At 38.8% G+C, this 103653-nt stretch overlaps 1 protein-coding gene across 1 annotated transcript; it reads right to left on the reverse strand.

The window, feature by feature from the left end:
• Positions 1–37754: 37754 nt before the first annotated feature.
• Positions 37755–95473, reverse strand: LOC18428340 (Nucleoporin interacting component (Nup93/Nic96-like) family protein). The gene is made up of 15 exons (XM_006837375.4): positions 94893–95473; positions 94683–94774; positions 84197–84263; positions 81737–81796; positions 81405–81494; positions 79192–79461; positions 78780–78875; positions 78518–78652; positions 71730–71783; positions 71533–71616; positions 67945–68031; positions 66890–67792; positions 50315–50496; positions 49665–49956; positions 37755–38217 (listed from the first exon to the last, which is right to left on the reverse strand). Exons 1-15 carry the CDS (start codon positions 94995–94997, stop codon positions 38140–38142), a joined length of 2595 nt encoding a protein of 864 aa, XP_006837438.2. The 5' UTR covers positions 94998–95473; the 3' UTR covers positions 37755–38139.
• Between the last annotated feature and the right edge of the window lie 8180 nt (positions 95474–103653).

Here is a 103653-nt window from a genome sequence, read left to right on the forward strand (position 1 = left end):
GTTTTTGTGACTAGGTTAAAGGATGTCGAGAGCTCGTAATCATAACGCGAGTTCCAGTAATAAATACAATGAGACACTCGACGAGTTTTACAAGACACTGGGGGTGATGACTGAAATGATGGAAGAATCGATGCCAACCCAGTCTACCCCTACACCAGAGCAGAATGATAGTAGGCTTATGGAGAGTTTTAGGAGAATGGCACCCCCAACCTTTTTGGGGCATGGAGGAGTAGAAAAGGCTGAGAGGTGGAAGAGACAAGTAGAGAAAATCTTAAAGGTATTACATGCTCAAATGAGCAAAAATTCAGGCTTGGGACCTTTATGCTGGAAGGGGAAGCAGAATATTGGTGGTACTTGGTAAAGCATGCTTGGAGGGAGACAGGAACTGAGGTCCCCTGGGAAAACTTCTTCACAGCATTTGACGCAAAGTACTTCCTCGATTCAGTAAAGGAAAGGAAGGTTTTATCGAACTCCAGCAACGGAGTATGACTGTTGAACACTACGCCACCCGATTCATAGAGCTTTTAAGGTATGCGCCCCACATCATAAATACCGAGGAGCGAAAGGCAGCTAAATTTGAAAGGGGCTTGCGGCAAGATATCAGGAGTAGGGTGATGTCGGCTAATATAAAGTTGTGCGCACTGATGGTAGGCCATGCTCTGAAGATGGAAAAAGATTGTGAGGATCACAGGTTAAGGGAGGAAGGAAAGAGGACAGCAGTGCCGTCAGGAAAATTTGGGAAGAAACCCTGGCAGTCTTCTAGGAGAAACGCTAGAGGGAGACCGTACCCACCTAATCCAAGAATTCCGAGGAGTCTTCTGGGCAATATAGACAATGACCGAAGCCCGATTTGTAGTTATTGAGGGAAAAGCAACCACACTGCCACGAAATGCTATCGGAAACAATGTATGTCTGAAATGTGGAAAGCCTGGCCACTGGGCGAAGGACTGCCCAATGATGAAGACCAAGGATCGTCCGAAGACCCAAGGATGAGTGTTCACACTCACTGAGCAAGAGGCTAAGGCATCCACCTCAATGGTCAAAGGTATGCTCTCAATTTGTGATATTAATGCTAAAGTCTTAATTGACCCTGGATCCTCTCATTCATTTGTTGCACCCCATTTTATTCGTTACATGAATACTGCAGCTGCATGTCTCAATTACACTTTAGTAGTATGTACACCGGTGGGAGACTCTATGGAAACTAATAAAGTATATAAACAATGTAAGATTACAATTGATGGGTGTGACCTACCAATAGACCTGATCCACCTAGATATTTGCGACTTTGATGTTATTTTAGGCATGGATTTGTTGTATACACACCATGCCACCATCAACTGCCTTGAAAATACTATAACCTTTAAACCTCCTGATGAAGCAGAAGTACACTTTGAGGGCATTAGGGATACTTCTCCTCTGCACTTTATCTCTACCATCTGGGCCTCTCGCCTCTTGACTAAGAGATGTGTAGGATATCTGGCGTCTGTGGTGGATAATCGAGATGTTCAGACCCAGTTAGAAATGATACCAGTAGTAAAAGAATACCCTGAGGTGTTTCTAGCGGAGTTTCTCCCTACCTCTAGAAAGAGAAATTGAATTAGAGAAAGAAGTAGTTCCTGGCATTGCTCTCATTCTTCAATGGCTCCCACTGAATTGAAAGAATTAAAAGAGCAGCTGCAGGAATTATTCTAGTGTGTCGCTCTGGGGTGCACCGATTCAGTTTGTGAAGAAAAAGGATGGGTCCTTAAGATTATGCATTAACTATAGGCAGTTGAACTAAGTGACGGTGAAAAATAAGTACCCTCTGCCTAAGATTGACGACCTCTTTGACCAGCTCCAAGGGGCCCAAGTGTTTTCAAAGATTGACCTCAGATCAAGTTAACATCAATTGCGGGTCAAGGAGGAAGACATTCCAAAGACCGCTTTCAGAACTCTATATGGTCACTAGGAGTTTCTTGTGATGTCGTTCGGGTTAACCAACGCCCCTGCTGTGTTCATGGATTTGATGAATAGGGTGTTCAGACCCTTCCTAAATGACTATGTAGTGGTGTTTATCGATTATATCTTGATATATTCGAAGAGTCAAGAACTGCATGAGCAGCATCTAAGGATGGTCTTGCAAACTTTGAAGTTGGAAAGATTGTATGCTAAGTTGAGCAAGAGCGAGTTTTGGCTCCCCAGTGTGGCCTTCCTTTAGCACATTATTTCTAAAGATGGAATCACGGTCAACCCCTCTAAGATCGAAGCCGTACTTAAGTGGGAAAGGCCAACAAATGTGGCTGAGGTTGGTAGCTTCCTAGGACTGATAGGGTACTATAGGCGCTTTGTATAAGGATTCTCAGAGATAGCACACCCTTAACTCGGCTGACCCAGAAGAATGCACAATTCGTATGGTCAGAGGAGTGTGAGAGGAGTTTCCAAGAATTTAAGAAGGGTTTAGTCACAACCCCAATATTAGCCTAGCCCGAAGGAAATGAAGACTTTGTGGTTTATACCGATGCATCCCATAAAGGGCTCAGATGTGTACTTATGCAGAGAGGTAAATTTATTGCTTACGCCTCCAAACAGCTAAAGCCGCATGAACAAAACTATACCACTCACAACTTGGAGCTCGCAACAGTAGTGTTCGCGTTAAAAATCTAGAGGCACTACCTCTATGAGGCCTAGTTTAAGCTGTTCACGGGCCACAAGAACCTCAAGTACATGTTTTCCCAAAAAGAGCTAAACATGAGGCAAAGAAGATGGATGGACTTATTAAATGATTATGATTGTACAATTGATTACCAACCAGGCTAGACTAATGTAATAGCCAATGCTTTAAGTCGAAATGTTGTGGTCTCCGTGGCACATTTGATGGTTCGAGAAATGAAGCTGTTAGAAGATGTGGTGGAGTGGCACCCATCTCAGCCCCGTAGCGAGGGGGAAGGAATGTTGTCATGTTTAAGAATGGAACCCCAACTCCTTTAACAAATCTGAGCGGCTCAAAAAGGAGATCCCCAGCTGACAAAAATACTTGAAGAAAAAAAAAATGGAAGGAAAAGGAGATTTCTTTATTAACAGTGATGACTTGTTAAGGTTTAGAGGCCGAGTGTGTGTTCCTAATGATGAGAAGATAAAAGGGGTTTTCCTAGAAGAAGCACACCACTCCCGCTACACGACATACCCAGGGAGTACAAAGATGTACCAAGATTTGAAAAAGACCTTCTAGTGGAGCAACATGAAGCGAGATGTGGCACAGTTTGTCGTTAAGTGTATGACATGCCAGCAAGTGAAGGCAGAACATCAGAGACCTGCAGGACTACTACAGCCCCTACCCATACTAGAATGGAAATTGGAACACATCACGATAGACTTTGTTTCTAGATTACCGAGATCAAGTGTAAGGTACGATAGTAGCTGGGTCGTGGTGGATCAATTAACTAAGGCTGCTCACTTCTTATCGGTTCGCACAACCTATACTCTGGATAAACTGGCCCAGTTGTACATCAGAGAGATTGTGAGAGTACACAGGGTTCCCATCAACATTGTGCCCGACAGGGACACTAGATTCACCTCTAGATTTTGGGCAAGTCTGTAGTCAGCATTGGGAACTAGACTTATACTTAACACCGCCTTTCACCCCCAAAAAGATGGACAGTCGGAGAGAACCATCCAAACCTTGGAGGATATGTTAAGGGTGTGTGTCACTAACTTTAAGGGAAGTTGGGAAGCCCATCTACCCCTAATAGAATTGGCCTACAACAACAGCTTCAAAGCTAGCATTCAGATGGAACCTTATGAGTCTCTGTATAGAATAAAGTGCAGGTCGCCCGTCTGTTGGGACGAGATGGGCGAAAGAAGACTATTAGGGCCCAAAATGGTTCAGATGACTTCTGAGAAGATTTCTTTGATTAGAGAGTGGCTCAAGATAGCCCAAAGTCGGCAAAAGAGCTACGTTGATAATCACTGGAGAGACCTCGAGGGATCGAGTCTTCCTGAAGGTATCACCAACCAAGGGTGTTACGAGATTTGGTAAAATGGGGAAATTGAGCTTACTATTCATTGGACCTTTTGAAGTCCTGGAAGGATTTGGAAGCGTGGCTTACAGACTTGCCCTGCCACCTGAACTGGCCACGGTCCACAATGACTTCCATATATCACTGCTAAAGAAATATCAACCTGACCCGTCCCATGTCTTGGAGTATAAACCAATCCCGCTCAAGGAAGATTTGACGTATGTTTAGCAACCAATTGGTATTTTAGACAGAAGAGTATAAGTGTTGTGCAATAAAGAAATTCCCCTAGTCTAGGTACAATGGCAATATCATTCGAGGGAAGAATCGACATGGGAACGAGAAGATGAGATTAGGGAGAAATACCCCCACCTTTTTAGTTAATGTTAATATGATTTTGAGGACAAAATCCCTTTAAAGGGGGGGGAAGATGTAAGGGCCACTATTTTCTCCCAAGCCGGTATCGCCATGCGAGAAGAGAGATGTAATGTTGAGCGAGAAGGCATAACGATTTTCACCGTCGCAAAAGGCATATGGAGTATTGCCGTCTAAGGCATTGCCACGTGTGTTTAAGAGAGCAGCGCCAGTTGGAGCAGCACCAGTTGGATGTTTGATAGTGCATCGTGGGAGTGTACCGCGCCGGTTGATAAGAAGAGAGTAGCATCAGTTGGAGCAGTGCCGGTTGGATAAGAAGAGAGTAGCGCGCCTGTTGAAAGATAAGAGAGCAGCGCCAGTTGGATGTTTGATAGTGCAGCGTCGGGAGGGTCTTAGTCAAACGTACACCCTCTGTACATGTCAGAGCCGCCCCATATGTGCCAGAGAAATGAGTGATTGCATCAGCCACAGTGTTTTCCACCCACCCTCTCCTTTTAAGCATTGGGCAACACGGTTCTCTCCCATTTTTCTCAATGTTTCCCTCTCTCTTGAAGTTCACTATTGCCCCTTTCAAGACAGCCCACTAATGAAGCCAAGGAAAGCCCATGAAGGCCATGAGTGGGAACTTGTGATACCGTGAGAAGTCAAGGTAAGTGGGTTTAGCTTTATACATCCATGAGTGTTGTAAAAATATTGAAATGGATTAGATGATATAAAGGAAAATGTGAAGAATGAATGGGTTAACATGAGGTTGAGGTTTCCGTTTGTGCTTCTCAATGCCATGACTGTGTCTATCACATGTTTGATCTTTTTATTTATGGAAACTCATGAAATCGCTCATTGTGAGACTACTTATCATGAATAAGGTTCTAAACCCAAAGTGTAGCTTGGCTAGAAAATATTAAGTGTTCTTTAAAAGTATATTAACTTGAGAATGTGAATTTCCAAAACTGTGAATGTTTTTATATCTATATGTTCGATGACCAAATGGCGTCCAAATGAGACCATATGATAAGGCTCACTTTGTACCAAGCTATTGGTCCATCAAATGGCCCCCAAATTTCTTCAAATCACTATTTTTGTAAAGAAATATGTATTAGCTCAAGGTTTCATGTTTGAGGTATCCCAAAACTCCCCTTACATCGGGAGCTACGCCCTGCTAAGAGGGGCATGTCACTGTTACTTGTCACTACATCATTGTATGGCTATGCAACGCTAAGTTATCTTGATATATGATAAATGTGAATTCCATATGATAAATTCCATGAGAATTCCATAAAGATATGTGGATGATGTCTTGTAAACTACACTTTGCGAGAAAAATGGGCCACTAGTGCGATAATGATGAAATGAATTAACAATGAATGCTAAATGCTACTGAGAAAGCTTATGTGTAAATGCCATGTGACAGCTTATGAAATGCATGTCTTTTGCTAAATGTTATGACGTTATTATGAAATATGATTCATCTGTTATGAGGAAATGAATGGCCACTGTTTATATTGCTATTGGCTACTACGCAGTGGAACATTTATCAATAGTGGATGCTACTATGATATTGCCTACTACGCAATGGGACACTCATCGGTAGTAAGGAAAGAGATGCCGGCATATCCCCTAACCTGATTATTGATGAGAACGGGTTAAGGGAGAGGATAAAGGGTTGCACCCTAGATTTGTGAAATGATATGTGATTGATGCCTTGCAAGGTAGCTTATCGAAACCCTATGCTTGTTGGGGACTATGTGAGTGTGTTGAGGGTATTACGAAGTGGATACCCCACTTGTCATTACCCTCTCTCCTGTATGATGGTAGATGCCTTAAGCAATGGGATTGGCTTAGCCTGATGGATAGGGCATCTGCTACAGGAGTAGGTGATTTAGAGAGTGCGTGGGTAATGATTGAATTTCTTTATAAGGAATGTTTCGCATTATAATGATGGAATGATTTATGATTTCACTAATTGAAGGCTCTGATCGCACTGATTTAGTGATGACTGCGGTTTAAATGAAATCTTCATATTTGCTGACTTGACTTGACATGCATTTAAGTTAAATTATGGCTTTATATTGATAAATTATATTGCTGTTATATATGGATAGAACCACCACAAATGCATAATACTAGACCTGTTTATTGGGTTGTATAGCTCATCCCATTATTTCTCCTTTTTTTTATAGATTGATAGCAGCAGGTACGAGGCTGGAGGTTCATGTTTGGTGGCTGGAAGACAAAGCTACTGTTCTTGAAGAAAGTGCTTAAACCTTGTTTAAGTCTGCTCTGTTTGGCCATGGTTTTGATTTTCTCTTAGTGGATATGTGTAATATCTGGCCTAGATGCCCCGAACTGAATGTAATATTTTTTAAGATTTTTATATTATGAATTTTGGTGTGTTGCATTTTTCCTTACTCTTCTGCTAGTTAAGCTTGTCACTTCAGCTCTCTTCCATGGTTTGTTCGACTTTCGAATATAAAGGCATTGAGTTCACTCCTACCTGATTGACAAATGTTACATTGAACTGGTGAACCCACTTTCGATCGCCTGTCGCTGCGTAAGGTACGGTGGTTGGGGACAGGGTCGTGACAGACATGGTCCCAGCCGGGAGAATCAAAAGGAGAAGTTTGTCAAAAAAACCCAAAAGTTGCAGGGAAATTCCAGCCACGCGTCTCACCAATCAAACTCGCATATCATAGAAAAAAAAGTAATGAAAATGAGAATGATCACAAGATCAACTTATTCATGCCAAGAAAAAAAATAAAGAAAATAAAAACTCTTTGGCTATTCAGTTTTCGTCTTCGGATCAACATCCTTCTCCTTGAGTTCGTCCACGAAGGCCACCAATCGAGCCAATTCAACTTCAGCATCTTTCAAACTGATGTCAGAAACATCCTCACTCGATTTAACCCTCTTATTTGAAGAAGAGGCATCGTCTTCACGAGATCCTGAGCAGGGGCAGAAGATTCATCGTAAAGTCTTGACGCCTTGGGACATAGTGGAAGAGGGAGGCACGTTTCCACCAAGAATCATAGTTGGAAGTGGTCGTGGGCTTGTCTTGCTTGATCAACCCCTCACGGGAAGAAGACTTCTTCCCTTTCCATGACAAACCTGCCTTAACAAAGAGCGTGGAAGAGTGTTGTCGAAGTGGAAAGATAGGGCGACGATTGATCGCTTCCCCAGGAGAAGTATAATGCTGAATATGGTAAAACAGGAGAAGTACCCTTTGAGGGACATACCCCTCTGTGAAGTACTGCCTTGCCAAAATAAGACATGAATGCCCTATAGCAGGCAAAAACAGGGATACATTCTCAAGACCCTGATCATCCAATCAAAAGAAGACAACTCATCCAAAACCTAGCAATAATAATTGACATCCCGAGGTCATGCGGTATCACTGACATATGCCAAACCCAGAGCGGTAGACACAGCTGTTGTGGATCGAGGAGGACGGACAACGGCGATGTGGTCATAGGCCAAAATCTATAGAAAACAGGAGCCAAAATCACCCCAATAGGTCACAGGACAGAAGCTCAGGACCCCAGAGCCATCAACTGTAAATTGACCAGGGCGACACTAGTGGTGTCACCGAGCCTGTGTTGCTCAACTCTGACCCTCCAGATTCAGTCCAGACCTTTTTCAGTAAATTCTTATGGCAAAATAAGGGATCCAGGGGCCAAAACCAAAAGAAAAACTGAGTTACGTGGGCAAAATAAAATAAAATTGAGTTTGAAAATATACTTGCAAAATAAGGATACTGCACTCAATGAATCGGTCTCCTCAGGTGACTCGGTTATGAAGACCCCAGTAAATGCTCGCCAACACAGCCGGAACAATGGTGTAACCTGCTCGCTCCCAGAAGGCATGGGCTAAAGGAATAAGGGAACTTTGGAGCGTCTTACGACCGCTTGGAAAAAGGATAGATCCTAAAAGCACAAAATTACAAATACGGATCTGTTAGGTGGCTCGAGACTACTCTCGATTCCAGACCAGCAACTCCATATCGACTCACTAACCATGTGAAGAGTAGGCAGCCCCCAACAGTTGTGCACCCATGATGGAATAATCATCGGTGGCAGCAAAGGGTTGATACGCAATCCCAGCCAAGCTCAAGCCAAAAACCCTTGTAATTTCCTCCAAAGTTGGCGTTGTCTGGCCTGTAGGAAGGAAGAAGGTGTTTGTTTGACAGTTGAACCTCTCAGCAAGAGCCTCAAGGAATGGAAAGTTCACATGGCAAGAGGCCATGTTCAAGATGCCTATAATCAAAACTGAAGACAAAAAGGCCATGAGCTCGGGCCATTGCCGAGTAGAAAGAAACCAATCCCTGAACCAGGGCCCAATGATAAAAAATCCATTAACACGTCGTGGAACTTCACCCGATCGAAGGCCCTGCGAGATATGGGAGGGCAGACCTTCAGGAAAGTTCCTAACCCTAGGAAAAAGAGGGAAAGCCTCCTCTTCTCCTCCATTATAAGCCCGCCCAGAAACCTTCCCCTTGCACTTGGAAATAGCATCGTCCTTCCTAGAAGCCATGAACTTCGAAGGGAAAAACCAATAAGATGATAGGGAAGATGATGAAGAAGGAAGAAGATGAAGATGAGAAGAAGAAAGAAGAGATTTAAAGATGAGAGATGAATGGGAAGGCGATAGATTTTATGGAAAATAAGAAATCCAACCCAAAACTCGCCCTGCGGCCTTCCACTTCAGCCAACAAAAGATTTAGATAACCCTAAAACCTTCCAAAATGATAAATATCAATTTTGGAGGTCGATTGTCTGAGTGACACGCCTGGTGTCGCCCAATTCCGTACCCAGGTTGGGCGACAACACCAGTGTCGCCCACAAAATTTTGAAAAAGGACCCCTATTTAATTCAAGATTTTTCCAATATATATATATATGGGCGACACACCTAGGTCACCCAGGCGACACCACGTGTGTCGCCCAGTGTCGCCCAGGCGACACCACGTGTGTCGCCCAGGCGACACCACTTGTGTCGCCCAGGCGACACCACTAGTGTCGCCCAATTCTTTTTGCAAAAACTCTTTTTTCAAAAAAAACTCCCAGCAAACACTTAATAAAAAATAAAAATAAAAATAATTCCATGGGCGACACACCTAGTGTCCCCCAACCTGTGAGGGCGACGCTCCTCATGTCGCCCAAATCGTTTAGCAAAATCCCTTTTTCTTTTTTAATTTCCAGAATTTCCAAAAAAATAATTAATTAATTAATTAATTAATTAATGAGCGACACGCTTAGTGTCGCCCAGCCTGTGAGGGTGACACTACACGTGTGGCCCGAGTGACACTAGGGCGACATCACTGGTGTCACCCAAATCTTTCTTGCCCTACTTAGCCCCAGCTCAAGCATTTCCAAAAAAAAGAAAAAATATAACAAAAAAATTTTTCTAAGGACGACACCACTAGTGTCGCCCAAAAATGTTTTTCCAAAAACACCCCCACTCAATTTTGGATTCTTTCGGGGATTGATATTGGTTCTATCATGAGTTTCTAGAACTGCTTTCAAACATTTTAATTAATTTTCAAAAAAACTTCCAAACGCTCCTTAGTGGCACTAGCCTAAACTGCTAACCAATTTTCCAAAATAAAAATTTCAAATAATAAAAAAAAAAAAGCTCCTCGGTGGCACAAGCCTAAGTTGCCATCCAGAGTCCAATTCGAAAAAACAACAAGCTCGTGGACGTAAAGGAGCCAAGATAGGTATCATCTAGCCCCGTATGACGCAAAAGGTCAAGTGTATCCAGTTCAATGTCAAACTCATGTGACGAAAAAGAGTCGAGACAGGTACCGCCTAACCCCATATGACGTAAAAGGTCGGGTGTATTCCGTCTAGCCCCGTATGACGTAAAAGGGTCGGGTGTATTCCGTCTATCCTCATATGACGTAAAAGGGTCGGGTGTATTCTGTCTATCCCCGTATGACGTAAAAGGGTCGAGTGTATGGTCCATCGCTATATGACACTAAACTGCTTAGAGGGCTCAATGGTTGCAGGAGTTAAAACTTCTCACCAACCTTGTTTCTTGAAATATCTTTCCCTTTTCAAACATTTGCACTCTATGTCTTATGCTTTCAAAAACTTTAATTATTTTGTTAAAATATAACCTGTTCTTGCTCCAGGTTCTCTTTCAAACATCCCTCTATCTTCAAAATTTCTAAAAAGACTTTTAGAAAAGGAGCTCGGACACCCGTATATGATGATTACCGCGTTGCTGCCTCGTCTCTCACTTTGGAATTGGCCAGACAAGTATCTTCCTATAGAAAGCCTTTTCCTATAGAAAGCCTTAAGAAACCTAAGAAATCAACGAAGATGCCATGGTTTAAAAAATTTCAAACCTTGAAACCCCTGAAGTTAAGTTGCATGGCCAGAAAATCCAACTCGAGTTTCAAGCTTGTGTAACTCACCGACATCTCATGTAGAAAACCCTAGGACGAAAAATGCCCTAGGTGGGTGAGCTCGGTGAACGCAATGACTTGGAGGGATTAGTTGGTGTGCCCTCTGACCACGTGACCTCAAAAAGAAATTTAAAATGTCAGCAATATCTTTTACGTTCACCTGCCCCAGGAAGGACAGGAAACGCCAAAGTGCTTACTTCTTTACCACTCACCTGTCCCTCGAAGGACAGTGAGTGCCAAAGAAGAGCAACTGTAGACATGCCATTTTAAATCTGGCAAATGCTATGGTGTTCTGTAGGACCATACTTATCCAAGTAAACCCAAATCATAACACAATGGGGAACTTACTGCTACAAAGTCGATCCCTTCAACCTCAAAAATGTAGGGTCAACTTATCAGCGGGAAATGACTAGCATCTTCCACGACTTAATGCACACCATCATGGAAGCGATGACATTCTGGGATCATCTCACCAACCTGAGAACCATTTTCGAACAACTCCGGAAACATCAACTCAAACTCAATCCGTAAAAATGTGCCTTTGGGGTTGAATCCGACAAATTACTAGGCTTTATAGTAGGCCAAAGAGACAATGGGGTGGACCCATCCAAAATACGAGCCATCCCTTAAATGCCCTCTCCCCAGAACATCAGAGAAATTTGTGGGCTGCAAGGTCACATATAAGCCATAAGGCGTTTCATCTCACAACTAGCAAACAAGTGCACATCGTTTAATAGACTACTCATGAAAGATACCCCATTCATATGGGATAACGAGTGCCAATAAGCGTTTGATCAAATCAAGGAGTACCTCACCAAACCTCCCGCCCTTAGGTCTCCAAGTTTAGATAAACTCTTGTTCCTATATATGTTAGTGAGAGACAAGACCACTGGGGCAATGTTAGGACAGTACGATGACCATGGAAAAGAACAAATGATATACTATATCAAAAAGACTATGGTGGACTATGAGACAAGATACATGAATGTGGAGAAGCATTGCTTGACGCTTGTGTGGGTCATGCAGAAGTTAAGACACTATGTCTTATCTCATTCAGTCAAGCTCATCTCAAAAATAGACCCACTCAAGTACCCATTGGAGAGACCAGTCCTGAACGGATGTTTACCAAAGTGGAGAATGCTATTTAGCGAGTTCGAGATTGAATAAGTTACTCAAAAATCGATCAAAAGACAATCCATTACTGACCACTTAGCTGAACACGCACTGCCAGATAACACTCCCGTCAACACGGATCTCCCTGATGAGAACCTCTTAACAATTGACGAATTAATTTGGGAGCTATACTTCCATGGTGTAAGGAATGAATACGGGTCAGGTATAGGAGTCATATTATGATCACCCGAGAAGATTTTAATGCCAACAGCCATCAGAATGAATTTCACATGTACCAATAACGTTGCTGAATATGAAGCCTTGATAGTCAGACTCGAGAATGCCATGGGAATGAAAATCCAACAACTACGAGTGATTGGTGACTCCTTACTCGTCATAAACCAAGTTCAATGGATTTGGAAGGTGAAAGAAGAAATGCTCAAGACCTATGAAGAAAAGGTGGAAAGATGATCATATATTTCAAGAAAATCACCTTTCAGCATGTAACTAGGGAAATAATTGGTTCACCGACGCCCCTGAGACCCTTGCTTCAATGGTTGATATTCCTCCAAAAATCACCACGTTGTCATTCTATATCTGGAACAAACATGATCCTTCCCCACCAAGGATCGAAGAAGAAATAGAGTAAGAAAATGAGAACGATGGGGAAGTGTCTCTCGGGCTTCAGATGCGCTAGTTAAGGCAAAACAATGGTTCCACGATGTTCTGTCCTTGCTGAAAGATGGGTTATGCCCTGAAGGAGCCACCAAAAAGGATAAAAAAAACCCTTCAAAGGCTTTCTATGGGATTCTTAGTAAGAGGTGATCTTCTGTTCAAAAAGTCCTTCAATGGCATCATTCTACGGCGTCTTGATCAGCCAGAAATCGACGAAGTACTGGCAGAGTTACACAATAAAGGAGGTCATTCTAACACAGCTGCCTTAGCTCAGAAAATCAAGCGCCAAGGCTATTACTGGACCACCATGGCTGAAGATTGTTGGAAGTTCGTAAAGAGGTGTCCTAAATATCAGCTTTATGGAGATCTCATCCATGCACCGTCCGTACCACTCAACTCAACACCTTCTGTATGGCCCTTTGCCATGTGAGGTCTTGATATCATCGAAATGATCTCATCAAAAGCCTCAAACGGCCATCGTTTTATATTAATGTCCACATAACACTTCAACAATGGGTAGAGGTCGCATCATTTGTCAAAATTGAGGGACAACATGTTGCCCATTTCATAAAGAACAATATTGTATGCAGGTTCGGTGTTCCTGAGTCAATCATTACTGACAATGGATCCAATCTCAAAAATGAAAAGGTCTCTAAGGTGTGTAAAAAGTTTAGGATAACACAAAATATTGTTGCTTACCAGCGTAGAATCGAGAGGGCAGACCAAAGTAAAGTTGTTCCGCGACAGTTTAGGTAAGGGGACATTGTACTCAAGAAAATCCTCCACACTCCTAGAAACCCACACCTTTTAGGAAAGTTAAATCCTAATTAGGAGGGGTCATTCGTGGTTACTCGAGTGCACATAGGCAGTTCATAGAAGATCAAGAATTAGGAGGGGTGCGAGCTCAACGACCCCATCAATGTGATGTATCTCAGAAAATACTACCCGTAAGAGGCTTAAAATAGTGGTGAAAACCTGAAAAGGCATAAAAAAAAAATGGATGTGGTGAAAACCTGAAAGGGCATCATGGGTACCCAAAAAAAAAAAATCTCCAAGAAGGAGCTTTTGATTCAAAAATACTCGAGTACAAACAAGTACTTGCAAGTTCCAACAATACGGCATAAGCAGACCCTGAGGATGAAGACTCCTCCTAAACCCTGTAGGTTCCCAACATAACCAACTATGAAAGATGCAAGAGCGTGATATGAATGGAAAACTGAAGTGACTTCGACGAATCCCGAAAGGACATTAGGACCTCTCCAAGATGGAAGCTCAGCAAGAATCCAGAGAACTCTTCATGGACCGGGGAAGCACAAGATGAAAGCTCCAAAGGTAAAAAGACAACTTCGAGACTTTTGAGTTCTCATGATCCCACAAAGAAATCCTTTCATCATCTTTGGGTAAAATATAATAAAGCAAATTACCACCAAAGGGGCCATAGGTGGCAAAACTGTAAGTCACGTCCCTTTTTCAATCTGATTGTTAAAACCCTCCATCCAAAACCCTTTTAGAAAGGACTTCTTCCATCACTACAAGAGGTTAAACTGTCAATCGATCTCCCCTTGTTCTCGAAGCCAACTACCTATGCCTGTTATGAAGGTTTGAAACTAGCAAAGCACTCCATGGTTGTATGAGTATAACTATCAACTACCACATATCAGAATGGGTGAACTTCGACAATGATGATACTGGCTAGTCTGGGAGTGTTTTTCTCTCGACTAAATCCCCTGAGGCGAAATGAGGCAAGCTCATCCCCGTGTGTGCGTATGATGTCCCAAAGTCCAATTCAGAAAAACGTCAAACTCGTGCACATAAAAGAGCCAAGACAGGATAAACGTCAAACTCGTGCAACATAAAAGAGCAGAGATAGAAAAAGCGTCAACTCATGTGACGTTAAAGAGCCGAGCCAGAAAAAAAATGTCAAACTCAGGCGACGTTAAAAGAGCTGAGATAGGAAAAAAAATATCAAACTCATGCAATGTTAAAGACTCGAGATAGGAAAAACATCAAACTCATGCGACGTTAAAAAACCGAGACTAGAAAAAAGTCAAACTCATGCGACGTTAAAGAGCTAAGACAGGAAAGACGTCAAAATCGTGAGACGTAAAGAGCCGAGCCAGATATCGTCTAACCCCTGATGACGTGAAAGGTCAGGTGTATTCAGGGCACAACCACCATGTTTCAATGGAAAGATGTCAAACTCGTATGAAGTAAAAGAGCCAAGGCAGGTACCGTCTATCCCCGTATGATGTGAAAGGTTGGGTGTATTCAGGGCACAACCACCCTGTTTAATGGAAAGACGTCAAACTCATGCGACATAAAAGAGCCGAGACATGTACCGTTTATTCCTGTGTGATGCGAAAGGTCGGGTGTATCCAGGGCACAACCACCCTATTTCAATGAAAAAATGTCAAACTCATGCGATGTAAAAGAGCCGAGGCAAATACCGTCTATCCCCTTATGATGTGAAAGGTTGGGTGCATCCAAGGCACAACCACCATGTTCAATGAAAAAACGTCAAACTTGAGTGACATAAAAGAGTTGAGGCAGTTACTGTCTATCCCCATATGACGTGAAAGGTCAAGTGTATCCAGGGCACAACCACCCTGTTCGATGGAAAAACTTCAAACTCGCGCCACATAAAAGAGTAGAGGCAGGTACCATCTAGCCCCGTATGACATAAAAAAGCGGGGTGTATCCAAGGCACAACCACCATGTTCGATGGATTCTGTCTATCCTCATATTAATGTAAAAAGGTCGGGTGTATGGTCCATAGCTGCATGATACTAAACTACTTAAAGGGCTCTATGGTTGCATGAGTTAAAACTACTAACCAGCCTTGTTTTTCAAAATATCTTTCTCTTTTCAAAATTTTCACTATATGTCTTGTGTTTTCCAAAACTTTAATTTCTTTGTTAAAAACGTAACATGTTCTTAACGGGTTCTATTTCAAATCTCCCCCCACTTTCAAAAAAACATTCTAAAAAAGTCTTAAAAAATGAAAGAGCTTGGACACCCGTATATGACGATTACCGCGTTGTCACAATTGCCACATTGTTGCGTCATCTCTCACTTCAGATTCGACCAGACAAGTCTCTTCCTATAGGAAGCTTTTTCCTATAGACCGCCTTAGGAAACCCCAAGGAGATCAAAGAAAACTCCAGGGTTAAATATTCAAACGACAAAAACCCCTGAAGTTAAGTGACATGGCTAGAAAATCCAAATCAAGATTCAAGCTTGTATAACTCATCGACATCTCACGCCGAAAACCCTAGGAGAAAAAATGCCCTCAGTAGGTGAGCTCGATGAGCGTAATGACTTGGAGGGATAGTTGGTGTGCCCCCTGACCACGTGACCACAAGAAGAAATTAAAAATGTTTGCTTTATCTTTGACATTCACCTGCCCCTCGAAGTACAGGGAATTCCAAAGTGTCTACTTTTTTTCCACTCACCTATCCCTCAAAGGATAAGGAGTGTCAAAGAGGGGGAACTGTAGATACCCCATTTTAAATCTGGTAAATTCTATGGTTTTTTGAACCCTTAGGGCCACATTATCCTAGTAGACCTAATTTAATTACCCCAAACTTACCCAAATCCTATCCTAATTTGAAGTAGAGCCCAAACGCTTTCCAACGGTCCAAGAATCGCCTGAATCGGACCTACGAATAAAACGATATAGCAAATGATAATTTAGTCCCTATGAGACCCAATTATCAAGCCACGGACTGGGCTGTAACAGGCCCGACAGGCCTAGATGCGGGCTGATGATGCAGTAAACGTGTTTCCTTTAATTAGATAAGGTTAAAACTTCAAGATAAATCCAAAAAAATTTGAAAAACTCCAAAAAATTTAGGAAAAATCACCAATTGAATCTTATAAATACCCCCTCTCCTTAACCCAAAAGGAGATAGAAAAAAAAGACCAAAAAAACCTTATAAATTTCCAAAGTTAAGAAAATTACTCAAAAATACCAAAAATAGGAAAAACCCTTAGAAAATCCCAAAACATTTAGGAAAAATCCTCAAAATTCCCAAAAGTTTATAGAAAATCTTAGAATCCATATTCAACCTCTAGAGATCACAAAACCCTTAAAAAACCAAAGAAATTCTCCTCCATACCCCAGAAAGTCCGACAGCTTTAGAAAAATCTCTAGACTGAAAACCCTAGCGAAGATAGAAACCCTGGCCTCCTGGAGTCCTAACCCCAAGACTGAGAAAACCTTGACCTAGGGCACAAAAACCCTAGATCAAAACTAGAATTAGGGCACAACAACCCTAGATCCAACCCTTTACACTATAGATCTGTTGGTCAACATCTGAATCAGAGAGGCAAAGAGGACCGATTTTGATACAGGCGACCCCTTGAAGGCTCGGGAATCCCGGGCCATCTGGCCCAATTTGGTATTATTTCTTCCTCTCTTTTTCTTCTTCTTTTTACTGTTTTGCTTCTTTTATTTATTTTTGATCTGTTAACTTGTCTTAAAAATCATATTTTAATGCTCTGGATCATGCTGGCTCTGTCATAGATCTGAGAGTATATGTACTCGTTTTCGGGTAAATATGGCCTCAGATCTGAATTCGATCTATCCCACTTTCTCTACCACTTTATTTACATCTTTTTAATTAGTTTAAGGTGTTAAAATTTGAGAGATCTTCATCGGAAGATCTATCAGATTTTCATCGTAAACAATAGCACTACTTTTTATTTTTTAGTCTATTATCAATACTCAAAAATTTTCATAGATAAACACTTCATGTGTTGAGAGATATAATATTTTTATCATGGGATGCTCAACCTCTATTATGCAATTAATTAAAAGATGTGGCATGTTAAGGCACATCTTTGTGCTTCTCATAAAGGAAGCCTTTTATGGGTCATTCAAAGGTTTTATAGTATGCCATGAGTATGGTTTATAATAGTAAAACTTCAGAGAGAGGTAATACATAGTTGGCAAGATATGGCACTCTATGTGAAGTAGTGTTCAATCTGAGAATTGCATAATATAGAAGAAATACAATGCATGTAAAAGCATCGTAGTTTTTTCACAATGAAAGGATATGTTAAGAGACTTGGTGGCAGCATAGAAACTCTAAAGATCAGTGGGAAACTTAAATTTGTGATCTTTGGAATGATGGAATGAAGAAAAGTAATTTTTTTTATATGTATGAAAGAATCCAAAGGCCGAAGAGGTGGATGCTTCATCGACAATGACCAAGTGTTTCTTCATCAGTTGTGTACTCTTCCAAGTTCACAAATGTTCGTCAACAAGTAAAAGCAAAGAATGAAGAAAGCCCAAGTACCATACTACATGGTTTTGAGGTATAAAATCTATCACACATTATATGGTAAGGTCATAAAGGGAAAGAGGATTCAATTTTTTTTATTTTATATACTTCTTTGATTATATTTTAGCAGTTTGTTTATGAATATGAATGGAGTGTATGAACATTAAGAAATAATTGCTAACAAGTTTGAAAAGAGCCTATTTTTTTTAATAATTTGTGTTTTAGTACCTCGTGTTTTAGTACGTCATTGTGCTTAAAAGAACTACTTAAGGTAGTGATACACATGGAGTTGTGGTTTGATCAAGGACTATGAGCCTAAGTATGAAATACGAGAGATAGGTGTGGCTCATTCAAATGTGTAAGCACAAATGGAGTGTTCCGATGGAACCCGGTCTTAGTGACCATCCTCCCAATAATGTCCAGTAATATGATGTGTTGCATGTGATGACAATCTCATGATAAAGTCTCCATATTTAAGAAGTGTTTTTTTCAGGTTTTGTTAGTCATTCTTTAGTCATGCTTTAATTTGGATAAAATTATAAGATAAACTATATGATTTGTTTTATGGCTATAAAAATGACTTGGTAAGTAATTAAATGTGAATGTGGTAAAAACGATTTATAAAGACTAAGCATGTATTTAAAATTAAATTTGATCGTTTGTAAAAAACCTAAGTTTATGGATATGGTTTTCAGAAAACCCCACAGTCTTGCGAGGTCTACTAAGTATTTAAGAAAAATCGTTTTAAACCACTATGTTATTTTATCACTATTTCTCAAAGTATACCAAGTCAAGAGTTTTGATATAAAGAAACACATTGGGTCTTGAAGGTATTTTTTCACATGTGAAAAGGTGGCATTAATCTATGCACTATTTTCAAATACACACATGTCATGACTTATGCTTTCAAAGTACTGATCATATGACCTGATTTTGAGATTATTAGAATCCTTGATTACCTAAGACCATGAACCATAGGGTATGCCATGGAATGGCCATCTTGCTAGGTCTCCGTGACACATGCTGTTTGGATTAGACAACTTAGTTTGTATGGGTTTACAATCAAGAGACTAGTGTGGTTGAACCTTTGTGGTTAGAAAAATGGTTTTAGTTTTTTGTTAAACCAAATGACCATTGACGTACTATACTTGTTTACGATGAAAATTGGACAGATCTTACGAAGAAGATCTCTCGGATCTTGACACCTGAAATTGATAAAAATAATGTGGCAGAGAAAGTAGGATAAATCGAATTCAAATTTGAGGCCAGATCTGCTCAGAAACGAGCAGATCCACTCTCAGATCTGTGGCAAAGCCAGCATGATCCAAAACATTAAAACACAAGTTTAAAGCAACAAACTGATCACAACTAATCAAATTAAAATCAAAACAGTAAAAGAAGAAAAAAGAAAGGGGAAGAAAATAATACCAAACCGGGCCAGATGGCCCGGGACTCCCAAGCCTTCGAGGGCTCGCCTGTATCAGAACCAATGTCTTCTTTGCCTCTCTGATTCAAACTTTTACCAGCAGATCTCTGGTTTCAAAGGGTTGTTGTGCCATAAGGATGGTTTTAGAACTAGGGTTGTTGTGCCCTGAAAAGGTTTCTCAATCTTAGGGTTAAGGTTTTCGGATTAGGGTTTAATCTTTGTCCTCCTCAGACCTCCTATCAAATGGCCACGAAAAGGGGTTTATAAAGGCCAAGGATCTGTTAGGAAGGGCATTTTTCTATAACCAACAGATCCTCTAACCAAAGGTTCCAATTTTAGGGGTCCGGATCTGAGCGACACGCCTAGTGTCGCCTAAGCAAAATGGTAAAAAAATCATCACAAAAGGTAAGAAATTGAGGTACAAAGGGAATTTTCTAATTTGGGCCAAAAAAGGACGACACCAGTGGTATCGCCCAAGTCTGGGTAGCACCACTCGTGCGTCCAAGTCTAAGCTGGGCGACACTCTTAGTGTCGCCTAAATAAAAGTTTATCCAAATTAAAAAATTCCACTTCAGGTGTGTTCCTCAACCTCTTGTGAAGCTCTCAGAGAAAATTTGCAAAAAGAATTTTTCTACTATTTGTAATGATTTATTTGGTAAAACAATGCATCTGCAGGATTCTGGGCCAAAACAAGGTATCTGCAGGGTTCTAGGTAGGCAGAATGGTTCTGGGTCATAGGGTAGACTGTGTGGACTATGGATTTGGGTTTACTAGGATAGTGTGGTCTTAAGGGTTTCAGAAACCACAGAATTTGCCAGATTTAAAATGGGGTGTCTACAGTTTACCCTTTTTGGCACTCCCTGTCCTTCGAGGGACAGGTGAGTGGCAAAGAAGTAGACACTTTGGCATACCCTGTACTTCGAGGGGCAGGTGAACGTCAAAGGTAATGCAGACATTTTAAATTTCTTCCTGACGTCACATGGTTAGAGGGCACACCAACTAATCCCTTCAAGTCATTATGCTCACCGAGCTCACCCACCTAGGGCATTTTTCCTCCTAGGGTATTCAGCGTGAGATGTCGGTGAGTTACACAAGCTTGAAACTCGAGTTGGAATTTTTGGCCATGCCACTTAACTTCAAGGGTTTTCACAATTCAGATTTTTAACCCTGGCATCCTCTTTGATTTCCTTAGGATTTCCTAAGGCTGTCTATAGGAAAAAGTTTTCTATAAGACAAGACTTGTCTGGCCGATTCCGAACAGAGAGACGAGGCAGCAACACGGTAATCATCATATACAGGTGTCCAATCTCCTTTGTTTTAAAAGTCGTTTTAGAAATTTTGAAAGTAGGGGGAGCTTTGAAATAGAACCCGGAGCAAGGATAGGTTACGATTTTAGCAAAGAAATTAAATTTTTTGAAAACACAATATAGTGAAAAGTTTTAAAAAGAGAAAGATATTTCAAAAAACAACGTTGGTTAGCAGTTTTAACTCCTACAACCATAGAGCCCTCTGAGTAGTTTAGCGTCATACAGCGATGGACCATACACCCGACCCTTTTACGTCATGCGGGGATAGACGGAGTACAGCTGATTGTTTTATGTCATACGGGGCTAGACGGAATACACCCGAACTTTTATGTCATACGGGGCTAGACGGAACTGACCTTTTACGTCATACAGCGCTAAACGGAATACAACCAACCATTTACATCATACAGGGCTAGACAGAATACACCTGACCTTTTACGTCATACGGGGCTAGATGTTATCAGCATCCGCTCTTTTACGTCGCACGAGTTTGACATTGAAATGGATACACCCGACCTTTTACGTCATACGGGGCTATACGAAATACACCCGACCTGTCATGTCATACGGGGCTAGACGTTACCTACCTTGGTTCTTTTACATCGCACGAGTTTGACGTTGAACTGGATACAGCCAATCTTTTGCATCATACGGTGCTAGACGGTACCTGTCTCGGCTCTTTTATGTCACACGAGTTTGACGTTTTTCTGGATACACTCGACTTGTCAACTTTTCACATCATACAGAGCTAGACGGTACCTATCTTGGCTCTTTTACGTCACACTAATTGGACATTTTTCCTGTCTCGACTCTTTTATGCCGTACAAGTTTGACGTTCTTCCTGTCTTGGCTCGTTTACATTGCACGAGTTTGACGTATTCTGAATTGGACTTTGGTTGGCAGCTTAAGCTCATGCCACCGAGGAGAAAATTATTCTCTTTGATTTTTTTTTTTTTTTTCCAGAAAATTGGTTAGCAGTTTAAGCTCATACCATCGAAGAGCGTTTGAAATTTTTGAGAATTAGAATGTTTGAAATCAGTCATAAAAACACATGATGAAAGAAAACTTCATCCCTGAAAGACCCCAAAATTGATCGAGGGTATTTTTGAGAAATATTTTTGGGAGACACTAATGGTGTCGCCTGTGGTATCGCCCGGGCGGCACTGGTGGTGTCACCTGGGCAGCACTGGTGCTGTCGCCCACAAGTCTGGACGACACAACTGGTGTCGCCCATAAAAAAAAAAAAATTATGAAGTCTTTTGTTTTGATTAAGTAGAGGCATGAAAAATTTAGGCGACACCAGTAGTGTCACCCGAGTGACACAATTAGTGTCGCCCTCACAGGCTCGCCCATTTCAAAAAAAAAAAAATTATGTGGGAAAAAGGAGAAATTGGAAAAGATGGGTTTTTGCAAAAACGATTTGGGTGAAACCACTGGGGTCGACCGGGCAACACGAGTAGTGTCGCCCTCATAGGTTGGAAGACACTAAGCGTGTCGCCCAAAAAAAAAAAATTTATTTGGAAAATGCTGGGATGTGAGAGGGTCCATTTTTCAAAAAACATTGTGGGCGACACTGGTGGTGTCACCCAACCTGGGTACGAACTTGGGTGACACCAGGTGTGTCACCCAAACCACAGACCTCCAAAATTGAATTTTCTTGCTTTGGAAATTCTTGGGGTTGCCTAAACCTTATGTTGGCTAAAGTGGAAACCTACAGGACGAGTTTTGGACGGGATTTCTTATTTTCCACAAAGTTCACCTCCTTCCCATTCTTCTCTCATCTTTCAATCTCTTCCTTCTTCTTCACATCTTCACCTTCTTCCTTCTTCCTCATCTTCCCTCTGATTTTATTGGTTTTTCTTGCTCTCACCCTTAGGCTTTCATGGCTCCTAGAAAGGACAATGCTATTTTCAATGGCAAAGTGTAGACTTCTGAGCGGACTGATAATGGAAGAGAGGAGGAGGCTTCCCCTCTCTTTCCTTGGGTTAGGCATTTCCCTGAAGTACTGCCCTCCCATATCTCGCAGCGCCTTCAATCAGGTGAAGTTCCTCATCGTGTCAATGAATTTCCTATAATCGGGCCCTGGTTCAGGGATTGGTTTCTTTTTGCTTGGCAGTGACCCGAGCTCATAGCCCTTTTGGCTTCAGTTTCGATGATGGGAATCTTTAACATGGCCTCTTGTCATGTGAACTTTCGTCTCTTTGAGGCTCTTGCTGAGAGGTTCAGCTATCAGATAAACACCTTCTTCCTTCCTACAGGTGAGACAAAGCCAACTTTGGAGGAAATTGCCAGGGTTTCTGGCTTGAGCTTGGCCAGGATTGTGTATCAACCTTCTACTGCCACCGATGATCATTCCATCATGGGTGCATGGTTGTTGGGGGTTTCTTATTCTTCACATGGTCAGTTGGTCAATATGGAGTTGTTGGTATGGAATCAAGAGCGGTCTCGGGCCACCGAACAGATTCATATTTTCCTTTTCATGCTGTTGGGGTCCGATCTTTTTTTGAGTTGTCTTAAGACGGTTCGTAGTTCTCTTGTTCCTTTAGCCCATGCCTTTTGGGAGCAAGTGGGTTACACCATTATTCCGACTGTGTTGGCGGCCATTTATCGGTTTCTTCACGACCGGGTCACGCAAGGTAACTGATTCATTAAGGGCGGTATCCTGATTTTGTAGGTATGTTTTCAAACTCAATTTTATTTTATTTTTGCCCCAACAACTCACTTTTTCTCCTAGTTTTGGCTCCTGGTGTTCAGTTTTTGCCATAAAAATTTATTGGGAAAAGGCTTGGACTGAACCAGGAGGGTCTAAGTTGGGCGACACTGGTCGTGGCTAGTGTCACCACACAAGCTGGGTGACACCAGAAGTGTCGCCCTGGGCATTTTGCCCCGGATGGTTCTGGGTTCCTATTCTGTGACTTGTTCGAATATTTTTGGCTCCTGTTTTCTATAGATTTGGGCCTATGAACACATCGTCGTTGTCCGCCCCCCTCGATCCACAACATCGGTGTCTGCTGCTCTGGGTTTGGCATATGTCAGTGATACCACACGACCTCGAGACGTCAATTATTATCGACAGGTTTTGGACGAGTTGTTGTCCTTTGATTGGATGATCAGGGGTCTTGAGAATGTGCCCATGTTTCTGCCTGCCATGGGGCATGCATGTCTTATTCTAACGAGGCAGTACTTCACATAAGGGTATTTCCCTCAGAGGGTGCTTCGCCAGTTTCACCATCGCCAGTTTCACCATACTCAGCATTATACTTCTCCTGGATAGGTGATAGATCGTTGTCATATTTTTCCTCCTCGACGACACTCTTCCACCCTTATGGTCAAGGTGGGTTTTTCGTGGAAGGGGAAGAAATCTTCTTCTAGTGAGGGGTTGGTCAAGCAAGACAAGCCCACAACCACTTCCAACTACAATTCTTGGTGGGAACTTGTCTGCCCTCTTCCACTACGTCCCAAGGCTTTGACACTTCGTGGTGAACGTTCTGCTCCTGCTCGGAATCTCATGTTATCTCAAGAAGACGATGCCTCCTGACATCAAATAAATAGGTTAAATCGAATGAGGATGCTCTTGACATCAGTTTGGAAGATGTTGAATTTGAATTAGCTCGATGGGCGGCCTTCATGGCAGAACTCAAGGAGACGGATGTTGATCCAACGCCAAAGACTGAATAGCCAAGATATTTGCTTTACTTTTTCTTTTGGAATGAATAATTTGATCTCATGATCACCCTTAATTTTCAGTAGTTTTATTTTCATTGAAGTATGTTAGGACAGTAGAAATTTTGGTCTCGGGACCAGAGTTGATTGCGTAAGTGCATGTAATAAGCCCATTTTCAATGGATGAATAAAGTCGAAATTTTGAGACATCTAGAAGTTATTTCCTTTTTTGATTGATCTTCTGGGATTGTGGAATTTGTTTTTTATTTTCTACTTGTTGCTGCCCCCATTGGGAGGTCTTTTCCAACTTGCCCCTGTTATGGGGAGTTTGAAAAACTTCTTCTCTCTTTTTCTTTATTGCCCCTGTTGGGGGGTCCTTCTCCATCTTGCCCCTGTTGGGGGCTTCTTGCTCATCAATGCATGTGCAATTTTATTTACCCAAGCATAGTGGAACACTTTCTTTGCACGAACTTTTCAAACTGAATTCTTACACATTCAGTCCCTTAGTTGTAGGGTTTTTGTCTCAAATTTTCGGCTATTAGATCATCGTACACACATACAGGGATGAGCTTCCTCATTTTTCCGTAGGGGATCCAGTCAAGAGAAAAACGCTTCCAAACTAGCCAATATCGTCACTGGTGAGGTTCACCCATCTCCAATGTGTGGTAGTTGATAGTTATACTCATACAACCATGGAGTACCTGACTAGATTCAAGCCTTCATAATAGGCAAAGGAAGTTGGCTTCGAGAACAAGACCAGACGGCTAACAGTTTAACCACTTGTAGTAATGGAGGAAGTCCTTTCTAAAAGGGTTTTGGAAATGTCGGTTTTAACAATCAAACTGAAAGAGCATTTTAAAAGGGACGGGCCTAACAGTTATGCCACCTTTGGTGGTCATTTTCTTTATTCGGTTTTACCCAATTATGATGAAAGGATTTTGGTCGGATGCCTCGATCACGCCTCCCCAGTTCTAGGTGATCGAGTGACACATGTCTCGGTTCAAAAAACCCGGGACCTGAGACTACTCTCTCAAGGACCTTGTTCATAGAACCAGGGCAAGTGCCCAACTGGTGAGAGAGGAATTTTAAATGTGAGGTGGGGACCAACCTCACCTGGGTTCGTAAATTACTCGGGCTGACTCGTGCGAGCGCCCTCTTAGATCATGATGGAAAGCCCCTCAGCTGCTTCAACTAGTTCGGAATCGACTCCCTTGACCTGCAATCTCCTTGTTTTCTGCAAAGCATTAACATGGTTAATTTGCAAGACAAGTGGATCGAGGAACCCACCCTTGTCTTGGGGCGAACATGCACAGATATGCACATTCAGATGGCAGAGAAGATGAGAAGTTACGGTGATGAAGAAGAGGATTCAAATAAGGGGAGAAAATTTAAGAGGATTTGACAAGGAGATGAGCCTAGCCTGATCGCTGGACCAGTACAGTGACTGACTAGGAGTGGTAGCAAGACGGGCACGGTAACTCAGACCGATGCGATGCCATTACTACTCAAAATCAAGATTGTTATGACAATCCTAATCTGGTGTGGCAGCAAGATAGGCATGGTACTTTGGACCAGCACGACAGTAATACTGCTCAACACCCAGACCGTTATGGCAGTGTTAGGCCGAGTCTATCCTTTAATCAAGTGAGCAGAGCAGAACAAAGAAGAGAAGAGAATAGAGAGAAGACGCGAGAGAAGGAGAAGGCAAGTCCCGACGGCGTTAGGCATCGTTGTCCACAGCCGTGAGATAATGGCATAGTGGACCCTGGAAGGTGATGGACATTGCTGCTCGCGGCGAAAGGGCAAGCAGTGAACTGCAGACAGTGTTAGCCATCGCTGTCGGCAACATGAGAAGGCAACACGTGGAGATAGGTACAAAGCGCACGAAAGAAGCCTGCGGACCATAATAGGCATCGTCAAGACCCTTCGCAGGTGGCAATAGGCATCACCGTCTGCGATAAGCACAAGGTACAAGAGAAGCCTACAGATGGCATTACGCATTGCCGAGACCCTTCATGAGCGACGATAGGCATCGCCATCGGCGATAAGCACAGGGCACAAGAGAAGCATGCGGACGACGATAGGCATCGCCACCACCATTTGTGGACTGCAATAAGCATTGCCGTCTGCGATAGGCACAGGGCGCAAGAGAGGCCTGCGATGGCGCATCACCGCGACCCTTCGTGGGTGGCGATAAGCATCGCCATCTGCGATAGGCACTGGGCGCAAGAGAAGCCTGTAGGTGGTGATAGGCATCACCGCGACCCTTCGCGGGCGATGATAGGCATTGCCATCTGCGATTGCATAGGACGTTGAAGACACGTCAGTAGACGGCAATGAGCAGCGCTGTCTACCACCCATGCGAAGAAAGAAAGATGGCTCGCAATTGGCAATGCACATCGCAGCACATGACACCAGTCTTGGAACCGAAATAGGAGCCCGACCCACTACTTGAGCACAGCCCGGCTCACCATGCGCTCCTTCAGACAGTGTTATGTACAATGAAGACTAACGCCATGTGCGAACCATGTTGAGGGAAAGAGACAAACGAGGAGAGGGAGAAAGAAGCTCGTTCATGTTGTTGTCATCGTCATGCACGACCTGCGAGGTCACAGGAGGGGGAAGAGAGAAAGAGTTATGCACGGCACTGCCACTACCGTGCATGGCCTCTGAGAAAGACTCAGCAGAGAAGATGAAGAAGAAAAAGAAGAAGAGACAAAAGAAAACTAGAAAGAGGAGAAGGGAAGAGAGAGAAAATACCTTGAAGGTAAGAGGGGTACCACTCTAAACTTTCTCTCTCCTCTCGCTCTCTCTCTAAAAAAGAAATGTGACCTAACTCAAGCTCTTGGAAAAAGAATTTTTATTCTTCAAAAGAGTATCTGTGAGTCCAAAAGAGAGATCTAAAAAAGAGAGATCCCTGTATAATGAGAGGTAGCGTCTATTTATAAACTAGCGTTAAAACATGGGTGGATCACTCAAAACTAACCCTAATTGATGATAATTAAGTTTTATTCAAATAAAAAAAAGTAAGAAAGTAGGGTGCAAAGTGACTGATTTGCCCCTGCCTAACAATTGAAAAAATCCAAAACAGCCCCTGCTGCTGCCCTAGAACGTGCGTGATCTTCCCTGGACGATCTGGGGTTGCTCTGGTGCCCGAATGTTTGAAATATGGCTGTTTTCTTGTAAGGCTCGGTATTGAAATCGATTTGATACCAACTTCGAGCCATGGATCGTCGTTTTAAGCCACAATCATGCGACTTGATGTTTGGATTAATCTTGAAAACTTCATATTGATAGTGTGCTCGTTTCTTAATGTTTTTCCATGATTTCTTCACTGGATCACACTAAGCATGTCGTCACGATCGTGTGGCAATAAACGCAGCTCGATTTTGTGCCCGAACGAAGATTTCGCAACCTTCGGGTTTTGGCCAGAATCTGGAATTCCGGCACCCGAATTTACAGCCACTTTATTGGCTTCATGTGCAAATCCGACCGTTCATCAGGTATAGGGTTCGGACCAGAGATAGCCTTAAACCTTACACATACGATGGAATTTTTCTCATATCAATCCGATACGCAAGCGTTGTGATTTGGCCGCTTGAGTAAGGCGTGTAGTTACTAATTTTCCTGCAATTTTCTTCATGGATCGACAACTTCTCTGTAGCTTTTCTCCCTGCTTGGGTGTTGTCACGGGACATGCCACATATCAAAACACTCATCTTGAAGAGACGAACACGATCCAAAAGTACAGTGACCAACTCAGAGTGGTAGCAAGATGGGCACAGTAACTCAGACTGGCGCAACAGAAATACTACTCGAAACCAAGGCCGATATGACTGTCCTAATCTGGTGTGGCAGCAAGATAAGCATGGTACTTTGGACCAACACAACGGCAATACTGCTCAACAGCCAGACTGCTATGGCAGTGCTACATCGACTCTATCCTTTAATCGAGCGAGAAGAGAAGAACAGAGAAGAGAAGAGAACAGAGAGAAGACGCGAGAGAAGGAAAAGGCAAGCACTGACGGCGTTAGGCATCGCTGTCCACAACCGTGAGATAACGGCATCGTGGCCCCTTTACGGTACTAGACACTGCTGCTCGCAACGAAAGGGCGGGCAATGAACTGCAGACAGTGTTAGCCATCGCCGTCGGCAACACGAGAAGGTAGCATGCAGCGATAGGTACAAAGCGCACGAAAGAAGCCTGCGGATGGCAATAGACATCGCCATGACCCTTCGCTGGCAGCGATAGGCATCGCCGTTTGTGATAGACACATGGCACAAGAGAAGCCTGTGGACGGCGTTACGTATCTCCACAACCCTTTACGGGCGACAATAGGCACAAGGCATAAGAGAAGCCTGCGGACGGCGATAGGCATCACTACGACCCTTTACGGGCGGCGATAGGCATCATCGTCTGCGATAGGCACAAGAGAGGCATGTGGACGGTGTTACGCATCATCGCGACCCTTCGTGTGCAGCGATAGGCATCGCCATCTACGATAGGCACAAGGCACAAGAGAAGCCTGCAGGTAACGATAGGCATCACCACGACCCTTCGTGGGAGGCAATAGGCATTATCATCTGTATTTGCATAGGACACTGAAGACATGCCTGCAGACGGCGATGAGCAGCACCATCTGTAACCCATGAGAAGAAAGAAAGATGGCTTGCAGTTGGCGATACACATCGTCGTGCTTGACACCAATCTTGGAATATAAACAAGAGCCTGACCCGCTGCTTGAACACAGCCCGGCTCACCGTGTGATACTTCAAAGAACGTTACGTAAAATGACAACTAACGCCATGCGCAAACCATGTTGAGGGAAAGAGACAAACGAGGAGAGGGAGAAAGAATATCGTGCATAGCACTGCCTTCGCCATGCACGACCCGTAAAGTCACATGAGGAGGAAGAGAGAAAGAGACCTGCACGGCACTACCACTGCTATGCATGGCCTCTGAGAAAGACTCAGCAGAAAAGACGAAGAAGATAAAGAAGAAGAGAGAAAAGAAAACCAGAGAGAGAAGAAGGGAAGAGAGAGAAAATACCTTGAAAGTAGGAGGGGTACTGCTCTAAAATTTCTCTCTCCTCTCTCTTTCTCTAAAGAAGAAATGTGACCCAACTTGTGCTCTTAGAAAAAGAATTTTTATTCATCAAAAGGGTCTCTGTGAGTCCAAAAGAGAGATCTAAAAAAGACATATCTCTGTACAATGAGAGGTAGCAGCTATTTATCGACTACCATTGAAACTTGGGTGGATCACTTGAAACTAACCCTAATTGATGATAACTAAGGTTTATTAAAATTAAGAAAAATAATAAAATAGGGTGCAAAATGACTTATTTGCCCCTGCCCAACAATTGAGGAAATTTCAAAACAATCCCTACTGCTGCCTTAGAACGTGCATGATTTTTCGTGAATGATCCAGGATTGCTTTAGTGGCCATTTGTCTGAAATATGATTGTTTTCTTGTAGGGCTCGGCCTGGCGATTGATTTGATACCAACTTCGAACCATGGATCGTGGTTTCAAGCCATGATTATGCGACTTGAAGTTTGGATGAATCTTGAAAACTTCGGATCGATAGTGTGCTCATTTCTTGATGTTTTTCCATGATTTCATCGTTGGATAACACTAAGCATGCCGTCACGATCACGTGGCAACAAACGCAGCTCAATTTCGTGCCCGGACGAAGATTTCACGACCTTTGGGTTTTTGCAGGAATCTGGAATTCTAGCACCAAAATTTACATTCACTTTATTGGCTTCATGTGCAAAATCTGACCGTTCATCATGTACGGGGTTCAGACCAGAAATAGCTCTAGACGTTACGCATACGATGAAACTGGTCTTGTGTCAATCCGCTGCGTGAGAGCTGTGATTTGGCCGCTCGAGAAAGGTGTCGCTACTGATTTTCCCGCAGCTTTCTTCACAGATCGGCAACTTCTCTCTAGCTTTTCTCCCTGCTCGGGCATCGTCACGGGACGTGCCACATATAAACGCTCGTCTTGACGAGACAAAATGTTCCAATAAGTTTGAGCATGATCTGATCTCGGATCAGAGAGATATGGACATCGCATGTTCATTGTTCGTGACTGTGCTTTAATGGAGTTTAGTTGTAGGGTGGCCGCACGGGAATAGTGTGCAGCTCCTCCTGTTTCAATCTTTTACCCATAATGTCTTCTTGAAATGTCTGTTTAAGCTTAAATTTGACTCCTGAGGGTTTTCAACCGTGCCGGATTCATTGGATGTGGTCCCATGGCCGTTTGATACTCCGAGAGTAAGTAATAGGGGTCTGTTTCAGGGTGCTAGAGGTTGATTCTACCGAAATTGCTTCTCTGTCTGCACTACCTTAGAGATATCGAAATGTGACGAAACTCGATAGGAGGCTTTTAGGAGTCATGATGAAGATCTTGACCAGTTTTGGGGTCATTCTGAGACTACCAAATTTCTACTATTTGTCAAGCTTTATTGGCCTGCTTCTCTCTTTTATTTCGCATCGGGGACCAATGGTGCTGAAAAATCTCTTCAAACATATTTCCTTGTGGGATCATGAGAAGTCAAAAGTCTCAAAGTTGTCATTTTACCTTTGGAGCTTTCATCTTGTGCTTTGCGGGTCCATGAAGAGTTTATTTAAATTCCTGCCGGGCTTCCACCTTGGAGAAGTCACAACGTTCTTCCAGGGTTCATTCGAAGTCACTTCGATTTTCCATTCATGTCACAACTTTCTGAGTTGGTTCTGTTGGGAACCTGCAGGGTTTAGGAGAAGTCTTCGTCCTCAAGGTCTGCTTGTGCAGTATTGTTAGAACTTGCAATTTCTTGTTTGTACTTGAGTGTTTTACTTATGCAATACCCGCAGGTACTTGTTTGTAATTGATGTTTTGAATCGGAAGCTCCTTCTTTGAGATTTTTTATTCTTTTTTTTTTTTTTTACCCGTTATGCCTTTCAGGTTTTCACCACGTCCATTTTTTTGTTTTTGTTTTTTTTTTCTTTATGATGCCTTTTCAGGTTTCACCACGCTTTTGAGCTCGTTACGGGTAGAATTTTCTGATATACATCGCATTAATGGGGTCATTGAGTTCGTACCCCTCTTGATTTTTTATCTTGTAAGAATTACCTATGTGCACTTGGGTAACCACAAATGGCCCCTCCCAATTAGGTTTAAATTTGCCTAAAGGGTGTGGATTTGCAAGAGTGTAGAAGATTTTTTTGAGTATCATGTCCCCTTCTCTAAATTGTCGAGGAACTTTTCTTTTGTATGCCCTCTCGATTCTACACTGGTAAGCAATGATATTTTGTGTTGCTCATAGTCGTCTTTCATCTAAAGTAACGAGGGCAGCGATTCGTGCTTCCATCTTTTGATCCTCATCTGAATTTTTGTGAATAAGCAATCGGAGAGACGGTATCTCAACTTCAATGAGTAGCACTACTTCCATACCATACACCAACGAGTATGGAGTCATGTCAGTAAAGTCTTCTCAGTTGTCTGGTAGGCCCATAGCACGTTATTTAGCTTTTCGTTTCAATCTCTGCCACCTTCTATTATTCTGTCTAGGAAGTGGGGAGTTAGGGACCTTCAAGTCCCTTCTCGCACCAATCCAGGAAATAACCTGAGAGCTGGACTGTGAGTCTTGACTCAAGAGGAGTGTAGGGAATGAGGCTTGAGAAGCTCGCTTCCCCAAGACGGTCATGAGTGCGGGGATAAGAAAATCCCCATCTTGGATGCACGGGTTGAATAACTCAGACACCATGGAATGTAGGGCAGAAAATAAAAGGAGATGTCGATCAAGCAAGAGCGAACCGACAAAGAGGTAGTAAGTCCCCAGTGGAGTCACAAAACTGGTCGGATGCCTCGATCTCGCCCCCGGATCTAGGTGATCGGATGCACGTGCTCGGGTTCGGAAGACCCAGGACCTGAGATCGCTCTCTCGAGAACCTAGAACAAGGGCATGTGCCCAACTAGTGAGAGAGGAATTTTATTCATGAGGTGGGGACCAACCTCACTTAGGTCCGTGACTTACTCAGGCTGACTCACGCGGGCGCCCTCTTAGATCACGATGGAAAGCCCCCCAGTGGCTTTAACTGGTTCGGAATCGCCTCCCCTGACCTGCAATCTCCTTGTTTTTTGCAAAGCACTATCGTGGTTAATTTGCAAGATAAGTGGGCCAAGGAATCCATCTTTGTCTTGGGGTAAACATGCAATGATGTGCACATTCAGATGATAGAGAAGATGAGAAGTTAAGGTGATGAAGAAGAGGATTTGAATAAGGAGGGGAAAAGAAGAGACGACTTGAAAAGCGAACGGACTAGCATGATAGCTAGACCAGTATAGTGACCAACTCGGAGTGATAGCAAGATAGGCACGGTAACTCAATGCTACTCGAAACCAAGGCTGATATGACCGTCCTAATCTGGTGTGGCAGCAAGACGGGCATGGTACTCTTGAACAGCATGACGGCAATACAACTCGATAGCCAGACCGCTATGACAATGCTAGACTGAGTCTATCCTTTAGTCAAGCAAGAAGAGAAGAAAAGAGAAGAGAAGAGAGAAGAGAGAAAATGGGAGATGAAGGAGTAGGAAGGTCACAGCGGCATTAGGCATCGCTGTCCACAGCCATGGAGTAACAATGTCATGGCTCATGGACGGCGCTAGACACTGCTGCTCACGGCTGAAAGGTGAGCTATGAACTGCAGACAGCGTTGACGCGGGAAGCAAGCAATGACCTTTCGCGAGCGGTGATAGGCACCGCCATCTACGATAGGCATAGAGCATAAAAGAGAGGCTCGCAGACAGCGGTAAGCATCGCTGTCTGCGATAGACGCAAAGCACTGGTGAGACCCTCATGGACGGCGATAAGCAAAGCCATCTGCGATAAATGCGAAGCACGGGTGAGACTCCCGTGGGCAGCGGTAAGCATCGCCGTCTGCGATAAGTGTGGGACGTGGAAGACATGTCCGTGGATAGTAGTGACTAGCACCATCTGCGACAAGCGCAGGACACTGAAGACACGTCTGCGAACGGTGGTGAGCAGTGCTGTCTGCAACCCATGAGAAGAAAGAGAGATAGTTCGATCAACAATGCGCATCACCGCCAGTGACACCAATCCTGAAACTGAAACCGGAGCCCGGCCCACTACTTAGGTACAGCCCGGCTCAGCGTGTGCTCCTTCAAACGGCGCCACGTACAACAACGACTAACGTCGTGCGCAAACTATGTTGAGGGAAAGAGAAGAACGAAGAGAGAAAGAAAAAGAAGTCCGTGCATGGCGCCACCATCACCATACATGACTTGCAAAGTCGCAGAAGGAGGAAGAGAGGATAGAAAGAGAGAAGAAAGAGGAAGAAGAAAGAAAGAGGCATGCACGGTACTGCCACTGTCGTGCATGACCTCTGAGAAGAGATCAGCAGAGAAGATTGAAGAAGAAAGAAGAGAGAGAAAGAAAAGAACAGAGAGAAAAAGAGGAATGATGAGAGAAGATAAAGAACACGAAGGGAAAATACCTTGAAAGTAGGAGGGGTACAAGATAAAACTTTCTCTCTTTTCTCTCTCTACAAGATGTGCACAAGAGAACTCATGAAGAAAGCCATAATTTTTATTGATCAAAAATCAAGAACCAAGCCTGTTGATTGCTTTTTTTCTTTTTTTTTTACAACGAGAGGTGGTGTCCATTTATAGACTTAAGCGAAAACGTGGGTGGAAACCCTAAAACTAACCCTAATTGGGGATAATTACAATTTATTTGAACTAAAAAAAAGTAAAGAAATAGGGTAAAAAATGACTAATTTGCCCCTCCCTAACAATTGGGAAAATTCCAAAATAGTTCCTGGTGAGAACTAGGGACGTTCTTGATTCTTCTCGAACGATCCGTGGATGATCCGGCTTCCGAATGAACAAAAGATGATTGTCATCATGTAGGGCTCAATTCTACAATCATTTGGATAATAAATTGAAGCCATGAATCACACTTTAAAGGCATGATCACGTAACTTGAAATTTGAATAAATCTTGAAAACTTTTGATTGATAGTGTGCTTTCATCTTGATGTTTTTCTTCGATTTCTTCGCTGAATTGTACTGAGCATGTCACCACAGTCACGTTGCAACAAATGAGACGCGATTTGGTGCCCGAATGAAGATTTGACATTCGTGAACTTTTGGCCTGAATTTAGAATTCCAGCTTCCAGAATATGCAGTGAATTCAACTAAATCTTGTGTGAAATCTGACCGTTCATCACGTGCGGAGTTCGGACCAGCGATAGCCACGGACCTTACGCACGCGATGCAACTGGTCCCACGTCGATTGAACTCACGGGTGTTGTGATATGCCCGCTGGAATAACCTGAGATCCTGCTGATTTTCTGCAACATGTTTCTTTGAATCATAAATTTCTCTCTAGCTTTTCTCCGTGCTCCAACATCGTCCTGGGACGTGCCACATACCAAAATGCTGGTTTTGACGAGACGAACACGCTCGAATAAATTTTAGCAAGATCTGATCTTGGACGAGGGAGATATGGGCGTCACAAGTTCACTATTTGTGACTGCATTTAATGGAGTTTAGTTACAGGGTGGCCACATGGGAATAGTGTGCAGCTACTCTTGTTTCAATATTTTGCCCATAACGTTTTCTTGGAATGTTCGTTTAAGATGAAATTTTACCGTTGAGAGTTTTCGACCGTGCCAGATCCAATGGCGGTGGTCCCACTGCCATTTGATGCTTCGAAAGTAGGGTTCCAGTTATAGGGGTCCGTTTCAGGGTGCGAGAGGCTAATTCTACCGAAATGTTTTTTCATCTACACTGCCTTAGACATGTCGAAATGCGACTAAACTTGGCAGGAGACTCTTTGGAGTCTTTATGAAGATATTGATCTGTTCTTGGGTCATTTTGAGACTATCGAAATTTTCACTGTTTGTCAGGCTTTATTGACCGGCTTCTCTCTTTTATTCTGCATCGAGGACCCATGGTGCTGGAAAATGTCTTCAAACAATCATTTGTAACCTCCATGGTGCACGGCTGCGATTGTGAATGACTTTCACAAGTAAATCAGAATCACTTTCTATCTGAATTGGAAAGCATTTCCTCTTAACAACTAACTGAATGCCTTCTTCAAGGCCTGAGAATTCTACGCGGTTATTGGACGCAATACCAAAAAGCTTTGCAAAAGCAACAATAAATCCACTAATGCAGTTCCTGATGACCCCACCACCACCTGTTAGACTAGGGTTCTACATGAAAGCACCATGCCACAGGAATAAGGGTTGATGGCTTCTGCTGACGCCAAGTTATCTTAAAATTATTGATGACTGCCTGTTCTGATAAATGGCAACATCATTATTTAGCATCTGCTAGTGCCTAAACATGTGAGGGAATGTACTTCACAGTCTGTTCTCTCCTAGTGGTTTTGGATTCAAATACTCTCTTGTTTCACTCCATTCATAAAAATGACATTAGTTAAAAAAAAGGAGGTCTAGATATTATGAAGTCCCTGATATTTAAATCTAAAAAGTAACCTTCTTCTAAGCATCTCAGGAGCAGGAGAACCAAGGACAAACTGCTTCCCACATCGCCATGCTACAGAACTCCAAACACCCTACGAAAAAGAATAATAGAACAAAAGATGACAGGGACTATCGCCGTGGTTCCCACAAAAAGGGCATAAAGAATCCAACTGCATGTCATGTTGCTGCAATAAAAAAGAGGTGGTTAGACGATTATGCAATAAAAAAAGAGGTCACATTATTTCCACTCATTAAATGTCAAATTAGATGCCTTGAGGTGAATCACAAAATCCGAGAATTTTCTTGTTTTTTAAAGTGTCTATTTAATGACATTCTTACAACCACCTTTTTTGAAATTTGAAGAACGATTGTGAACTCCATGAACAAAAGACAAATGGACTCTTTGTAAACAATCCGATAAAATATATTTAGTGCCATATTTGGGCCAAATTAGGATGAGATCCAAAAATGATGGAGCCCTCCTATTTCAAATTGCTCAAACTCTAGAGTCTTAACTGGCCTCAAAGCTCTCTCTCTCTCTCTCTCACCACGTACGCAAAAGGAATCATAATTGTTTGGAACACAAAATAGATAAACAATGCGGTACTCCTCTGTCTCTAGAATAACACCTCCCTCCCTTTGATTTGAAACCCGACTGTGTTTCTCATACGTGCTCCCGCTTGTGCCCTTTGCTACTATATTTAGAAGGGAAAATTGCAAAAACTCCTCAAAATTATATTTCCAGACAATTTTCCTAAAATCAAGTTTTTTTAGCAATTTTTACACTAACTTTAACTTTCCTATCAAATGCTCCCTCAAGTCAAAAAATAAAATAAAATAAAATAAAAACCAAAATATCATTTGAAAAGCATGCGGTCCAACACAAAATGGGGACGGTCTGACGTTTTGGAAAGCATGTAATCCAACACAAAATATGGGTAGTCTGGCATTTTGAGCATGCAGTCCAACACAAAATGGGACGGTCCGACACTTTAGACTTCTGGAAAACATGTGGTCCAATACAAAATAAGGACAATCCGGCACTTTGACCATGCGGTCCGATATAAAATGTCACAGGCCAGCACTATGGGCATTTTCGTAAAAAAAAGTGACTTCATGACTGGTATTTGCTAAAAAATTTCAATTTGAGTAAAAGTTGTTAAAAAAACTTGTCTGGAGTAGGTTTTCTAAAAGGTAGAGGGCAACTGAAAAGCCTAATATAAAAAGAAAATATTGAGCCGCAGCAAACCTATGGAGAAACAATTTGATTAGATGCTTAGAGAGTTGGAAGGCCCCAGCACAACGTCCAATATCAGAAATTTAAATCCCACCGCTGATCACCATAGTCATCAACCGAGTTAGTAAATAAGACTAATGGCCCTTGCGAACTAATTTGGCTTGTGTGCATAATATCGTTACCTACCCAAACTATAGAAAAGAAAAAAAAAAACCTACACAATATAGAGAAACAAAAAAACAATCATTCTTTGGATTAAAAACACTTTGTACAATTCCAGTACATGTCTGTGCGTGTGTGAAAGAGGGGTGTGCTGGTGTGTGGGTGTGGGTGTGCGGGTGTGAGAGAGATATAGAGAGAGAGAATGGGCATTTGCTGCCCAACCATTGGAGGTGCATCGCATTGTCTAACAGTCCACTTTTATGCCAGGCGCACAAAATAGAAAGAATGGGGCATTTGCTGCGGCAAATCATTGGTAAAACATGAACCCTTGCATTGCAAACCCCAAAGTGGTTATGTCTTGAAAAACCAAACCAGAAAGAAAGACAACCCCAATGGCTCTAACTTTGTTTTCTTTTTGTTTTTTGGAAATGCTTCAATGGTTCTACTACCAATTATAACACTCGAGTCAACACTGGATTCCGGGACTTTCATTTTTTGCATTAATAGATCACATATTCAAAGGTAGCTAACCCTCTTGAGTCACAACACTGGATTCCGAGACTTTCATTTTTTGCATTAAAAGATCACATATTCAAAGGTAGCTAACTCTTATGCCAAATAAGTGGCGCGATCTCTCTCACATACAAGTAGAAATATACAAAGAAGTTTCTCTGCTATGAAGGTTGTGCCTCTAGGATCTGAATCTGGTTAGAGGATCCACAAGATGGCAATCAACAAATACATATATGAGTTTGATAATTCAAAATTTAACAATCTGAGAAAATCTGGCAATCAACAAATACATATAAATTGATGCTCTAACCTGATCAAAATAACTAAGTGAACAATAATATTCCTGTCCAATGAAGCAGCAACCAGTAAACATTTGTGATGGTCAAGTCAATTGGAGTCGATTGGAAATATTCAAGTGTCATGTATATGCCACAAGCCACAATCTAATATTTTCAACTGCTAGGAGCAAGCCATCCAGCACATTTCATATGCTTCGAGCAACCTTCTCATACAAGTCATGAGGCCAATTTCTTGATAAATTATTGGCCACAAAGTTGGCAATCTGTAAAGAAGAGCGTGAAGAGTTTACAATATCAATTCAAAGTCACGTCTAGAAATGAAGCACGAAGGACAGTTGAGAAAAGTAAACTCTGGGAATTACATATAACGACCAAGCAAAGCCGTATGGGCAAGTCAAACATGATTCACATCCATGTACTAACTTGAGTGGGAGTGTAGATATTTGCGTTTTGAATGTGACAAGATTTTATCTTTTTGCATATCATTATTATATAGTAATGATATCATGTATATTGCAATTGCATATATGTCAGAGAATACCCAAGTCTTACATTTGTAGACTTCGTCATAACAAGAATATTTCCAAAATGTATCTCGAGGGTCCACAATTATCAACTCACAGATCAGATAATCAAAATATTCAATAACTAAAAGCTTACCGGTTTTGTCTCTTCAATGTTTAAAATTAAATCATATCAATTTATGTGAAAGCTATAGGATCCCTTGGAGTTAAGAAATCACGGAAACTGAGAACAGGCAACTAGATAATCTGTGGTTGTTACTCAGATGAGCATAGCGTTTGAAGTTACATTGGGGATAATAATCTATCTGACCAAACTCATAGATACAGATATGAGTTTGTCAATGGTGGAGGCACTACAGCTAGAATTGGGTGTGGTGCAGGCATGCTGCTAAACAAGCATCTAGAACTCCCTCTGTGTGAGCAGGCCTGCCAAAGTTCAATGGGATGGGATGGTCAAACAGCTTTAAGAGAAAGTTGGCAGTTTGGAAGACAAGATACTTATCCCTATGAGCGTGTATCACCCTTGTGAAAGCTACTTCAGCAACTTTACCGGTTTACTAAATGTTCTTGTTTAATATGCCTGCATTAGTAGCCAAAACAATAGAAAGATTTCAAAGAGATTTCCTTCAGTGAGATTCATAATATTGACATACGTTTCACCTAGTAAGCTGAAGCACAGTTTGCCTTCCAAAAAACTGGGTAATTTGGGTGTTAAAGAGATAAAAGAGGCCAATGATGCATTGAATGTGAAGTGGGGCCGGCAAGGTACTGAAAACACCAATCATCAATGGATGGAGGTAGCGGCTCAGAAATACGAAATTGACACGAACGACACCGGAAATTGCTGTAAGGCCCCAGACATATGGCAAGGCATAAACTAATCAGAGATTTAAAGTGTCGCTTCCAAATACTGAAGAGATTTTTGGCACTGGAATGAGAGTTTTGAAAAACACTTCCCACGGCTGCACAATGTTACAACATACAAAAAAGCCTTGATTCCTGAAGTGTTTGAAAGAATTAATGATACAGCAGTTTGGAACTTAATGTTTAAAAGAAACGTAATAAGAGGAGAAAAAGATTATATACAGCAACTCGGCCAACTACATGTGGCCTTCATGCCACCAATGTTCAGAAAGGCAGAGGCGGGCGCCCAAACACAAAGGCGGCCCTAAGGGAAGGAGTTGGGGTGGGGACCATTTATTGGTTTGTATGTGTGTGTATGTGTTTTGTGAATGTATGTTTGTATATGTGTGTGCATGTGCATGTATGTGTGTGCGTGAGGTCTATCGTGAAATTCTTAAAGATCATCCTTTTTTTTTCTTTTATTTTTTCTTTTGGATCTGTATTTGTGAGAGAGAGGTCTCGAACACTTGGAGGATACGGAGAGAGAGAGAGAGAGAGAGGGACCTCGCATCGAACACTTGGAGGTCATCATCTTCTTACATTTAAAGAGGGAGCATATGGGTCCATATGTATCTCTATGTGTGAGAGAGAGAGAGAGAAGCCACACGTCGAACACTTGGAATCCATCTTTTTCTTTTCATATGTAGAGAGAGCACATGGACCCGAGAGAGAGAGAGAGAGAGAGGGGGGGGCAATACCAAGCCGTATTTTTGTTTGGGCAGATTTTGAATTTCTTTCTTTTTTTTTTCTTATTTAAGGGATGGCACTAGGTGGACCGCCTAGACCATCTAGGCTGGCGCTAAGGCGCACACCTTAGGTATGCCTGCCCAAACCCACCGCCTAGGAAGCCAAGCGGCCGAATTTTTGTTCACCGCATGCCACAGAGAGGAGAGGATAACATGTTTGGGGTTTGAACAGTAGAGGAATGACCTAAGTCAAATCCTCTAGCCCTATTCTCAGCGATTCAAATGCCAAAGTTATCGCACTTCGAAGAGTGAGGGAGATTCCAACTCCCCCAAAAAAATACAGGTGTTTGGATAGTTAGCCGCATTAGACAAGACCTTAACAGTTGATCACATCCAGGCCAGAGGCCTACCAATAGCAAATTGGTATATTTTGTGCATTGTTCGCAAAATCGCCCGATCTAGCCGCTAACTGCTCAGTTAGATCGGAACCAGCCAATGGTCGGTTCCGGTTTTGGGCGGTTAGGGTGATCAACCAATATTTTTAAAAAAAAAAAAAATTATTCAAAAATATGTGTATAAATTCTCAAAAATAGGGAAATTGATTTGTAATGCATTTTTAAATATTCTTTACATTATTGTAAAGCTTAAAACTTGTTTTGGTCATTAATACTCACTTTTATATTTTTCCCTCTTTTCGGAAAAGTTAAAAAATAGCCTTGGGAAAATATAAATTGGGTTAAAATCCATTTTTTTCATTAACTTTTAACTTCATTTGAATGCATTTTGTTTTAATCATTCTTTATATGCTTATTATGTATTTTGTTTTAATCATTCTTTATATGCTTATCATATTTTAGTAGATTTGTTTTTGTATTTTTTTATTTTTTTTCAACACTTTTCTGACTGCTCGAGACTTGCCTGGTTAGAGCGATTGAATCGCTGGTTTACCGGTTAGGCCAGTTAAACCACTTCTATGCCCATGTCCGGTTAACCGTTCCAGTTCAATTTTGCGAACACTGATTTTGTGCAAGGAAGAAACTCCAACAAGGAAAGCAGTTTGATATGAACTTTTTCATTAACCATTTAAGTGAAGAGGATGCATGGCTACAGTGTTGAGGTCGGCTGCGGCCGGGGTGGATGCTGTCTGGTTGTTCAGGAGATGAAAAAGGCTCCTAATGTAGGATGCTTAAGGGCTTGTGAGAAAAAGTGCGTGAAAACCTCAGCAATGGAAATCCGACATAGCATCCATGTTGCTAGTTGCCTCAGAACTATGCGATCCTGAAGATTTGTTGGGTCTGAGTGACTACTAGTATAAATGTGCTTTGGGAAAGGCTCCCCTGTACAAGGAGGAAACCTGCAAACTCCAGTACAAGTATTCTTGGTCTGTGCATTGGACCTCAAACTTGTCCTTGGGGGAACCACCTGGAATCTATGGCTAATTATGGACTGTGGCAATTCTATGCCTTGACCAGCTAAGATAGGCCAATCATGAGCCTCTTACATGGGAGTACATGTCAGTCATGGATCTATTGGGTTGTTTTGCGGGCATAGGTATCGGTAGTCATGGAACGCTTTGTAAAAGAACCTTGTTTAAGGGCTGGCACACTCTTAGGTGGTTTCTACAGAGACTTTCAAAGGGTTTTTCAAGGAAAATAAAAATGGTCTTATTTTTTCTATTTAACCACCTATAATTTGTGTAACAAGTTTTGTATTTAAAACGAGAATGTTTTTTGAATAAAAATATTGTTTTAATACAAGGGTATTCTTAGAGTAATATACTTGCTTTCATAGAGAATAAATTTGGAGGTTCATGAAGTTGTGTGGGGCCCATAACTGATGTGTCTTGCCTCTATGTGGACCACAAAGTTTTGACCAATTGACCCACATGGACCCCACTGGCCATGGCTTTCATGTGCTAGTAAAAGGGTCAACCTCAAAGTTTGTTGGGCATGTCAGCCCCTATATTTCCTAGGTGGAGTTGATCTTCAAGTTCAACAACTATGTGACATTGGCTTTCAAGAAAACCAAGTTGGTTAGGTAGTTGAAATATATTAAAAATCTAGTTGGCTATAACGTTTGAAAAGTCAAAACTAGGTGGTTAGGAGTTAAAACTAAGGTGGGAACATTGTTTCAAAAAGCGGACCATGCAGCGCCTGAGCGCCTGCCTGAACCCGCCTAGGCGGCCACCCAAGGCTTGCCCCCCATGCCGGAATTGCGGCTACTTGAGGGTATTTTTGGGTCATTTTTTTAATCCTAAAGGGGCAAAATTGTGGGTTTTAAGTTCATTTGAAACCTAAAACCCATTAGAAGCTATTTTAGAGAGAGAACCAAAAAAAAAAAAAATTCTAGGCTGCCGAGGTTTTGGGCACCCGCCTAGGTGCTGGGTGGCCTGGACCCCCTGACCTCCTAAGTACCGCTTAGCGCTTTTTGAAACACTGGGTGGGAATAACTTTTCTAGTTGGGGTTGGTTATGAAGAGCCCAACTAGAGTTAAAAGTCCCTATCGAAGATTTAATAAAATTCACCTAGGGCTAGAAGAATGTTGGTACCAGGAATCATAATGATGCATTGATGGCTGGTACAAAGGTTAGATGGCTGAGAATAGCCCTCAGACACCATGAGTCTCCCAAAGAGAAGATCCCTTGAAATCCAATTTACCCTAAGACTGCTCTATATGAAGAGTATTCTACCCCATTATGACATAGATGAGTTTCCAACTTTCAGAGAGCTCAAAAATTCATGTACATGAGAGGCTGAGAGAATACAGAGAGGGACATTCATGATCAAGGGTTTGGGATGTGAGAGAGAATAAGAGAAAGGGCAAGTGTGTGTGGGTTAACACTAGGGTTCGTGATCTTCCACCTCCTTGTTAAAAACCTCCAAGTTGAGAGAGAAGAAACTCCACAACATGCAACTCAAATTTTTTTTTCCTCACTCAAAACAAAGAAGTATGTATGTCTTCCTCCTAGTGGATTTTGGTTGAGAAAAAGAGAGATGGTGAAGCATGCATATGGGGGTTTTGCAAGGCATATGAGTTCATCCAGTACGCTGTGTGAAAGATCTAACGGGCAAGCAGTTCCTATTACGTGGAAAACCTTACTTGCAAATTTTATGCAAAACCAAATAGAATGCAGGGAACCTGCAGTTGGAAGGTGTGCCATCGATCTAGGAAGATCGCATGGGGTGTATTAAGTCTTAGGGAGTGATGGCGAATTCTGGCTTTTTTTTTTTTCTTTGCAGGTTTGACTATTTTTGGAGTATCATCTTTGGGGTGGATGCAGCTTTTGACAGTGAATATATGCTAAATATTCTTTAAATTAGAGTTTATGTCATTGTATTAAAATTTCAATGTAGGAATGTGCAAGAATAGGAAGATATAGGAGCCTTAATCATATGGCTGTCTGATTTTGCTCCAAATTTTAAACTTGTACCCTCTATCACTAGGTCAAGCCTCTCATGACTACAACTTACCCTCATCACTCTAGTCATCCCACCCATGGATCCCAGGATGGCTATCAAAACAAATCCAGGATTGGGACCAGGATGAGGACCATGGATCGTGACAATTAGAAAGCTTCCTTTTGTTGGGATCGCAGTCTGTACATGAAATCTAGGGTTTCCAATTCCAATACATCAGGATACAAACTTAATCAATTGCAAATACTAAATTATACGGAACTAAGCTGCATCTGGTTCAAAATTGATGCCCCTGAGAGCACTTAACTAGTATGGTAGTATAGTATATACTACTACAATATATCACATTGATATATAATATTATACTGCTATATTATCTATAAAATTATGCTATATACTGCGTTCTGTAATATTGTACTATATAATCTACTATGTTTAGATTTACTATATACAACAACTAGTATATATTACATTATACCACGTTGCTAGACTATAGTCACTACATAATATTGTTATATTAGAACATTATATTATATACCACACTGCTATACTATACCATACGGTTATACAATACTACAATAATAGGGAAGCTGGATGCCTTATGACTCAAGATTTTGATCCCTAATAGGAAGAATTCAGATTCCACAGTTAATAATAGGGGGGACAGGAGATTGGGGCCCAGTCTGGAGCTCAAATGGGGCCCACGAGAAATTTTTTGCACTTTTAGGAACTTAGACAAACAAGCATCATAAACCACTACTTCCTCGTTCTGAAAGCAACTGCCCCCAGCTACTAGTTCCACCGATTTTTATACCTCGGCAAGCTTTGCAGATGCATCCTTTTCCACTCTGATTCCCCTTGACAGCTTGGTTTTATGAAATCATTATCCAACCACTTATCCACTTTTCTATACTATGCTTGAGACGTCAATCGGTGAAAGGGGCGGTGCGCTGTTGAATGGTATTATGAGCTCAATGAGGAAGCTTCCATAATCTGGTACTCTACTATTCTAATTGTGCTTTCTCTGGTTGCATTTCTTCCCTTCTAGAAAGCCTACTGCAATCGATTACTTGAAGTGAGCTATGGCCATAAAGCAGTCTCAGTCTATTCTGGGTTGTGGATTTACTGGTTTCGCGGTCCATGTTTCTATTAGATCGCCTTGGATTTACACCCTACACCCTGATCATAGCCAATTTGTGGGTCAACCTGGAACTTCGAAAGCATTTAAATCACCATACCCGGTTATGTCCACCTCTCTCCCAATGATCTGCAAATGGATTTTCTCGTCAAACCATCAATTTGGGTTGGTAATGCAAGAACAAGGAAGTAGTTAAGACAATGATTCAAAAAGCGGACCGCCCAGCACCTAGGTGGTCCAGAAGGACTAGGTGCATTGCCCAAGCCCAAGCGGCCAAGCTAGGTGGGCGGTCCTTGGGAGGTGGCCTAGGCGGTACATCAACCGCCTAAGCGGGCGCCCAGCCCAAAGCCTGCGCCCTGCCCAGAAGCGGAAATGGATTTTTTTTTGGGGTTCTTTTGAGGTTTTTTGACAAAAAACAATTCTTTTAAAGGTGGGTTTTAGGATCATTTGAAACATAAACCCACAAAACCCCATTTTAGAGAGAAAAACCTCAAAAAAACTAGCTTTTGTCTATTTTTCTTGGATCGAAGTGTTTCTAATCGAAGTGTTTCTCAAAGTTACAGGAAATGGATCCAAAGATCACCATCAAGTTTAGATTTAGTTTTGGAGCTTTTTTAGGTCCTATTAGAGGGTGTTTTTTAATATTTTAGCACCAGAAAACATCTCAGATGTGGAAGTTTGGAGTTCGAGTAATCAAAGTAAGTGGCTAAGTGCAAAACTTTATTTTTTAGATTGCTTGTTTTATTTTGAGATGTCTTTTCCAGGATTTAGTCAAAATGGAGATCCGGATTGAAAATATGGATATAAGAAGAATCCGACGGACGAAATTTGCATAAGATGCAATTATTGTGAAAAAAGATACAAAAGGAGGCATAAACCGGTTTAAGAAACATCTTGCTGATATTAAGGGGAATGTTACCCCTTGTAAAAATGTTCCTGAAGGTATCAGAGAGGAGATTAACCAATATATGAGTTCAGTAAAACAAAAACATGAATAAAATCCTTGTCATTTGAATAGGTCTATTTCTGGTTGTACTAGAAGAAGCGATCCGGGTTGGAAGTATGGTCATAACCCGAAACCAAACGATAAAAAATTGTATAAGGTGTAATTTTTGTGAAAAAGATACCAATAAGGGCATTAACTGATTCAAGAAACACCTTGCCGGTATTAAAGGGAATGTTATTTTTTGTAAAAACGTTCCTGAAGCTATTCGGGATGAGATTAGACAATATCTAAATTTAGTTGAATCAGAAAAGGATGAAAATGAGCCTTGTTCTATAGAAATATCTTCTCCAGATTCTTCTAGAAGTGGTGATCCGGGTTGAAAGTATGGTCATAACTCGAATCCGAATGACAAAAATTGTATTAAATATAATTATTATGGAAAAGATACTAATGAGGGTATTTACTAGTTCAAAAATACCTTGCCAGTATTAAGGGGGATGTTCCCCCATATAAAAATGTTCCTGAGGCTACCAGGGAGGAGATTATACAATATTTGAGTTCAGGGAAGCACAAAAAGATAGAAAATGGTAGAGCAGCCAAAACTCCTAGGGCCTCATCTGCACAGAGTAAGAGGGAGGTAGAAGAAGAGGAGGACGAGGTAGATTCAGAAAAAATAGAGGAGGACAAGCGTTATGTTGAAGAGAGACATGACTCTGAGTTTGATGATGATGGCCTCAAATCCGATGCATATGATGAGGCTTACCCTACTTCTGATGATGATGACTGAAGAATGAAGAGTTGAAGATGCTTGACTCTTGGTGTTGAGTATTGACTATTGAGTGCTGCCTATTGAGTCCTAGACTGCCTATTTTCTGAATTTTTGTATATTTTCTTTTTCTTATTTTTAGTTTATAGTTTTTATTATCTAACTTTTTTGTGTATCAGTGTATGCTTGTATGGTTTTAGCATTGTATAAAAATATGGATTATGGACTATCAAAATTCTCCTCATGCATGGAAATATCAAATATGGATTATGGATAGAATATCAAAATTCTTATATTTGTGGTTAGAATATCAAAATTCTCCTCATTTATGGTTAGAATATCAAAATTCTAACATCTTTCTTTCTGCAGGGCAGCCAAGGTCCTGGGCACCTGCCTAGGCGCTGGGTGGCCTGGACCCCCACAGCCGCCTAGGTGCCGCCTAGCGCTTTTGAAACACTGAGTTAAGATTGATGGCCAAGAAGTACCTAAAAGAGATAATTTTTATATCTGGGGTGATTGAGAAAGTCACACATGGCAACTAGGTAGTTGAAGTGGAGATGTGCTTCCAAAGTCTTATGTGATTGTCGCATACCAATGAAACTAAAGGGGAATTTCTATAGGACGGCTGTAAGACCGGCCATGCTTTATGGGACAGAATGTTGGGTGGTCAAGAAACATCATATTCTTAGAATGAGTGTAACTAAGATAAGGATGTTGAGATGGATGAGTGGTAAGACAATAAATAATAGAATTGGTATAAATACATCTGAGGGAACTTAGGGGTGGCTCCAATAGACGATGAGATGAGGAAAAGTAGACTTAGGTAGTCTAGTCATATGTTGCGTCGACCTAGAACAACACAATAAGGAGGGACGATTTGGTTCAAATGAAAAGCTCTAAAAGGGCAAGGTAAGGCACAAAAGGACATGGATAGAAGTAGTGAGAAGATATATCGTGACTTATGGTCTGAATAAGGGTAGGGATAGAGTGGAATGGAGGAACATGATTCATGTACCCAACCCCAAATAGTTAGGATAAGGCTCACATGGTGATGATGATGAACCATCAATTTGGATTGGTAGTAAGATAAGTTCCTAATCACCCTATGATTTTGTGTTACATAGGATTCATCCATTGGATTCATTTCTTTGCTGGCCTTCCAAGGCATCACATCTCACTTCTTCTTTTTTAATGAAATTGATTGTACCTTAATCAAGATATGGGACCACATGTCACATAACCTTCATATCTTCATAGGCTAGCTTTACATGTAAATTAGTATACAAAATCAAACTCAAATCTGAAATTTCTGCCTTTGAAGTTTCATTTGTGATATTATGTTTTGAATTAGGGAGATGTTTGGTTCCAGACCTTCACTCAAAGATTGTCCATGCCGTTTACATGACTCATCTTCCTCCACACTCTCTTTGCCACATGTTTTGGCCTAGTAAATATGGCAACCATGTGAGCCTTACTATCTCTTCCGTCGTCTACGTTCTCCCATTCTCTCTTCTCCGACTATAGTTCTTCTCCTGGTTTACTAACACCATCAAAGAAACCAACTCACTACTTTTTGCCAATTACTCATTTCTTTTTCTCTCGTTTTCTCCATGGCATCACCATTCCTTGATGATTTTGCTCGCATCTTCCTTGCGCATCATCTTGCTTCAATATCAAAGTTTCACATGCTGGAAGGCTTTGGTAGCTCCCATCGTGCCACCCAAATTGGACTGCTTTGGTATTCGATCCCACATCAGCATTGTGGATTCTACAATTTCTTTTATGCCCTCGCCTCTGCCTAGGCCTGAATACGCCGTATTGTTTTTTATATGCCATGATATGACACTTTTAGAGGTTTAACTCCTTAAAATACCCACTAAGTCTTTCTCAGGTCCCCCCACCAGACTGTGGCCCTTGTGCCTAGCATGTGTGGATAGATTAAACGACCTCAAGGGAGATCGAGAAGGCCACCTCTGCATTAGTTCCCTCGTATCAAAATGTCAGATAGTAGATCGAACACCTGGTATCCTCATGCACCAGCAACTATAAAACTATATACTGAAATTCGCTCTAGAGGCAACCCTGGACCAGCAGGGATTAGGGTGCATTCCAGAACTTCAATGAAAGAGTGTAACAGTCCTTTTCTGAGCCTGTCAGTACTGCTGATGCATTAGAAGCAGATTCAAGAGCACTTTACAGGTGTAAGACCATTCAACCACATATGGGGCAAACATTTACTTGAGGGAGATTCCACGAGAGCCATTTCATGATCTTAAAACAAGGGCAGTACATCTTTTCCAATTCAACAGGATCTTCCGAGAAATATGGGAGGAAGTTTCTTAGTCCCAAGGATCGACTACGAAGACATCTGTAGAGAATCAAATGTTTTGGAAGATAGCTCGACACATGGAGTCACAAAAACTTCACCAGAAATTAACAAAACGAAGTGAATAGCCATTTTCAATTGCTCAATTTTTTCATTATTACCTCAGTAACATTATTTTTTGTAAAATTTTGTCAAGCACTTGGGAGATTATACACATTTTTGTAAAATTTTAGTAAATCAGTGGCATTACAGTTAATAATCATTTTTTTTTATTAGTTCTTTTCTTTTCTTTTGTTTTCTTTTTTTGTTTGGTTGGGGGGAGGGAAGGAGAAACTTTGAGATTGAGCTCTAGATCTCTCTTGGCTTAGAAGTTCCGATAGACACATCCCTAAAGAATCCTCGCATTACTTCTCAGTCTCCTCAAATCTTTGCATCAATCTGATAAAATCTACTTTTACTGCCTTGAGAACATTCATCACACAAAGGGTCTTTCTACAACTTTGCAATTGGCTAGATCGTATCTCAAGTGTTCAGAAATGCAACGTCGACAAGCATCAATGCATCTGACTGAATTTCAGCCCGGTCAAATGTTTTATAACAACATAAAAGAAAATTATGGCCAATAATAATTTAGATATGATAATAATATGCATTTGCTCGTTTTGCAATATAAGTACACATGAATTTAATGGATTTGCGATAACCATGAATTACAGCTAGAAGAGACTGATGAAATTTGGGGGCCTCATATGTCATTTGTTTCATTCAACAACAAAAAAAATTCATATGCAATGCAAAATAGTTAGAAATTGATCTCAACTAGTAATTGGCTCAACTTGAAGTTCTCTCAATAAAATGAATATTTTAGGATTTGCAAGAATAACAGAACAAACGAAATTAAGTATATAACAATGAACTTTCAGCAATATCTGGCATTCACGGAACTCAAAAGCCTAAATGAAATTGAGCTAATTTTTATTTCAATGAAGCAGGCCAATGGAATACCTTAGTCCTCATTGCACGTAGGATGCCATCCGAGTCAGACATATTCTCCAGACAAGTCAGTGCCACCTTTAGAAGATCAGGGACACATGCTTGGACATAAAGAGACAAAGTCTGAAATGCATCTGTTGTAATTTCTGGCACTCTTGGGTCAAGTGGAAGAAATGGGAGTTTAGTGATCTCCCTCAAAGCATCAGCATGTTGACCAGTTCTAGCTAATTTATTCACATATAATATTGCCTCAAGCTGCCGTAGTACGGTCTGCTGCTCTAAAATCAGTTCTCTTTCCTGAATGCTGCAATTACGAAAAGTGAGAGCATAAAAGGCTAGGCAACCTTATCTATACAAAAAGCATCACATTTTGTTAGAAGACTTGACTGATCACAAAACATATAAGACAACCATTGTTACTCAAAAAATAAGAAACAGCTAAGAGATAATAGTGCTAATTGTGTGCGATGGAACATCTTACAAGAACTCACTACATATGGGATGTACAGAATCAAATTAAATATGCACCAATAAACGCATCCACAAAAAAAAACGAACAAAGTTTGAAAGTTGAATTTTGAAGGTCATAATATTTGTTTCATAACAGAGTAAAAATTATTGAGAAAACCCATAATGGAGCATAACATAAAATGCATACATACCAGGTTTCCGAAGAATATTTATAGGTGTCCAGGATATCATTGCCAGCATGAATCAAACCAGCAGTCCGACTGTCACCATCAGATCTACCATGAGATAAGGCACAAATTGCTTCCAAAAGGCACTTGTTAATTGTCTCCAACGCCATTGCAAAGGCTCCAACCCTTTTGTGAATGTCTACAGACTAGAAACCATTTCAACAAAAAGAAATGTAACTGATGATGAATAAGAATAAGAATCTCAAGGAATGGAAGCCCCTAATGAAACAGCTAGTGTTTAGGAATGCAGAGATGTGTCACAGAGAAACAGCTCATCTAAAAGCAACCAAATGCATGCTTTTACTGATTTTGCAGGCTAGGGATTCCTTATAGATTCACCACATAAAATGGAAGATCATTGTAAAAAGTTTCGTCCATATTGTTTTCTGGGTGAGGTTTGTCTAAGGCATCAAACTTAAATAATCAAAGTATGGCTCACTCTAAACTATGCCGCAAGATAAAGTTCCAATTATTGTCATGAAAATTTATTGTCACCTCCAATTATGAAATTTAAAGCTCCAAAAATGGTGCAGATCGAGCAGATAAATAACTTAAAATTTTGAAAATGGATGATCCAAATAATGTATAACAAAATGCACTATTTCATGATCTGAAATTCTTGTTTTCTATATTTATACATCTCGAGATCGAGATGATCGATTTGAGAGTTTTCCAGCATTGGAACACCCTTTTTAGATATACTTTCGAGGTGCGCCTTACTTCAACAATATAAGGTTGAGACCTTATATAACTTTTTCCTTTTTTCAATAAAAAGGTTATTGGCCATACTAAGTATCTCTAATATAAAGCCTGGTACAATTTCCAAATAGGTAGATAAATATTCACAACCATTTACATTAAGATGGCATTGTAGGAACTTGACAAGTCTTAGAAAGACAATGCTGATACTAAAATCTAATGCATCAGTAAATCAACCAGTACGCTTATAGAATTTGTCTATGAACTACAGATAGAAAAACATAACAGTTCGATAGAAGTAAATAAGATACTTTTTCTAAAATACTAAATAGAACATTCTCATAATTTCAAACCTCAAAAAACAATAAAACACTTAGATGCAACCAAAAAATGATCGATAGGAGAGGACACAATGAAATTTAGAGAGATTTATAGCAATATTATTTTCAAATTAGAAAAAAAGAGCATTCGAAAAACAGCTCCCTTGACAGCTACTACAATAAATAATAGTAGTAATGGAAAAAGCAGTCTTCTATTCCATTACCATTAATAGAATTATATGCATATATATATATATATATATATATATATATATATATATATATATATGGCAGATACTACAAAACGCCTATGGGCGAAAATGAACAGTAATTTCACCTACCCTCATCATCATCCAAGCTTCATCGCATGGTCACAGTTGTCTAGTAGTGTTTCATTTTTCATTTTTTTTTTTTACTAATCGGAATGATCTGAAATTTGGAATGTGCGTACATCTTAGTGAGACGCACCTAATAAAAATATGAAAAAAAATATTCGTAAAATATAAATTGACCAAAATACCCCCATAAAGTTTCCGGGGTATTTTGGTCAATTTATATTTCACGAATTACTTTTTGCATATTTTTATTAGGTGTGAATCACTAAGATGTACACACGCTCCAAATTTCAAGTAATTTGGAATGTAGAGAAAAAATGAAAATTGAAACACTACCGAACAACTGTGACCGTGAGATGAAGTTTGGATGGTGGTGAGGGCAGGCGAAATCACTATTCATTTTCGTCTATAGGCGTTGGGAAGAGTTTTAATATATAAAGAGAATTTGAATTAAAAATTGAATTTTTATATAATTTGAGTTCACTTGGATTCAGCCAAATTGCTCAGTGCCGAGACGAGAAACCCGTACTTAGGTAAAGGGGGTGTTGTTCATATAAATGGATGAGTTACAATAGTAACTCACTGGAATTTCATCAGAACTCGGCGAGATTCTAACTGGCTCACTGAGTCTATCAGAACTCGCCAAGTTCAACACCTCATTAATAAAAAAAGGGATCAAAAATCTAAACCCCCATTTCTTCATTGGATAGAGTGCAACTTTCAATGATAGGATTATTTTTATATGATCTATCCATAGATCAAATTTGAGAAAAGAACAAAGAACTTACGGATTTGAGATATCAAAATTTTCAATCAATATTTTCGTCAAATTAAAGAGGTTTCTTTGCAACCGTTGCTCAATCTCAAATGAAATTTGTTACATAAGCATATTTTGGGTACTTTATCAAATCATAGGCTCATATCACACAATAAACCACTAAAAAACTCAGATTTCCAAAATTTGAAAATCAAATTACTATTCACCCAAAATGTCAAGAGCTCGGACCATATAAATGCAAACTCAAATCTCAAATATGGTTTAAAGGTCTCAATTTGGGGTAATTGAGGAACCTTTGACAAAGATTGAAGGCATTGATTTGCACCAGGAGCAAATACTCGATGATCGGCTTCAAAAATTTTGGAAACTTTTGTTTTTCTTTATACAAATTCATATGAATGATTTTATTTTGACTGATATCACTCAATCTTGTAATATTTCAGTTACTGCTGTATTTTTGTTGCATATTATCAAAAAATGAGTAAGATTCAGTTTTTTTACGATTTTGAGATGTACAAGAGACTTTTTTTTTTTGGGTGATTCTGTTAGGATAGGACCCCTACCCCATGGTAGGAATGGAACTGATGACGCCATGTTGCGACAACCCACCACCCTGACAACCTAGCCTTGAGCCCATTCCTATAGAAAGAGACTTTTTACATGTATGCAAGGACTATATATATATATATATATATATTCTTTTTCTTTTCTTTTTTTTCTTTTTCTTTTTTTGCTTTTTCTTTTTTTTTTTTTTGCTTTTTTCTTTTTAATGATGACAAGGAATAGACATTTTCTGGTTTTTTAAGAATCTAACATGCTTTGAATGTTTCAAAAGTAATATTTTCTCTTAAAAACTCAATGAATTTTTTTTCATATTGTGATGCACAGAAAAATGTGTCTTATAGATGTATTTACTTAATTTTGCTAAGGGATTTTTCTTTTAACTTAATAATACTAATAGGATATATCTCAAAGTTTCTCAATGACTCTAGTAAACTTAAGAATGTTTCCAAAGCAACATTTCTACTTGAAAAACATATTTTAATATGTATAAAAGAATAAAACATATTTGGATATATATAAAAGAATAAATTTAATATATAATTTAACGTTTTTGATGTGTACAAAACATTTTAAACACTGTAATTTGACTCTCTTTTCATATTTTGTTGTATATAAAAATAATATGCTTAGGTATTAATGCTTTTAGCATCGATTGCTTTTGTAGGCTTACAAATAGCAAATCCGAGATTATCTAGGGTGGCAGCATGGGGTGAAGCGGGCAGAGCAGAGTTAGGGGTGGGTGAAGTGTGAATATTGTTGGAAGGAGATGCCAGTCATTATTAAACCTAAATCATCACCTCAACAAAATATGGGGTGATGTGCAGCCTTGATTGTCAGCAGATGGTACAATCTATTTAGGCAACAAAGCAAACAACGGTACAGACAACAGGTGGTTGAGAAAATATGAAGAGAGTATTATGCACCTTCTCAAGAGGAAGAGGAGGAACATTTTGAGGCCAAGGAGTTCCAGTCTAGGAGGGATGTGTACTAGATTGTTGGGAATTTCCAGTAATCGTCCAGTTCCTCCTAGGCTAGCAGTGCCCGGCATGGTAGAGCATACGCCAGGACTATTCAGGTCCTGCACCTTTGTTGAGAGGAGAAGATGTTCTACTACTTCCCATCCCCAATACACACAGCCTAATGAACCTACGCACGGTCATGTTGACCTTCTTTATAAGCCCCAGGAAAATAGAAGACCCTTGAATCCACATGAGGGAAAGTAGTTCAGAAAAACATACAGAAGGCAATTGCGAAGTGGTTCTACGACGCGTCATCCCATTCAATGCAACAAATAGTGGATATTATTCAGCCAATGATATCCACCGTATTGAATTCAACTGCACAAGAGCATGCAGGGCCTTGCTTGGATGAGGAGGTGGCCAAGGTGGACTCATTTTTAGATGAGTATAGGCAAATGTGGCCAAGAGGGACTGCTATGTCTGATAATTAGAAGGATGGGAAAGGAACACATTACTAATTTTTTGGCGTATTAGCAAAGAGAGACAGCCTTCCACTTCAGTGCAGATTTCTCCAATTAAAAGAAGACTTGGAGGCTTTTGTTTAGCATGCTTAATAGAGTAGTGGAGGTTGTTGGGGAGGACAATGCAGTTCAGGTGATTATAGGTAATAAAGAACAAAATTAAAGCAAGCAAGTTGCTTCGGAAGAAGATGATCCATTTAGTTTGCAGACCCACGATGCTCATTGCATAGACCTCATGTTAGAAGCAATCACTAAATTGAACCAAGTGAAGGGCTGCATTGAGAAAGGGAATCATATACAATCACTCCTTCATTCATAGCTTAATGAGTCAGCATTTCAAAAGGGAGCTCATAAGGCATACTATCATCAGATTTAGGACCTGATACTCATCTATGGAGTCAATCCTCAAATTGCAATCGGGCTTGAAGAAGATGATGGCATTTGAGGAATGGGGTTTTGCACCAATTTCTAGAAGTCAACCTACAAAACAAGTTTGAGTAATTATTAATGACCTAAGTTTTAGGAAAGTACAAGCAGATCATCGCTACCACTGCCCCAACTGGTAGCAGTCCTGAAGTTGGTTGGTTCAGATGTGAAACGTGCCATGGGATTCTATATGAGGCACCAGACCATGCAAAGCAGGCTATAGAAGCCAATTGCAAATTCCACAACAAAGTTTGGAAGATCATTGATGAGAAGTGGACAGAAACACTCCACTGCCATATCCATGCAGCAACTTCAAATTTCCAGTTTCAATTTAGATTTTTCTCTTAATTTGTGATTCTTTTTCCTTGTGTGTGGGCTACTTGACCTGGCCATTGATATTATCAATGTACTGAATTTTTTTTTAACCTGACATATTAATATCAACCGTGTAAGCACAAGCACCCTAAGGAAGTAATACATTGGAAGATCACAGCAAGATGCAGACACCCAAATTGACACCTTGAAAGAGGTAGCTTTTATTTAGAATGTGAATGTTAACCAGTCATGACCATTACCGTGTTGCAGTTCATATATTGAAAATGTCATTTGCTCTTCTAGTTTGCTTTATATTGGATGTAAAAAGTGCATTTGATTTGATCATTGTTTAGAAAAACGGCTAGACTAGCATCTAGGGGGGCACCAAGGTGCCTAAAGGGCCCTAGGCTGCCTCGCCTAGGCCTGGCTGGGAGTGCTGGGTGCCAGTTCCTGGGCGGGTGCCCCTGGGCACGTAGTTAAGAACTAGGCCCTTTTGGCCAAAAAACAAAAACAAATGCCTATGAGTGCACTTTGGACCTATTTGACCCATGAAATAAGAGAAAGGGGTTGCTTTGGAGGTATTTTGAACCCCCTAAACTAAAAAAAATCAAGCTTAAACCCTAAAACACCCAACATTGATTGTTTTTGCAATTTTTTTCAAATCAACAAAAAATTGCAAAGTTTTAAGAATCATCCAGAAGCTCACCTATCCTATTGGAATCATGTTTACGGTGTTAGTGAGCCTATTAGAAGACTTTTGGGGCTCGAGCTTAATCGACATACAACATATCAAAGAATAGAGATCGAGCAAAAAGGGTAGTTTACGATCTATATTTGAAATTTCTTCTTGGATTTGAAATGTCTTCTTTGGGTTCTACTAGGAGTGGGATCCAAGATGGAAATATTGTATTAAACCAGATAAAATTGATAAAAATAAAATAATTTGCAACTTTTGTGGTAATGTTTCAACTGTTGGGATAACTAAGTTCAAGAAACATCTTGTCGGTATTATGGGGGCTATTGCCCCATATAACGAAGTTTTCGAACTTATGAAGAAAGATTTCTTGAGTATATAGAAGCCGAAAAAAATAAAAGTGTAAAAACGAAGAAGGATATGGAGAAATTTATGGCTGGAGTTAATAATTTTGAGGTCGAAGAGGAGGATGATGATGAAGGCGATGAGGATGTGGGCCAAGTGGCAATCTCACAAAGTTCCAAGAAGCCTAGTGTGAAAAGGCCCATTGATGCTTTTTTTTACACCTAACCCCACAGCCGCAGTTGAGAAGGAGAAAAGCAAAGGGAAGAAGAGATTATTGAAAACATATTCAAGAAGGAAGATAGAGGTTAGGTAATACAATACATTGCTCGGTGGTTTTATCAAGTGTGCAATTCTTTTAATACTACGAGCTTAAGTAGTTTCCTTACAATATTGGAAGAAATTCACCAATTAGGTCCAGGGTTGAAAGGCCCAACCCAACATGAGCATTAGAGCCACCATTGAAGAAAGAGATAGAATAAGTTAAGGAGTACCTCAAATCCAATCCAATAAGGATGGGTGGGCTCAATTTGGGGTGTCCATTACGACCGATTCATGGAATGACAGGAAACGGTGTATCACGAACGCATAGACGAACTGTCCTTTAGGTACAATAAGTTTTTAGATTTATTGATGTTTCTAAAGATGTTCAAAACACACATTACATATTCTCTTTGATTGATAAGGGTTATTGAGAAACTTAGGGAGGAATATGTAATCCAAGTTGTCACATATAATGCTGCTCCTAATTTAGTTGCAGCTCATTTGCTTCGCTAGAGGAGGCCTTGTATATTTTGGATACCTTGCATAACTCATTGCATAGACCTTATGCTTCAGGCTATTGACGAGATTCCCATTACAAAAGGAACACTTAGCCAAGGAGGTCACAATTTTTATATACAGCCACACCATTACTCTTAGTATTGATGAGTAAGTTCACAACAGGGAAGGATCTAGTGAGGTTGGGGTCACAAGATTTGTTACTGCTTGCTTGAGTCCTACGATCATAAATGGTGGGAGGAACCCATTGAGATCTATGTTCACTTCATAGGATTGGATTAGATGCAAGTGGTCTAGAGATCCCAAAGGAAAGAGGTACAAGCGATATTATTTATACCCTTCGTCAAGGTCTTCACTTGGCTAACAGTGACAAGCCCTCTATGGGCTTTATATTTGATGCTATAGATGGAGCTAAGAAGCAGATAACATAGGGTTTGGGCAATGATGAGGGCAAGAATGGCCCAATTTGGGAGTTATTGATGGAAAGTAGGATAGGCAGCTTCATAGACCATTGCAGCTAGGTACTATTTAAACCCAAAGTTTTGTTATGTTGACCTAGAGGTTGAGAGAACGAATACAATAATGGACGGATTTAATGAGTTCCTCGAAAGACTTGTTCCTGAGCTAGATATCCATGATGAGATATCAGTTGAGGAACTCATTATCTAAAAGTGTGCATCGAAGTCATTTGGGGAGAAAATGGCAATGAGACGAAGGACCAAACAAGATCTAGGTAATATATGAAAACATATGAAAATTTATTTCAAGTTTCTAATGTAATTTTCTATTGTCTTAAATTCTTTATGAAAGTCTTAAATTAATTATAGAGAGTGCACCCAATTGCAACACAATGGTGAAGCCAGCATGGCAATAGTGCTCCAAACCAGAAGATGGTTGTTAGGGCCTTGACTTTAACTACTAGCTCTTCTGGTTGTAAGCGAAAGTGGAGTTAGTTTGATAAGGCATGTTTAGCTATTTACTTGTGTACAACTTTATTTTTTATTATATAAAAATAGACATATAGTACTAATTATAGTTTTGCAATTGTCCTTTAATTCTCTCTAAGTCCACATTTAAAAATCTAGATGCCTCATGTAGTACTCGTGCATTTTTTCTTATAGGTGCATACAAAGAGAAATCTCAGATTGAGCAAAGGTCAATGATTTAGTATTTGTTAGAGAGAATCAAAGGCTTAAGGAGAAGTTCAATCAGTGTGAGAAGAGGGATGCCATCTCTTCCAAGGACATGGAGAATGCTATTGAGTGGTTGTTTGGAGACCCTGGGGCTGAGGAGGTCTTCCCAAGGAGGGTTGGACTTGGGATATGGTTGAGAAGGCTTCAAGTCTAGCTTTTGATCCTAGGAAGGCCACTCAAGCAACAACTGCTTGAGGTACTTCAAAAATTATGAGGACAAAAAAGGAGGCAAATTCAGAAAAAATTATGGAAAACAACAAATATATTGAAGAGGGTGATGACTCCAATGATGATGACCTTGACTCAGGTGGAGGTGCACGTGATGATGAAGATTCTTATAATGAATGAAGATTCTTATGATGAATGAAGATGATGATCAAATCACTGATTTGAAGAATAGAAGATCTCTTCTTTCTTTTCTTTTGTATTTCATCTTATCTTTCATATTGCACCATTTTGTATTGGTGATTGAGACCTTGAGTCTATGCTTATGATGATTGTATTTATATGAACTATGAAGTATGGTGTCTATGGACATTGCCACTATGAAGTTCGGAGAGTTGGAGACTAATAAACTATGGACTTGTTTATGTTTTTCACTAAATTTTCAATGATTTGATAACTTATTTCAACATTCATGGATACGTATTTGAATCAAAAAGTTAGTTAGAATATATATAAATGCAAAAAAAAAAAAAAATGCAAAAGCGACACAAATATCTGCATTTATGTGCATTTGGTCAACTCAAATATGCATATTTTTTAACATATGTCACCTCGGCGCCTAAGGTTGTAGGCACCCACCTTGGCATTGAGCGCCCTAGGCCAGGCTGGGGCATGGCGGATGTCTAGAATGTTTTGGAACATGGGATTCAATGTCGACAGTCACACAACTAGACCCAGGTTAGCTTTCCAATTACCATAAAAGTCATAACCCCTAACTCATATAGGACTACAATATAACTAGTTAATGTGAATGTACTCTTACTTTACTAATTTATCTTCTATCCTTTTAGTGAGATGGTGGGAGATACATGGAGGCAAAAGCTACAGAACCCCCCACTTAAAGGATCACAATCAAGAACCTTAACCAAACTTGTTCTGCCACAAGTCAAGAGAGAAATTGGAGTACATTCTAGTAAATCGAACAAGCTGAGAAATGAGAGGTCGCACAAGCTAGTATATGTGCACCATAATCTTAATTTGAGGAAGAATAAGCTGCAAAAGGAGGTGAAGGTTTATGATCCAATACATTTGAGGAAGATTTTGCTGATGATAGGACAAAAAGAACTAGTCATCAATAAGAGGGCACAAGTTCCTTCACAGTTGGCTTAATCTAACACTGAATGATACTACGTCAATGACATTAAATTTTTGCCCCCAACCCCACCCCCCGCCCCCAAAAAATGCCAGTCTTCCATTCTATTTATTAAGCCAGTAACATTAAATTTATCATTTTTGGGAAGAAACTAGGCGTGTTCGCTAGGACACTCCAATTTGACTCCATCCGGGCTCTATCTGAATCCTACAGTGGATCCCATTTTGCTAACTCTTATCAATAGTGCAAAGAACCAACATTAGATATGGATATAATGCAAAACGTTAATGTGCTTATGGCAGCACCTAATTTTGAAATGAAACGATTACATTTTACAACCCCAAGGATCCAAAACATATATACCGATCTCCACCGTACCTCCATCACCTTTAAATCATATAACATAAGCCAAGGTACATGGTAAAAGCATGACTGACCTGCAAACATTACGAAATTCACATTGAGAAGAGGCTTTACGGTAAATCCTCCTTTAATTTAATTGGCTAGAACTCATGGTTGTCTAAATCCTTAACATTGTCTTCCTCTCCAATTGCAATCTCAAAATCTTCTACAATCAACCATCAGGTTTGATATTCCCTTTCACAGTCATCACGTTATAGCCCAAATCATTCGCGCTATGATCCCGGGAACTATGTTGACATTCAAAAGGCCCTATAACATCATATATTGAGGAGAGGAGTTGATTTTTGGTAAGTAGCCAAAAAGGAATGATGCACCACCCTTAGGAGCATAGTGCAGGAATGGACAGGTGAAGAAAACTGGACCAATCACCAAAATATGGAGAAAGCAAATTCCATATCTGGTTTCGAATTGTCCCCAGCTAGTGGAGTGACATCTTCTACATGCCCCCAATAAAATTGAATATTTTAAGATATCATGTTTTCTTAGCATAAACAGGGAAAGTTTTAAAGACCACGAAAACACAATGTGGAAAAGATAGTGTTGCAATGTTCTTCTTGAAGCCATGTCCCCATTCACAACTGGTGCCACAAGTTAAACTTACAAGTACCATAAGGTGTTAGAAACCCATTCATGAAGAAGATGAAGCAAGGTTATTCAAGTCGCAGCTATAGAAAGATTTCTCATTTCCATCTTTCTATGTGTAGTAGGGAAGTGATATTGGCAATCCACAAAAACTGATCTTTAATTTTGATGTGATTGATCAAAGTAAGGATAATCACCAATAACATGTTACATGTATTTACAGAGCCCCTAAGCATGCTTAACATCTCATTAAGAATCCCACGACCTAGGGGACATTGCAAAGGGCATCCAATTCATTTCCATAGACTAGAAAACTCTGCCCCTTCATACCAGAAACTAATAATCAAATATCTCCAATATTAACCCAACCTTATGCATCATTCGCCCCAAAAAAAGAATATTCCATGGCCTGACATATTTGAAATCTTCCAGGAAAAGAATCACGTTAGTTTTGAGTATTCATAGATGTCCATAAAAGTATTTGATCAAAACTTTAAGGACCTGGGTCAGTACCGACATCAATTGTCCTCATGAAACGTATTACAAACAAACACTATCTTGAACTTTGTGGAAGAGTACATTGTCCAATAATGGTCATTACATAAATGTCCTTTAATAAAATCATCATACACCATGCATATCACAGCATGGAAACATCAAAGATTCTACCGCAACAAATGATTTCTAAATCCCCTCAAAGCATTAAAGAAATTAAAGATATGTCCCTCCTTGAACTCATGAATCTACATCTCTACTAGAAGCTATATCTGTGTCACAAGTCACAAAAGGACCACTTTGAGTTGAAGGTCCACCTTTTTTTGTTTTATTTTAAAATTTGTTAACAAGGGATCTGTCCATAATGTATGTATGAATTCACTTAAATTTGTTCTATGTGCCAACAAAGCCCTATAATCCAAAGCAATTCACAAAAAAGTTTGGGAGGGCCCACCAACACTCCTAGCATCCCCTTGCAGTACTAGAAAGCTGGCACTCACATGCTTTGACATTATGAGATATTTTCCCAAGAAAGCTAAACCCTCTGCTACGGTTTGAGATGAAATGACAAATTAATTTCTTTCAAATAATTGACTTGATAGACACATCCCACCCATGGTTTTCTGATCTTTATTCATATATGACTCTCATTCTGAAAAGATCTCACAATAATCCCTCCCCTCTAATACTCTTTTTTTCTTAGTCTCCTTAAACCTCTCCTCATTCCATCTCACTATCACACATCTCCCTTCTTTTCTTCAAAAAAACTCTCTTGAAAGATCCCCTCAGTCCTCTCTTTCATAATCCTCTCTATCACACCTTCCTGCATCTCTACATTTCCTCTGTCACAATCCTTATAGTTTAATTTGATATTATATATCACGCTGTTATAGGGTGTGGCAACAAATGCAGTCACATGTGCAGTACACTATAATATCATCTTCTTTTTTTTTGATAAAAGTTAACATTTGTATTGCTATAAAGAGTTCGAGTACATATTGGTATAAATCCGAGAGTCCCCCTTAGATGGGGCTCTCAGTAGAAAATATGTCAGTCACACCTATACAAAATGGGCTTATAGATTTGCCTGATTACAATAAATTTACAATGAGATTACAAAAAATGGGCTTATAAGTTTACCCCTTTACAAAGAGATCTATTGTTGCGTGTACCCTCTGTGGTCCAAAGCAAAAATAGAGATTGACCGGGTTTGGTCTTCAACTTGGGCCCTAGCCCCGTCCTTTGCCAGGAGATAGGCTAACTCGTTTGACGTCCTCAAGGTATGCATCCATAAGACAACCATATCCCTATAATATCTTATTGCCAAATAAAATATTTTTTGAAGTTGTTTTTTGATCTGAACCATAGTTGTTGAAGACAGGAGCAGGATCAGTTCGAGATTCGCTGAACAACCGTATAGTAGAAGCTTCCTGTGGTCAGGATCGGCATCCGTACAATGAATAAGACAAGGAACGAGATCCTTAGGTTTATGGGAGCGAGATACCATGTCAATGGGTTCGATGTTTTGACTACTCATTAAAGCTCATTTCCGATAGAAGAACAATGTCAATTGTTTCGTGGTGGGATCTATATGGTGGTGGGTTCCAATATTATATTCACTAGTTGTTACGGTGTTGTCTCTGAATGTCAACTCATCATGTGTTGAGAACTGTTTACGTGCAGTTATATTCACAATGTTAAGTGGAACAAGTTAAATTCTCAACGCTTTCACTAAAATGACAAGTTGTTAAGCATACTGTAATCAGATTATGCTGAGAAGTACAAAGGATGGTATTTTCATCCACCTCGAGGATGATATCGGGGCAATAGAAGCATTAGGTGACCACCTTGATGCTGATGATGAGGCTCGTCAGAGTGCTCCATTACCAAAGCTTGTCCCTCGCACTACATCTTCAGGCCATGACACAAGTTTGGCATGCACCATTCCCTCAGAGTCCCCAGCAATCCAGAATCCTTCCACTCAAGGGTCATCTTCTTTGAACGTAATCTCATCTGCTTCCATTGTTTATCAAAAGCTAGCACTTCGAAGGGGCAAGAGGACAAGATGAACTACTCTCTCTCTCAAATGTAAAAGAAGTTTTTAAAGCTTGAAATGAAAGCATCATCTCACAACAAAGAGGATTCATCATTGTGATTTAAGAATCTAAAACAATAGGACATCATAAATATAAGATTTTAAATGAAATATATATTCTCACAACCAAGAGGGATGGCTTACACAATAGGACTTAATAAAACAATGGGTAACTCTAGACTATGCCTAGTTCAAATTAAGAATCTATTAGAACTTTGGACTATGCGAAAAAGGAATTGGATTTTACCATCATGAAACTTATGATTATTAAGTAATGGCAACTTGGGACAATGGCAATCTGTAAATTGGTATCATCTATAAATGAAAGTAGATCCCACAAACATGGAACCCAAGATTTTAATGTACAACCTTCAACCATGGTTGATGGGAGCAAGGATCTATTTCGAGATGGAACTGGATTTCACTGATGGATGGAACACGGTCCCCTTTTTATGGGAGCGAGATCTCAAAATCAAAAAACCGGGGTCCCTACAAGATCCCTTGCAGGAACTGTGGGATCAAGGTTCTGGAGCAGGATTGCACCCAACCCACAAGGTTCCCTTAACTATGATCTGAACCCTAATTGAACAGCAGACCCCACCCCCACCCAAAAAAGAAAAAGACTTGTAATGAAAAGAAATCCATCCAATCCAGATCATATGATTCACAATCAGACTTCACAATCACATCATGATCCCTTGAAATGCTTCTAAATAGCATACAACTCATGTACTTTATGATTCAAAGATCAGATTTATCATGATCTGGATCTGCAAAGATCATTCCTAGAGCAGCATACAACACAATGTGGGTATTAAAATAAACAAGCCATTGGATACCTTTTACTCCAACAATAAAATACAGTGTCCATATGAGCCTAGTTGACAGAGCACACACGTAACCAAAAAAATTTAGCTCGCAATAGTGACAAGAAGCATGCCACTCAAGTATTTAAACCACCCAATATGACAGCATGGCTTTGAAAATGACCAAGCCAATGGTCATCAAGCAGTGGTGAATCAGGACCCAATTTGATCCGCACATGAACCCCACCACCTAGTTTCTACAATAAATGTATTTGTTATGTCAACAGTTATATGCTATGAGGGAAAAAGACAAAATGACAAGCCAGTATGTAACAACTGATCAACATCTGGCCAAGTTTTGGTTATTGGATACATTTGTAATCTTGTTACAAAGATTCTTCTGTTTGGGTACGGCACTGTTGTCATACAATTTTTAACAAACATAATGACACCAATTCTTCTACTCGTTTGCAAAGGCCTGAATATATCATTGATATAAACCAGTGTTTTAAAATGCGGCCGCATCAGGCGCAGCGCATCGCACTTTCCCGCATATGCGGTTTGGAGAGATGCGCCTGCATCAGAGTCGCATCCCTCCGCATCAGAACCGCATCCCGCATCGACTGCATCAGCCGCATAATCTGTCCGCTATTTTTTTCAAAACTGTACCCCCCGGGCAGGGGCAATAAGGCCATTTTGACCTTTGAAAATGGTGGGAAGGGTTTGGAGGGGTATTAAACCACCCAAACAACATTTTTCAGCTACATCCGTGGCTTTTATTGGATCAATTGAATCAAAAAAGACAATAGGCAGAAATTTTATTTGTTGAAGTTCTTTGATTTGTAATACAAGATAATACAAACTAAAAGTCAATGAAGATTAAAAGTTTCAAATCAAAGAACTTCCCATTATTTTCCAAATAAAATTCCTAACTTTAAAGAGTTTCATGGACTAATACAGTAAAGTTACAAATCCATGAGTTTATAAAATTTATAGATCTTCATAAATGCTCTAATATCGTAAAGTTGCAACATTTTTATAAATTTATAAAGTTCATAAAAAGTATACAAATCGAGTTGACGAACTTCATGGACTCTTTTCAAGATTAAAGAGTTTATAAAATTTGTAACTTTAAAGTTTTTGGTTGCAGATTTGTGCTTATGATTGTTGATTGTTGAATGTTTTATGAAGCTAATTTCAAGTTTCTAATTTCTATTAGGGGATAGTGGATACAGAATCTCCGACAGCTAATACTTTCGGAGTTAATGAATAATCTAAATACCTACTATCACATATATCACCTCCATATTTTTTTCTATGCATTAACCTATTTTTTTATATTTTTTAAAAAAAATTTATATTTATTGACTGCATCGCCATGATGCACCCGCATCCGTCCCGCATCGAGCCGCATCGACCCCCCCAACGCTTATGGCCATATTTAGTGCCAGTTTGGATGTACCCAAAATTGCAATATTTTTGGATTGCAATTCAAAAATCTTGTGAAACAGATTTGAACTGTTTGGACAACCTCAAGATTTTATTAAATTTTTAGATTGAAATAAAAAATACTGCAGTGTCAAGGCAAAAGTTACCGTAAAAAAAATTTCAAGTCAGAATTGAATTTTTTTTATGAAAGTGCAGCTCTCTCAGCCCCATGCAAACCTCAACCAATGACCCAACAACTCTGTGCAACCTCAAAAACCCCAAATCTACTCTCTCTCTAGATAAACAGAGCATTTTCTTTTTCTATCTCTAAAAAAACCAGAGAAGCTCAAGCCCCATCCATGGCAGCCCTAAGCGGCATCTTTGTAAAGCCAAGACCCTTTCCCTCTCTACAAAAGGCGAGCCTTTTCTCTTATACCACACCTATGGGAAGCCCCTTCTCATGAATAAGGAGAAGCTCGGGTTGCAAAAAACCAAAAAAGCTCAAGCCCCATCCATGTCAGCCCTAGGCAGCGTCTTTGTAAAGCCAAGGCCTTTCTCTCTCTACAAAAGGCGAGCCTTTTCTCTCATACCACACCCATGGGAAACCCCTTCTCTTCATGAATAAGGAGAAGCTTGGGTTGCAAGTTTGCTTCTTGTATGGAAGAAAAGTTTTTTTATTGCGGCGAGAGATACATGAAAACCTTTTGGATTGGCAAGAGAATTTTGGAAGGGTTAGAATGAGACTTTGCTTTTAGTATGTTAACTCCATCCAAACAGTCAGAAGATGGCAATGTTTCTTAATTAAGGATGAAAAACTTACGATTTTTTTCAATGTGAAGGTTTTTTTATTTGACATCCAAACTTGCCCTTATTGTTTTGACCAGGCAGATGTCAGCTTTGAAATATATGTGTCATATTATGATGACAACAAAAGCACACAATTGGTTTTCTTCCTTATAAACATCTTTTTCCTTGTGATTTCTTTATCATGAAATGAGATGTCAGAAAATTGAGCTTTTTGCCTCTTTATTTATCATATTAACTATATATCCATGACGATTTCGGAATGTTTCCAAATTAGCAAATCCAATTTTTGATGGGATGGGAAATCCAACTTCCCAAACCAATGTCGACCCGTACACTCATATGCATGTCTTGGCCATAGTCTATGATACTTTACATATTCAAGCAAGCTTCCTTACTTCACATATTCAAGCAAGCTTCCCTAGTAATAATAATTTACAACATTTCATGGTTGCAATTTTTTTTATTAATATAGTTTTGCTCTCACCTCCATATGTTTAAATGCTAACCAAATTCTCAGCCTTATATGTCTCATGGCATTCCAGTCTCTTCAGGTTTAAGTTTTCACATTCATTTAAATATATATAGCAGGAGATAGAACAAAAATACATGTGCATAAATGTGAATTTCCATGTAGCAGGAGAAGAGAAAACATCACTTACTTTGTCATAAAGGCCAATTTCTTGACATTGGCGCGCAGCTTCAAGCAAGAACTGCTGGCGTTCTCTACTATCGTTCATAAATCTTGTTAATTCACCCTCTTCTCCAGCGCCACGTGGCCCAAGCATGAGGGCAATACCACCATCCTGAAGCAAAAGCTCTGTAAGGAGTTGTCTCAACATCAGGCTTCGCTGTCTTTGTTGATCAATGTTACTGCGCCCAACCCATGATAAGTATCCACCTCCCATCGCAGCAGCAGCCTGTGCATAATATTCCAATGCAAGTGAAAGATTGTCCTGGCGCAAGTACATGGAACCAAACTGCCTAATTATGCTGGTGGCCTCTGCAAAGGCATCCATAATTCCAAGCTTATGTCGAGTCCCTGAACTTTCAGAAAGTATCCCCTGGTCAGCCAACACAATGGCAATGTGAACAGAATCCAAGCTGTAGCCTTCATTACTAGGTTCCTTTGATAAGTATTGAACGGCTGGCAATAGTTGAATGCTTAAGAGTAATACATAAGGGTAGACCAAAGGGTCTTTGCCATTCTTAGTGTAGTATGATGCCTCAAACTTGTTCAAATAGCCCTGCAGATCATCCAAATTGTATGGAACCACACCCTCATTATGAACAGCAGAAGAGGATCTGCCTTCAACATCACGAACTGCTGAGAGTTTGAACCACAAGAAGTCCTCTATAGTATTGAAAAGTGATGGATGGTCCCTAAGGATCCTATCAATCTGACGGCGACTACCGGATGTAATGGCATAAAGGAGTAACTTTTTCTTGTCATACCCACCTCGCCCAGATCGGTCAGGCATTCTCAACATTTTATCACATTCATCAGAAGCAGCAGCAGCAGTTTCAGCTGACACCATACCTCCAGTCAAGATCCATTCCGCAAGCTGTCGAACAAGAAACACGTAAGATTGGGGGGGAGGAAGCGAACTTGTTTAGATTTTCAGGGACAAATTTCAAGGGTTCGCCTTTACTTCAAGGGACAGGAAGGAAAAAGAATGATTACGTGGTAAACATACACTAATCAAAAATAGTGTACCTGTGGAGCAAACTGGTGGGAGACTCTGGAAGTTTGAGCAATACTCCTCGCCTCATCGTAATAACCAGTTCTCAAGCAGAAATAAACCTATAGATGTACAGTACAGCATCAAAATATGCATATGCATTCTCTTTTACAATAAAAAAACATATATGTTTGAAAGTGATATTCAGTATTGCATGTTTTAAGTTTCAGACTCAGCTTGGGATTCACCAGGGTCCTGGCTGAATCAGACCAGTTCGACTCAGTCAAATCTCATTAAGACTCAACCAAGTCACAAGGTAAAAAACAATAAGAAGCCGGAAAACTGCGGGACTCTGGAAAACCATGAGACGCACTAGGGTCTCAGGACAAGCCGACCCGGGTGAGTCCGAATCAACTTGCAAGTTTTATGACTCAACTTGCAAGTTTTATGGCATTGGATAAAGGTGTAATGACAAGAATAACAGTGTTAAGACAAAAATTCATAAAATTCAAGATGGACAAGAACCCCACTTAGAAAAGCTGAAATGAAGACATGAAAGGGGAAGGAAGAAGTACGGGAAGAGACATCAAAGATTGCTTATTCTGAACATGACAATCATAAACCCAAATAACAAACTCATTTTAAGAAATCAAAGTGAAAAATGCTCATGTACTCTTGAAATAACACCCAGGTCAACCGCAGTTAACGAACTCACAGAATCCTACAACTACAAGTGACAATAGCATAGTTCAGAATAAAATTGGCAACTAACAGAGCCAGGTAAGTAGCATATGGTTTCAAGGTGCATAATGAAGAATAACCGTGGGTTTAATAAAACTAGATCTTCTCACAGTACAGCGAAATAGCAAATCCAGGGCTACAATGTACAAGGGGTGACTTTCCTTACTCTATATATGTTTTTTAACACAAAACATATCCCACTTGGTAGGAAGCTTTTGAATTTTCTAGGCATAGAGCTTCCATTTCAGGAAGAAAGGGCAGTTGATGAACCTCAAAGCAAGTTTTAACACAAGCCACGTACTTCCATAATGCTTTTTTTGGGTAAGTGTATTTCAAATTTTCAATAAAGCTTGCAAATTAATCTCTAGCCTTTTTCTTTATTCATATGTAAAAATAAATAAATTAGAGCCAATAATGAATATCAAGTTTCCCAATGAACTAAATTTCTGTTGCAACACATTCGAAAACAGATATCTGAAATTCTGAACCTAGGGTACAATGACATAACTTGTAAGTTTATATCTACTTCTATATTATCGATTTCAATTTTTTCCATTGAAGCAAAATGAGACTGTTTTGACCAAATTGACATCAAGCAGATGGGACAAATAGGCATCAAACAGAGAGATCAAATAGGTATCAGGCAGGTGGGCCATATAGGGTATCCATAGATGTAGAAATCGAAGAAAATCAGCTTCCAATTCTTTCAATTTTTGAATAGGTAACTTCGTTTGGGCAATTAAGAAACAGATACAAACCTAAAACCTACAATAGCAGAGGCAGCTTCCTAACATTGTTTCAAGGACAAGGAAGATTACTACAGAATTACAAAAATAGGTGGCCTAGTTGTATACGGAAGTAAACCTTTTTTCTTATCAGTTGATAAGCATAAACAATAACACAGATATGAGTATTTCTTACTATTCATAGTCTATGGGAATTTTCATCCCAGCTGATGAGAATTTTGCTTTCCAGAAATGGGACATCATGAATAAGAATTCCAGGTAAGCATCAGTAAAATGACATAAATTCCTAGAGTTCACTTTCACAATTGAGACAAGCTAAAAAAATCACTTGAAAGACCTGCATTATATGCATTTAAGTCATAGTGTATGTCAATAACAGGACACTTCTAATAATGATGAACCACTAAAGAATTGTGTGTGGATAAAGTCACACATATCATGGAACCATCCTGTAGCTTGGACCCATAAGGATATGTACCATCGATTAAATGGTCAGCAAGATTAGAAGTGGGAAAAGAGAGAGAGATACACCCGCCACCACTACCACCGCCATCGTCACCACACTACCACTGCCTTCACCACAAGTGTCCCTCCTTCCTCCCTCCCTTCCTCCCTCACTCTCTCTAATAATCAGCAGCTCTCTCTCTCTCTCTAATATCATAATTGGCAGGGAGTCCACAAGGCTACAACAATATATAGTGGTCGAAGGAAAGCACATGATATAAGCCCATGGAAAGAAGCACATGCATCAAATTTCCTAAAGGTCTAAAGTTTAATCTAAAATTAAATCCTAAGCCTGAGGGAATATTCTTCTGCTTTACATTTGAGGGCACCTCAAGCCACATTCCAGTACATATTACAAAACGGTTCAAGTACTCAAAATCTTGTGAAAATTACTTAAAAGAGAAAGACAAGAGAACATAAACTTGAATATCAAATGAGAAACACTGTCGGACCACAATGCCTTGTAGATTTTATTCTTAAAGGAATTCCAGTTACTATTGCATCTAAGGATAGTAAAATCAAAGCTTCTCAACACCTATCAAATCCAAAACTCCTTTTCTTGTAAATTGGATGGAATGGACATAGGACAAACATAGGATATCCAATCATATTTTGTACATGGTCATTTAACACTACAAATATCAAAGGATAGTTTTTCTAACAAGAAGAAATAAAAATCAAGGCCATAAAGAGGTCAGATATTTATAAACAAAAGAATGTCGATAGGGTTGAGAATTTACCTGGCTTGGATCCGAAACCCAAATTTTGTACTCTATCCGAATCCGGGTATGGATCCAACATTTGGATCCAACGGGTTGGATCCGGATCCAAAATTTGGATCTAAATAGGAATTCAAATTAGATCTGGGTACAAGTAGATCCGATCTGAATTCGATATAATTATTAAAATATTATATATCATTTTATGTATATATATATATATATAATATATTATATAGTATTTTTTTGTTATACATTATTTTATATTTTTATAGATATAAGATAACATATAAAATAATATTTTTGGATCCGATCGGGTCGGGATCCAGTTCCCCTGTATACTTTTGGGATCCGGATCCAGATTTGAATATTCTAGATCCTATCCAGTCCAGATCCCATGTATACTTTTCGGATCCAAACCATTCTTAGCCCTAAATGTCAACGTTCCATCCAAGAGTTCAATTTTCTAAAAAACATTTATGTCATGATTCTACGCTGATGCTGAATAGATATCCATGTCATGATAACATAAAATTTCTGATTATGTCTAGATAAGATGGCTTAAAAAACACTTTTCGGACAGTTTACACAATTTTGAAAAATTCCATATACATGGCTAAAATGTCATGATTATGCATTGATGCTGAACAGATATCCATGTCATGATAACATAAAATTTGCGATTATGTCCGGGTAAGATGGCTCAAAAAAACGTTTCAGACAGTTTTACATGATTTTGAAAACTTCATATACATGGATAAAAGACATAAGGATCATGAAATATGAGTAATGCCACTAAACAGGCTATAGAGACCAAAAAAAAGGAAAATTGGGGAACTAGTTTATAGATACCGAATAAGGTAATACAAATTCAGAAGTTTGCAATAACCATGCATAAAAGAAAGGGAAGAACCTGTTGCCAAGTTGTATCAATTGGAGGGTGCCTGCGTGTATCACCTGCATCAAAATCTAGTACTCCATAATCCCTTAAGCGAATCTGGAACAATAAAATAAAATATAAAAGAAAGGAACCTCAATATCAGAAGAGAAATGGTCAGCAAAGAGAAATTTCTACTTAGAACAAAACCAATAGAAGGATAGCAAACAAACCCGTAGAAATGCTCTGATTCTTTGCAAATTCCCAACAGCTCCACCAAGAGATGCCTAAAAATTGCCACAAAACAATAAGCCAAATATAATAGCTAGTTTGTTGAGAAACCTACGATATTAAAAAAATAAAGACATGGAGAACAAAATTAATTGTGAAAGACATCAGAGCTTAATGAAGGGCCTACCAAATACCAAGACAAGTTATGCACTATTATTCTAAACCTAAAAAAAAGCATCCTCACTAATAAATCCGGTTAGCATAAAACTGGGTGCGGCTTCGGTTTTCTTTTTTTTCTGATAAGCATCGTACTAATCTTGATGTCCAAGTGACATGACGAAAATCCTATTGAACAGTTATAAGGTCATGTGACAACACCAAACAGTTGCTGAAGAAATAACTAAGACAACAATGGCTGAAGAACAACAATGGCTGAAGAAACAACCAAGCCATGAACATTAGAAAAATTTGAAAACAGCGAAGATCTTTTGCATTTCATATAGCCAAGTGAATATCCTGAAAATATCAGAAATTTATTCATAATTTCACAAGCATATAAATGTTATTTTTAAGAGAAACAATGCGAGGTTATAAGCAACTGCAATGACTAGTTGTGACAATGTTATAAACCACTTTCCCATAATCAAAGAATACGAATGTCAAGGTGTAGAAAATATCCGAGGAAGGGTACACATATTTCATAGAACCAAATTTAATTAAAATATATCCAAACATATGCTAACAAGAATTATCTTTTCAACTATCCCATCACTAAATAGATGATGGTCATAAGGCCTCATGGCTGGCATTCTCTTAGCACAAATGTTCTCAACTTCTTATGGCTTTTTACTATTGATTTTCTCAATATTCAGAAAGAAGGGATGATTCTCGACACCAGCGAAACCTAAGATGCCCAAATACAGGTACAGATACAGAAACGGCTATAGAGAATGAGATATGACTCAGCATATCAAAATCCAAGATACAAGTAGGAGTATCCTATGTAAGACGTGTATATAATACAAGTGTGTGTGTGTGTGCGCGTATAGAATTTGAGCTAGGTGGGCGAAGTGGAGATGTGCATCCAGAGTTTTATGTGATCGTCCTGTACCAATGAAACTAAAGAGGAAGTTCCATATGCCAACTGTAAGATCAACCATGCTTTATGGAACAAAATGTGGAGCGGCCAAGAAACAACACATCTATATGATAAGTGTAGCTAAGATGAAGATGTTGAAATTGACGAGTGGCATGACTAGAAAGGATAGAATTCGAAATGAGTACATCCGAGGGAACTTAACGGTGGCTCAACAGACGATAAGATGAGGGAAAGTAGACCTAGGTGCGCTAGCCAAGTGCAACGTAGACTTAATACAGCACCAGTTACGAGAAGCGATTTGGTTCAAGTTAAAGGCTCTAAATGGGAAAGGAGAAGGCCCAAAGAACATGGATGGAAGAAGTGAGAAGAGATCTAGTAATTTATGGTCTAACTGAGGGTATGGCCCTTGATAGAGCAGTATGGTGGAATAGGATTCATGTAGACAACCCCAAACAGTTGGGATAAGGTTCAGATGATGATGCATATATATATATATATATATATATATATATATATATATATGCATCACAAACAGGTGCATGCGGGCACAAACTGAGATATATACCCTATCATAATGCATGATAGTATATTTTTGTCATATTATAATTTTTATAGTTATTCATTCTATGCTAACAAGTATCATGGGAGTGTACGGCATCAATATCACTATTCACACCATATACACTTCCACCCTAAGCATAGACAGTTATCCGTGCATCATAGAGCAAAACACAATTTTTAATCACTTTCTTGAAGGAGTTTTTTCTAGAAGATTTTGACGAAGTTCTCTGCTCATATATTCCCATTCAAGAAAAACTGATAAAATTCATTGCTACTTCCTCATGTCCCTGATAACAATTGTTATTGGTTTCCCTCCCAACCATTGTATCAAAATTATCCACACGTTTATCAGCAAATGGTATAGTTTGGCTGCTGGAACTTCTATTTATCTATCTATCCTTAAGACGCTAATTTCAACAAAAGCCACAAAATACTAGAAAAAACGACTGACTTGAATAAGTGGTTAGTGAACCTACACCATAATTCAGGTAGACTATTCTAAAAACCAGTGATTTCTGATCCAGATCGCCGATCCGGATGGGAATCAATTAGGACCAAGCTGTTTCCAGGATGGCATGGGTCCCGGCCAAGTTCGCCCCTAAAATCCCCCCATATATATACTTTTACTTTTCGTTGAAACTTATTTAATATTTTCTTAAGTTCCCTCTATATCCCCACCTTATAAACCCCTATTTTAATTTTAATTTTATATCATTTATTTTTTAATATTTTTCCAAATCACCGATCCAGACCCAATCCGGATCGCCAATCTAGAAAGCTGACACAAATCTATGAGTGACGATCCATCCCCACCAATCCGGGTTTTGAAACACAAGGTAAAATATCAAATTCTTCAAAGTTAAGACTATGACTAACTTGGTCAGTAGTCTCAAAAATAAGTTTACTTTTGCCTCTTCGGCAGGGCCCATTTCAAGGACTAAGAAAGAAAGGCAGTAATTCAGAGCTCAAGGAGGAACCATTTCGTTCCTGAGGTGAGTTTAAAGGTTTGATTCCCAATCTCTTCACCTACAAATCAGGGGGTGGGGTCTGGGGATAATTGTAAGCACTTGTATTGGTTTTATCTTCTATGAGTAGGTCAAATTTCAGGAAGGGACTCGGTTTAGGGTGGTTGCAGATGATTCCAAGACTAAGCAAGACCAGCCTCTAACCCAGATACAATGCTAAATTATTGGTTTGAAAAGAAAGGGATTTTGGTTTTCCTTTGGCCTAGGAGGAACCTTGAGGAATGGCGATTCTATAGTTTGGTCAATTGTTATTATGTCATTAGTCTAGGGTCAACCTAAGGGATTTAGTAGGTAGGCAACCGATGTTGAGGAAATGGAATGGTAGGCTATCGATCAAACACCATCATTGTCTGCAGAGCGTATGAACCACAGGAACTCACCTACGGCCTCATTTGAAATGCTGCAGCAACTCCTAGACCCTTTGTTTTTTGAGAGGTTAGCATGCCTCAACATGTCCTACACTCCTACTCTAGTAGAATCCAAGGCAATGAGTTTTCGACACATTAAAGAAAGGGGAGAAAATGAGCCCTGAAATATACAATCCTATCATACTCAAAACCACAATCACATGATGATCATCACCTAGGCCAAATTGTCTCCCTGGAGGAGCTTCATCACCTAAGCCCAATCATAAAGCAAAGAATGACTTTGATAACAAAGGGATGAGTCAGATGAAATCCATCAACAAAAAAACTCCTAATCAACAAAACAGTCATGATGAAATCCATCATAGACAACAAACTATAACAGACATGCCGGTCAATGGGAATCAAGCTCATGTGAAGACAAGTTGAACAGAAGTAATCGAACAGCTTGAAAGATTTGGTGCATTTCCAAGATAATTAACAGAAAGCCTTTCCAAGATAATTAACATAAAGCACATGTAAAAATAGATAAGAATATCAATTATCAGAAGAAAAAATTTAAAAAAAGACAAGAAAGAACCATGAGAACATTAAAGGATACCTCAATAAACATAAGGAATAAACAAATGCATCGCCTATCGTTTGACTAGAACTGAGCCAGATAACCAATGAGGAGAACAGATAAGAATGTAAAGAAGCAGAATCAACTGAAACATACAATGGCCTAATGGAAGATGGATGCTGATTGGAAATCAAGAAGAGGTCAGGTCATAACGATTTTTGGCAACAATTACATTATTTAAATACTAAAGAGTATTATGGAAACCGATAAAACTACAACTGAAAATTTGGGAAGTAAAACCCAAATTTTAATAATAATAATAATAATAATAATAACAACAATAATGCAACTCACTGGCAAAAAGAAGTTCAAAGATTGCCTAGCAAGGACTGTCATGCCTAGCAACGTTCCCTAGCAAAAGCCACTGGAAGGTAAATCTCATCAAGGCCAACTAGATGATACTAATGCCCAAACCACCCAAAGCAACCCCCTCCCACCCCTCCCCCTCCTTTTTCTTCCTCTCCCCCCAACCCAACATGAGCACACAAGAGGCTCCCCTGACAAGTAATGTTAGCCTCAGCTACAGAAGCAAACATCATCCATTACATGTGTAAGATTTTTGTCTCCATAAAAGCTCATGACATTGGGCAAAATATTCAATCAATATCAACGTGCTGATCTTGCCATGTGAGGGCAGAGCAAACTCCAGGAAACACATAATATATAACCAAATTTAGTGGGTCAAAGCCACTTTTTGCTGAAGATTCCATATTTCTGAAGGAAACAAAAAAATTACGAAATTCTTGTTTGAATAGCAGGATAACTAGCTTTTTTAAATAGGTGACAGGTCTTTGCTAGGTCTCTTCCCTAACAACTACAAAAAGAACTTTAGAATTCACATTCTTAACAAGGATTTGTATTTTCATAAACCCAAATGTCAAGTTTACACTGGTTAAGACCGATATGATCTATGTTTGTCAACATAGAGCAATTTCAAGTGAATATCCAGCAAGAACACATATTCAGCAAGAACACATAAGAAGAGGCTGACAAACTCTCGATTCATTCCAGAGTTTGTTTAATTTAATAAAACAAGCATGTGAATGCATAGGTAAAATATATATAATATATAGCAATCCAACGAGCCACACAAATCCTGATCCAAGAATAATTTGGACATATTTTTGAAACTAAGATTTATGTATCTCACTTGTTGGTCCTATCACAAGAAAAACTTTCATCATCATTATCATCATCAAAGCTTTTTGCCAATTAATTGGGGTGGGCTACACGAATCATGGTCCGCCATTCCGCTCTATGAAGGGCCATACCCTCAGTGAGGCCATAAGTCCCCATATCTTTTCTCACTAATTCCAACTATGTCCTTTTGGGTCTACTCCTTGTCCTTTTTTAGCCTTCCACTTGAATTTAACTCGCACCTCCTAACAGGTGTTGTACTAGGTTTGAGCTGCACAAGGCCAGACCACGTAAGTCTACTTTCGCTCATCTCATTGCCTATTGGTGCCACACCTAAATTCTCCTGAATGTATTCAATTTTATCCCTTCTTGCCTTGTCACTCATCTATCTCAACATCCTCATCTCAGCTACACTCAATCTATGGATATGTTGTTTCTTGATTGCCCAACAGTCCACCCCATATGTAAAGTTGGCCTCACAGCTGTCCTATAAAACTTGCCCTTCAACTTCATTGGTATGTTGCGATCACATAAAACTCTAGTTGCACATTTCCTCCTCGCCCACTCAGCTCTAATTTTATGTGCACGACATCTTTTTCAATCTATCTATTTTCCTCGATCACCAACCTAAGTTATCGAAAGTACACTTTTTTTGGTATTTATTGGCTGTCAAGCTTAACTACTTCCTCGTCTCTACTCCTATTATTATTAAACTTGCATTCCATATAATTGTCTTAATCCAACTAATTTTAAAAACTTCAGATTCTAGAGCATCTTCCAAAGTTCTAACTTTGTGTTGACACGTTTCGGGTCTCGTCGATCAAAACTATGTCGTCCGCAAAAAACATAAACCACAGTACACTGAATCACTAATTTTGGAAGCCACCTCAACCAAAGCAATCACTAACAAACAAAAATATACAAATAGCAAAATTAGATTTCAAAACATAAAAATAGGAAGAAAAATATTCTTGAAGGTTTCTTCAAAGAGAAGAAAAAGAACAAAAAATAGATCAAGGCATGACAAAATCCACAAATTTGATTCTTGCATTAATGATAGAAATCCAAAGTTCACTTCCATAAGAAACTGATCATGTGTGGTAACGCTCAAAACAGATCTCAAGAACAAAGACATTAATTGTTTTTATAAATAGCATGAACTAATGAAACCTAACTACGATAACAAGAACTCTCCAACATCTAATGAACAATAAATTAATGAAAAAAATCTCTTCAGAATGCACAAAGAAAAAGCAAGCCGATTATAACAATGCAAATTTATATAGCAAGAGAAAGGGCTCACTGTGAACCTCGGATTCAATTATTATAGAAAAAAAGAAGATAGAAGAAATTCGGTAGAAAACCATGATAATATTTTTCTTAGGTAGGGAAGCACACAGATACCCCGATGATAATGATGATCACAATAGCTTTATTATAAATAAAGGATAGACAAAAAGAAACAGGAGTAGATAGATTTGAATAACTGACGATGTAAGAGGCAAACAATTAATCGATATTCAATATAACAATAGCTTTATGACAAATAAAGGATAGACAAAAAGAAACAGGAGTAGATAGATTTGAATAACTGATGATGTAAGAGGCAAACAGCTAATCGATCTTCGATCACATCAGAATAAAGGATAAGCAACATCAACAGCATTGGAATGTGACAAGAAAGGCCACCAAGCATACATTTGGAACAGAAATAGAAAAGAAATATATAAATCCAATATCAATGCAGAACAAGAATGGGTCAGTAGGGGGAAAAATTTGAGTTTCTACATCCATATATGACTGGTTACATAAGTAGGTTCATGAGATTGGTGCACTCCTATCTAACAAAGACAGTCAAGAGAACAATGGTTTCATTTCAAGATAACTTTAAACCTCAACTTTATCAACCAAAATAAATATAGAAATAAAGAACATATTACACCGACATATTCTATGAATATAGATTTATATAATCAGTTACCTGCGCAGGATGGCTTTGAATGGTCTCCAAGATATATTTCTCATGTCCCCATTCAAGATGGTGCCTGGCTCCTAGAACCAAGGCCATTTTCCTCGAGACATTTCTTGTATTTACTGAATCTTCACCTATCATAGTCTGAACCAACTAGTTAAGCACAATGCTCCCCCACCAAACCTATTAAATCGATCCAAAACGGCTTCTAGAAGAGCCAATTGTGAAGGCAAGATGCATGACAGAAAATTTATAGAAATCAAGAGGTTACCTGTAACAGGTGCCATATCTTCTGCATGCTAACTGACTTCATTCCAGAACTTTCCAGGCCCAACCCCTGATAAGCATCCCTAAATGCTGCAGCAGGCTGAAGAGGAAAGCTCAATTAAAATCACTTGAACCATTCGGGTGTTATTAAGCAATGTGGAGCATGATGATAACATGTCACAAAATTTGACATTAAAAACCAATTACCCAAACTAAAACATTCCAACAAAAGGCAAAGAATAAACCAAAATGCAGATATAACCAAGTACCGTAAAGTTGACACCATACATTAACTCCCAAAATGATGTTGCTGAACATGGAAATATCACTATAGAAAATCATCAAACAAAATGTAACAATGTTCAACATGTCAAATGGAAAGGGACTCGCTAAAACAGAAGGAAATAATGTCTTACATTAAAAGGTAAGCCACGCTCTCTTGAAACGTTCAGATTCCTCACAACTTCAGCATAGGCCGATGCCTTCTTTTCAAGAATAGGTTTGTTAGAAAGAGGCGCAAGCTGCATACCAGATGAACTAGCAGAAACCTGTGGACTTGAAGCAGCTGATGAAATCAAACCAACTTGGGGGGTACTTATTGATGGAACAGCACTGTTGGTTCTAGGTAGAGTAGAAAGACAGCTTAGACTTTGTAAAAAATCGCGCTTTTCCTTTTGCCAGTCATCCTGTTGCATGTCAAAACTATTAAAGATCTGCAAGCCTAGTGAAAGAAAAAAGAAAAGCATCGAAGTATCTTACTAGAAATGAGTTCTCAATGAAGGAAGTAGCACATATGGGCAAGGCAGAGTCGTAGACACATCCGCAAAAGGACAGTGACAAGGCAACAAGTCATGTAAAACATGTCTCAGAACAATGGATTTGCAAGGTAGAGGGAGAAGGGGTCACAATACAGGCAAGTCACAAGAAGAACATCTCAATGAAGAAAGCAATTAGGCATAGATTGAATCAATCCCAAGGTGCCCACCTCAAAATAAATACGAGGATAGAATCAATATTTTCTTGAAAGATTCAATATCTCTTGTACATTACCATCCCCATTATAGCCCCTATGATGTGTTGTGTCATCGTATATATACAACAAGATAGACTTGCATATACCAATTGAAGGTAAGCATGGCATGACCATGAAGGTACCAACCGCAGAGCTTTTAATGCTGATCATTCCATGTAACTTGACCTATGCTAACCCTTTTTTGTTATCTGTAAAAGAGGGGCAAGCACTGGGGAATACCCATAACAAATTGTTTCTAGAAAAAAGTGGACCTTGAATAAATAATGTCTGACAACAAAATTGGCCAGAGTTATTCTCTTCTTTATTTTCATGCAAGGAATCATGACTTATTTTTTACCCAGCAGTCATTTTTTTAGTTTCAAAAAATAAAATGACTGCCAGGTAAATTGCTGTAATAACAAAAGTTATTCTTTTCTTTCTGTTCATCAAATTCTGTCATGAGATCCAAACTTAAAATAATAGCATTTCGTGAACATAAAATGAAGAACAAGTTTAGTCAATGCAGCAATATAAAGGCAGGTATTAATGTGGGAGTGAGATTCAGTGTGTCAATACAGAGGCACATGTGAGATGCACTAAGGCAAATAGTAGAAGCCATGAAGCATCATATCGAAATTCTAGCCTTCAGTTTCTGCCAGTAACTTTCCATACAGAAATAGAACCAACTCCTGAGAGCTGATGACAAGGGTACTTTACCTACATTTTATCAGGTCCGGAGACATGCTCACTCAGTTCATCGACATTACTTTCTTTAAAAGGTAGGCTGCCTATTCTAGATATTCCCATTTCCAGTAAGATCATAGGTTCAATTCAGTTTAGTATAAGGTGATTTCCTAACCAATCCCACGTAAATCATAAATTCATTATTTTAAACATTTAGTCCTATTAATAGTTTACCAACGTCACATTTTAATTCATAAACTGTTATTAACATAAAATTAATAAGCACTATCACACTATTGCTATTCCAGTGAGTTCCGCATGCTTGATTATATTTAGAAGACCACTACAATTCATGTGCAGGCACAAGACTGAAAAACACAATCAGGGTAACTAAAGAATGACTAGCAACTGATTTCAAGAACAGTTTGTAGGCAATTTGCATGCCACTAGTTGAAATGGCTTTGCAGGATTTGCATTTCCAATTTGAGTTTAAAACATCCATGCAAGTCAGAAACAAGGAAGCAATGAAAAATAATTTACAGAAGGAAAAAGAATGAATATCAGATAGGAAAAGGATAATGACAAAGCATTTTCGAAAGTGTAAATATAAAAAAAGCTACACACGCCCTAAGAAGCAAATTAAAGGTAAAACCAGCACTTTAAAAACCAGCGAGCCTGCTTGGAACAAATAGCTGACCTGTCCAGGTCCAAGACCCTCCAGCCATCCCCAGTCCCCACCAGTTGTTTTTCTTTTTTTAAAAAAAAAAATTCAATAGGGAAAAAACCTAGAAAACCAGCAAACAAGCTAGGGCAGTACCTAGCTGGCTCAAAACTGGTGCATAACTGATCCAACCCACTGGATCTGATTTTAAAACACTGGTAACACCATTTACTAGTCCAATTGGCAAAGAAAAACAATTAGGAGACACCAACCTCCAAAACTTGCATCATATAGTCATCAAAGCTTCTTAGGTTATCCTTTTGTGCTTCCTGTACAGCTGACACCATGGCCATTTCATGAACCTGAAATGCAAATTGATGTAGAAATATATAAAGTAAAGTCTATTTCCCCAGAGCCAAAGCAACCAATAACAATAACATCTTCATAAACTCTAAACCACCATCCTCGACAACAAAACAAGTAGCAGTACAGCACAATAAAAGCTGCATTGGGAGCCATTGACTTAGAATAAAGAAAGATTTCCGACTACATCTACATTGAAGTTTAGAAATTTAAACCATTTCCTCGTATTCTTAAAACTAACCTGTTGCAAATATTCCTCAACACTAGTTGCCTCCACAGGAAAAATGTCTTCAAAGGTTGTCTGCCAATGTAAGGAATTGAAAGAAGTGAAGGAATAGATAAGGCTAACTAAGTTTTGAAAGGTAGAAATGAACAATATTACATGCACAAATGTCAAAGTCCTACTTTAACAATGCTGTGATAAAAGCTTCAGATATTTCCAAATTATAAGCACACCAAAAATAAATGTCGCAGAACGGGCAAATATATATAGCATAATTATGTGTTCCTTCAACAGTGAGTAGTTGAAAACTTTTTTATTATTATCGGTGGCAGCAGAAACCAAACTCAGTAAGGGAATGCAAGATGGTCCCTGAATGGTAAATACAAATCCAGCCACAAAGCTATTTACAGAAATCTTCAGTGTTTAACAATATCAAAGAGACAAAAAATCAGCTCCTAAAAAGGAAATTTGTAAAACTTGAAATTACATAAGACCAATGAGTATCAAAAATGAGATTCCTCCTCAATGAAGAATCAAATCATCACGAAGCCAAAGTTATCAGCTAGTGAAGGATCAAACCATCTATAAGGTTTTTGAGAAGGAACAAGTTGATGATTTCTCCCAAGTGAATAGAAATCGTTTGATAATGCCAATTCCAAACCAAAAAAGATCTTCTCCTTATTGCTCCAGCACCCAAGAAGAAATCATTGCAAATTATACTGTTATGAGGACAGGAATAAAATCTATAAGGTTGTGAATTAAACAAACCACAACATATGGGACTACAGCAAGGAGAACCCCTTGAAACCTACCAGGGTAAAGGTACAAAAGAATATTTTTGTTTCCTAATCAAACTTTACAATGAGACCTTGAAGCATCATCAACTACGAATTCGGAAGGTAATGTCTATCTGGCTCTAATACCATGTCAAATCTCAGGAAGAAAAGATGAGATGAACTTGTGTTCTATTTTCTATTAACACCAATTACAATAGACAGAGAGCAATACATAGTACGTAGCTAAGAGGCAAAAGATGTGAGTAGCCCCTACACAAAACAAGACGACAAATATTTAATCAGACAAAACAAGAAAGGTAAAACAAGTTCATATATATATATATATAGAGTGTGGTTTGTATAGAGCCGTGGCTCTAAAGAATCAAATTAGAGCCCACCTTCAAATAATGTCAAGAAATATGGTTTGTTTTCTGATAGCCTTAAATTATATTTTTATCTTTAGTGTAGATCGAGTGGATCTATGAAAACTTAAAAATCATGAAAATTGACGGTCGAAAAATACGTTACGAGATGCACTATTTTTAAAACTTGAATTCCATTTTTTTCTCATGTCCATGCATCTTGGTGTCGACATGATAAATTTAAGGATATTTGGGCAACAAAACAACTTTTTATAGTAAAATGTTTTAGGTGGGCTCTAATATGATTCTTTAGAGCTCGGCTCCATATAAACTTTTTCCAAATATATATATATATATATATATATATATATATATATATATATATATATATATATATATATATATATATATATATTCAATTACTAATTAACCCAGCTACACCCATTTACTCATTAAAGATTCCATCAAAATTTAGTCCAGAGCATTTCATAAGCAGGTTCTCAATATTTTCGTTGTTAGTTAGGTGATGGGAAACACCAAACTACATTCAAGCATTAGTCCCAAAATCCTAACTCAAACACCATACCTATTTGGCACTCAAGGAACCATGAACCTTTTATTGCTACTTAACATCATTCCTGAACCTGATCCTGCCCCTGCCCCTCCCCCACAACCACAACATGCCCCCCCCCCCCCGCCGCCCCCCCCCCCCCCCCCCCCCTCCCCTCCTCCCTCCCTCCCTCCCTTCCTCCCTCCTCCTCCTCTTTCTCTCTTTTCCTCATCCCTATAAAATCAAATCCTAAGTTCGATGATGGACAGAAAATCCAATTGAATTGCTTTTAATAATTCGTAAAGATTCCACTCCAGAAATTAGTATACATCATTAATCATCTCTAAAGCAAAGGTTTCACAAACATATAGGAAGAGTTTAAATTTCACTTCTAATCAGATGTCAATAAATTCAAGATAAACATCAAAAAACGAAAAAAAATTCAAATCAGATGTTCATCAGAAGTTTTCAAAACATTAAGCAAGAACTGTAGAAACAAGTGCAATGCACGACTAATGATCTATTTTGATTCTTTATCATAATCATATCCCCACCGTATAATTTTGCATGTACTTGGGAGCCCTTTGGGGAATAAGGATTATTTCTTTCCCTGCCCTCATTTTCTTTGAATAGCGTTGTCTGGTAAAGAATTTGAATACACACAAAAAGGAAATGCTGAAACCTCTTCTTGAAGAAACAAATGAATATTTAGAATTGTATTTTTTTTCAGTAAGTATGTTTAGAACTGTATTTAGTAGGAGCTTAGTGCATAATGAAATTAAATAGAGACCTTCAGTTCAAAAGACTTCAAATCACGAGCCAATTGCTCTGCATTGATCCCTTCACGTGCTAACAGCCTAATATAATGAAAGACACATAAGTGATTAGTCAACTTTTTAACAGCTGCTGAGAAAGACATGTTCACACAAGGTAGGTAAAAAAAGAGTAAATTAAACTAAAACAGTGGCAATTTTGATCCTCTGAGGACGATCACAAATAAACTGATAAAAAGACACAAGTTTTGTAAACATTATCAAGTTACAAAAGACGAAGACAAATAAGTATGCATATACCAACATAGTGGAAGAAAGTATCACATTTGACAAAATGCATATCAGGAAATAAAAGACAGGTGGGAAGCAAACTTGAAACATTAAGCATTATGCACACCAGGAAATAAAGACAGGAGCTAAACAAACTTGAAGCATGAAGCATTAACGATAAACAAATTACTAAAGTGTTGGTATATTTGGATGCTAGTATACACATCAGAAATCAAAACCACCAAAGCAGAGACTAAAACCAGATCTACAGAGCTGATAAGCTACTGCACTATTTTATTTACAAGTAATAGAGCATGAAAACAGAGAATATTTAAGAACATTGTTGGTAATACAAAAGGGAGTAATCCCACATTCAAAAACTAAAAACAAATACAAAAGGGAGCGATCCCAATAACACCAGTCTGACAAGTTTGCACCATCCACTTAGCCCATCAGCCTGTCATTACACATTAAAAACTTCCAAATTCTAATACGTGATTAAAATCAAGATCTCCATCTACTAAAGAAATGACTAGACACCAAAGAAGATTACTAGAATATCTTATCCAACCCAGAAGTGGACTGTATAGAGCTCAGTAATCAGGTAAAGAACATCAACAAAACTGAGAAGTCCAACAGGCCAGATTAGCACTCAATCAATGCATCATCTTCTTTAAACATACTCCCACAACCAGATGCCCTGGGTAGACAACAGAGTGGGCATCGGAATTCAGTTTCTCACTTTATCAAAATAAATATATAAATATGTTCAGTTTTGAACACTCTGGAATTGGCAGCAACCAAGACTAAACATGCCTTATCTTGGACATGAAAATTCCAAAGACCATATCCTATCTAAAACTAAAAAGTATGGAATCAATATTTTCTTTCTTATCGACTAAATGACTGTCGACCACCCTTCAACCCCAAACCAATGTTTAAAAAAATGGATCGGTAACCCCGAACATCCATCCAAAAAACAGGTGACGGATTGGCAGTCCGGATCGGTGAATCATTCAGATCCAGCCTTAGGAAAATATTTAAAAATCACTAAAAATTGTTATAAATGATGATTTCTAGATTTTCAAGAAAAATTGGGGGTAACGCATTATGAATTTTCATTATCTTGCAAGAATATGTGAATATTGAGATATTGTTTCTTGTTTGAATGTCTCTTACCCATTGAATATTTTAGGGTTTTCAAACTCTTAATTCCTATTAAAGATAACTCCTCTTTAAAAAAAGTAGATTTGACAATTGAACAGCAGCGCACCTCTCGCCAAGGAACAATGGTGGTCTATAAAGAAGGCCTCCTTGCATCGAGGAAGACAAAATACCCATTTTTCAATATTATTGATTTTCTATTTTCAAGTTAAATGAGGAATGAGACACTTTCTTAATATTTTGAATTTTAATTATGGATTTTCATAATAAAAATATTTAGGTCACTGTAAAATAACGAGTTCAAACTTTTTTCAATTACAAATTTATTTTATTAAATATCCTTAATAGAGTGCTCATAAGGTTTCATAGAAGTTTTTTCTTTTTTAATTTCTAACTTTTTATTTTCAAGTAGACACCTTTCCCATTTTCTATTTTTTCATTATAGATTTTTACAGTTTAAAAACAATGTATGCCAAAAGCTATATATGTCATTGGGGTATTTGTGGTATGAATGATGAGAAAGAAAAACCACATTTTTTTTCTTGAAAAGGGAAAGCATGGGGAAAGCAATGTGTGAGAGTGACGATGATATGATAATATACGACTATATATTAATTAGGTAAATAGAAAAGGGGAAATTTTGAAAAAACCACATTTCTCTTGAAAGTTAAAACAATGGGAAAGTGATTATTTCTTCATTCCATATGTTTTTTTTTTAATGATGTTCATCCTATACTAACCTAATTGAAAAAGATAAGTGAGTGTGCAGCAAAAGAATAAAAAATCTCACGTCCTTGCGAGATAATAAGATTCATATATCAATATGTGCATCAAAAAACATGAAATCATACTTTTTTCAATTGGGTCAATAGGAAGAGAGGGACCAAGTAAGTATGTACAAGAGATGGAGAAGAAAAAACATTAGGTGTTCCTTTTGTTGGAGAGAGAGAGAGAGAGAGAGAGAGAGAGAGAGAGGATTTGAACCACGAGGCAGGTGGTATATCAAACAGCATATAAACTAAAATCGAATAGCCATTTGAACAAACTATGGACCTAGTAGTCTTTTGTTAAGGAACTCACTTAAATGATAATATATAATTAGGGAACCAGCACAGTCCCCACCAATATTCGATGTGAATCGGCATTTTTTTAAAACCCTGCTCCTAACAAATAAATTTGGACTTCCACATCCATCCTATAAAAACAAATGCAATTAATACTTTCTACCTGAACATTACAAGTGATTGTTGGGACAATGATCACATCAGAACATCACTTTTCCATTCCATTTTTCATCTTGATTTCAACATGACAATCACAGATTCTAGAAACATCTTCTAAACCTAGAATAAGTTCAGGAATTAGACTCTCCCAAATAGTAGCCCATCAAATAACACGAATCTGCAATTCTTAAAGAAGATCTAATCCTAGTCAAACAACAACAAAAACACCATACAGGTCAATTCTCCAAACCCCACAACTTGAAAAGGATATCTTCTATCAATTAACATAAACAAGACAGAAAAACTCAAAAAAAGCCCTCACAGTTGACCAACTACAACGAAGGGGAATTCCCATTCCAATCGTTGTGTTATGTGTCTTTGCGAAGAAGAGAGAAACTCCCACCTTTTTATCCATTGCAACCTTGCCCTCAACCTTTAGAGTCAACTTCTCCATCTTTTCGGCCTCACCTGGGTTACTCCTGCTTCCCTACCGGCCCTCCATAATTTCTCGATGGAGTCTCCATGGCCAAAGGTGGGCAGCAGATTTTTATGGAAGGCCTCCATAGTAGCAACAATTTGGGTCATCTAGACTGAAAGAAACTCAAGGATCTTCCGAGGTGTCAAGAGCGACGCTTCAGCCCTATTCCACAAAATTACCTCTTACATCATTTTCTAGGCTTCCAACCACAAGGCTTTCACTGGCATTTCGGCTTCATCATTCCTACAAAATTGGGAAAATGTTCTTCATTTCCACTGCCCTCGAGTCTCACGAGCTAACAACTGGTCTCCTACCCCCGCAGGCCTCACTAAACTCAACTTTGACGAGTGTTCCCTAAGAAACCTGGACCAGCAAGAGCGGTGGGTCTTCAAAGACCACCACGGCAACATCTAGGCCTCTTTTTCCAAGTATATTGGCCATCCCAGCTTGCCGAGTCTGTGGCTCTCCTCTCAAGTCTCAAAATGTTAGACCCCACACGGGGACTACCACTGATCATCGAAGGACATGCCAAAAACATTATCACTTGGGCTGCTGGAAATGCCCCCCTTCCTGCTACCTTGCTTCGATTTATGACGATATTATGCACATTTACAGGCAGTGATTCAAAAAGTGGACTGCCCAGCGCCTAGGCGGTTCGAAAGGCCTGGGTGCATCGCCTAGGCCTAGGCGGCCAATCTGGGCGGTCGACCCTAGGCGGTATGGAACCCGCCTAGGCAGCCGCCCAGGGGCAGAAATAAGTTTCGGTGGGGACAATTTTGATTACTTTTTTTTTGTATTAAAGAGCCAACAATTAGTGTTTTAGGTTCATTTGAAACCTAAAACTTATTGGAGCCAATTTTAGAGAGAGAAAGCTCCCAAAAAACTAGTTTTTGGTGAATTTTTTAGGATTGAAGGATTTGTCAAAGTTAACAAAAATTGATTAAAACATCACCCATTGATCTTAGATTTACTTTTTGTTGTTTTGCAAAGTTATTAGAGGGTTTCTTAGAAAAGTTTGAGTATTTAGAAGCATCTTTGAGATGGAAGTTTGAAGATTGAGCAATCAAACTCAAAGTAAGCGATTTTTTTTTATTGCTTTAGTAAATTGCATTATTTTTTAGATGTCTTCTTCGAGATCTAATAGAAGTGGAGATCCCGGTTGGAAATATGGCTGTAACCCAGATCCTAATGATAAAAATTGCATAAGATGCAAGTTTTGTGATAAGGATACAAAAGGGGGCATAAACAGGGTCAACAACATCTAGCCGGTAACAAGGGGGATGTTGCCCCATGTAAAATGACTCCTGATGCTGTTAAAGAGAAAATAAACAATTTTTTTAACATAGTAAACAAGAAAAAAGATGAGAGATTTGCCTCTACAATAGATATTAGGTCTAGGGTTCGGGGTCAATTATGATGATAATGATAGTGATGAGGAAAGCATTGGGGAGGGATGTCAACAAGTTGAACAATCCATTATTATGGGGAAGGGAAAGGGAGTTGTAATTCCTTCTGGTTCTGAGACTAAGAAGCCTCGTGTACGAGGCCCTATGATAGTTTTTTACTTCGGCCTAACCCTGAGGTTGCAGGAGAGAAAACAAAGAAGTAAACGACCATTGAAAATAGAATCAAGAAGGAAGAGAGAGATAGAGCTGCGTATTATCTTGCTACATGGTTTTATGAGGCGGGCATTCCTTTTTCAATACCACTCGCTCAAGCAGCTTCTGTGCTGGGATGAAGCCCCCAACCCCATATGAGCTTTCAGAGCTTTTTTTAAAAAAGGCAGTGAGTGTCACGATGGAAGCTATAGAACTTAAGAAGGATGCATGGGTTCAGTATGGGGTTTCTATTATGACTGATGCTTGAAGTGATAGGACGAAAATAAGTCAGATGAATTTGTTGTAAATTGTCCTATAAGGACTTTTTTTGAGGTCTATTGATGCCTCTGATCATATCCATGATGCCCATTACATATTTCAAGTGATAAAAAAGGGAATCAAGGAGGTTGGGGAGCATCTTGTTGCACAGGTTGTCACAGACAATGCTGCTCCTAATGTTGCTGCATCTAATTTGTTGCGCATAGCTTATCCTGGAATCTTTTGGACACCATGCGCAGCACATTGCATAGATCTCATGCTTGAGGCTCTTGGCGGTTTAACTGAGATATCAGGTGCAATGAAGAAGGCCAAGTTAGATACAGATTTCATTTATAGCCACCATCTCACCCTCAGCATGATGCGTACCTTTACAAAGAAGAAAGAATTTGTGAGACCTGGGGTCACAAGATTTGCGACCTGGTACTTATGCCTAGATAGCATACATTCAAGGAGAATGCGGTTGAGGTAAATGTTTACCTCGAATGACTGGAGAGCATGCAAGTGGTCTAAGGATCAAGTTGGGAAGAAGGTGAGAGATATTATCCTTTAGGCTTTTTGACGATGGGTGAAGGGCGCTCTTAAGGTATTTTTTCCTCTTATCAAAGTCCTTCACATGGTTGATAGTGACAAGCCTTCTACGGGCTACATAAATGATGCTATGGAGAAATACAAAAGAGAGATAGCCCAAAATTTAAATGATGACGAAACCCGCTACAAGCCTATTTGGGAGATTATTGATGAGAAGCGGGATAGACAACTACATCGGCCATTGCATGCAGCTGGTTATTATTTGAACCCAGCTTTTTTTTATATTGACAAGGATATACAAACAAATGACACAGTTATGAATGGATTTAATGAGTGTATAGTTGTGCTAGTCCCTGATCCTGATATACAGGATATTATATGCGCTGATGAGCTGATAAATTACAAGTGCTAATTAAAGCCTTTTGGGAGTCCAATGGCGATGAGGCAAAGGACCAAAATTAATCTAGGTATTAATAATATTCTTAAGTTCATCAAGTTCAAGTAATCAAGTAATTCTATTATTTGTTTATGATTTTTTTTCTATATCTTTGCAGCCCATTGGTGGAGCCATGGGTGAAGTTCTCCAAATATACAAAAGTTGGTCATCCGGATATTAAACCTAACCACTTCTTCATCCGGTTGTGAGCGCAATTGGAGTACTTTTGAAGGGATAAGGCCGTAACTAAGGGTAATTTGTATAATTTTATAAATAATACATGAACCATAGATATTAGATTTTAATTAGTTCCATTTGATTTTGTTAGATTCATACAAAGAAAAGGAACAGGCTTGAATAAAATAGGCTCAATGACCTAGTCTACGTCAAGTACAATCAATTCTTGAAGGACAAGTTTGCTAAAAGAGATCAGAGAGACCCCATCAGATCAAAAAATATGGACCATGCTATGAAGTGGTTAGTTGATGATGATGAGGTCGAGGGGCATGAAGGATTGACATGGGATATGGTTATGGATGCTTCAGGGACATCAGCTGACCCTCCTAGGGACACTAGATCTTCTGCACAGAGATCAAGGGTGGAGGAAGAGGAGGAGACGGAGGAGGACAAGGACAACCAATATGTCGAGGAGGGTGATGACTCTGTCGACTCTAATAAATATAATGCCAATGCAGTTGACCTAAGATTTTCTGATGATGAATGAATGATGAATGTTGAATAATTATTAAACTTTGAAGTTTGAACTTTGATTGAAGTATTGAACTATTGAAGATTCTTTTGAATCTCCAAGTATTACTTTCATAGTTTGATAATTCAATTTTGTTTTCTTCCTCATGGTGGTGTACTGCAGTACTGGTTTGATACTATTTGGTAACTTGGTTTGATAATTTGGTTGGTTGGAAAATTTTAAGTTTTAATTGGATATGGAGTATGAACCGACTCATGGATTATGGTTATGCTTATGGAGTGTGTGTTAAATGCTAATATGTAGTATAATTTGAATTATGTACTGCATATAACTGATACTGACATAACTGCAGAATCCTTTTTGGATTCAACTGGGCCGCTTAGGTTTTGGGCGCCTGCCTAGGCGCTGGACGGCTTGGACCCCCCAGGCCGCCTAGGACCCGCCTAGAGCTTTTTGAAACATTGTTTACAGAGATATAGTTGTCTTATGGAAGCATACTTGGAGGACGTCAAACGCCTTGGCAGAGCAATTGGCTAAGGAGGTAGCGGTAGCACGCGTCGCAGGTTCATAAGAGCATGGGGTTTTTAGGCTCATCTTTTTTTTTCGAGTCCCATTTTCCACAAGGACTTATGGAACCCCTGGATCCTCAGTTTATATGTTTTTGTAAATTCTCTGTAAAAGGGCAACTGTTATCAGCCCCACCCATTTTTTGTATAAGGCTCCTCTTTTTGGAAGCTTATTTTTTGCCAAGAGGCACGACCTGTGAGCCCTCTGGATGGACTACTGTAATCTTTTCTTTTACTTATTACGACAGTTAACTTCATCAAAAAAAAAACAAGACAAAAAAACTCATGATGAACTTTGAAACTAAATAAGTTCATCATCCCCATTCCAGCAAGCCAATTTACTTGATCAGCTCTTTAACTATTGCAGTCCTACAATTTGGCACTTACACAACGTGATTTCACAACATGATTTCCAAAGATAATCACAAATTTGTATATGTTTAGCTTGTCAATACATTATAATGCAAGTAAACCATCATAGGTCAACTAAATCTCTATTTATATCAATAATATCAAGGTTTCTAAGCACCTTCCCAAAGCTAAACTCTTGATAAAAGCAATGTGCCACCTATACATACAGCCAGAATCACAACAATGTAATTCTTACAACCATCATGCCTCAAACCCGGTAAATTCCTATAGAATCCACATAAATATGCTTTGAAAGAAAGATATATATATTTACAAAAAGAATAGATAGATATAGGGGAAATTTATCTTTTCTCACTACTTTCAATCATGTCCTTTTGAGTGTACCTCTAGCCCTTTTTGAACTGTCCACTTGAACTAACCCACACCTCCTAACAAGTGTTGTACTGTATCTGCGCTACACATGGCCAGCCACCTAAGTTTACTTTATCTAATCTTATCGCCTATTGGAGCCACACCTAAGTTCCCCCGAATGTCTTCATTTTGAATTTTATCTGTTCTTGTCTTGCTACTCATCCATCTCGACTTCCTCATCTCAGCTACCATCCTATGGGTATATTGTTTCTTAACCGCCCAAGATTTTGTCCCACAAAGTAAAACTAGTCTCACAGTTGTCCTATAGAACTTACCCTCCAGCTTCATTGGTATGCGACGATCACATAAAACTTCGGTTGCACATCTCCATTTCGTCCATCCAACTTTAATTCTATGTGCAACATCTTCCTCAATCGATCCATTTTCCTGAATTATCTTTTCAAAATACCGAAACTGCGATCTTTTTAGTATTTCTTGGATTTCAATCTTAACTAGTTCATGCTCGCAAATCCTAGACCCAATTCATGCTAGCAAACCCCAACTCTCTAAAGGATATTGCCTAAGAAGCTTCCAAGTTTGTAGAATTCAGGATGGCCAAAGTTTCAAGAAATGAGCCATCAGTGTGATTATCGGTTATGGGGTGTACTAAGTCCTAAAGGGGTGACCCTAGACAAAGTCTAGTAAGTCTTCCCAGCCTAATTTATTTATTTCCAGATTAGAAGTTAACGATTTATATTTATTTACAAAAATCCTATTTGCATTATAATTTCTTTTTGAAGGAGGAACCTTTGACATAAATGAGGTCGGAGGTCATACAAACATTCCTAGGATTAGGATATTTGAAGTGAAAAAAGCTTTTAGAAAGATGAAGGTAGGAAAAGCTTTAAGAGCAAATGGTATCCCAATAGAGGTTTGGAAATGTATGGGAGAGATTGGTATATTCTAGTTGACCAAGTTATTCAACAAAAAGGTGAGAACAAAGAAAATGTCAAATGAATGGAGAAAAAGTACTGTGGTACCTATTTACAAAATAAAGGAGATATACATTATTGTGCAAACTATCTAGGGATCAAACTTCTGAGCCACACAATGAAACTATGCGAGAGAGTGACTAAGCAACAACTAAGGCATAAAACGCGTGTATCAAAAATCCAATCCAGTTTTATGCCAAGGAGGTCAACAATTGTGGTTATTTTTCTACTCAGACAATCGATTAAGAAGTTAAAGGATAAGAGAAAAGATCACATGGTCTTTATTAATTTAGAGAAAGCATACGATAGGATACCTAAAGAGTTAATTTCGTGGTGTCGGAAAATAAAAGAATTTCTAGAGGTGATGTGGTGAGAGCTATGTACGATAGAACGCTAACTAGTGTGAGGACAACTAGTTAAGAGACAAGCTAGTTTTCAGTAACAATAGGGTCAGCATTAAGCCCATACCTCTTTATTTTGATTTGTCTGGGTTAACTAGGCATTTACAGGATGAGGTACCGTGGTGTAAGTTATTTGTGGATGACATAGTTTTGATAGGTCAAACTAAAGACAATGTATGCAAAGTTGTAACTTTTAAGGGATGCTCTAAAATCTAAATGTTTGAAAATTAGTTAGACTAAAACAGAATATATGAAGTGTAAGTTTAGTAATAATAAGAATAGAAACGAGGTAGTAGTTAAAATTGAAAGCCAAGAATTGAAAGATTGAGGAAGATGTCGCACATAGAATTAGAGTTGGGTGGGTGAAGTGGAGATGTGATTCCGGAGTTTTATGCAATCAACGCATACCAATAAAACTGAAAGGAAGTTTTATAAGACTATTATAAGACCAACGATGCTTTATGGGACCATATGTTGAACGATCAAGAAACAACATATCTATAGAAGGAATGTAGCTGACATGAGGATGTCGACATGGATGAGGGGCAAGATAAGATATGTTAGACTTTGAAATAATTCGAGGGAACTCAAGAGCCGCTCTATTAGGGAAAGTAGACTTAAGTGGGCTGGCGATATGCAGCATCGACCTAAACAGCATCGGTTAGGAGGGGGTGATTTGGTTTAAGTGGAAGGCGCTAAAGGCCAACAGGATAGCCCAAAAGGATATGGATTTAAGTAGTCCGAATGTATATTGTAACTTATGGTCTACCCGAGAGTATGGCCCTTGATAAAGCGGAATGGCAGAACAGGATTTGAGTAGCCCACCCCAAATAGTTGGGATAAGGCTCAAATGGTGATGATGATGAAGTTTAAATTCAGCCCTTGAATAAATTTTTATTTATTTGGCTGTAAAAGAATATATTGTAGTAGGTTAATCATTTATTTTCTTTGTATTTTGTGGTACTTGTAAGTGGAAATTCAGTTATCAATAAAAGAAAATAAGAAAGTTTTTTAATGTACTACTTAGAATTCTAAGTAAACACTTCTAATAATGTGAGTAGATGATTCATGGAAACAGACCAAGCATGAAGATTCTGAAAATGATGAAACAGAGAGATAAGAGCGAAGAAGCCGACCTTATTGCAGCAATCGACTGATTGGGCGCTTCAATCCTTGATGTTTTTTCTTTTAACTTTTTTGATAAAGCCTCGAGTTGATCCAAGTTCCTCTATATCCAGATAAGGAAGAAAAGAAAAAGCAACAAGTATCTCAGCACTCATTTTTATTTCCACAAGAGAAAATGAAGACCTGTAATGTATAGAACTTGCAAAACGCAGGTAAAGAACCTGTAATGGAGGGAAATTAGCAGATGGTGCAGCTTGCTGCAAGAGCTTGCTAGAAGAGTGCAGGAGGTCAGTCCAGCTACTCACATCAGCTTCTCCAGTCGCCATGAAACCCTCAATAGTGAGCACAATCCAAGTGCCTAGGGCAACTCAAGTATCAAAAACCCTTTAGAGAAAGAGACTGCCACTCTCCGTGAGTAGGCAACAGAAGTATCAAAACCCCATTAGAGATAAACTACCACTCTACGTGACTTAGAGAAAGAGAGAAGCACTTCCTTGCAGAGACAGTGTGTGTGAGACCCGTGGAGCTTGGGTGGTAATGTGCTTGAAGGTGTTATACCAGTGGAGCTTGGGAGCATTGAGTTTCTTCAGGTTTTGGATTTGCAGAATCTCAATTTAGTTGGCACCATACCGGTGGAATCTCGCTCTCTCTCCACGAGAGTGAAGGAGGGTTGAATGTTTTAATCGGTGGGGAGAGAGACGAGATACAGAGAGGGTTTGTGGAGAGAGGGCGTGAGTGAGAACGAGAGAGAAAAGAGGTTGAAGGGACATGTAGTGTGAGAGAGAGGGAAATGAGAGGAGACAAGGGTAAAAATTTTGAATGACTTATTATATAGGGTGCGGTTTGTACGAGGCTCTAAGCAATCAAAATAAAGCACCTTCAAATGGTGTCGAGAAATGTGGGCTTCATACTCTTGAAATCTTTGATATATTTTCATAAAGGAAGAGTTTTATATAGCCAAGGCTCCAAACAATTAAATTAGAAGGTACTTCAAAAATTTCATTAAAAGAAGTTGCTTTGATGCTCAAATATCCTCAAATTGATCATCTTGGCGTCAAAATGTATGGACATGAGAAAAAAATAGATTTCAAGTTTTAAAAATAGTGCATCTTGTAACACATTTTTAGACCATCAATTTTCATTTTTTCATATATATGTTTGATCTACACTATTTTTGAAGCTTTAAATTTTATAATTAAAAATAAAAATATATTTTAAAGCTGTTACGAAAATTTCCAGTATTGAAACCACATTTCTTGATACTATTTGAAAGTGTGCTTTACTTTGATTTTTTAGAACCTCAGCTCTATACAAACCGCACCTATTATAAACTTTAAAGCTTCAAAAATAGTGCAGATCTAGCGTATCTATGAAAACTTGAAAATATTGAAAATTGACTATCCAAAAATGCATTAGAAAATGCACTATTTCGAAAACTTGAAATCTATTTTTTTCTCATATCCATGCATCTTGATGTCGAGATGATCAATTTGAGGATTTTGAGCATCAAAACAACCTCTTCTAATGTAATTTTTCAGGTGGGCTCCAATCTTAAAACAACCTCTTCTAATGCATTATAAGGTTTTTACCATTATAGGGTTTGTGAATCACGGATTTTTTGGACTGGGTCAATAACACAACCCCTTGCACTGGTATTCACAAATAATCAGTGTTTAAAAACCTAGATTGGTTGGGTATATTAATCATCCAAGGAACTACATGGTTAGCTGGATTAGCGATCTAGATCGATTGATCTACTAGTTCGGACTGATCAGGCCCTAAAACAGAGTTTCAAATAAATAATAAATCATGATAAATATGGTTCTTTGAGTTTTCAAAAATGCAAGGGTATTACATTATAACTACCCAAAAAGGGGTTGTAAATATATATATGAATATTCAGAGGTTGTTTCCCGATTGTATGTTGATCATTGCATCATGGAGCATATAATTATCATAAACAATAATATATAGTCCAAAATGGAGCTTGCAATTATGAAGACACAACCTAATATCAAAACCAACAATGACGGTCTTCCTTTTTATTATATTATATTATCATCATCATCATCCCAGCCTTATCCCAATTATTTAGGACTGGCTGCAATAATGTTATTCCTCCATTATTCTCTATCAAGGGTCATACCTTTAGTAAGACCAAAAGTCGTCATATTTGTTTCTCACTATTTCTATCTATGTCCTTTTGGGCTTTTTATTGCCCTTTGGGTCTTCCACTTGAGCCAAATCGCACTTCCTAATTGGTGTTGCATAAGGTCTATGCTATACATGGTCAACCTACCTAAGTCTACTTTCCCTTATCTTAATGCCTATTAAGTTACACCTAAGTCCCTCATATGTACACACTTTGAATTCTATCTTTTATTGTCTTGCCACACATCCATCTCAACATCATCATCTCAGCTACATTCATCTTATAAATATGTTGTTTATTAACCACCCAACATTCCATCCCATAGAGTGTGACTGGTTTTAAATCTGTTATTTAGAACATCTCCTTCGGTCTTAATGGTATGTGACTATTATATAAAACTTCGGATGCACATCTTTAGTGTTTTTCACACTATACTCGCGCATTAAATTGTTGGGACAAATCTTGAGTCGCTTGACGTACAAGTCAGAGGTTTCAAATTCGTTGGCGTATGGCCGACTATACCCATTCAATCGTTCATGAAAGAATCATGCATGGTTAACCACTCTCTTTGCTTAAAATCCCTGAGGTTCTATCCCTCATGCTTGTCCCCACCCTCTTATTGTTGGGGCTCAGGCTTGGCTGGACTAGGTAGCCTCAAAGTCATCATATCTCTCATCTCACCCCATTTATTTTTGATAGGTATGTGATTATCTTATATCTTCTATGAACTGCTCAAATATTGATTGGTCACCTCTTTCTCCCTTTTTGTGCCTGCCTTATTCATCATCTTCCTTACCAATTGCCTTAAGTTACACTTTGTTATATAACACTGGCTCATCCTCTTATACCACCATCTGCTCAGATGTATCTATAACAAATATTACATATAAGTTGATCAGGCTGTAAGCCTTCATTTTACTCCTTATTTGTTGGTCATGGATGTTCAAGTTAAAATGAACATATATAAGTGTTCAAAGTCTATATAAAATCAACTGATTCTTTTTAGCAGTATATAACCGGGATAATATACTCTAGTTTCACTCACACCTAGTAGCTAATATGTCTGATAAAGTAACTTGATTGTTATATTCCTTAAAAGAGGTATGTCACAATTATGTAGCTTTTACCATTCAGTTGAAATAAAATACAAAAGGACTTTGTGAAAGAGCCTCGAAATACTTTATAATGTGAATGATGTGAAAATAATACGTAATTAGTTAAGAAATAACATGAATCCATCATATGTTGTAAGAATACTTGATAGGTCTAGTTGTGAATGAGGCTTTTACATTCCTATACAAGAAAACTGAGAAAATATTATGTTTAAATGTTCAATTAGACCTCACAAATGCATCAGGTCTATAAAATCCCTACAACAAATGTTGAATCTCATATGGTGCCTCTCCAATCTTCTATTGATGTATCTAATCCTCTTCATGATTTTGTTGAGAATAACATGCAACGAATAAAATATTTGAGGTGAAAGTAGAAACCTAGAAAACACAAAGATGGAGAAACTATTTACCCTCACAACAATGGAACATTTAAATATTTATTTATCTAAATATAAAAATTAGCATTTACATGCACAGTAAATTGGTTTGCCCAGTTATTCCACCTCCTCTCAATAATCTCCACCATTTTGTCCTTATACTATACTTATCTCAAATAATCACCTTCGCCATCTGTATTCCTTCATAGATGAGCCCCATAATGACTATATTGTTAGTATCCACCAACTTTGACAATGTCATTAAAGAAGTTGTGGTCCTTGTGATGATGTCACACATATATTAGAGCATCTTATCAGTAACTACGCCCTCCACTTTAGGAATCGAGCTTGGGCGCGAGTGGTTAGCAATTGCTTTAGCAATGCTACATGTCAAGTTTAATTCTTACAACTGAACTACCCAAAAAAATAAAAATAAAAAGTCCTCTACTTTCAAACCTTACAAGACCTTGAGAGATGGTTTTTCACCCACTTTTAACTGGTGAACAACCTCTTTAATTAGGCTTGTGACTGTAGAATAGTCTATGGTCAAGTAGTCTACCACATAGCAAGTGATGGTGGGCCTAACTAGCCCCATTTTATCAGTATGTTATCTCATAAAGTGAAAAAATTTGGTATAGTAATAGATAAATTTTGATACCCTCTACCCACACTTAAATCAAAATCTACTCACAATCTTGATATTGCCTATTTCTTTTAACATGACATTAGTGCAGTATCCAAGAAACATGGACCATACTAATTGCTTCCTTTAAGCATTAACTTTGACCTCACAAAACATACATGCCCTAGCATTATCAGTGATAACCAAACCTATATATTTATCTTACCCCTTGCCTTAAAAAAAAATTGAAGGAAAAAAAAAACACATAAACGTTCTCAAAAAAGTGAAATTGGAAACCCAAGAAACAAGACAATTCACCATATTAAATGCAAAACAATATTACAGCACACTCACTTGTAAAAATAAGCCAGTGATTAAAAAATCATCAACCTGATTAGGTAGCATTTGAGTTCATTGAAATTTTGAGGTGGATGATTCAAGATGGAAAATTCTTCGAATTACTCAATTCTCTCGGTCTGTTGATTTTATATTTCTTTATAATTGTATCTTAGTCTTTCGTGGGAATCATTTGACTTGGATTAGGAGAACCCAATCGGGCCTTTACCGAATTAAGGCCCAATATGAACTTTTAAACATTTAAATAAATTACCCATGGTGGAGGAAGTGAGATGGAGAGAGGAGCTTTTAGTCGTTTCATTTGGCTAGAGAGGAAAGAATGATTTATTTATTTAATTGTAAGGTAGTTTCATCCACAAATAAGTCAAGATCCTATTTCTAAGGTTGTTTAAGAAAGCGTTGGGTTATTGGAATTAACCGTTTGTGTCAAAAAAAACCAAGTCATGTTAAGGGATTGGGGCCTTGATTTACAGTTTAAATTTTGTATAATTTAATCTCTCTTTGGGATTGTATAAGGAATAGGCCTTACAGAAAAAGTAAAGCAAAGCGATACATCAAAACCTGCCAGAAAATGTAATTTTAGTGCCGCATCTATTGCATGAGTATATATTTTTACTCATGGTTATGAAAATTGAAGCTCCATACAAATTTGGTAGATTTGTGAACACTAAAATATATGAACAAAATAATATGGGGTGAGGTTTGCATACGGTGCCCACCTTATATTATATAAGTAAAGCGCACATGTAAATTTTGCTAGAAGTTGTAGTTCCAGTACCAGAAACCTTACGATGGCTTGAAAATTGATTTTCAACCCTAATTATGAAATTCAAAATTTTAATATGCATATTGAGCATGTATAAAAGCACTTCAAAATCTTGAAAATAGATGGTCTATATATATTGTTACAAGGTGAACTATTTTTAGGATATGGAATTCTTTATTCTTTATTCTTTTCTTTATACAATACATCTCGATGTCAAGATAATCAATTGGAAGGTTTTCCAAATTTTGGACACTCTTTTCTAGTGGATTTTTGATGTGCACCTTAGTTCTATAGTATAAGGTTGCAACTTTATATGAAATTTTTCCAATAATATGTTACAAGATAGTTTTTTGACATTATTTTTTATTTTTCACATAGTTTTGTTACAAGGTGCATTATTTTCTACTGGATTTTTGACATAGTTTTGATTGATGATACTTGAAACGGTGTCAACACAAAGTTAGAACTTTCGAGGGATGTTCTAGAATCCAAATGTTTTAAAATTAGTTGGACTAAGACATAATATATTGATTGCAAGTTTAGTAATAATAGAAGTAGAGACGAGGAAGTAGTCAAGATTGATGGTCAGGAAGTACAAAAAAAATAACACTTTAAATATCTTGGGTTGATAATCTAGGAAAATGAAGAGATTGATGAAGATGTCGCCCACAAAATTAGACCTGGGTGGGCAAAATGAAGATGTGCAACTAGAATTTCATGTGATCGCCCCATACCAATGAGGCTAAATGACAAGTTCTATATGACAACGGTGAGACCATCTTTGCTTTATAAGACGAAATGTTGGGCGGACAAAACACAATATACCCATAGAATGATTGTGGCGGAGATGATCATGTTGAGATGGATGAGTGACAAGATAAAAAAGGATAAAATTCGAAATGAATCTATTCGCTATAATTTAGGCGTGGCACCAATAAATAATAAAATGAGATGAGTAGACTTAGGTGGGTTGGCCATGTGTGGTGCTGACCAAGTACAACACTTGTTAAGAGGTGCGAATTAGTTCAAGTGGAATGACTAAAAAGGGCAAGGGGTATGCCCAAAAAGACGTGGTTGGAACTAGTCCGAAAATATATGGGGACTTATGGCCTCATTGAGGATATGATTTTTAATAAAGTAGAATGGAGAACCATGATTCATATAATCGACCCTAATTAATTGGAAAAAGGATAAAACGATGATGATGATATTACAAGATACACTAGTCAGTTTCAAATCCATTTTTGTTTTCAGGTCATGATGATCAATATGACGTTTATTTGACGTGTGATTTTTTGTGAGTTTGTGTGTACTATTTTACTTTTTTAGTAAGATCCAAGCATTATATACAATTTCCCTCATTTTTATTAGAGGGCGAGGTTTGTATAAGATGCCAACTTTGTTCAATACAAGTAAGGTGCGTTTCTAAATTTTTCCAGGGGACTTATTTTTAGTGTTGAAAGCCATGCAATGGCTTGAAAATCATGTTCAACCTTAATTATTAAATTTTAAAAATCTAAAAACAATGCAGAACAAGCAGATTTATAAACATTTGAAAATCTTAAGCATAGACAATCATTATAACCTATTACAAGGTGCACTATTTTTAAGATTTGAAAATATTTTTTTTGTTTATATTCATGTATCTCAAGGATGATATAATCAATCAAAACTTTATACAACTTCGAAACACTTTTTTCTATTAGGTTTTTGAGGTGCATCTTACTTCTACATTATAAGATTCCAACCTTATATAAATATTTTTATTAAAATAAAAAAGAATCAAAGGAAATTACATATATATCCGTTATATTTTCCATTATTACAAAAATACCTTTTAGTTTTCATTATTATAGCTACATCCATTTTTTTTAACTTCATAACATTTTTTTTTAAAAAGACAGTACTGCTTATTTTCGATTTTTCAAAAACTTGAAATGTTTAAAATTTTCAGTTTTTAAAAAATCAAAAAATAATAATTTTCGGATTTTGAGAAACCAAATTTATATTTTTTCAATTTTTCACAAACCTAAAAATTTCGCTCTAAGACATCCTCCTCTCCCTCTATCTTTCTATCCCTCAATCGACAACGTACTTTCCTCGCATTATTACTTGCAGGAGAAGAAGAAGCAAAGGAGGAAAACACAGGTAATATTCCAAGCCATAACTTCCATCTCCCCCTCTCCATGATTATCAGGTACTTTGGGTTATACAAATTGCAGAAAAATGCATTAGAATTGGTGAACCCCTTTTTTGGTGATAGAAAACTTTGGTTTTCTGACCATGGAAATTGAAGAAGAAAGAGTACATGAAATTGGGGAGCTTATGCATTTGTTGGTCTCTGATTCTCTGATCATGAAAATTTTAAAAAGAATGCATCAAAGATTAAGCTTCTAAAGTTGTAGAGATCTCTCGTTGGTTGATCATTGAAACTACACAAATAATAGATGACGAGGAAAACTTCAAAAATTATAGAAATTTTTGGTTCTACACTACATAATTTGGGGAAAGTTTTAAATCCCCATGTCTCAAATAATGGAAATCATAGAAAAAATGGAAATCGGACTTTCAAAGTTGCTAAAATCTCTAGTTATCTGATCGTGGAAATCAAAGAATCCGTTAAATTTGTTTTACTAGTTTCAATCATTAAAATGAATATGCGTTTTTTATCTTTAAAGCATTGTTCTTTCACTCTAAGGGCCCTACATGGCTGCTATGTTGCATGGATTCCGTACTCTTTCTCTCAAACACATCTATTCATATACCAAGTGATGCTTGTCCCAAAGAGATGATGTCAAGCACAAGTTTGGCTTTTCAAAAATCGAATGCAGTTAATTTTTGGTTTTGAATAACCTAACATTTTGATCGTTTCCATTTTTGAAAAACTAAAAAGCGCAGTTGTCTTTATTTTGGGAAAAGTTTACTTGGGAAAGCTTTCTATGTCCCCCCTGTTCTATCCTCCCCCTACCATTCAGCCGTTCATTTTTTATCAAGAGGGCCACTCACCTTTTGATCTTAGATCCGACATCTCAAAGTATTTTATTTTTAGTTTTTTCAATACAAATTTTCTGAAGATGAAATTTGATACCTGCCATCTTCTCATTGGGGCGTATTTTGGTAATTTTATTTTATTGAAAATATTTTTTTCTATATTTTTCGTCAGTGAGCGTTTAATAGAGGAATGAACATCCAAAATTTTGTGTCAAAATAGTTTATAGAAAATAAATTAAAAATAAAATAATATAGAGACATGACATTGTGATAGGGACAATCTTAGGGGGAGGATAGAAACTTCTATATTGTAGGGGAACATAGAAAGCTTTCCCATTTTATATAAGGTTGCAATATTAAAATATAGAATCACAGATGCACCTCAAAAATCTATTGGAAAGGTTGTTTTAATGTTGAAAATCTATTTGATCATCTCGACATTTTTTTGGTCTCAGAAATAGTGCATCTTGCAACACATTATCTAGGCTGTCTATTTTCAAGATTTTATTATTTTTATAGATCTCATTGATTTTAACTATTTTTGAAGTTGAAAATTTTCTAATTAGATATGAAAATAGGTTTTAAGATAATCCTAAGAATTT

The sequence above is a fragment of the Amborella trichopoda genome, chromosome 1, assembly GCF_054954075.1.
Source record: "Amborella trichopoda isolate Santa Cruz 75 chromosome 1, AtrichopodaSantaCruz75HAP2 v2.0, whole genome shotgun sequence".
NCBI classification, from domain to species: Eukaryota; Viridiplantae; Streptophyta; class Magnoliopsida; order Amborellales; family Amborellaceae; genus Amborella; species Amborella trichopoda.

What these genes read in the sequence shown, in the direction of transcription:
- LOC18428340 (XM_006837375.4), bottom strand. Translation starts at nt 94,997, where the DNA reads ATGGCGACTGGAGAAGCTGATGTGAGTAGCTGGACTGACCTCCTGCAC. An exon ending in GAATCAGAGCATTTCTACGG is followed by an intron (nt 71,617 to 71,729) that starts GTTTGTTTGCTA and finishes TTATTGTTCCAG; the next exon opens with ATTCGCTTAAGGGATTATGG. An exon ending in AAATATTCTTCGGAAACCTG is followed by an intron (nt 49,957 to 50,314) that starts GTATGTATGCAT and finishes TCGTAATTGCAG; the next exon opens with CATTCAGGAAAGAGAACTGA.